General features: G+C 35.1%; 7 protein-coding genes and 1 pseudogene across 9 annotated transcripts; 4 read left to right on the top strand and 4 right to left on the bottom strand.

Annotated features, from left to right (window-relative positions):
• Nucleotides 1-13220: 13220 nt before the first annotated feature.
• LOC131848623 (adenomatous polyposis coli protein-like) lies at nucleotides 13221-37374 on the top strand. The gene is made up of 13 exons (XM_059198545.1): nucleotides 13221-13505; nucleotides 15172-16581; nucleotides 16671-18642; nucleotides 19036-19198; nucleotides 20069-20150; nucleotides 24188-24340; nucleotides 25930-26015; nucleotides 28846-28898; nucleotides 29569-29831; nucleotides 31312-31380; nucleotides 32319-32398; nucleotides 32905-32972; nucleotides 33199-37374. Exons 1-13 carry the CDS (start codon nucleotides 13221-13223, stop codon nucleotides 37344-37346), a joined length of 8832 nt encoding a protein of 2943 aa, XP_059054528.1. The 3' UTR covers nucleotides 37347-37374.
• Nucleotides 37375-47344: 9970 nt separating this feature from the next.
• Nucleotides 47345-52946, bottom strand: LOC131848634 (zinc finger protein 271-like). The gene is made up of 6 exons (XM_059198556.1): nucleotides 52655-52946; nucleotides 51923-52018; nucleotides 50881-51369; nucleotides 50101-50310; nucleotides 48643-49451; nucleotides 47345-47673 (listed from the first exon to the last, which is right to left on the bottom strand). The coding sequence occupies exons 1-6, from the start codon at nucleotides 52942-52944 to the stop codon at nucleotides 47345-47347; spliced, it is 2223 nt and encodes a 740-aa protein (XP_059054539.1). The 5' UTR covers nucleotides 52945-52946.
• Nucleotides 52947-53829: 883 nt separating this feature from the next.
• On the top strand, nucleotides 53830-64372 carry LOC131848725 (mitochondrial protein C2orf69 homolog). 2 transcript variants are annotated; one of them, XM_059198665.1, is made up of 11 exons: nucleotides 53830-53917; nucleotides 54024-54104; nucleotides 57249-57403; nucleotides 57818-57945; nucleotides 58439-58543; nucleotides 59932-60040; nucleotides 60976-61076; nucleotides 61867-62028; nucleotides 62575-62681; nucleotides 63310-63422; nucleotides 63913-64372. In XM_059198665.1, the coding sequence occupies exons 3-11, from the start codon at nucleotides 57278-57280 to the stop codon at nucleotides 64060-64062; spliced, it is 1101 nt and encodes a 366-aa protein (XP_059054648.1). In that variant the 5' UTR covers nucleotides 53830-53917; nucleotides 54024-54104; nucleotides 57249-57277; the 3' UTR covers nucleotides 64063-64372. The 2 variants fall into 2 exon arrangements, with proteins under 2 accessions (XP_059054648.1, XP_059054647.1); XM_059198664.1 differs by having other exon boundaries at nucleotides 53842-54104.
• Nucleotides 54287-56132, top strand: LOC131848726 (TWiK family of potassium channels protein 7-like; annotated as a pseudogene).
• A 3615-nt stretch (nucleotides 64373-67987) lies between the features above and the next one.
• On the bottom strand, nucleotides 67988-81741 carry LOC131848724 (FK506-binding protein 59). 2 transcript variants are annotated; one of them, XM_059198662.1, is made up of 7 exons: nucleotides 81402-81740; nucleotides 75599-75741; nucleotides 74590-74710; nucleotides 72868-73263; nucleotides 71920-72191; nucleotides 70734-70844; nucleotides 67988-69274 (listed from the first exon to the last, which is right to left on the bottom strand). In XM_059198662.1, the coding sequence occupies exons 1-7, from the start codon at nucleotides 81601-81603 to the stop codon at nucleotides 69098-69100; spliced, it is 1422 nt and encodes a 473-aa protein (XP_059054645.1). In that variant the 5' UTR covers nucleotides 81604-81740; the 3' UTR covers nucleotides 67988-69097. The 2 variants fall into 2 exon arrangements, with proteins under 2 accessions (XP_059054645.1, XP_059054646.1); XM_059198663.1 differs by having other exon boundaries at nucleotides 69169-69274; nucleotides 70727-70844; nucleotides 81402-81741.
• A 1341-nt stretch (nucleotides 81742-83082) lies between these two features.
• Nucleotides 83083-84345, bottom strand: LOC131848708 (uncharacterized). Its single transcript, XM_059198645.1, has one exon. It carries the CDS (start codon nucleotides 84173-84175, stop codon nucleotides 83609-83611), a length of 567 nt encoding a protein of 188 aa, XP_059054628.1. The 5' UTR covers nucleotides 84176-84345; the 3' UTR covers nucleotides 83083-83608.
• A 273-nt stretch (nucleotides 84346-84618) lies between these two features.
• Nucleotides 84619-97577, top strand: LOC131848681 (BTB/POZ domain-containing protein 17-like). Its single transcript, XM_059198608.1, has 14 exons — nucleotides 84619-84843; nucleotides 85935-86075; nucleotides 88161-88258; nucleotides 88847-88928; nucleotides 89352-89471; nucleotides 90029-90165; nucleotides 90441-90557; nucleotides 91242-91354; nucleotides 92096-92373; nucleotides 93747-93863; nucleotides 94765-94853; nucleotides 95729-95914; nucleotides 96767-96845; nucleotides 97230-97577. Exons 1-14 carry the CDS (start codon nucleotides 84760-84762, stop codon nucleotides 97296-97298), a joined length of 1710 nt encoding a protein of 569 aa, XP_059054591.1. The 5' UTR covers nucleotides 84619-84759; the 3' UTR covers nucleotides 97299-97577.
• A 4704-nt stretch (nucleotides 97578-102281) lies between these two features.
• On the bottom strand, nucleotides 102282-114155 carry LOC131848699 (uncharacterized). The gene is made up of 7 exons (XM_059198633.1): nucleotides 113920-114155; nucleotides 113588-113761; nucleotides 110144-110352; nucleotides 108508-108661; nucleotides 106513-106781; nucleotides 105532-105744; nucleotides 102282-102928 (listed from the first exon to the last, which is right to left on the bottom strand). The coding sequence occupies exons 1-7, from the start codon at nucleotides 113969-113971 to the stop codon at nucleotides 102875-102877; spliced, it is 1125 nt and encodes a 374-aa protein (XP_059054616.1). The 5' UTR covers nucleotides 113972-114155; the 3' UTR covers nucleotides 102282-102874.
• Between the last annotated feature and the right edge of the window lie 2059 nt (nucleotides 114156-116214).

The following is a 116214-nucleotide window of genomic DNA, read 5'->3' as shown; positions in this document are numbered from 1 at the left end:
ACTGTTTTATAAATAAATGAAGCTTTGTAATAAATATCTGTATTAATAACAGCCAATGCACCAATATTCTTATTAGTTTAACTATAGGACACGTCTTGTGGCCGCTAGCGCCATGTTCACATCCAAACGGGCGAGTGACTCACTATGGAGTAGGTACTAATTATAAACAACATTATTATCGTATCTTACCGCCCGTATGACGGTTGCTTCACAAGTTAGATAATTGTTTTTATTTATAAAACCTAGGTCAAGATCGTGATTCAATTTTACTTTCCACTGTAAAAGATCATAAGTTTTATACTGTTGAATAATGTAGAGGATATTAGCGAAAGTTAATATTTTAGGAGGCTGGTGAAACTTCACTTGCTATTATTTTGATATGAGAAATTATATTTTTATAGTAAACTGAAATAAGCGTGATGAATTATAATATTTTGTCAAAATCTATTGTTATATGAGATATTAAAGATTATTTTACTGATGTAAATATTATTTTGTTTAATCTTAGGAAAATACATAATACATAATGTATTAAACTAAATCACAAAAAGCGAATGCATTTATCATAAGAGGAAAAGCATTTATAACGTTAGGAAATCTTGGCAGTATCTTTGTGTCAGTTGTTTTGTTAATATTTACAGTAAATTATGTTTATATGCAATAACTAAAAGGATTGATTATTAAAATATATTAACATTTTGGCTACAAATTAAGTGACTACTCAATAATGTCAAGAAATCTGTATAGAGAATTGTCCTATAATCAATATCTTTGAAAGGCCCACTCTTTAAAATGATACAATCACTATTATCATAACATTTACGGTCTTGTCTCGAATCAACCTGGTGTCTGGAATTTAAACAATGGATTTAAACAGCATTGTCTGCCATTATCAATAACATTCCGATGTCAGCTATAGTTTTACTTTTTGCTCGCATAATAAGTGCACTTTCGCTAGCATTATAATCGATGCGCCTGAAAATATTTCTTTAGTTTGTTTTATATACAATTATTTCTTCGAATTCATATTTTCATCACAGTTTTATTCTTGAACTTGTTGTCTGTTTTTGCTTATTAAAAATCTCTTTTCTATCAGATTGTGTTAAATTGTGTAAAATCGAGAAGAAATCCATTTGCAGCAAACTTTATGACCCTGTAGACAATGCACTATTGTATTTTTATATTATAGTTAATTATGTATATCCACAATACGTTTTTTTTGTGGTGTAAATAAATACTTTTTAGCTTGGTTACGATTTTATTATAAATTTAGCTGTTTCTGCAAAATATTATAGTCACCCCAGACAACTGCGCTGATGCACGACGTTGAATTTTGAAATGTGTGTGCTGCAAAAAAAGTGGATGTTTCAATGTTCCATCGGCTACATAAATAATACATCTTACATACAGAAGAACTAACCATATGTAACAATTATTGTATTATTTTAAATCACTCTTGCGTTATCTTAGTCTATAAGTGAACGATTATCTTTCGTCTTTACATAAATTAACAGAGTTGAGACTGTTACCGTTTCTTGTTGTAAATTCTCTAGCTGCATAACATGAACGTCAATCTTTATTCTACACTGTAGCCCACACACTATCGTCTTCAACTTGAAGTAATTACATCCTGTTGCAACTAAACATTGTGATGGTCAGCCCACGCTCCTCATTCGTATTCTATGTTGGGACCTTCAAGCGCTTTATTTGGAAGTTAAGTAGTCGAATTCATTGATTCAGCATACTAATGTTTATTGTATAAATATTTTAAATATCATATGAAATGTTTATTATCTTCCGTTATAATAAATATTACTATTTTTTATATGACAAATTGCTTAAGCAAATTGACGGATTTCTTTCATGGACTTTATTTATAAGTCACTAGCTGGCTTACATTTACTTGATATTTATAACCATATTTCGCCCAATTTACGTATCTTTCTTAATTACTGCCTATGTTTTATTCTAATGTATAATGTAGCTACATTGTTGTAAAGTTTCATCAAAATTCGTTCAGTTGTTTATGCGGGTAAGAGTAACAAACATCCATCCATATTCACAAACTTTCGCTTTTATAATATTAGTAAGATAACTGGACTTTATAAATAAAAAAATTTATTTGTAAATTTCAGTTTATTTTACTATCATCATCCAAGTGGGTATACAGAATAATTATTGAATAAAATATACAATTATACAATAGACAATCAATAACTGCTATATCTGTACCCAAAAAATAAATAGCACTAACATTTGTTACTAACTCATCAATATATATATAAAAAAAAATGTTATTTCCTATCAAATCATCAAGCTTTGTGCATTTTCAAGAACACGAAGATTTGTACGATCTGATTAAATAAACAAACGGACAGACGTTTAGATTACAAGCGACTGCTGAAAGTGAATGCTGAATTTGATTGTATTTTGTGTTACGCGTTATTTTTACTAATTTTAAACCACTTTCAATGGTTTCCACTTTTAATGGTTCTTTTTTATCGAAGTGTTTACCTCGTGTTGAAGTAGTTTGTTTTTATAGAACAAAATCTTGTACTGTATTTTATCTAATCTTATTTTATTTATATTCTTCGGAGAAAAGATATTGCCTATCTTGATATTACCTAAGTATGTGTTTTAGTTTGTCTAGAATTAGAGTTCCGTGTAGTAAAAATATCGTACCAAATGATATTATTGTCACATTTGACGGTCTCGGTGGACTAGCGGTTTACTTCCGGTGGTCTCGGGTTCGATTCCTCGCACGGTGCAAACATTTGTATTCATGAGTATGATTGTTTGTATCGGTCTGGGTGTTTTCTATATATATTATGTATGTATTTACAAAAAAATTTATAACAATTCTATGTATTTATATCAGCTGTCTAGTACCCATAACACAAGCTCTGCTTACTGTGGGACTAGGTGGTGCTGTGTTATTTGTCCAAGATTATTTATTTATTTATATTGGATCAAAACTACATGTACAGTAGGTTCGTGAGTTCACAGACAACCGCAAACCAAGCTAAGGAAAGCTTGTGCTTCGGTACTGGACAACTGATATAAACAAATACTTTTTTTGTAAATACATACATAATGTACGTAGGACACCCAGACCGATACAAACACTCGTACTCATGAATACAAACGTTTTTATCGTTCAAGAAATCGAACCTATGACCATCGCAGGCAAAGCGGTGTGCTAAAACGTAAGACCACCGAGGCTGACGAACATACTAAGCTATTCACTAATATTTTACAAAAAAACTACAAAACGTCTATAACAACAATTTATCCAACATCTTAAATTTCCACCGACATTAGCCCAGGGTCTAACCAGGCCGTAATTTCCTATTTTCACGCCGCATCATCGCGTTCATGTCAGAATTGTTGACCTCATCCGGTAGGAAATTGCCAAGTGCTTCCCCGCTATACAAAAGCGGTGTCACGGATTCAAGGCTATTCATGGTAACTAAGGGACGTCCGTGTCGCAGTGTCTAGACTTCAAGCATAAAGCAAACTATAACCTTGAGGGTTATGACATAGCTTTATAAAATTATTGTAGAAATTTGTCGTGGATTTCGTGCGGTATTAGTTCAATAATTTGCTTCTATTCTTGAAGACAATCCATTCATCATATCTGCTATGGTATAGGAGAAATAACGACTCATCAACATAAAATATATTACTAATTTTAGAATGGAATGAACTTGGAAGTAAACACTAGCGATTGCAAAAAAGTCTTTCAGTATATGCGAAGATGTCTCGTAAGTTAGAGTCTATGATTCACGCTCTAGTCGCAATAGTGTTATCTTATAAATACGAACATAAAGATCCAATAGATAAGCCTGGTAGCTCAGATATTCAAGATGCTTTATACAAAAACAGAATCAAATTAAGGAATTCTTTCTTTTTTTAATTGAATTAACTCCGAATCAATTTGATCGATTCGAAGATAAGTGTACACACATATCTACATAAAACTACAGATCATCTCGATGACATATCAACCTTTTTCGTACCGATATTAATAGTATTCATACACAGATAAATAACTAATACAAGAATTCAACAGCATGTAACAGTAAGTTATATAATATCATTATAACTCATGTCTGACCTTTAGTCAGCGTTTTTCTCAGAGATAACAGATACAGTTTATTTCGTAACAATGTACCAAGAAATTTGTCGTATGTTGAGTGAGTGTTTTATGTAGTTATATTATTATGGTACTTTTTATAATAACAGTAGAAACATCCAAATATAATCTAATCTAAAATAAAGCATAGTATATTCATGTAGGTTCATAGTTCATACAAAACTATTATACGTAATTTTTTCTAGTGAATAATAGAAGCAACGAGCTCGATTGCTATTCTTTAAAAAATATGTATATTAAAAAATTTTGGGTAACCGTAAGCATTACACAAGCACGTCACTAAAAACGCCTTCATTTATCATTTCAGATACTGTAATACCATAGCTTTATACGTGATGCGTGCCTCCACTCTCACTTTCAATGAATGCCAATTTCTTATCTACGAACCATCACGTTTCTAGGCTAGTTAATTCCAAAACTAATTTGTCATTCTTTTGTTTATCTTTTCCATAAATCAATGCCTATCCCAGTTTTTAAAGTCAATTTATATTATTTGCAGCATGTACTTTCATGGATTTGTCTTGCCATTTTTTATAATTTCAAACATTGTATGTTTCACTTCTTAATATACTCGTAAATTAAATGGAACGTGAGATTCTGTTTATTATTTATGTATCTTGAGAAGAAATTGAACCAGTTAAAACCATCATTGTATTAAATATGCGTTGTTATTCGAAACTTTGTTTAACACTCACTGACTGACGACTGCCAGACTTCCTTCCTTTTACAATGTAGTGAGCACTAAGAAGTCATTTCCTGAATTTCCCTCGGGGGATAGATAATGGGTTCGCACAGGCTAAGACGTTACTAGATCTACTGCAATGATGAGTGGTGTAGACTGGTTTTTTACTATTACTATTAGATCAAAGGTCGCAAGTTCAATTGTGGTCCATATTAAAAATTTCGAGTCAAAAACAATCTATAATTTGGTAACACCATAAATGTAATAATAGATATGTAAATAAATAAATAATCGGAACTACACCTGTAGGTTCACTTCCTACGTTGGATTCAAATATACCATATGTGTTTATGTGATGTTTTGTACTGATCATGATTCACAATTCTTCATTGGGATAACAGTCGTATATACATATATTATATTATATATTGTTATTGTATAAATAAATGTATTTTTATACGATCAATAATCTAAAAGCGATGCGAAGCGTTACGTATTTAAGTACCGTATCAATATTCGGTTTCCAGAAATAACTGGCATACATCGTCCACAGAAATATTATACCACCGGCTGTTAGACGATACATATTTCGCACGTTGTTACGTATATATGTATTGTCTCGTCTTAACACAATTATAATTAATGTTCAGTTCCTTCACGTGCATAGTTCATAATTACTCTTTGTTACATGTTATTAGGTAAGTCGCATGTGTCATTATTGTTTCCTAGTTCATGTATCTTATTATTTTTCCTACCACACTATAAGGTTTCGTTCTTGTTACACATAATGATATAGTAATTAGTTATGTACATGCCTTTACTTTTGCTGCAGCCATACTCTGCCATTTCACTTTCTATCGCGTTCGTATTTCATGCTGCAGCGTTTATTTCTTTCGTGTCGTCTAATTAAATTGTAATTGCTTTCTTTAATATTTTAAGTGATGTTGTGTAATTAAGTTCATTACTCTCTAAAAGGAGCTTCTTAATTGTAATATCTACGTTATCTTGATGTTTAGGAATAATCTAACGCCGACGTTTGATTAAGTTCATTGTTTTTTTTATATTACCTCGCTTGACTACAAACTCATATTCTTATATTTCATTTTATTAAATATCGTAAGAATGTAACAAAGTAATATTTAATAACTTTAAATGTCATTGCCTAAGTACGCTTTAGTACAATATTGCTAATCTCGTTATTAAAATCTTCTATGAGTTGCTTATGGTGCAATCTTCGTTATAGATACTCCAATTTCAATTAATAAGAATGAGAGTATATTTTTGTCCCCAAGTACATACTCACATCAGATAAAGGTAGTACGAGTATGTATAGCATATAGTTATGGTATTAGATTATTATCTCTAATTCTACCGTCGCTCGTTGACACTTCATTGTCACATCAAGAATAGAGTATCGCACTTCCATGTATGTAACTTAAATATGTTTCTATTTTTTACAATCTAGTTGATAACTGCATCACTAAATAATTATTGTAAGTATATTTTTATTTTTTTATAATGCTTTGTTCGACAATATAGAATGTCTGTATTCTTTGAAATATTGTATTATTTTATTAAAAAAATATCGTTTATTCACTTTCTGTTCTCGATTTTGTTTAGTAAGATATTTGACAGGTTTCAGTGTCAACAACGCTCTATTTAAATTACTTCTACATGTATTTATATTTTTTTTTTTTTTTATTTCCTTTTTGTAATTATTTGTTTCTTTTATGCACAATAAAGAGTTTTATTATTATTATTATTATTATTATTATTTTTTGTTCAATATCTCGTAAATGTTTTCCATTCCTAGCAATTAAATCAAAGAGCACTCAAAGCCACTATAAATTAGATTTTGCTCATAAAATTGATAGTTTCATTGATGTCTCTCATTCACTAACTTCCAAACACGCCAGCGTTCATCATTAAACTTTGTAGTATCTTTGTGTGGTATCTTCACTAGCTTACATAGACGTTTATTACCATTCCACTTGTAGTGTACAGTTGGAACTAGATCGGAATCACCCACTGTGAGATACATGTTAACTTGTTGACGGGATGGGTGCATCGTAACTTACCATTAAACAGTTCCTTAATGAATCTGAATGATTTATATTATTCTCCTCGGGATATAGTACCAAGAAAACTTATTTGTCATCACTATGTACAGTCAATGGTATATCGGTTTAACAGGCCATCTTACTACTGTTAGCCGTGGGTTCAATTCTCACACTGTATAATTATATTTTTATTTACTCTATTGTTTCTTGTTCAGAGCGACCTTAGGTCTTGCAGTGAAATGTTAATAATTTGTTTTTTGTAATGTTGTAGTAACCATATCATACGTACTGTACTGTACGTTAGTTATTGTTTTTTTCCTTTATCGTCTTTTGTTATTGTGTCACCTTTGTCCCTTTATCGTTAGGGTCAGAGAATGGTTACAATATTTATTCTGTTTACATATCGAATTATTTCATTATTTAGTATTATGAAGATATGATTTGTTTGTAGTTGATAAATTCAAACCACCTATTGAATTCCACATTATTAATAGTAACATATTCGGGATTAAAAAAAATACGAATCCCCTACAAGTCTACGGCCTCGGTGGTCTTGCGGTTTAGATTCAATTCTTCACACGATATGATAATTTGTATTCATGTATATGATTGTTTGTATTGGTCTGGTTGTATTTACATTATGTATGTATTTCATCCGCTTAATGTGGGACTAGATGGCGCTGTGTGAATTGTCCTGGGATATTATTTCTAGTATTCGATAGTAATACTAGGCTAATATATTTCTCCTATCCTAAATAGTCGTGCAAAGGCAGAGCGGTTTGTTAGTTCGTATTTAATTTAATATGATTTACTTCTGGACGAGAACGTTAGATATAATATGAAGGTCGTATTGAAGCATCAGCACGAGTAATATTATTATAAGTAATACTGCATTGCAGATCCGATGCACCAATCCGTGCACTTCTTGAATATCATCTAAGATTACAAAATTGCGCTTCAAATGTAACTCTTAATAAAGTTATCGTTGATTTGTAAATTTATTTCCATCAAAATCTGAGCGTGTATTTTGTTAAGCTCCAGTAATGACGAATTGCCCCAACATATATGTAAGTACGTCGTCTGACCGACTTAAATGGTTTTAACTAGAGACTCTATGACACGTTAATTAATAAACGTTGTTACAGTATTAATGATTATTTTAATGAAAAATATGATCATTAGTCGTATTTCGTACAGGTTTGGTGACATACATACATCACTATGAATTTGACTGACCCCTTGTATACTGTATAGTATTTTTTGTAACATCTTTACCTAACCTATGACCTACAATAAACATATTTGTATTATTGTCGACGGTCTCAGTGGTCTAACGGTAAAATACCCCGCTTTACTTCCAGTGGTCCCGGGTTTGATTCCTCGCATGATGCAAACATTTGTATTTATGGGTTTGATGGTTTGTCGGTCTGGGTTGTTTCTATGTAAATATATTAATATGTATATTGTGTGCTTTTACGCAGGTCTAAATCGTATGTTCCCAAATAATACAAAGTACTTAAATTGTTTCACTTCACTTCATAACAATGTGACAAATTACTTCAATTAATAAAATTATGTCATTCGAAACGTAACATTTTTTCTTTGTCTGATCTTTACTGTTTTTCTCTATGCTCAATAGAACTATCATCATTTCGCTACGGCGTGCCATTATGTTTTATTGTTGCGTTTTCAATCTATGCGAGAGTTCTTTCATACTATCCTCTACCTCAATTAACTTTCACTTTCTATAGAGTAATCTTTTTTGGTAATAAATCTATCCCAAGATTATCAGTATAAACCATTTGCTGACGTTTGTGTATCATTCGATTATGTTTTGCATTTAGTTCTGCAACAGTTATTCTTAAAACAACAATCAGTGAAAGATATACAACAGATGCTATTTCCGATTCAACAGCAAAACGCCTTGAATGTAATTACCGGATATAAAGTTTACTTCTACAGCAATTAAAGTTTTCGTAGTGTTATTCTTAAACCAAACCCGCAATGATTTACTACTACTATAAATGTTAATACATTTAAACGAATATATAAAATTGAAGGTTTTGTATGTTTGAATACGCTAATTATTGAAGTTATTAGTCGAATGTCAAATTTTTTTAGGCTTCAAACAAATTATTTGAAATCTTATAGGCTAGTAACTTTTACCTTTGTACCTTATTTTACCTCCATCCAGAATTTTTTTTGCATAAAATATCCGTCCCGTGATACATCTACTTTCATATCAAATTTTATTGAGCGAATCTCAATAATATTTAGTTTCGTGAAAAACAAACAGACAGACAGATACGCTTCCATATTTATAATATCAGCATGGATTTCATTTCACACTACGATATTTAGCATCCAGATTAAAGAAAAAACCAAAAGAACCACTTTTAGCATAGCATAGGGTTACTAACATAAACTGTTGCGTGATAACTTGGGAATACCACCCGGCTTTTTTTTTTTTAATTAAACTACGTGGCGTAGAATTTCGCCGACCATGATAGTACTTACGTACAATAGACTTATTAACCTCATCCATCACGTTTATACCGAGCTAGTCTAGACCCGGCGTCTCAGTCCAATTACGATAATGGTTGGGTGCATCGCAAAATTCCATAACCACACTTTCACCACTGTAAGTGCCCGCTTTGCTTTCATGTGTCTGATGCCTACAAAGAATGAGACATGTCTATTCTATTGTCAGTTAGGATATCTTGTCACTTTTCCTTCCTTCCAAATAAAATCATTTTTGTTATGCTTAGTATATAGCATGACGTTTTACAACGGAAGAGAAGAGCGGCGACGCGTCACCTAACAATGTCTATTGACTTTTTTGTGTCCTTACTATTCATATACTCCTGATTTTTTTATGTTCTCTACTTATTCACAATCAATAAGAACGTTGTATTTGGATTGGTTAGTATATGAACGAATCTGCAGTCCATTAACACAACTCTTTATTTAAAGAGATTTTGTAGTTAAAAATTAACAACAGGAGTTTTCTTCAGAATATGTGTTCTTTTTTGTTAAAAGGTTGCCTAGGTTAGCTCCTTAAAGAGAACTCTCATTCATCAGACATTAATAAACTTCTCACATACTATGTGGCATCATCCTCCACGTTGATTTATATTAATGAAGATACAACCTACTACCGAAGATTAAATCATAACATAAATAAATTATTATTTAAAGTTATAAATTAATCTTCGGTAAAGATGATGATGGCATTGTGTGAATCCCCATCTAGGCTAGTAGTAACTAAACAGTGCTATGGATATATTTTATACAACTTATGTAAGTCATTGATTTTTTTTAATAAATACACATAATATGCACAGAAAATATCAAGATGGCCACCATACTCCATAATAGAATTTCCTGTGCCACCCGAGAAATCTAACCCGCGAACATAGGCAGTAAGGCGGCGTGCTAAGCTACTGACCACCGAGGCCGTAAAATGAACCATAGCACAATCTGCGTATCATTTAAAAGTTCATTGTATAGAATTAACTACTCCTTAACCATTAAGGCGATAATGTCTTTAACAGTGGAGTTCTTTTCAAACGAATGCACTATATTTAAACCGACTTCCTGTAACTAAAGAGTTTTGTCGTCGTACGTGTGCTCAGTTTCGTTTCCCCCTTGTCTAAACTTTTTTTACAGCACGTGTACAACAGATACAGTTTGGTTTCAGTAGGGATTATGTTTGAATTCTAATTATAACATAAAATTCATAGCGCTAACATTATCTAAATTCACAAAGATTCAGAGCATAGCGGTTCTTCTGTTCATTGTCGCATGCCTGTATGGCTAATCCTTGTTAATGTGTATTTACATAGAACAAAAATTTATTTAAAACAGCGACATCAAGAAACTTCTTGCACATTTTTCTACGTTCCGAATGAGTGATAGAGTAAAGATTATTTCTATTCTACTCTGTAATCTACTTTTCTACTAAGAAGTAACTGATAACTAGCTAATAATTATAGTGGCTAATTTGCCTGGCTATCAATTTTTCAGTTAGTTTGTCCTCTTGGCAGTAACTATTATATATATTTATGAGCAGAGATTTGACCAAGTTAGACTTTGTGTAGTCTGTCCGCTTTGCACATATACGATTATGGACATCTGTATTATGGCATGGCAGGGAAATTACAAGATACATAACCTTCGACTTTAGAAGTGACAAAGTTGGTATACCACGCAGAAATCAGCGCATATATCCACTTTCGATGTGATAAACTGTACGATTGTTTACTAAACCAATTGCATAATACTGGTAATAGTTTTTGTAACATACAGCTCCCAAGCTGGTTATTTTTCCCTAGGCCATCCATAAATTGTGCCACGCGATTTGTTATCACTGTTTTCGTTAATTGAAATTTAGTGTTTAAATATTTATATTGTCTATTCGATTTTTAAAATATGAATTTAGAGAAAATCCGTGTCAAAAGAAAGGGATTCTTCCTTCCCACCACGTTGTCAGCCAATGTCACTTTTAGTCAATACTCCTCCCTGCTTTTAACCTATGTCCTAAGTAATAGTCCCTTTCGATGTTAAAAAGCTCAGTGTTTACTTTATGTTGACTTGTGTTATGCCACTTACGACCTAATTTAATATTACATTCAACCGCACCTCCGCACAAGCCTTGTACGTGAACGTAATCATTCGGAACATCGACCTTTTTGCTAACGTTTTCAATTACGTAATCCGTAAGTTCGTTGACACTGAATAATGCATCATTAGGTGCTTTTGATGACCCACTTTATCTCATTTGGACCGCCTGTTTGTTTTGACCAAATCTGGTCGCCCTTTAACCATATGTGTAGCAGTAAACATTTGTGTTTTCACTTATCTAGTGTAGCATATGACACTTTCAATTAAAGCAAGCTTTAATAAAAAATGTGTTGAATATTTTGCCGACGTGTTTACAAATATTTAGCGACCCGCCCGCTTTGCACATGTACAGTTATGTAGGGAGTCTTTCTTTTTTTCTAATAAAATTCAACGCATGTTATTTCAAAATGTAACTTTGTACAAGTCAAAGTACGTTAATTTGGCTAAATTGTTAAAAAAATTAAAACACTTTCTATCTTATGTGAATTATAATGGAATGGAGCAACCGCATACGGAGTACTAATAAAGAATGATAGATTGACCGAAATCAGATCAGTTAACGCTTCGTATAGATAGAATAAAGATAAAATTCGTCTAAGATTGAATTTGTCGCGATGACCAAGAGGAAATCGAACTGGCATGGTATGGGCCACTATTCCCCATGACTAACAATGTCCTGTGCCCCCTATCTTTTCTATTTATAGGCATAATTTAGAAAATGTGATAGGTTTTTTATCTACCAAGCTCAAATTTTAACATAAATTTGATTGAAGTATCTTAAGGCTAGTAGAAAAGGGTCATCGAGATGTCGTCAAAGCAAGCTCGGAAAAGGGGTCGAGAGACTTGAAATAACCACGTAAATTTTATGTCGCAACGGCGTTGTCTAAAGTTTTCTGTCTATTTTTATTTTGTATCCCATAAAATGAGACATGTTTAACCTTGTACACATCCAAAATAAACAAATATACCGGATTTATTTTCATCATTACATTTACGAGCGGCCTGTGTAATGATGTATTTTTATTCATCTGTCTGTCACGTTTTGAGGGTAACATGTTTACCATATGGTATACTGCAATGTATTTTGTAGCTTGTTCATAGGCAAAACTTAATGTCGCTGATAGTAACAGTGAATCACCTATTTTGACATTACACAGATTGACGTTAGGTCTATGAGCATGTACATTCCTAAAGTTTTTTGTAATTGGTCTAAACACTTAAGAATAAAAGCAGTATATTTCGGATCTTCAATACATAACACGGGCGTATCTTTATCATCAAACTCTGGCAATATTCCAGTATGAAAATAATCTCTCAGCAATAAATAAAAATTGGTAACACCTACAAGGGCCTTTCTGTTTCTAATACACGTTGTTTATTGGCGACCTATTTTACATTGCGATCTAGCGCAAGAGCGTTATGTTCCATAACGTCACCTCGAAGTGGAACAACGGTTTACGGCGAAATTTTAGTGCTTACAGTTATGAAATATAGTGGTGGATTGTACGATTTGAATAGTGATAGGGTATTTATAATGCTACTCACGACGTTATCCAATACACCCACATTCACTTTGTATCGGCCTCCGGCGCAACTACCATAGATCTTTCTGTTTTTTACAATGTTGTAATTGTAGCTTACAATAATTTAGCATGAAACATATACGAAATATTTAATACATAAACAGTGGAATATAAAAATGAATTCACGTGACTATTACAAAGTTACGTACAGCACTATAGACTCTGATAGAACATCAATCGACAATGTTCTCGACAATGATACTGAATTCAATGCGAATCAGTTCAAGTTGTACGATGATTTCACAACGGATCTGCGTATTAATTTTAATCCAATAAGAAACAATTACCATGAACTGGCCAGGACAGATGGTAAAAGGAGGGGCGATCCTAATGACTCCGGCGTCGATATGGAAAATGGCAACCCTCTAGATGACGTAACAAGGTCTAATAACACTGATTTGGTAAGTACTTTAGCTGTATGAATCGATTTCTCCTTTTTAAAAGGGATAGGATTTGATTTCACGTTTCCTTTTGTGTTATATATAGTTAAATAGAAAATGTATTATATTTTAAAATAATAATACAATTATGGCCTTCGACATTGATTTGATGTAAATATCCAATAAAACTATTATAGCTATTGTACTGTTTTATCCATTACTAGCCAGTCGCCCCGACTTCGCCCGGGTGTACATGTATTATATATATAAACTTTCCTGTAGAATCACTATCTATTAAAAAACCGCTTCAAAATCCGTTGCGTAGTTTTAAAGATATAAGCATACATAGGGATAGACAGACAACAACAGCGACTTTGTTTTATACTATGTTATGATTATCTGGCAATTTTCTTAATTAGAATTGTAGCAAAACACTCTGGAAGTTAATATAGTTCTTAGTAAAATTAACTTTATGAATATAGATCGTTAATGTGGAAACAAAAGTTGTGTTTTTGTTTTAATTTTTACCACAAATATTAATTTTATATAATTAGGAGATCTATGTGGTAAACAATAGAAAATTTAACCGCTCATCATGCGGTTTTAAATTGTAATAACTGCATCTATTGATATATCCTTGATATTGTTTATGCTAATTGCTATTGTTGTGTGTTATGACAAGTGGAAATACTGTCTATTAGTTTACACTAGAAACTAGGCTATTGAGGCACATTGTCTATTTGATATATCCGACAAGTCACAATAACAGTACTATTTCTATGCCAAAAGTTCTTAACATATACTACTACTAGGTTTTGCTAAAATTTGTATAAAATTATAGAATCAATAGAGTATCTATTCTTTTTGTTATTTGTAAATATAATTTTATGTTTAGTCTCTGAAGATTTGAGAAATGTTTTTGTTGTTTCTAAACAACTATTTGTAATTAACAACCATATTTTAAATTCATTCAATCTATCTGGCGTTGTTCACATATCATGTTTTAGTTTAATTATTCAAGCCACTAAACTCCTAAGGGAACTTATTTGTGCCACAACAACTGACGTAATGGCCCGGCGTAACTCATTATGGCAAGTGACTCACTGTGTCTCGCTTGTAGATATTATGTCATCTCTGTCTGTTTATAATTATGTGTATCTGTTATTAAAGCTTTCAATTATATTCAATTAGTTTTTTCGAAGTTTTCTTTAAATTACAGAAGTATCCTATAAATACTATAGTTTTGTTTAATTATTAATACCCATTAACAGCACTACATTCAACGACTTATTCATTGGTATTTTACACACGTTCAAAAACTCCGTTACGTTCCAGCCTTAGAGTTTGTAATATCAATTTACTATTTCAACACACAATGTATTTTGAACATCGATATTCAATTATGATGTAAATTGATCTCGCTAATTATACAAAGATTATTTTTTGTATTCGCTATGAAATGCCTGTGCGTGCTCCCGCTTTCGTGCCAATAACCGGAATTTTTTATGCGTCCACAAATAAGCAATACCTTAGCAAGCGTTCCGACCGACTGACCTTGACCAAGTGATTAACTTCATTACTTTTTTCGGCATTCGTCTTAAGCTGATTACCTTACAACACTTGCAGACCTTTACCTTGACTTCTTTTCCCTTAAACAGTCAATAAACTCTCTCTTGGTTTGTTGCAGTTGGAGAACGAAGTGATGGTAGATCCCTGGAGCAGCATGGACTCCTCCAATTCACCGTTAACTGACTCCGGACCATCTGCCAGTGAAGACTGCACTCCTTCTACCTCAAGTGAAACTCCTCGCGGACCTTTAGACGTGTCTCCTACTTCGCCCGATTCGCGCCGCCTACAAATCCCAAAAGATGTCAAAACACTTCCTACTAGAAACGTTCTCCCGAAGACAACAGACAAGGCGCGCTCTCGGGACCTGACACTAGATTTAGAGACACTAGAGTCCGACTCGCTTCCACGCCGCCCACATTTCCTCGATGAAGATTACCAATTACCCTCCAAATCAAACATCGAATGCCGAATTCCAAAACCACATTTTCTGGATCATTCTCCGTCGCCCGACGAATTCGACGAGCGTAGTGATATAACAAATCCTAACTTTCTTGATGACGAAGTCGATGGCGATGATAGTCTTGGACAGAAAAAAGCCGGTGCTTTTCCAAAAAGACCACAAAAAATTCAACCTTCATATTTGGCCCAAGATGATCGGCCTCATACAACCACTTACAGAAGCAGTCTACATTATGGCCTTGAAAGTGTTGCAAGATCGAATGAGCGCGACAAACGAGCATCCCAACTTTACAGAGGGACTTGGCCGGGAGAAGGCGACGTCTGGACGAGTCATGATGCTTCCAGCGTACGCAGCTTCTCTAGCAATGGATCAACAGAAGGTGCCAGGCCTTCTTCCAATTTAGAAAATAAAATGGAATGTGTTTACTCTTTAATTTCTCTTTTGAGTTTATCACCCGAAAATAACGCTGATCTAAGTGGGCCTCTACTAGAAATGAGCCGTTCCGTGGAAAGTTGTGTAGCAATGAGACAATCTGGATGTATCCCTTTATTAGTCCAGTTAATACATTCAAAAGTGCCGAGGGAAACTCGAGACCGTGCTGCTAAAGCACTACGTAATATTATCCTCACGCAAACGGATGATAAAGCAGGTAGAAGGGAAGCGAGAGTATGGAGATTGTTAGAGCAAGTTAGGGAATATTGTTATGTGTTAGAACAAGTTGTGGAAACCAGAAAAGATGGGCGAGAAGTAATAGAAGACGATGTTAGTAAACATCCGAGTCAGAGTGTCGCCGCTTTAATGAAATTGTCTTTCGACGAAGAGCATAGACATGTTGTTTGTCAATTAGGAGGCTTGCAAGCGCTTGCCGCTTTAGTTAGCGGAGACCAAGCAGCTCATGGTAGTAGAACTGATGACAACACTTGTCTTACTATGCGCAAATATGCTGGAATGACCTTAACTAACCTTACATTTGGTGATGGAAACAACAAATCTCTATTATGTTCCTTCAAAGACTTTATGTTAGCTCTAGTTGAACAACTAGAATCTCCCAACGATGACATGCGACAGGTATTCATTTATTTATTGATTTTAAAGTGATAATATTTTTTTATATAAATTTTTCATTATTTTCATTAATTTGTATTTTATTATTATAGGTGACAGCCGCAGTACTCAGAAATTTGTCTTGGCGTGCTGACCCCAACAGCAAACAAGTTTTAAGAGAAGTAGGTGCTGTTAAAGGTCTGACGAAGGCTGCTATGACGTGTCAGAAGGAAGCTACTCTAAAATCAGTGCTGTCGGCCTTATGGAATTTAACCGCCCATTGCTCTATGAACAAAGTAGCTTTGTGCTCAGTAGATGGCGCCTTGGGATTCCTCGTGGATATGCTCAGCTATAATTCACCGACGAAAACGTTAGCGATAGTGGAAAATGCAGGTGGCATCATGAGGAATGTGTCAAGTCACATTGCCGTTCGGGAAGATTACAGGCAAATTCTCCGTGAGAGAAATTGTTTAAGTGTCTTACTACAGCACCTGAAGTCTCCAAGCTTAACAGTAGTGAGCAATTCCTGTGGTACTTTATGGAATCTCTCTGCAAGGTGTCCCCAAGATCAAGAGTTTTTGTGGGAGCATGGGGCTGTACCGATGCTAAGAAGTCTCATTCATTCTAAACATAAAATGATAGCCATGGGTTCGAGTGCCGCTCTCAAAAATTTACTTAATTCAAAACCAGGTAAAAATCACATTATATCATTAGACGCCACGGCAAGAAGTATGAATCTTCCTGCGCTGCCGACGCTTGGCGTACGAAAACAAAAAGCTTTAGAACAAGAATTAGATCAAAATTTAGCTGAAACTTGTGACAACATCGAACCAGTTACATCGCCTACAACAAGTAATAGAGAAGAAAAGAACCTCTTCACAGCCACTGAGAGACAAATGGCTTTGAATTTGGAAAGACACAGAATGACATCCAGCTCTCCGTTAATGGGGTCTTTGGCGTCGCAAATATCGCTAAGCCACAGTGCAAACCTGGCGAGCTACCTGAGTTGCAGTAATACTTTGTTAAAAGGCGCGCTGGTATCGCGTTCCACGACAGGTGGGAGTTCTAATACTGTAAATAGATCTGAGAGCAAAGACTCTGTTACAAGCACACATTCAGACTCCGTTTTCGAAAGGGTCATGCGCACTGGGAAAGTACCGGTTCCGACACCGAGAAATAAAGACTTAATGAAGAGTGAAAGATTGAGCGATGCGTTCAAAGTAGGTACAAAGGCACATACTAAAGAAAGCAGTTATCTCCGGTATCCCACTCAACCGCCTATACCACCTCCGAGAAGTTCGACAGACATGAGAACAAATTATACAGAATCTGGTTATGACGTCGACCAGGATTCTTGTGACCAACCAGTTGATTATAGTCGAAAATACTCGGAAACCAAATCAAATGATACTGAATCTATTGACAACAAATCGAAATCATCAGAGGTGTGTAAGAAGTATTCTAAAAAAGAGAGCCCGAACACTTTTGGGGATTACCAAGAGACTGATCTAGACCAGCCGACAGATTACTCCCTACGTTACGCGGAACACCAGTCGGAGACCGGTTCAGACTTATCAGAGCCACCAGGTCCATCAGACACTATCAAACACTTTGCAACGGAGGGAACACCTTACGAAACTCCGATTATATTCTCGACAGCTACATCAATGTCGGATCTCAGAGTGATCGGCAAAGACGGCAAGCAGAAGACAATACCGCACACGAAAGAACACCCAGAAGCAATGACCCATTCGGACGAGAAGGACACTTGTTCCATAGAAGACCCGCCTAGACACGACAACGACAGAGCGGCCACCACGCCCCAAGCCTCGTCTGCAGCTGAAACTAATCAGAAGAGGGAGGTATTTGACACCAAGTTTAGCTCAGGAATGATAAGTCCTGAGAAGCCAGTAAACTACTGCGATGAAGGCACTCCAGGTTGCTTCTCGAGAGTCAGTTCCCTTAGCAGCGTCGGGGAGCCTACCGAGGAAGACAGTATAGCTAAAAAGAATGCTATGGCTACTATCAACGTGGAACCGAGTCCTCAAGAGCCCAGCTCTGGCAGTATTTCGAAGGATAAGGAAGGTTTGTATTTAACTTTACAATTCTTTTTTCTTGTACAATATGATATACAATCTGACCTTACATGAAATAAATTAGAATTTTAAATTTCTAACAATACATATATTACAGTATAGATATAAGTAATTGCCCAAAAAAAGATGCGTTGTCATAAGATAGCCTATTACATTAACGTTACCATTTTCTAATTTATATAATGCCATGTAGTGCAAAATTATAAATATATAATTAAACAATTATATTTGTATGCATGTTTATTTGTTAATTGAAGAAAATAAAACACCAGAACACTCCAATTGCGCAAAGTGTTTTTCTATGTAATTAAAATATTAATATTCCATGTGAGTTTACGTAAACCAAACATAACGGTTGTATTTTTATTTTTACCTATTGCAGGATCGAAGGCGGTCACGTTCGCGTCGGAGCCGACGTCGCTGGGCGCTGGGTCACCGCGGTTCGTGGAGGACACCCCGCTCATGTTCTCTCGGTCCAGCTCGCTGGGCTCGCTGCCCGACTGCGGCCCGCACGATGACCAGGGCTCCGTCTTGTCGGAATTCAGGTAATACACGTACCAGAATACGTCATCAGTCATTAGAATAAGTAAAAATTTTGTACCCCTTTTTAAGAAAATTGCGCGGACGGCATAGTATGAAATTTCGCACACTTATAGTTAATTAGCTGTCTCGGCAAACGTCTTACCATATAAATTAAAATGGCTATTAAAAATACGGGTTGGTGATAAAAGGGTGATATGATAGGGTTGTATGTATTGTAATGTCACATCATAAAAAAATAAAAATGTCGTCCAAAAAAATAAGTGTTAAGGTTTGGACAACCCTTATTACTTAGGGATATGAAAAGTAGATAGTAGCAATTCGCAGACCTACTGAATATACTTATAAAATTTCATAAAAATCCATCAAACCGTTTCGGAGGAGTATGGTAAGTAACATTGTGACACGAGAATTTTATATTTATACTAGCTTTTGCCCGCGGCTTCGCTCGCGTTAATTTATCCCCTTAGGGGTGGAATTGATCAAAATCCTTTCTTAGGGGATGCCTACCTCATAATAATAGCTTTATGCATGCAAAGTCTCAGTCCGATCGGTTTAAAATTGACAAAGTTTCATACAAACTTTCATCCCCTATTAATCCCCTTGGGGGTAGAATTAATATAAATCCTTTCTTAGCGGATGCCTACGTCATAACATTACCTGCATGCCAAATTTCAGCCCGATCCGTCCAATGGTTTGGGCTGTGCGTTGATAGATCACTATGTCAGTCACCTTTGAGTTATATATGTATATATAGATTTAAGATATAGTGAAGAAGTTCAGAGTGCTAATATATTTTTTAAATTGTACCTGAAAACTACCTTAATGTACTACCGAGGCCGCAAATAAAGTATATTTTTTGTTTGTTTTTTCAGTCGGCTGCCATCTGGGTGTATCTCCCCGAGCGAAATTCCGGACTCACCAGGACAGAGCGTGCCCGCCTCACCGCCGAGCCTTGCGAACCTCACACCAGGTATGTCTCCAGTTATATCATCATCTTCTTTATCCCATATATTTGTTGTCGGCGTAATAGGTTTTTCTCTTCCATTCATCCCTGTTCGTCATCCCAGTCGTCTCGTTATTCACTCCCTATCCTGCTATATCATCTTACACACTGACAGTTTCTTATATTATTAAATTGACGACCTCGGTGGTATAGCGGTTAGCACACCGCTTTACGATCGATGGTCGCGGGTTCGATTCCTCACAAGGCACAAACATTTTGTATTCATGAGTATGATTGTTTGTATCGGTCTGGGTGTTTTCTATGTATAATAAGTATGTATTTACAAAAAAAAAATATCTATGTATATGTATTAGTTATCTAGTACCCATAACACAAGCTTTAGCTAGCTTAACTTGGGTCTAGATGGCGCTGTGTGAATTGTCCTGAGATTATTATTATTATAATAATAATAATTATTATTATTATTAAATAGTTTACAAAGTGAAGTACTCAGTTTCGTTCACTTTAATTTGTAATTTGAATTAATCCTTACTGATATTATAAATGCGAAAGTAGCTCTGTCTGTCTGTCTGTCTCGCTTTCACGTCAAAACTACTGAACCGATATAAATGAAATTTGGTACACAGATAGTATAGATACTGAGAAAGGACATAGGCTACTTTTTCAAGCGAAAAAAGGGTTGTAAGGGATTGAAAGAAGAGATGAATAATTGTATTGAGGTATCGTCATTTTAGAAGCTTGAATCTTATTTTTTGAGCTGTTTATTAAATATAAGTAAACGACACTTTTTTCTTTAACTTTTTTGGGTTAGATATTTCACCCGAACGAAGTCGCGGGCACAGCTACTAACTTATAAAAACGGTCAATCCCCAGTCCAATTAAACGGGGATAGAAATTAAAAAGGCCTGAGACGAGGTTTGAGACTAAAGTTACTTTCCGTAAGGAGTTGGCCTTCAGCCACTCCATAAGTTCTTCCATGTGTTTCTTCCATCTCAACTTGCCCCCAAATCGTTCGGTGAAGCTGTAAAGACCAGCTGCGGCTGATAGCATTAAACTAGTCCGGAAAAAAAAACAGTGGCGCTCAGTGCATATGCGGCTGCGTGCGCTAACTCTCGTCTAAACGATTTTAATTTTTCCAGATTAATATTGTTATATACTACTAAAAAATCTATAAATCTTTAACGCCTATTTCTGCCGTTCAACAACTTGCTTTAGTTGTGTCTCAGAAGGGTCAATGGTGATTATACTGCATGATAACTTGGGGACTAAGTCATCAATCCGTAGGGCAACGGGTCACATGATGTGAGGACCTTATTGCTATTTATGTATATCCAAAGATGACGGTTGATATACGTCAGCTGTATGTCATCCAATAAAGCATAAAAATATACGAAATGTTTAATATAATATTTTAAAATAAAATGCAGTATTACTTTTATAATGCAGTAATATTTAGAACTTACATTAGGTATACACATAATCTTATATACAAAATTCTCGTGTTACAGTTTTCGTTCCCATACTTCTCCGAAACGGCTTGACCGATTCTCATGAAATTTTGTGAGCGTATTGAGTAGGTCTGTGAATCGGCCAACATCTATTTTTCATCCCCCTAAATGTTAGGGGTAGTCCACCCTTCATTTTTTTTTTTTATTTTAAGGCAAAACAATGTTTGCCGGGACAGCTAGTGTAATATAAGAGATATGATGGATTAAGTGATGTTGCGGGTGAATAATAAGATGTTGTTGGTCGAGACGATGTATATTACAGTTGATGATAAACTGACAATGTGTACACAGAAATAATGATCTTATATACTAAATAACAATAGGAAAATGTAAGGTGGGGTGACACAGTTTAGACACAGCAGTGCTTAGTAGACAATATTGAATTTGTCTTACTAGACATTATTAAATGCAATTATTATTTTGATGTATCTAGGTGACTGTGTCCCATAAGTGACATTATACATAGCAGTCAATTTGATGATTTCATTTAATTTTAAATTATATAGATATAAACATTTTCTTATAAATACTTTGGTGGAGTATATTGGCATACATCACAGGCAGCTAAAGGGGAAGCTTTACGACCTTTAGCTTAAAGAACAAACTTATTTAAGCTGAAGGGCTTCCACTTTAGCTGGCTTACCCATCTAGTAGTTTCTGATGCAATTACTACAAGTCATATTAAAAATCAAAATGTAAAATGTAAATAATTAATATCTGAATAAAGGCTTTATTATTATTATTATTATTATATATTAAAACCAATTTTATAACTGTTCATACAACTTACTGAGAGAAGACTACAATACTATCTTGAATTTACGTATTATGGTCACTGGGGTACATTGACATCTATGCAAAACAAATTAGAATTGTTTTTCTACTATTTTCCGGTTCTTGTACGTTTGTTACGTATAATTACCTTTTGTTACGTGACTCAGTATTGTTGACTCATTATATTAATGATCAATTCTATTCAGTTTCTAAATACTACACTACATTCATTAATGATCATCGAGAATTTATATAAACAAATGCGCGCTTACTCGTTTATTAAAAAATTTTAGTGTTCAATGAACAGAGGTAGACTTAGTAAAGTTAAAATGATAAAAAAATATTAACTTAGTAAAGTTGTCTGTTCGCTTTGTAAGCTATGTATGTGTTGGTTATATTGTATGATAATAATAATAATAATCTAAGGAAAATTCACATAGCGTCATCTAGGCCCACGTTAAGCTAGCTAAAACTTGTGTTATGGGTACTAGACAACTGATACAAATACATAATTTTTTTTTGTAAATATATATATTATACATAGAAAACACCCAGACCGGTACAAACAATAATACTCATAATTACAAATTTTTGTACCGTGCGAGGAAACGAACCCGCGACCATCGGATAATAAAGCGGTATGCTAAACCACTAGACCACCGAGGTTGTCAAATGATGATATGAGACAATGAAATTACTGGATACGAAGCATAAAAACTCAGTCCTCAGGAATTGCCGAGTATCTCTGCACTCCAGGTTGGCGGGTAGAGAATGCTATAAGCATTAAAATTTTGTACAATAGGCTACTATTTCATTAAAGTTTAAATAAATAAATGGTCACGTATGAGTGGTGTCATGGCTATGTAGTTATTAAATACATTTATTTTGTATAATTCGTAGTCTGGTCGCTGAATTGTCAACTAGGGATCCAAACTAAATCCAAACCCTATTAATTGCCTGATGGTGCTTTTTAGAGAGAAACAAGTTTGGCAATATGTGTGTAAAGCCGATAACGGTCGGAGTTTGATCAACTAGTGGGTAAGGTCTTTTTTGGATGATAATGGAATGGTGCACCCGCCTGTGCTAACGGTTTACGCTGGCGGGGCACCAGTGAAAGATGATAAGATGAGGTCAGGTCAGCCCATCGTGACAAGCTCACCAGGAATTTATCACGATGGTTTCTAGTTGAGGTCAACCTGACATGGTACATTGCTAGTACCATGTTCCCCTTTCCCCCCAATGGGGAAGGTCGTAACACTCCAAGTAGCACACATTCTAATACTCACGAAATGAAACAAAATAATATAAATGCATTAAGTGATGAAATGAACTTCAAATCAAAATATCTTTAAGCAAAATCTACCGTTAGTTGAGTGCGTTCAGATAAGTACTGATAAGAAACTTAGCTCTTATTTTGAAATGAGTTTATGATTATGAAGTCATTTCTATATTCAACTAGCTGAGCCAGCAAACTCCGTTCCGCTTCAGAATTAAATAATATGTCATGAGTTTTTTGAAGTTTAGTAAAGCAATAAATATCTGAACGAACCCTGTTTGACAGGTTAGGAACATTTTGTATGGGAAAATAGCATGTTAGCGCAGGCGCACGCTCCATTCCATTATCATCCATAAAAAAAACCATTCTAGTCGACTTTAAAGATTTATAATTTTTTTCTGTTGGTGACGATGATGTAAGGAAATGTACGATGAGCAGATCGTTCGCGAGCGGGGCGCAGTCGTCGCAGGCGACGGAGGCGACGGAGGCTGCGGGGGAGGCGGGGGCGGGGCCGGGCTCCGTGTTCGAGGAGCGCGTGTCACAGTTCGTGGTGGAGCACACGCCCGCACTCTTCTCCGCGGCCACCTCGCTCAGCAGCCTCACCATCGACGACGAGCCGGCGGTGAGTGAATTAATGAATGAATGAGTAGAATTACTTTTATTAAGTAACATTTTATCTATGAGCCCCACTAGGCTGCACTAGTGCACCTGCTATATCCATTAGCTGTCTTTACACTATGCCCACACTTGTAATATTTCCGTCAACACTCGGCAGCCTTCCATTTGTTTACGTCTCATAATTAGATTTAAGTACAGTGTAAACTCTATCTTATATTTCAAATGGCGGACATCTGACTATGGAACAAAGGAAGTAATAATAGAGTTATTGATAATTTATAAAGCATTGGAATAAAAAAATTAAGATATAAATCAGAATGTTAAATGACATGAAATATACACGCTAAAGAGATACAACACATAGTATAATGATCACAGGCAGGGGCGGATCGTGAATTTGTGGGGCCCTGGGCTAAATCTACTTAGGGGCGTACCTACCGAACCTAATTATATTACTCAACTAAAAAAATACACCGACCAAAAACAAGCGACCAGAAATCCCCCGTTCCTTTCCATAGACGCGCACTTGCAAGGGTTGACTGATCTCAGGGTTCCCAACCTTATGATAGGTTTTTTAACATTCTAGATATTTTTTTATATTCTAAATATCGTTTCAGTGGGGACTGGGGTCCCTTTGTACCCTCAGGGCTCTGAGCTACAGCTCAAAAAGCCCTTAGGTAGATCCGCCCCTGATCACAGGATTGCGCGCCCTGGCTTTCCAGCGCTAAATCGCACGTACTCTTGATTGCTCGTGAAAAAACGTGTCGTGTAAAAGCACCTAATGTTGACCACATTATGGCTTCACTTACCGATCATTCGATTAGTTACTCTATTTTCGCTACGTGCTCTATGACTGTATTGATAAAGAAAAAGATATTAGTTTTAACATATATCTTTCGTATCCAGAGATCTTACTTTTGTCTATTGAGATAAAAAGCTAATCCAAAAACTCAAAAAAAATTGTGACCAACTTGTGAGTACAGTGTATCTTTCTTTTTATATCGGAGTTATGAATTTACAAATTTATTAAAATAAATAAAATTTCTAAAGTAAATTATTCCTTATAACATTAGCTATCTGCGAGTAAAAGGCTCAGCAATGGAAATGGGTCCAGCCGTTACAGATTTAAATTTTCAGATTAGATGTTTGAGGTGTGCATAGTTGGTATGTAATGTGATATTTATTGAAATCCTTATCCTTACCAATATTATAAAAGTGGAAATAAGGATGTTTGTTACGCTTTCACGCAAAAACTACTGAACAGATCATCATAAAATTTTGTACACACGTTCTTGAAAATATTAGAATGAACATAGGATACTTTTTATTAAAAAAAAACACTTTTTAAAAAAAACAACAATAAAATCTCAACACTATGCTACTTTAGCATCATATAGCAGCCCGTAATGAACTTATGCGAGCGAAGCCGCGAGTAGAAGCTTGTATTTTAATAAATAATATAAAAATGATCAACGATCTGTTTATGTATATGTATATATATATCTGTTTTAGAGTATCAAACATTTATCTTCTAATAGACATTATTACAATATTTATCACAAAAATACATGTAATATTGTTATCTCTTTCCAGCAATCAATACAGCTGCCTGGTATGACACGTCGGGAGAACAATAGAATCATCACAGATCAACTGGATATCAGCTCGCAGGGTGACAGGTAACAAATATCAAACATATTACACACCGAGACAACTTGAGTGTATTTTTATCAGTTCACAATAAATACATTAATTCTTATTAATATTATAAATGTGAAAGTTTGTGAGTACGGACGGACGGATGGATGTTTGTTACTCTTTCACGCAAAAACTACCGAACGGATTTTTATGAAACTACAGTAATATAGCTTATACATTAGAATAACACATAGGTTATAGTTTAAAAAGATATGTGGATTGGGCGAAGTGTAATGATAAATGTCAAGTGTGATGCAGACGAAGTTGCGGGGTAAGCTAGTATTTTGATATTGTTGAAGTTTGTCTTCCATGTTTATTTTACGGTAATCTCTTTCGACTGACCTTTCCGTATATTTTAATATTTTTGTGCTTTCACAATTACGGATATTATTTCATATTAAAATATGATAAAAAGATATCTTGCTCTTTTAAGAGCATGACGGAAGTTTCGGAATGAGCAACATTCTTCTTGTGATGAGTCTGTGTTTGGAATGAGCGGTAGAATGAAAAAAGTGACTTTTAAAAGTGCTTATATTAAGTTTTTTTAACAAACATTATTTTTATTTATAACTAGCTGTACCCGCGACTTCGTTCGCGTGAAATTTAACAAAAAAGTTAATTATAGAATTTTTCTAAAAAATAAATAGCCTAAGTTACTCCTTATTACATCAACACCTTTTTTTTTTTTTCTCTTTATTTATTTAGGAGCTTAGCTTATAGTGAATGTTAGCTCCGTGTTGTCTTCTTAATGAATTACATAACATCTAAACTTTAAATTACTATAAAAACAAATCTTACCTACTTTTGTCTACAAATAAATACAAATCTTTTAATACCGATTCTTTTGATGCAGGTTCTGATAAAAAACTCTGAAATATTCCTAAATTATTTTTGTTTAAAATTCCATCAACAGATGTTGAACATCATCATTTTAGGGGTGTCTACTCTTTTCATGAGAAATCCAAATCTGTTTGAGGAATGTGTCCTGAACGCAATCTAAGTGCTATGACAACATACTTACGACTAAGGTTAATGTTTTGGAACCATGGGATACGAGGGGGTAACATATGCCCTTTTCCGTTGATCTTTTAAAATATTCTCGTACATTTTATTTTAAATGTATGTAACGCCTCTGTAAAGTCACATGCTACCGTAAGAAAATTGCCTTCCGTAATTGCTAGTCTGGCTAGTTGATCTGCCCGCTCGTTTCCCATTATGCTAATATAGTAAGGAACCCATTGCAATCTGAGATCCACTTTTTTTAATCTCTTTGAAAAAATAAATAGAGTCACATAATGCACTTTTGCTGTCTGTTAATAACAATTCTTTGTATTCTATTTTTAACATAGCATCGCAACTCGATTCCCAATGTTAAAATTTCATTAGCACTCTTTGATCCGTCAAAACTCGGGTCTATTAGTTTTTTCGACATATTTACGGTTTCTAATGTGCTTAAAATGGTATTTTCAGTATTGAAATTGTTAATCCAGGTGGGAAGGGTAAACATTTCTAAGGGATAACTAGTAGTAATGTTTTCAGTTAAATTTTCATCCATTATATTCACTAATAAAGGTTTCTTTTTAAATATCTTCCGGAACAAAGAGTGCCAAGTTCTTTCAGTGACTTAATAGTTTCATTTTCGGTCCATGATAGTGACTTTAAATAATATTTTGTGCCCAGATATTGTCTCCTTACAAATAGCGGGGGAATCGACAGTTCGGATTCCATAACATGTACTGGGGTACTCTTAATAAAACCGCCTATAATTCTTAACGCCTGATTCTGAACTTTATCTAGCTTATATAAATGGGTTTTGGCACTATTATCATACATAAAACATGCAAAGTCTATTCTACTCCTAATTAAAGCTATATACAGTCAAAAATTGTATAAAATGTTTATTTTGGTGTATGTAAAAAAAAGTACCGTCAAAATCCCAGTATTTATGTATATTCATTTATATTCATACGCATGTAGTAAAAAACGGTTATTTCAATATTACAAACAGACACTCTAATGTTATTTATATGTATAGATGAATTGATCAATATTAAGTTTCAGACCAAATTCAAACGATTTCGTTCAATCTTTATGTGTGTTCTTTATATTTTTATGATTAGGTTTGTGGTGATATTGTCTAACTTGTAATATTATGTTATCTGATAAAAATCATTTAGAAGTACAGTAGACCCGCGGTAACTAATGTCATATTATGTTATCTTTGAACTGTCTTGTACGTGTCACCACTGTTATACTGAAATTGTTTTGATTATGATTGCAGTTTTTGACTACTTCCATGTGATGAAGATAGTGGTGTTCATTGTTTACTGCCTTTTTTCATTGTGTATTACCTATCAGTTCATATATTCAAGAAAAATGTGATATTTTAGACCACCTAATTCATAACGAATCTTTTAGTAGTTGACATACATAATGGTAATATTTGTACTTCAGAGTGCATATACATACATATATAACATAGAACCTTATCACTGGACCTGTAATTTGTCCGATTACAAGGTTGATCCGACAAATTCGATTGTGCGACACTTGTAAAACGATTGTCGGATAACCGTCCATTGTATTGTTTATTTTATTGTTCTTAGTAATGTGGATTACTAACCTTGCTATCAATTTACCATGTCAGGTGGACCTCCACGCAGTTCCCCTGTTCGCACAAGTACTTGTTACACAGTCACTTCTAACTAAAAGTTTATTTTTTATGAAAGAATACATGGTTAGTTTTGAAATAGATCTTTTAATATATATATATAATAAATAAAATATATGGTTTTGTATTTTTTTTTTCAGAGTTCACATACAACCGCGGCCAAACGCAATTGACAACTCTAATGCACTAAAAGGTAATTAGATCAAATCAAAATATTTATTCGGAACGTGTGACCCGGGTGTAGGTTTAAAGTGCCTCTTTGCCGACGTCAATACTCACCTTCATCGCTCATGTTCTTCCTAACCAGACAAATCTGGTAGGAGACTGCTAGTGTAGCTTTAGATATACGTTCTGGTATAGAACTCACTGCAGTTCTAGATAGGCAAAAGTCTTATATAATAGAAGATTGTCGAGAGATTTCCAGGTATAATTTTCGCTCGCACTTCGACCTATATGCATATAAATTAACCACATGGCCTTTTTTCATTAATTCGTTGATGTAATGTTTTATTAATTATAATTATTAAGCTTAGCAGAACTTGTGTTATAAGTACTAGACAACTGATATAACATGTCCATTTCTCAGTTAATTCGTTATTAATTCTTTTTTTGTACAATTCATACTTCGCATGTAGTCCCAAGCTAAGCAACGCGTGTGTTATGGATAGCAACGCTTGTAAATGCATGCATAATATATGTAAAAAACACCCAGACCGACACAATCATACTCATGAATAAAAATGTTTTTACCGTACATAGAATCGAACCCGCGGCTATCGGAATTAAATCGATTTGCTAAACCACTAAACCACCGAGGCTGTCATTTATTTGCAAATAATGTTATAATTTATATTTAATTCCAGGCACGCAAACACCCAGTGACGTGTGTCGAGTCTACTTCACGGAGGACACGCCCGCCATCTTGTCGAAGGCCGGCAGCAACTCAAACCTATCCGTGTTGTCTATAGACTCTACACCCATGCAACCGCCCATACAACCCCTTCAAACCATGCAGTCCCAAGCCATACATACTACCATACAACCCGCCAACGATTCGTCAGACAGTTCCAACTTGAGCGACGCGGGAGATCTGCTTGAGGAGTGTATACAGAAAGGCATCGCGAAGGTAAATGGTTTTTTTCATTAGGGATGTTAAGGAGCTCCGTAACCGTAACCGAAACTATCGGATATCCGATATAATAAAATATTCGTAACCGTAACCGAATCCGAAATAAAAGTTTCGGATAATATCGGATAGGAGCTGAGCCTAATTGAGACACGTTATGTAACCATTTTATTAGCTATTTGTATTTTACTTTTGAAATTCCTTAAAAAAATAATATCCATAACTGAAAATATCCGAAAATAACGGATAATCCGAAATATTTTCATATCCGCATCCGTATCCGTATCCGGTATAATAACCATTCCTATATCCGAAACATATCCGTATCCGAAATTTCATATCCATAACATCCCTGCTTTTCATTATCTATATCCGTATATCATACTATATCCGTCATACTCGTGAACGAGCGCTGCTTGTAGGGACTGCTCTATAATTAGTAGTAGTCATCTACTACACACTAATAATTAGTTGTGTATGTAATATTTTAACTACTAATGAATCAGTGCTAGTTGATAGTTTTAATTCACAATTTTCAAATTAAAACTGTAAAGTTAACAACAAAATTATTTAAAAGAGCAATACGCATTCTTCTTGTGATGATGATGTTTTCCGAATGTATGGTAGATTAAAAAAATAAGTGATGACTATTCAAAACGATAGTGTCCAACACTAAGAATCTCAAAAAGCTGGCAACATACGCTATATAAAGTTTGTTTCTGAGATATTATGTGTGATTTTATTTTTGTCTGTGTAATGTGTGTCTGTACTATCTAATATTAACTCTAATAGAAATAGAAATAGAAATAATCTTTATTCAAATAAACTCATTACAAGCACTTTTGAATAGTCATATTTTGATTCTACCACTCATTCGGAATGCAGATTCATCACAAGAAGAATGAGCAAGAAACTTGTGTGTTGCTCTTTTTAATAGATGCTTTTTTTATATAAATAATTACAGTGTAACAAGTAAGAGGCATGCGACAATCAACATAGAAATCGCTACGCACTCATTATTAGTGTAATCAGATAATAATTATATATTCTATTTATGTATATGTATTCTATTTATATGTATATATATATATATATATGTATATTAATGGTATTTGTATGTATGTATGTTTAGTATTCATATATTATCTAACTTTTTATAGTGCGCCACCTACCTTCCCCTTACTCAATTCTTCTATCTCCCAGGTTGTCTGTAAGAGATTGCTTTAAGCGATAAGGCCGCCTTTTGTTTGCATATCCTTCTTTTTTTTTTATTTCCTTTTTGTAATTATTTGTTTCTTTTATGCACAATAAAGAGTTTTATTATTATTATTATTATTATTATTGTAAGTGCTATATAATAAAACTGTAATACTAATAAAATGAGCTATAAAACCTAATAATAAAATAAAATATTATTATTATAAAAAAATAGCGACTATAGGTGAATTAAGCAAGTTATATACTCATTTATTTGGTGCAGGTGGTGAAAAACAAGGGTCCACCGTCGGACATCTCCTCCAGCAATATGTACGACAGAGACGATGTATACGTAAGTACATGATCTGCTTGTAGAGTTAGTGGTCGCATATTAACATTTGTATTCATAAATATGATTGTTTGTATCAGTCTGGACGTTTTCTATGTATTTTTTATTTTTATTGGGTTGTTTGGGCTATTGTCAGATGTGTAGCACCTGTAGCACTGGTACCTACATAGATCTATTGTGCTCGCCCTTTTCAGAGTTCGCTACCTAGACCGTCAGGGACAAGAATTGAAGGATATTCTTAGGAGCGATCGTTTTTATCTCCTCGGGAAAGAGTGTAAACTTTCCAAAGGAGATATTTCGTTTATGCATGAGTGGGCTACAACCACATAGGATGTGTAGCGGCGTTTCCTCTTCAGTTTGGCAGAATCTGCAGATACTTGTCGTGCATTTTCGTGCTTTTCTATGTATACTAATTATGTATTTACAAAAAAATAGCTCTGTATTTATATTAGTTGTATATAACACAAGCTCTGCTTGGCTTGGGACTAGATGGCGCTGTGTGAATTGTCCAGGGGTATATTACATTATTATTATAAACTATGTTCAACAGTTAGCTGTAAGTTTTTTGTTGGATGATAATGGAATGGTGCATCCGCCTACGCTAACGGTTTACGCTGGCGGGGCACCAGTGGAGGATGATAAGATGAGCATGATGTCAGGACAGTTAGTACAACGTGACAAATTCACCAATAATTTATCTGGATGGTTTCCAGGGGGAACCGTGTGGAGGTACAACCTGAGATAATACATTGCTAGCAATAGGGTTATTAATCCACAGTAGCATTCCGCAGAAAATGGTGATGAACTCAATCTATGTATTTGTATCAGTTGTCTAGTACCCATAACACAAGCTCTATTTAGCTTGGGACTAGATGGCCCTGTGTGAGCTCTACAGATTTTTTTTTAAACGAGTTCACACTGTGTGTGTTATATTGTTGCAGCGATCTCTGCCGCCGTATCTGCGTTCGTCCACTGAAACTGTCAAGTTGTCACATGAACACACCAGAACTGTTCGGGACAGGTAAGAAGTTTCATTCCTCATTGCCTATTAAATACGTACAGCAAGTCTATTAGTTGGTGGTCGGTGGTCTAGCGGTTTAGCACACCGCCTTACTTCCGATAGTCGCGGGTTTGATTCCTCGCACGACACAAACATTTGTATTCATTATTATAATTGTTTGTATCTGTCTGAGTGTTTTCTATGTATGATTTACGAAAAAAAAATCTATGTATTTGTATTAGTTGTCTAGTACCCATAACACAAGCTTTAAGCTAGCTTAACTTGGGTCTAGATGGCTCTGTGTGAGTCATGAGGTTATTATTATTATTAAATACGTCATTAGCATAAGCTGATCATTTTCCGTTTCCTTCCTTCGTCAGATTTTTTTATAAAAATATTTTTATTCCGACCTTGTGATATAATCTGTTTCATTTCAAATTTCATTAAGTACCGCTCAACTATAGTTATGACCTAATGCTGTGAATGAATAGAGTGTACGGTGAGTTTAAAAGCGTTGCTGTCCACAGTCCACCACCGCTGCCGCCCAAGCCGGCTGCCGCAGCTCAACCGCCGCCACGACCACCGCCCGCGCCCGGTACGTTCACCAACTAGTTATTTTTATATTTATTTATACAGGGTTTAAAAGTATTTCCGCCTACACTAATTGTATGCTGACGCTTTCCGTTAAAATGTGAAAGTGCTAAATTCAGAAAATGATGCTAAATTTGTCCACATTCTCATATTGATATGATTACTACTGGGCTATTTGTTTACTGCTGTGTGTATTAATTATAATAACCATTCAAATTATTATTTTTCAGGCCGAAATCATGAAAGTTCTCTACCAATCAAAATACAAGGAAATTCATCGGAGAAATCAAAGTTGCCCATCGCCACAAACTTGCTGAGAAACGATTCCCAGAGCTCCCTCAGCTTGGACTCATTCGGCTCCACTGACCGGGAAATTTTCGAAGAAACAGTCAAAGCCGGTCTATCAACCGTCAACCCGAGAGCGACCACCCTAGACAATAGTAGGGGCAAGGCACATTCAGTAGAACGACCAGCGGAATCGATACGGCACGGGCGACACCACAAATCTCTGGACCGAAGCGACAAGATCCCCCAGCACCGTCCCAAGATCAAGGACCCGGAGTTCGAGAGGAACCTCGCTTCCGGGGTGTACAACTTGAAGCCGTCGAGTAAGATGAAGAAACTCGAACGGGACCTGATCGGTATGAACGCATCTCCCCCGGCGGCCAGTCTGCCCGACCGCAGCAGTTCACTGTCGTCGCTCAGCAACGATTCCTTCGGTTCCACGGACATGGAGGTGTTCGAGCGGAGCGTTCGTATGGGGATGTCGCGCGCGCACCGTCGTCGCGACGAGCGGAAACGCGACACGACGCGACGGCGGCAGGGGGGCGCGCTCGAACGCATGCAGGGGGACGAGTACTCGCGCGACCGAGCCATACTCGAGGAGGCCATCGCGCGCGGCGCGGGGGAGGGCAGGGACGCGAGGGGGGAGGCGAGGGAGGCGAGGGGGGAGGCGCGGGAGCAGTCAAAAAACGTCCCGGCGCCGTCTGCGGCGAGCGCGGCCGCAGGCGGGCGCGCAGGCACCGCGCCAAGCACGCCCACTGGGTGTGACCCCCCGCCACCGCACCACGGATCCGCGCCACGCGCCGACCCACACACGCCACGCGCCGACGTACCCACGCCACGCGCCGACGTACCCACGCCACACGCCGACGTACCCATCGCAGACACGGACGCTCAAATAGCGGATGCGGACACGACTTTAGACTCGGTGAGGACGTTCGCAGCCGACGGTTCGAACGAGTGCCTCGTCCTCGCAGCCGCGGACACGACCGGCGAGTCGGACGGGAGATACGACCTGGACGTGTCCAACGAGTCGTACGCGGACGTCGGCGACGGCTCGCTGTCGGACGCGGGCTCGCCGCCGCGGCCGGGCCGCCCGGACGTCCGGCGCGGCGAGCCGTCCGGCCGGACCGCGGACACCTGGAACGACAACACCTGCCCGGACGACGTCACGTTCCCCACCATCAGCGGGTCCGTCCACATGGTTTCGTCGATCAGGAGCGAGGTCGTCGATGCCGGGATGGCCCTTCCGGATCTCCTCGAGAAGAGCGAAGGCAACATGTCGTTCTCCCGTCCGGATTTAACGAATAAGCTGGACGGTGAGAACACCGAGATGCGACGACTCAGGACCGAAGAAAAAGATGGCGATGTCATGTTACTACACAACGGCCTCGAGCCGAGTTTTACCTCTTTAACGGATGACGGGGAACACAGATTCGACTCGATAATATCTGCCGCCATCGAAAAGGAAGCTTCCAGATTAGCCGCTCAACTAAAGAGTTCGCAGTATGTTATGGAAAATAGCATCACATCTCTAACATCTCTCGACTTGGACAATGTAAAGCCGCCTTCTGATTTAGGCAGCTTGTTATCCCTGAGTGTCTCGGGTCAATGGGACGAGTGTTCCGGTCAAGTATCTAAAAAATCGCAACGCAGTCGCAAGAAATCTCTGCCGGTCGCTCTAATGGTGAAACGAGCCCTGAGCAATTCTTTCAATCTTGGTAGCTCGGAGCATTTAGACAGCAACCCTATTAGTTTCTTAGATAATGTAAAACCTCCCTCGGAGATGGAGAACCTCGATATGGAAAGCAGTATGATCTCGGTATCAAGTATAGTCTCGGAAGTGGCAGAGGTTAAAGAAAAAACTCCTGTAGTGTTTGATTTCAAACAGCCAATACAAGACTTCCCGCTTTACCATAACTTCACAACTGTCTTCCAAGACCTGGATAAGGTTAATCCTCCATCTTTGTTTGATGAAATGGCAGAGTCTACATTAGAAATAGACCAAACCACCGCACAAGAAGTTCTAGATGATTGCGTCTCTAACACTTTAAATGTTGTAACCGACATTCCTTCAGGCTCCGAAAATTGCACCCCAATACCATCCGATATAAGTAGTGTGGAATCTACGCCAAAGCGACAAAGAAACTCTAAATATTTAACACCAAAAGAAAAAAGGGTTGTATCTAAAGATAGATATCAAACATACACAATCATTGATAGCGTAACAGAGAACGAAATTGTTCCAGAAATAGAGGAAGAATTTGTGACCTGGACTAAGTCGGAGAGTGATGCAAGCGGCCCCTCTGACGAGTACTATACTGCCACTTCAGATTCGAAATGTAAGAGGAAACTCAGTGCCAAACAAAGAAGGTTAGAGGACAGAGCTAGGTATCAAACACAAACCGTTGACATACATAATATTTTGGCCCAGGAGTCATCTCAAATCAAAGTAGATTCCAGTATAGAGAATCTGAAACAGCGTCTAGCAGCAAAAAAGACAATGAAACAGAAACGTATAGAGGACACTGAAAGATTCCGAACTCGGACTTTGAGCGAGGACATACCACCGTCGCCGACATTCGTCACGAAAGATGCAAACTTCGAAAATGTTGAAACAACCACGGGATATGACAGTTTGTCGTCTAATGAAATGAATCATCAGCAGATACTTGATGATAAGCACAGAGACGACGATGTATTCTCCAGAGATGCTGACAGCGGACACAATGAAGACGACTTTGAATTGAATTCCACACAAATGCAAACGTACACAAGGAGTTTCAGGAACTACTTACCCGTTATTGAAAGTCCATCAGCAGTCGATATGTGTGTCGTGAACAATCTCAAAAACATAGAGATGACTGCATCTTATAGACGCACTTTACAAATGCAAAGTGACAAGAGTCAAAACCCAAGTAGTAGTGACTTCGCGAGCTACGAAGGGGATAGTAATTCTGAAGATAGGGTACAGTCTGAATCAGATACAGAAACACCAATGTCTCGACCAAAACCCAAGATAATTAAACCGTCACGCCGTGACGAGAGTTTAGACAGCAATGACTCGCTCGAAAAGGAGCCAGAATCTCCTAAAGTTGTCAGAGGTAGGAAGAAAGCTATGTATGTATCGCCGTATAGAAGAAACGTGTCTACGGCTAAGAAACCATCGACACCTCCTAGTAAAAGCACAACAAAAACGACGACGCCTTCCGCAAAAGGCTCTACGAACCTAGCTAAACCTCTAATGACTGCCAAAACTCCAAACAAAACTCCAACCTCTTCCAAAACACCCAGTGCTAATACGTCTCCCAAAAAGTCTCTTATTAACAAGTCTCCTTCCAAAACAGCTCCACAAAAACCGATATCTGTACCTCTCGTTGCTACTAAACCATTGCCATTAGAAAGACAAGGTACATTTACAAAAGAGGAAAGCACTGTTCCACCTGAAGATCTGCCTAAGCCCGATAAGAAGAACGTACCTCGATTAGCGAAAGTTTCGTCGCCGACAAAACCTAACCCTAATACGTCACCATCTAGGTTACCGCAGCTGAGTCGTTACTCGCGGCCGCAAGCAAATCGAAGCAATCCAACGAAGCAGCCGAGTAAAGTGTCTAACATAAAACGTCAGTCAGAACCACTCATGAAGAATTCGCCGTCAAACCACAGTCTCCAAAGCAATGAGAGTGGCAAAACAGTAACTTTAGGATCTCGTGCGTCAAGACAAGGCAGCACGTCTAGTGTTAACTCCGTACAGTCATCGAAAGCGAAGGAAGTTGAGAGCAAAATAGCAAATTTGTGGAAGAAAGTAGAACAGAACAAGAAACAACCTACGAAACCTGACAAGAGGGTGTGGATAGAAAGCGACAAGACTGAAACTCCGAAGTTAATCAGGAGTTCTACGTTTGAAGGACAACCGAAACAGAGCCAGGTATCGTCGGCGCCTAAACAAAAATCTGCTATTGGCATAAGAGTATCACAGATACCGAGTTTACGACCTAAATCGACGCCGGCGAAACCTACTAACCAAGCTAGTGTTAAGAAACCAGTTAACTCAAGAATATTTACTAGAAAACCTATTAATGGGCAATCAACGTAATTTAGTGAAGAGACAAGAACGATATCCCTTGATCCCTTGCTTGAATTTGACCAAAACAATACAAAAATAAACTGGGAAATGTAACTCTAACAATTGATTGATATATGGTCAATTAAAAACATTGGACATAATCATGATTATTATGTCTTTGAAAATTTAAAACAATACAACGCAGTATTGATTACTGTTAAACTATGATTAGAAAAATTAGTTATTACAATGTCTTTAAATATGCAATGGGTCGGTTCTTAGTGTATTCGGTATTAGATTAATGTATGTTTGAATAATTGAACCCGCAATATTTATTTAACATTGAGTGAAACCAAATTAGCGTTTAATTACGTACTAATTTGTATATTTGTTGCATTTACTCATATAGGATTTAATTTACGTTATACGACCATCCCGTTCGGTAATTTTGTATTAAATATACAAACATATAAAGACAAATCATTATGTTTTTTAATGTGTTTAAATATATTATATAATATACTTGATGTATTGTAAGTGAAATTTATATTTACATATTTGAATAAAGTGTCATCTGGAGCAATATAAATATATTACTATGAAAGTGGATCGAAATTTCATACTATATCTGTTGTACATTATGTCACAAAATTGTTATAAAAATGAAATCAGACCGTCATAAATTGATCAATCAATAGCATAACTCATACTTTCATTACTATTCACATTATATTATTACTATACAATTTGTGGTCAAGAAATATGCAATTTTCTTGCTGGAAATTATATCTATGGTGAAAATATAATTGGAATAATCATTTGTAAATATTTCTCATGGTTAAATCTATATGATAAGTTTTACCGTACTACGATTTGTATATTTTTTCATATAATTATTAATATAAACGAAATGGCCGCCGCTCTTCTGAGTGAAAATGCAGGCATTGATGTAATGTCGAAATTTTTCACGTCTAGTCAGTGAAACGAGTGCGCGGGAAGACATAGGATTGTAATTTTTAAACGGAAACGTGTAAGCGACACCAGTGCATTGTACCGTAGGTTTATATTAGCTGGCTTCCTCTAGTTATTGCTCACAGCTTTGTTTAAATTTTCATTATCCGACATGCGACGGTGAGTGGAAGGTGCCGAAATATCTTTCGTGTTTTCAGGAGATTGTATATGATTTTGAATAGGTATAAGAATTACCAATATGGAAATATTTTAGCATAATATAATTGCTTTACATACAGTTTGTACGCCGACAAAAGTTTATAATTACATTACTGTAGTTAGCGACAGAAGTATTTTAATTAAATCATTGTTTTTAATAGTATATAACCAAGCGTTATTTCCCACTGTAGTGAATCCGCCATGATTTTCAATAAGCCAGTTTATGTTAAATTAATACATACTTAATTAGTGATAACTAAATGGTAATAAATGATATTTACCGAATTCATATGTTTTTATTTTAATTAATATACAATTAAATATATTCCCATATTGTAATACCATTGACTGTGTATATGTACTTACGTAACTCGAACGAATTTATTGTTCTATAATATTTACGCACAAAATTGCATAACACAATTTATTTTTTAGACTATTATACATATAGAGATATATAGATAGAGTTTCTAATGTATGAAAAAGTGGAGGACTTTCCATCCATCAGAAACTATACGCTAATGGTAAGACAAATTGATTGAGGATGAAATATCGCCCCTTGTAGCGTTTCTACCAGGAATTGACCACTATGATTTACCAGAGTACATTACATAGTGCGTTGCCAGAAATAGTATAACAGTAACCATGTCAGGTTGACTTCCGCGCGGTGTCGCCTTGAGAACATCGTGGTTAATTCATAGTGAATTTGCCACGACGCTGACCTGACTTCATGCTCATCCTCCACTGGTGCTCCGCTTGCATATGCGCAAACGGGTGCACAATTGTATAATCATCTAAGAGTAAAATCCAAACATATTTATTTAAAGCATTACAAATCAAATGTTATTAACTGTAGACATTAAAGCTAGTGCGTTAAGAAATGAGTCTATAACCGAATATTACGGAAAATTGAATTGAAAGATTACAATTAGAAAATTGTAAATTAAGGCAATGCAAGATTGAAACTATTTAGTACTGTTAATTAAATATATGTATACGTTATTGTTCTTCTACAAAATTATTTAAAGGTAATAAAAGAAATCTAAATGCCTAATCTCCTGTCCTATTCCAACGGGGATCGGAATTACAAAACTTTCACGGATAAAAACTAGCTGTGCCGGCGTCTTCATCCGCATAAAATTAGCCTGTTATTCTGATGTAATGTTGATGTGTGTTAGTATAAGCTCTATTACTACAAAGTTTTATCAAAATCAGTTCGGTAGTTTTTGCGTGAGAGTAACAAATATCCATCCATCCATACTCACAAACTTTCACGTTTATAATATTAGCAAGAGGGGGAAGGGGATTGTTAGTAATGAGGGCTGTTGACCCCATTGCTAGCAATGCACCAGGTTGACCTCCACGCGATTCCCCCTGGAGACCATTCTGATAAATTCCTGTGAATTTGTTACAATGGGCAAACTGAGCTGACTTCATGCTCAACCTATCATACTCCACTGGTGCCCACCAGCGTAAACCGTTAGCGCAGGCGGGTGCTTAGCATCCACTAAAAAATATATTACTAATATTTTTTTTAATTCACCTCTCTTGTGGCATTTCTTAAAATTAATAAAGGATGGTCAGTAAATAAAACACACGATCTAGTCAGATTGTTTATAATGTTTAAGAATCAATTCCATTCGGATTGAGTGGCTTCTACATGAAATGGAAAATAACATGCATACAACTTCAATACGTGAATAGCACTATTATTATATGTAAAACCTATTTCCCTTATAATTACTCTGTTTTATATAACATACAAAATATAATAGGTATATATCAAAGTGTAAAGTCAAAATGTAGCTATATAACAAAATCTATTCAACTGTTTATCTACTATGGAGGCATGCAGAGGTAGTTCGGTACTTTATTTAATAGGTAGTTACTTTAACGTTATCTTACGTTACATCAAAACAATGGAAACTCATAAGGTTTGGAAACTCATTATCTATGAAAACGATATAAATTAAAAACATCTGAAATTTAATAATGACATAATTTGAATACACCTGTAACTTTAAATGGCATAACTACAAAAATTATGTTATTGAATAATTTACTCTAACGTGAAAGCATTAAAGTTTCTTTTCCAATACTTGTAATTTTTGCTTTAATCCAGTTTATTATTAATCGAGTGACTTATATAATTTTGAGAACAGCCAAGTAATTTTATGTAAAACATCAGACTCAGATCAGACCGTTTTTGGTGGCGACGCATCACTATGATATGTGATAGCATAATACTACTAATTTGATGTGATGTGCCGCTCAAGCGACTCCCCGCTTCAAGCATATCATAGCAGTATCAGAGAACCGCCATGGCTCACCTTTTTTTTTTTATATGGTTGCTTTTTTATGTGATTGGAATCACAAACTGCCCGGCCCACCTGATTGTATAATAACCGTCGCATATATGGACAGCACTACAGACATAACTTTATGATGCGACTCCTGTGATTATGCGTTACCATTGAGGTGGATAAAACTATCATTTCTCTTATTCTATGTATATTTCTACATCCATTTGTCACTTTACAACCGAAAAACATCTTACAAAGCAAGTTGCTTGGCGGCTGAAAGGTAGTGAGGCACGTGCATAAACGACATTTACAATCAAACTTTTTATTAGGCTGTTCAAAAAATTATTTTCTGAAAATTACAGTACTATCAGCATAAGTTACTAAGGAGCAGGGCATTGTCGACTAGATACAGTCCAGGAGTAATCTAACATTGAGGGTGATGCAGCTGGAATCAAGTCACAACGCGAGTTTCAAGGCGTTTGTCGGCCGGTCCCCACCAACATGCGCCCACCTTCATGAATGAGAACCCCGAAGGGGCTGGTGTATCGGCGCTACTGTTGCAGATTGCCGTCCTCAGTTCGTCCGTCCGTCCATGACCACACAGACGATTTATATATTTTATAATTATTTAAATATTAGTCATATATATGTTAGTCTACACGGTATTTATAATATGGCCCATTAGTAACCTGAATGAAATAAATAAAAAAATAAGCTACCACCAATATGAGTTTCACATTATTTCGATGGTATATTTAACCATTTATTACATGAGTACTTAACAAGTTATGTGGTACATATAAAGGAAGATGTAACAGTGACTCTATTTACAATTAGAAGCTTGACGCACGAAAATACATTTTGTATAACACCTCGTTTGAAAAATCAAAGCAAAAGCTGAATTATTCTTTACACCGGTAAATCGATACATTAACTGCCTTTAAACACACATTCGTTCACGTGCGATAAGAAGCGCGCGTGTTTTAGCGCGGGAAAGACAGCGCGCGCAATCGTGGAATTTCATTTGACTATTCCTTGTATTCACTTTGTCGCGCTTGATTGCACGTATGTTTCAAATACTTATTTTTAATTCCACAGACACATGTAAGAATAACTCTATAATTATATCTTTGACCATAGTCAGATGTCCTCCATTTTGGAATGATAACTATTACAAAAAGGCGCAATGAATCTTCTTTCTCGCGTGAATGAAAGTGCGTGTAAAGGCTATTGAATAAATATAAATTCTGCGCATAAACAACTTATGCCCTATCTGTAGAGCCAATATAATAAACACCTAATTTTAAAAAAAACACCATGCTGCCAAGGGCTTTTTACTTGATTTCTGCTGTTAGTCTTTTTTCTTCTCGATTATTATCATAGATGGAGTATTCAGAGGAATAAGACCACCGTCGACAGCGTGGAAAACACGTCATGTCCATATTTCGCTGGTTACATCGGCAACCAACGTGCCAAAGGTCAGCTAATTCATTGAATTTATTATATTTAAACTGTTACGGTGTAAAGAATAATTAGAATATTTTATATACAAATTATTTCACGATACCCAAATAATCGATTATTATTATGCCTGAAAATAATGTCTTATACAGATTACAATATGCAAATGTCAGAAGCACTAAATAGTAAAAAAAAATTTAGCTTACTACACGAAACATCGACCGGGCTAAATGCAAATTTTACAACAATCACTTACTGTATTTATAAAACATACATTTTACATGAACCGGTAACATTTTAAATATTAAAACGAAAAACATATTCTGTGCAAACTCAAAAACACATGTCACTTAATAAAAAATAATGACAATTAATGGAAATTAAAAAAAATAATAATAGGACAAGACATTCAACGTATAAAGTTTTAACCACTTGATAGCAGAACGAAAAATATGTAATAAAAAACTAATTAGATATATTTAGGCAATACTCGCCAACTTTTGTCATACGAAAGAAATTGTTATGGATTTAGTATCGAACATTTAGGATCAGGATGTAATCAACATTTTAAGAGCCTGATGGAAGATCGTGAAAGTGGCAAGAGCTCCAACAAGAGCGTGGCTCTTAAATTATGAATGAATCAAACAAGTAAATGTAAATATACCTCTTTACAATATTTTAACGTTGTACAGTCAATGCTGTATTTATTGATTTTACTGAGTTCAGTGCAAACTGATATAAAATTGGTAACTATTAAATAAGAGTAAATGTGTTGCTATCGAGTTAAAATAAACGTTCAAATTTAAAAATATACATGGAAAATACTACCGGTTCCGCTTATTATTGACAGCAATTTAAAAGTAACACTAGAGTACAACGAAGACCAAAACACAAGTTTTTTTTAAACCCGGTCAAATCCTAACACCTTAAGACAGATTTAGTTGGGAACTATTTGTACACAGTCGGGTATTGGGGTAGTATTAGACAACCATCAGTTATGTCGGATGATGTATATCTCTTACTAATCGAGCTATCAAATAACGCTTCCGTTAAAATAGAACCACAATACCCTGTGCTCGAGTCTAACCTAACACCTAAAAGCTAGGGACAAATACGGTCGCAAAGGAGACAATTTAATAATTTCTTAAATTTATTTTTTACAACAGCAACATTGATACTAAACGATCTCGCAACACAGAAAACATTCATATCCAGAAGATACCGCACATTTTCTGTTCAAATCTAATACTATTACACTCATTTATTTTAAATATATGTATTTTTTTTCCAAATATATTTTATATTTATAAGTTTTTCAAACTCTATATAAAATATTCATATTGTTCCCTTTGCGACGAAATTTACATCGAAATGTTCCAATTATTATGAATATAGAAGTTTTGAATAAGTACTATTTATTAATATGAGAGCCTCTGTAGAGGTTAACAACGCATTTATTGTATGACTCCATTATGCTATGTAAAATTCTTACTGTAAGCCCGCGCTGTGGGGACAGCGCGGCGGGGCAGCGGGGCGGCGGCGGGCCGGCCCCGCGCGCTCCCGCCCGTGGGGCCAGTCCCCGTGGGGTCAGCCCCCGTGGGGTCAGTCCCCGTGGGGTCAGCCCCCGGCCGGGCCCCGGGGGGGGCGCGGGGGGCCCGCCCGGCCCCCCCCCGCCGTCCGAGGAACCAAACTAGCGTGGTCATCCATGTGCACTCCACTGCCCGCCGGGACGCACCCCGACGGCGCGGTGGCAGTGCGCATATGATTATTGTAAATTCAAGCATGGTGTCAATTCCGACTAGCTCATGCGTTACATCAATATATTATATCTTTCGAATATTTATAATTTTGCATACTGCTTGCCTGCTCGAGGCGCCAATCTTGCATTTTGTCAATTTCGTGTCAAAGCCTATGTTTTCCGCTAGCTACAACGTTATCTATTACAATTTTGCTTCCGCGTTTCTGACTTTTTCCGCATTATATCCCCGACTTATAAGTCAAATTCGAGTTCAAAGAACTCATAATACCTAGCAGTCTTTGGATACCTCTATCACTAAGACCCATCTTCTCGCACTTGTAAATACATATTTCCTCCAAAATATATTTCGGAGTTAAACATTTTATATTTTTTTCATCAATATCTCTTTAAATATACTTCAACATTATTAGATGCAGTACTACGCCTGCTAATTTAAGTAACACTGTCTCGTATATATTTTTTTACGGTGAAAAGACACCATTTGTGTTTCTGTTCGCATATGGAACCCACGGAACCCTTCTATCATAATGCCTACATACAACGTGTGACAGAATTCATCCATACGCCAATCCAACCAAATCCAACAACTTGAAAATGTATGCATATTTTAAAAAGTGATACAGCGTTTATATACCTTATTTTTCTATAGGCTCTTCATCATAATTACGACAAAGAAAGACAGTTTGTTCAGTATAGATAAGTTTAATTTACACACATATTACACAGATAATAAAAAAAATCTTGGACGACTCGCACAAAATGAGTCAAAAGAAAATAGAACCCGTGATGATCAGTAGAGAAACTAAACCGCTAGATCACTGACTGTGGATTGCATAAACTCTGTCACATATTGGCTATAGTACCCGGTACCAGCGATACCCTAGTTCCATATGCATTCCATTATGCGCGAGTGGTCGCGTCCGTATAGAGCCGCACGTCTCCGCGCGCTCTTTGTTAATATTTAATCCTTCATAAATAATCTTTGTACTCGTTCATTACATTACGGTCAATAATCTTAACACTAAATATACATAAAAATATCACAGCACTATCGATTCACTTACACTAAAATCACGTCGCTTTGCGATGTAATTTTTAATATAATAATAAAAAAGGAATCGAAATTGAAATGCACGGGCCTGCCGCCGGTCCGGAACGAGACGATTCAATCCACACACGAATATATACATACAGAGTGAAAACTTATTAAAGATTCCAGTGCTCATTAAAGAGCTCTAGTAATGTTCCCTTTCTATCATTTATCTAATGATATTGAAATGGAAATTAGACATTTGCAATTGCGTACATTCACATCATATTTGCAACTATTAGATGGTTTCTATATAATTGCAAAACTTTCAATTACAATCGGTTTCAATTAAGAAATGATTGTGACAATACTATATAATCAATAATATCTCCTGGAATATTATTTATAGTTGCATCAATATACAATATATATAACTAAGAACAATAAATACGTTTAAATCTAGTGTGATGTTTCATATTATTAATGTTTGTAACTTAGTAACAGTTAAAAAAAAAGTAATTGCAGTTTTGTATATAAATTGCTTTGTTTTATATGAGGCGGACTTATACATCCTAATAAAACCTACAAAATAAATATATACAAACAATTCCTTGCAAATATGCATAAAAAACATGGGTATCACAGTTTCATAAAAAAAACCTTCCTAGTGACGGCTGCTTACACTCTGTATATTTTATAGTCTGTGGTCAAACGCTCGCGTACTTCTTAAACATTAAAATTCGAATTTGAAAATTTGTAATTCCATTTTCAAATATGCGGACACCATTTTGTGAAAGTCCCATAAACACCGGCCGGCGGCCTCCATATCAAGCAAAATTGAAATGCAATTATTAAGTGCCGCAAACAATACCAAATATTTACAAAGCTGTTGTTCACCAATATATCTTAATCTAAACCTTTGGATCGAGTAAATCGAAATTATAATTATAATCGGAATATTATGCTTTCTTGATCGAGATTAGATGTTTCCTTTTTGTGATGACGATACTCATTTAAAACGTATTTTACGACTTTGCGTACGATCAAAATGGCACAAATATACATTAACATTAATAGTAAATTTATATGAAACGATGAAAAATCCCAAAATACTCATCGGATGACACTACAACTTAAAAAACTAAAATGAGGTAGCATAGTTATGAACATGATTAAAACATTACGTAGCACATAACGTTTTGGTGGGATATATGTTATACATGTATAATAACAGTTATATTAAAATATATCCTATGGATTACTGAGGTATATAGACGTTTGTATGAGGTAGAGGCGTGGGTCGGCAGAATGGAGTTCGGCGTCTTCGTTCGCTTCGTTTAAAAAACATTTCGATATTACAAAATAGTCGTATAAATATTAGGTGAATAGCCGATACAGTTCCGCCGTAATATATATGATACAATATATGATTATTTCTAGTGTTGCGTGTATTTGATGGTCCATGATTGGTCAATATTGGCACACAAACGTGTGAAGCGTGTTCCTACATATTTGTCTATGATTGTCCATATTGGAGAGATCATCTACGGCATATATTGTTCAGAATACATCAAGTTTTATAAAAAATATTATTTTATATATATTAACATATAAAAATATTATTTTCGGACTATTTTTGTAAGTAAGATAATATGTTTAGGTAAATATTAAAATAGTAATATATTTGTATTTTATCTATGTTTAATTGGAATAGCAAATATGGTTATTTCCTACCTAATGGTAAGTAACAAACTTTATTATATTGTTCATGTATATAGAAACGGTTGTAACACGACATCAAGTCATCATATGATGCCAGTGGCACCTCATATCTGATGCCTTCTTAAAGACTTAGGTATAATGGCTACGTGTCCTGTAATCACGCAGTCGAAAAGATTGACAAATTTATCTTTATAGTATATATATGCAAAATTAATATAACATTGCAATGTCTGATAATGGATAGTCCGTTCGTGGGGAAGGAATTGTTAATGGGAAATAATAACCCTATTGCTAACACTTTTCCATGTTAGGTTGCCCTTCATGAGTTCCCCCATCGTGATTACTTCCTGCTGACTCTATCACAATGGACTAACTGACCTACCTTCATGCTCATCACCTTTCATCTATGACCTATGACCTAACGTCATGTTCACGTGGGTCTTAGTAGTGTATACTGTTAACGTAGGTGGGTGCACCATTCTATTACCATCCTTAAAAAAAAGACAATGGACAATCATATGATCATATACTGGACCATCATGGATTATAATGTGAATATATAAAATTTCTATTGGATACTGATTCAATAAAGGTTCGTGTTCATAAACGAGAAATGTGCGGCTTCGGTAATGTCTGCATACCCGAGCTGGTGGTCCGGCGGCAGCTTGGTGAGCACGGGCGGCTCCCCGGGGGCGCGGGGCCCGGGGGGCCCGCGGGGGTCGAAGGGGTCGTGGGGGTCGCAGGGGCCCAGCTGCGTCAGCCGCGGGTCGATGTGCGGCAGCAGCGCCCCGTCCAGGTCGATGACCGCGCCGCCCCCGGCCGCGCCGCCCCCGCCCGCCCCGTCCCACACGAAATCCGGCCCGTACTCGCGCGGGAACCACACCGACGTGGGCGGATCCGGTACAGAGTATGCTGCAGGCGATGATGAATAAATCACCTTTTTATACATTACCATATGCCACCCGCAACTTCAGAAGGGCTATATATTCTTTATGGCACTTAAATACAGAAATTGAAGAAATTTATTTTTAATGTATAATAATATATTGTTGGAAAGAAGATTAAGAGTGGAGGGGAGACCTATAAAAGGCGATGCCATCTCGGAACCGACACACTCTCGCTTTGTGATTTAGACTGTTAGGTCGTTACTCTGCTAGTTTAGCTATCGGTTATAATATTTCTAAGTTCATAGTGTTGTTTTGTTTGATTTGAATTGGAGGTTAATTATTTCTGTTTGTAATTAGTTTTCGTGGTTAATTATTTTTGCAGTATAAAATAAGCGATGTAAGAAGTTATCATTTTGATTCGTATTAGTTAAATTTAGATGTATTGTTAAACGGTTGCAATAAAATTGTTTTGTTATAAATTTATTTTTGAGTTTAATTTCCTTAGGTAGCTGTAATTATTTCTTTTTAAAAAAAATCACTTCTGGTCTTCTTTCCAAGAATATTATATTGGCCGCAACTGGTCTTTACAGCTTCACAGGATGATACGAATACGATATTAATGAAATCATTAATATTCATTGACTCATTGGACCAACCTCATGAATTAATTAGGCTATTGTTTAAAAAACAGATTATCAATTAGCAATATTCAAGAAGGGTAAAAAGTAACAAACAGACAGAAACATAAGGAACAAATAAAATTGCATTGTTGCCAGTATTTTAAGAAGGAATAAAGGAATCAATATCGTATCGGTTTAGAAATACCATGGCTGGAAGATGATTCCACAATGTGGAACGAAGATTAGATGCCTCTTTACAATTTTAGTACCAGTAGGTCAACTCCAAGCTGTTCAGTTTGAACAATATACATATTGTGTTGTCTAGATTTAGAGACACTTTTTATGACGTCAGAATTAGAAACAGATGTACGTACCAGTGATGAGAGCGTCGATATTATCCGATGTGAGATTAGTAAGCTCAGTGATGTCGCTCATAACGTCCAGCGTGGTCGTGGAGTCGTCGTATATCTTGGATTCCTTCTCCATCAGCGCCGGGTCGATCCCGTCCGACTCGATCGTACTCTCATCCGATTCGTACAATTTGCAACTAAACGCGTCCACCGACATCTCCGAACCCATCGAGTCAACTAATCCATCTGTTTTATAACTCTCTATAATCTTGCACTTTTCGTTCGTCTTCTTCACTTTCGGTACGGCCGCTTCGAACACTTCATTGTTATTCTCCAGCACGGGCTTCACGAGGGACTTTGGTTGGATGTTGTGTATCTTACGCAAATGTTTGGACCAATTAGGGGCGCTTGCAAATGATTTCGGGCACTTAACACACTTGTACGGCTTCAAACCGGTGTGTTTATTGAGATGCTGCTGCAACTGATATGATTTGATGAAACTCTTGTCACAGTAACTGCATTTGTGGACTCGATCCTTGGTATGTACCTTCGTATGCTCTACTAGACGATTCTTGGCGTTGTACATTTTACCGCAATCTTTGCATATGTGTATAATAGCTGAGAAATGTTGCGGCACGTGTTTCATGATGAGGTATTTCTCACTGTAGCTTTTGTTGCATACTGGGCAGGAGTACTGCTTCTTGCAATGCACGGGTATATGCTTCTCGCAGGCAGTCATTGTGGTGAAGTGGAGGCTACACTGCTTGCACCTATGACTGTCGACTATTTTATGTTGACGTTTATGCAAGATTAAATCTTTTGGCGTTTCAAATCTGAGGAATAAAGGAAATCATTTTTAATACTTTTGCCGGCAAACTATGGACGTGACATTAGAGAGATAGTAGTCACTGGCAGAATAGTGATTAATAACAGACTGATGACTGAGTATCACAGGGACGAAGGGAAGGGAACGAAATTACAGAAATAACAGTGTCTAATAATAGATTCGACAGACTGATGTAATGATGCTTATGACAATTAAGCAAAACTAGTGGTCATCCTGTGGTCATAATTCGACACTAATTAAATTATAAGTTTGAAAATGATTAAGGTTCTATTGTAAAAGACTATACTTCTATAATCACAGGCACTGGCAGTCGCACTGGCAATAAAAGAGTATCAAAGAATTTGAGCGTCAAATAGATGGTATTTTTTGTGAATAAATAAAAATTATATTAGTATTCTGCATTCCGTTTGTATATAAACATTTGTATAAGTGTATGACATTTCATACTCTTCCGTCCGCGCATGTTTCGTAAAAAGTCGTACAAAGGTTTTGATTCAAATAATAGTAATATTTTAAATATACAAAAATATGTAAGCTGTTAAAAAATTTTTAAATATAAACATAAACAACAGTGAAAAAGGGGGTAAAACAATTATCTGTGGTAAAAAAAAACCATATGATGGATCAATACTTACATTTCCTGGCACCCCTCTGCAGGACATTGGATACGCTGTATGGAGTGGGCCTCCCGCAGGTGTTCGCGGAGACGCGATTCGGTCATGAAGCCATGGTCACACTGAGTGCATGTAAATGGCTTGGCAGCTACTGTGTCGCTTGAGTGGAATGCTTCTGTGTGTATCACTAGCAGAGAGAGGCGTGAGAATGTTTTGCCGCACTCTTCACATCTACAAATTATTCAAATTAACACATTGAGGGACATTAGGAACAAGTGATGTTAAAAAATAAACACTATATATTTTTGTAATTTTAAGAATATTACAAGTATAATTTAACATTTTCTGATTAAAATATTAATTTGAGATTGAATTCAAGAGAAAACACGATCGCTTTACTTCCTTTGCAACATGCATACTGAAGCTGCAAGTCATTTAACAGGTGCAAAACAAAATTCTACCACATAAATTATTTCCAAAACATTACACTAGGCTTCTACTTGTACGCTGGATGCATATTTGTGCCAGCAGCCGCAGTGTCCAAAAACGACCGTTTCGTTTTAGACGGCTATTGCCCTCAAGAAAAGAAACAAATATGATGTTAGGAATAAACTACTGAATCAAGTAAAATATTTCTTATTATAATTATGAGGGCCTTTTTGGTCTAAAGTTTAGCAGAGATAATAACAAAAAAAGAATTAGGGAAATCGTCTAGCCATTCACACATTCAGACGACGAGGGATAATAGGGGTTAATTTTCATATAATTACTTATGTTACATGATAAATATGTAATACTCACTCAAACCGGTCTTTGGCAAAATGATCGTAGCAGTGGCTCCCAAACAAGAAGTATTTCTCATACTGTTTCCCACAAATATTACATGAGTATACTATATCTTTGCCACAGTGTTCCATCGAAAAATGCATATCAAACTCAACTCTATTCTTGAAGATACTCTTGCAGTAGCAGCAGAGGATCCCACCGACGATATCAATGGAGCTATCTTTAGGTATAATGGGTGACTCTGAATATTCCACTCCTGTTTCATATTCTCTGTTGAGTACTTTGCCAAAATGCTTAATCAGATGGTCTGAAGCATTGGACAAGTTGGGTATATTCTCATTGCAAATAGGACAGGAGTAGAACAATTCGCAGTGCTGTTCAATATGCTGTTCACAGCTGTCAATATTATCAACCTGTTGACCACAACTGTGGCAGTCATAGGGTGGACTCTCATCGTTTTTGTGTACAATTTGGTGTAGTTGCAATTCTTTTGCTGATGAAAATCTGTAAAGTAATTGTTGATTATATCATTGGCGCGATGGGAAAAAAAATACAAACAAATTAACAAAAAGAGCTATCAGATTGGACTATTGTTTAAAAATAAACAGATTGCCAGTCAATACTATTGAAAAGAAAAACAGATTAAATAAATGAATAAGAATAAAAAATTAAAGAAATACAAACAATTTAATAAATAAAGCACATCACATTAGACTATTGTTTAAAATTAAATGGATTGTCAAGTAACAATATTTATTTATGTATATTCTATAAAATTATTATAATATTATTTGCACAGCCAACAATTTATATCTGCACAACTCATGGTTGACTGGTAGAAAATGCCAGGCGTTAAGTCTGCCATATGTACTCTTTATTTATATATAAAGGTATTTAAATAAAATAAATAAATAAATAAATTATTATTGTTCTCCTCCCTAATATGTACAAACACATGTATAAACATACAAGTTAGAGAATTCATAGAATATACATTTACTTAAAATAATTTCCTAACTACCATACCACTACACTGAGCTATTATAAAAATACTCACTGTTTTTTGCATGATGAACAGACAAAATTGTGTTTTGTGTCCATATGTTGTTTGAGGATGCAAAGTTTTGAAAAAAATTTGGGGCAAATTTCGCATCTGTGAAACAGAAATAATCTTTATTCAAATAAACTCATTACCAACACTTTTGAATAGTCATATTTTGATTCTACCGCTCATTCGGAACGCAGATTCATCACAAGAAGAATGAGCAAGAAACTTGTGTGTTGAACAATTAATTTAGACTCTTACTTACTCTAGATTACATTACACACACACATTATCATATCTTAATATATCTTAGAAAACATTCATACACAAATGACTCATAGAAACAGCTGTTGCTATTTGCATGAATCGACAGGACACTCAATATAAATAATATTGAGTGTAAATAATTAATAAAAATGTATAATATTGCCTCCTGATTATGAGGTGAAAATCTACACCCTATTTTATTGCACTTGCACTGTAAACAAAACAATGTTCAAGCAAATAAATTATCTGTATAAACCATATGTTGGTAGTAATAGACAAAAAATCAATAAAAAGTCCTCTAACATTATTCTATTAAGTATACAATTTTTTATGAGATAACTGATGAATAACAATAACTGTTGATTGATCAATAATGTTCAACTTGGCTTTCAGCTATGTTTTAAGATAAAGTTGTTTATTGCTCACAAAAATATTTTTTTTATTGTAGAGAACTGTGAAAAAATTGTGTATACTTACTTAAATTTGTCTTTGGTGACATGAACCAGATAACAGTGACCGTGGAAGCTGCGGTAACCGACAATATTCTTATGGCATACAACACATGTGTAAACTATATCTGTACTCCCTGTATTATGTTTCACATAATGGTTATCAAAATCTTTTTTATTCCCAAATGTTATATGACAAATGTGACACAATATGCCTCCAACTAAATCAATAGTAGTCAGTTTGAGGGTCTGCAGCAAATCGGTTGGATTTCGGTCCGCGTCGCCCGCCCACCCGGCCGACGTCGATGGGGAAGCCATTACTTGTATTGTTCCATCTATTGCAACTGCTACATGTTAAATGGTGGATAATGTAATGCTGCTATTGTAAAAATCATAATAAAACTGTACTCCGACCTGCAGCTACATGTCTATGATGATATTACGGGTCTGAAAGACAAAACATATTGCCTTAATGCCGGCCCAACCTTGGTAACAAATAAAGTAATCAGGTATAATATAACGATGGCAAACAAAAAACAATATAGACGTAGCAAAACATATGGTTGTAACTACTGCTAAATTGTACATGTATTATTAAAGTGTTTTTTCATGTCATTGAAAAATTCATAGGTTGGTCATGTTCAGCCATTAGCTGTATGATGTCTCGAAGGTATAATATTTAAGAAAATACTTACAAAACCAATAGTAAATACTTGAAGATGTGCATCTATTATGTATCACACTACATTTTACATCGCAACAAACAAAATATGGGTTGAATTTTTTAAAATGCAATGCCGGATAGCAAACAACGCCAAGAAAACGTGTAGTTTTTTTTTCCAAATTATATTTGACATTGACTTTTGAATTAGATGAGATGACAACATTGACGGCGCCGCTAGCAAACAAGGCCAATAACCTACATTTTTATTATTATTATACAAATTATATGTTACAAATTAGATACTTTCTTCTTCGAGAAAATTTGACGAAAATGTCTCACAAAATGTGAGACATTTTCGTACTAAAAATTTCATGGTGTTTTGTACAAGCATCAAAAAAGTTACTATAAAAACAAAACTAGTATTCATTTTTCATCTGTGTCGTCCATAGTTCTATTCTCTGTAAACATCAATCAGTCACTCAAGCGTACACTGTGTTACAGTGTCAATCCGTCTTCAGTCAATTTTATATACAATGCAACTGAAATAAAAACAAAAAATAAATAAAATCTGGCTAAAATAAATAAATTATTGTATAAAATACATTACTCGTGAAAAAATACAGAAAAGTAACAAATAATTGAAATTATGATTTATGGAAAATTTTGCTTTCTCGCTATTTAATAATAACAACTCAATTGTTAAACAATATTTGTTTTGTTTTCACATTTGCAGCTAAACACTACGTTATAATAAATAAACTCTACGTTATTTTCCAATTTTTGGATTTTACCTACTCTACAAGCATACATCTTGGTACGTAAACAATATTATTTCTATATTTTCACATTTACTCTATTTTATTAGTGTTTACGTACGTAACCACTAATAAAATAAATAGCAATAGTAATAGTAATAATAGCGTACTTAATTATAATTAAGGTAATAAATGTCAGTCTGTAGCATCGAAGGTTTCGGAAACATTTTCCGAATTCTTTCATAAACCCTAAATTAACCACTTTATTTCTCACACATTTATAAATATGTATGAAAGCGATAAACGTTTTAAATTAATACTTAATTATACACACAATCTAGAAATGAATGAAAAATAGTGTTTAAAATGTGTAAATAAGTGTGTACGTAGTGACGTGAAACGTACTTTTCACGATGTTTTGTATTCAAACATTTTATTGGCGCCGCGCCAACTGTATTCCCGAAATAGCGGCCGTTAAACTATTCACAACGCGTTTACGCCATACCACCTTCCTTCCCTCAAATACCATATAATAAAATCATGGATCATCACCATCCTCTTCATTCAAGTAACCATGGTTCAAACAGAAGTAGAGACTCAACATCCACCATGGAGAGTGACCCGAGAGAGAAGATCAAGGATTGTTTTAGGAAGTTCATAGCTTTCATGTTTACACAAGTGGGTGTTGGTGCCCTTGTGGTGTGCTATGCGATATTGGGTGCTGCAGGCTTTATGCACATTGAAAAAGACAACCCTGATCTACAGCTAGAGGATGTGAAGAACTGGAGACTGAATTGTGCAGAGAAATTGTGGAATATAACAATAAATGTAAATATCTTCAATGAGACTGTATGGATGCATAAAGTAAACAATGTCTTAAAGTTATTCCAAAACAATATAACTGTTGCAGTTCATACCGGATACAGTGGGAGGACAGCGGAGGATATCTGGTCATTCCCAGCTGCACTAATGTACTCTCTGTCAGTGTTCACAATGATTGGCTATGGGAATGTAGTGCCAAAGTCTGTTTGGGGCAAAATTGTGACAATGGCATATGCATGTTTTGGTATACCAATATACATCCTATACTTTTGTAACATGGGCAAAGTCCTAGCTAAGACTTTCAAGTGGTTGTATATTACTGCTCATGAATGTAGCCGCCGAGAAGACCCCTTGTTTGAGGATGGTGAAATACAGCCAAAGAGAAAATAACTGTACCATCGACAGCTTGTCTATGGGTGATTTCATTTTACATTTTAACGGGCACCATTATGTTTGGAGCTTGGGAGAAGTGGAACTATTTGGACTCGACATATTTCTGTGTTATTAGTCTGTGCAAAATTGGGTTTGGTGACTTTGTTCCAGGTGCAAACATATCTGATTCAGCTGGAGGGTCACACCTGAAGCTGGTTATAAACTTCATCTATGTCCTGCTTGGTATGGGCTTGGTGGCTATGTGCTACAATCTGATGTGTGAGGATGTGAGAGTCAAGGTCAGAGAGCTCCGAGAGGACTTGAAGAACTGTCTCGATGATATCACCTTGAAAATTACAGTGTGCATGAATGACACTAAGTATTATCATCAGAAACAAAGCAGAAATATGAAGTGATGTGAATTATATTCATCACTTGTGATTATTTATTACAGCATCAAAAGAAGTTTGATGATGAGTTTTGTAGTACCAGGAATTTACAATTACTATACAAATAGTAGGTTAAAAGAATTACATTTGTAGCAGTTATTGTTTAATTTAGTAAGTTGAACTAGACAGATTATAATTTAGAGGAATACTGGCATTTTGTTTTGTGTTTAAAGTATTTTATATTATATCAGTATTAGTGCTTATCCTTCTAAATGGCCTTTAATAGACCTTCAGATATCGAACTGATTGTAATGCTTCATCAAAGATATAGAATATGAAGATATACATGTGCTAGGTATGTCTATATATTGATTGCTAGTCAATCATTTAAGCCAGTTATAGATAAGTGAAAAGAAATTAATGTATATTTTCTTTACTTTAAAATTTTATTAAAGTATCTTGTGTTACTTAATTGTCATTTAAGTATTTTTTAAATACATAATTTCATGCTAAATCTTTAGTTTTATTATCTACATCACTATTTTATATGTCAGTACAGATATCTTTAGTATCAGTAACATTATCTGTTATCTGTGATTACATGCAAGTGGTACACGCAATTCACTAGATATTGCTGTGTCTATTACGGTAGTCATTAGTCATTCACCAACACGCGAATTAGACAGTAATATTTTCTTAAAACAATTGCCAGAGTTGAGAAATCCATGAGCCTATATAAATATGTACCTCCTTCCTACCCTACTTCCTCAATACAATCTAGAGGGGTATGTCAGCTTAGAAGATAGATGTATGTGGTCGCTGCCTACCCCAAAAAGATGTTAGCGAGAGTTTACAATAATAGTATTCTTGTGTAGGCTCTCATCTTTGGCAAGTTTTCATCTTGATGGTTGCTCAACTGACAGTTTTTTATCCATTCAATGTTGCCAATATTTTTAATTTAATTTAATTATATTTCTAATCTTAGTACTATATTTACAGGTTTCAATCCTAATACATTAGCGTAACTTAAATATATTCTTATAATTACTTTTAATAAATAATAAATAAAGTTATTTTAGAACATTAAGCCTACGACAAAATAAAAATCTCAATTTGGCTCTTTAATTTCGTATATCATTGTATGTTAACCGATATCCGAGAGTAAAATTCTCATTCAAACTTATAGGTGTATGAAAATACCCTCATAATGAAGGTAACATAACCGATATCCGAGAGTAAAATTCTCATTCAAACTTATAGGTGTATGAAAATACCCTCATAATGAAGGTAACATCTCGTACTTGTAGGATTCTTGTGTGGTTAGCATCTCTATACCTAATAATAATAGTAACCCTGGACAAATAACACAGCGCCATCTAATACCAAGTTAAATAGAACTTGTTTTATTGGTACCTAGATAATTGATACAAATACATAGATATAATATATATTTTTTAATTCTAATATACATAGAAAACACCCAGACCAATTTAAACCATCATACTGTTTTTGTCAAACCCGCGACAATCGGAAGTAAAGCGTAGTGCTAGTCCACCGAGGATGAATAGTAATCTTTGTTCATGATTACGTCATAAAGCATTATATGTTCTAAAATTGCAGTAATGATGCAACTGATGTGAGAGTGTGAGATGCTGCCTCTGCGTTTGCGCCGCGTTTCCGGCCACGAGGGGCGGCTCAATGACACCCTGTTCCAGCCGGCGACGCGGCCCGCCCTCGCCTCGCAGACCCTCGTTTACTTCGGGGGTGATGTTCAGGTAAACTGTTAGAAATATAAAGCAAATGTAATTTTCACAAATGTTACTAGATGGCGTGGTTATAAAAGTAAAACGCTCCATCGTTTCATTTATGGACTCTATAGAAAATCCATTATTAAGCTAAACTTATCTTTAAGCAATTTTGAATAGTGATACATTCATTAAGTTGTATATTGGAATATGTATGATTAACATAATATTCAACGGCGGTCCTTATAGTGATATGGCTTATGTAGCACACTATCAAATAAACTTACTAATGTAGTTCAATTATTACACCTGTATACTCACTACCTAGATACAGGAAACAAATAAGTAGCGACACCTCATTACATCATATATAACACTACAGTGGTGAGGTGATAACCATCGCACTACATTTGCTTTGTCTTTAAATAAAAAAATATGTTTTAGGACTATCCGGAAGTAATGCAAGCTCATAGAGACAACAGGAACTATGTGAAGTGGAACTTGGAGAATACTGCTCGCATGCTGGGCCGGTACTTCCCCAACAAACATATATTGGTTGTGAGACCCTCTAGGTATGACTTCCTTACTTTTTTTATTCTACTAATATTATAAACGCAAAAGTTTCTGAGTATGGATGGATGGTTGGATGTTTGTTACTCTTTCACGCAACATGTCGTTATATTTCGCCCAGTTTACATAATATTTTTTCAAATTATTGCCTATGTGTTATTTTGAAGTTGTAAGCTATATTACTGTAAAGTTTCATCCAAATCTGTTTAGTACTTTTTGCGTGAGAGAGTAACAAAATCCAATCATTAATACTCACGAACTTTCGCGATTATAATGTTAATAATATGAATTTAGCACGATGGCTAACTGACCTGACCTCAGGCTCATCCTATCATCCTTCACTGGTGCCCCGCACAGGAGGGTAAACCTATTTGTCATCCATTACAAAAATATACCTTATATATATGACATTAAGGTGAACTCTCCTAAGAAGTAAACGCGAATACGTTTTTTTTTATATGCATATATAATTCAGAGATTACTATGTTCTTTCAGGATAGAGTACAAGAGTTTTAGTTGCTATGACAACTTCGTGCCTAGTAACAACGCGGGCGTGCCCGACCACACCCCCACGCACAGCGCCCTCCACCACCTCGAGAGGTAAGGGAGTAAAATTAAATCAAAATGAAAAATCTCTAAATAAAAAATAATTTATTTATGTAGGACATTTTAGCCGCTTATAAACGTAATTTTTTTGTATTATAATGTTGTCTCGACCGTCCAGTTCTGTATACAGATTCAATTGAGAAGAACTGGCAAGAAACTCAACTGATTTTTTTTTATCAGTTTATTGAGCGGAGCGCGGAGCACGGACCGATCTTATAGGTCAGATTTGCACTCTGTAACGGTACTCCTCCGAAATGGCTCAACCGATCAAGACCAAAATTTAATCCACCATTAATTTCCATCTATCGTTTACCATTAAAAAAAAATCCGATCCGATCCGATCAGAAAATCATTTGAATAAATGATTTTCTATTCTATCTTATAGGTCAGATTTGCACTCTGTAACAGTACTCCTCCGAAATGGTTCAACCGATCAAGACCAAAATTTCATCCACCATTAATTTCCATCTATCGTTTACCATTAAAAAAAAATCCGATCCGATCAGAAAATCATTTTAATAAATGATTTTCTATTCTATCTTATAGGTCAGATTTGCACTCTGTAACGGTACTCCTCCGAAATGGCTCAACCGATCAAGACCAAAATTTCATCCACCATTAATTTCCATCTATCGTTTACCATTAAAAAAAATTCCGATCTGTTAAAATCGAGTTTTTAAGAATCGCGCGCTCCGTTCTACATGCGACCTGGCGTGTAAACAACACCTAGCTTACACTGTGTACTTACGTAGGTCTAATTTTGTCCTACATGAATAAATGATGAATGAATGAATGAATGGAACTCTTTATTGTTCCTCTCACAGAAAATACAACGATGATTGATTTTTTATTTGATTTGGTAACATTAAATGAAAATCCCGTTCATGAACAACTATTGTCATGCATGCTCGTCATTCAAGTAATCGTTTAGTGAGTAATAGGCTTTGCTCAGTAAATATGATTTTATGCCTACGTTATAGTAGCTTTATGCATGCCAAATTTCAGCCCGATCCGTCCAGTGGTTTGGGCTGTGCGTTGATAGATCACTATGTCAGTCACCTTTGAGTTATATATATATTTAGATTAGCTGACCCGCACAACCGTCTGCATCACACTATCTATGCATTTATATCAGTTGTCTAGAACCCATAATACAAGCTCTGCTTAGCTTGAGTAAGTATAAACAGAACAGCATATTCTTTATTAGCAGTGCCTGCGGTTTTACCCGCGTTAAAATTCAGTATAAAATATAGCCTACTTGTTATTCTGATATTACTGTAAAGTTTTATGAAAATCCGTTCAGTAGTTTTTGCTTGAAAAAGTTACAAACATCCATACTCGGTTTTATGACATGTGTTATAAAGATGTTGTCTATGTTACAGATTATTACAAGGTGTCGGCAATAGATTAAAAGCTATGCCTGCTTCGGAGCTGCTCGAAGCAGTCACCTCTGTCAGTTTGCCAGAAGACATCGATATAGAAGACTTACATGTAACAATTTATATCATACTACTTACCCGCCCCGGCTGCGCACGTGTTTATATGTATTATGCATATAAAACTTCCTCTTAAATCACTCTATCTATTGCGGAACACTTCATCAAAATCCGTTGCGTAGTTTAAAAGATCTAAGTAAACAGACGGTTTTTTTTTCTGACTACTCTAATGCTGTTGGCCGCAGCTGGTCTTTACAGCTTCACCGGACGTTAGGGGGCGAGTGCAGATGGCACTCCAAACCCGCGGAAGGACTTATGGAGCGGCTGAAGGTCAACTCCTGCCTGACGGATACGACTTTAGTCTGAGGGCACCACTAGGGGTTCGAACCTCGGCTCAGGCCGTCGTAATTTCGATCCTCATTTGAATTGGACGGGGGATCGATCGGAGGGGATGAACATACGGCGGAACCAACTTCATTTTATACTATGTAAATATTATATCCCTCTCCGTTCAATATTAATATAATATCTCTGTCTCTTTCTAATGGGTATCGTAATTATAATGGCCTAATTCGAGGTTCGGATCCGATAGGTTTCTTCAGATTAAAGTGGTAACTGTCAGGAGTTGGCCTGCCGCCTATGCATACATTTATCCGTGGGTTTGGAGTACCCCATGTACTCGCTCCCATTTTGTTCGATGAAACTATAATATACATATACATATGTTTATAAAAGCCGTATATATTTGAAAGACCAGCAACGCACTTTCAATTCCCCTGGTGTTGCGGGTGCTCAAGAGCGGCGGTAATCACTTACCATCAGGTGAGCTGCAAGCTCCTTTGTCCCCTGTGCTATATAAAAAAAAACTAAGTATTTATATTAATCGTCTAGAGCCCATAACACAAGCTTTGCTTAGCTTGGGACTAGATGGCGTTGTGTGAAATATCCGAGGATATTATTATAATTTACTAACATATATATACAATACAGAACGCTGCTGTTCACCACGGTGAACATAGCAAGTCCAACGGCTCCACCAAAACTGATGCGGTTCAGAGCGGCGCGCAGGCCACAGAGTGTGAACACAAGCCGTGAGTAGGTTTAGTTCCAATGGATGTTGTGGTGTAAAACAAAGTTTTATTATACATTTTTTATAATTGTTTGTTTTTTTGACTAGCTGACTACATTTATCATTATATATCGCCCAATTTACAAAATATCTTTTTAAATTATAGCGTATGTGTTATTCTGATGTACATATAAACTATGTGACTATAAAGTCATCAATCAAGTCATTAAAATCCGTTGAGTAGTTTTTGCGTGAAAGAGTAACAAACATACATCCATACAATCTTTCGCTCCGCTGAAATGCTGTCACAAGTAAAGAATATATTTTTTTGTACTATTACATTCAGATTTCACCATACTTCTAAGTCAAAATAATTTTATTGACCCAAAAAATTTTTGACGTTACTAGGAAAGTGACAAACAATGACATGTTATATTTAAAACATATAATATGGTCTTATTTGTATCATATTTTTATCTGTCTATCGCAAAACAACTTTCGGGGGTTCGTGTCTACGGAGTACGGGGGTAGGCCCCGTACCCCGTAGACACGAACCCTTCTCCTCGTTTAGAGCAGAACCACACTATTCTGCCTCACTTGCATTCTACAATACACTTATGTTGTTATTATAATGCATTTAGGAGTACATCGTAATACAACGCTCTACATGCCATATCGGTGTTCTCCCCTTTAGGGTCTTTGAGTAGAGGTTGAAATCACTTAGTTCGTAAACTGTGTTCCGGCGCGAAGGACCAATTTGTCATTACTCTACCATATTTCACACGTCATTGATGTGTAGACGTTGTATGCAGTGACAGTATGGTGGAGCCACTGTGGTGGAGGGACAACCTCGCCCTGGACGAGAGCCGCCTGACGCTGGTGGGGTTCAGCAAGGGCTGCGTGGTCCTCAACCAGCTCATATACGAGTTCCACTTCACCAAAACACTCACGCCGGGTGACGCACACATGATGAGGTGACATTTCATTTAACAACAAATTGAAAGAATACGACAAATAAAAAATGGATAATAATATCCCAGGACAATTAAAGTAACCCTGGACAATAAAAGTAATTCAATTGAGTTTCTTGCCAGTTCTTCCCAATTGGATATATATACTGAACTGGATGGTAGGGAAAAAAATAAAATTATAATGTAAAAAATTTGACGTTCATAAGCGGCTAATGTCCTATATTAATATATGAGTTTTGAATTTGAATTCACAGATTACCATCTAGTCCCAAACTAAGCTGAGCGAATGCAGTAAATCAATAAAAAAAACATTACAAACTAGTGTTGGTAATAGTAATAATATTAGTACATGTATTTAACACACACACACATAGAAGTCTTTGACAATAGAACCTTCATAATTATAGTCCAATTTCGATCATTGGGCGACCACTAATTAATATGTTAGATGTAATTTAGTTAGTTAGATTTATTATGAACATGTTCGTTTTTTATTCATTCCTGCGTCTGCGATATTTACTTAATTCCAATCAATTATTTCTTTGTTAGGTTTATAGAGCGCATCTCTGAGATGTGGTGGTTGGACGGGGGTCACGCGGGCGGAAAGAACACGTGGATCACGTCGCGCAGCCTCCTCGAGACTCTCACCAGGCTTGGTAGGTCTATTATTACTACACTAGCTGTGCCTACTTTACCTGCCTAAAATTTATAGCCTATGTATTATTCTGATGCATAGGCTATATCACTGTAAAGTTTCAACAAAATCCATCGAGTTGTTTTTGCGTGAAAGAGTAACAAACATCCATAAACACAAACTGTCGGGTTTATAATATTATTAAAATAAGATATATAACTTTTTATTTACTTCTAAAAGAGTAGAATCCTAACATATGAAGGTATCCCGTAGGATATAAATTGTATTTCTTTAAAAAAAAACAAATAAATCTGCAACTTAATATCCGAGCGTAATGTGTTATTTAAAAAAAAACATATATTTTTTGACGTGCACAAGAGGCTGATACTTCGTATGTTAATAATTAATTTTGAGTTTTAGGTTTCATGTATTTAGGGGGTGGGATGGGATAGTCACTAATGGGGATAGTGTCCCATTGCTATCAAATACTATATCAGGTCTAAAATTGTCTCATTTAATAGTTGAATGGAGGTACACTCAAACTAATTAACAATGAGAGAATTTTATAAAATTAATAAAAACTCTTAAACTGACTCAAGAAACTCAGTTTTGTTTGTTAATAATAATAAAAATATAATTTAAATTTCCAGATGTCAATATTTATATCCACGTGAGTCCGTACCAGGTGCAGGACGAGGGTCGGCCCTGGATCGGCAGAGAGGAGAAAGCTTTCACTAATCTACTCAAGAAACTTGGCGCTAAGGTGTATTATACAATTCATTATATAATAATCATAACTCGGGACAATTCACACAGCGCCATCTAATCCCAAGATAAGCAGAACTTGTGTAATGGGTACTAAACAACTAACAGATATACATAAGTACATTTTTTGTAAATACATAGTATACATAGAAAACGCCCACATCGATACAAATAAAATACAAATTTTTGTACTGTGTGAGGAATCAAACGTAAACTGTTAGACCATCAAGGCCGTTATCATTATTATACAATATTATTATTATATATTACTAGCTGTATCCGCGGTTTCAGTCGCGTTTAATTTCAAAATAGAAATTTCAGTATAAAATATAGCCTATGTGTTATTCTGATGCATATGCTATATTACTGTAAAGTTTCATCAAAATCCGTTAGTAGTTTTTGCGTGAAATAGTAACAAATTCGCGTTTATAATATAGTAATATTATTATATGATAATAATATTTGTCCTAACTTACAATGTTTCGCAGGTGAGCCGTCATCTTCACGAGCAGCCCGGCATGGCACACTCCCTACTCATGCACTTCGAGGTGCTGGCCAGCTTCTGGGCGGTACAACAGGACCCAACCGCCGCCTCGGGCTCCGCTGACATCTCCTCCGCTTCCGACGAGGAGCCCTAGAACGCCCGCCCTGGTCCACTCCGGTTATGTGGTCTAAAATTATATAGTGATCACTTTCAAGAGTTTAAAGCAGCTATCATAAGTTTCATATATGCCACAAATCATTCTTGTCAATTCCGGGTGAATTCGACATGATGGGGAAACTGACATGACTTCTTCTCCTGATCCTATGTTCAGCGTATAGCTTTACCGCAGGTACGTAGGTGGTAGGTCCATTCCATATCTATCCATTATATAAATATACCATGAACAATCTTGAGTGTATATTTAACTAAGAGTTCATAAGCATAAACTCAAAACCAACTTAAAAATACGAGTTCGAACCAGATATATAGTGTTAGTAAAGAGGCCAAGCCGAAAACAAGTGTTAGTATTCATAAATTTAAGGGCTTTGGATACCAATTTAGAGTGAAGTATTCAACATTTATTTCCTGATTAATGATGAATGATTTTCATTTATGTATATTAACAGAATGTATAGCCTATTATAGTCTGTAAAAATCAAATAATCTGGTGCCACATTCCCTGTATGAACTACACTAAATTCAGCACGATCTCGTCAATGCCTTATTTCTTATTTATGTTTAATAATAACCACTCCTGGGTTATCAGTCAGGCCAGGTCAGTTCAATATCAATCAATACATCAATTTACTTGTTAATGTTGCCACCTTACATTTAATTGTCAGTATTACCACAGTATTTCACAAAATCTAACAATATACTTACATTATATACTTGCTTCAAGGCGAAAGAGGCTCAGTCTGATGAGAATTTTACATGAGCTTCTGATTTGATATATCCTATAAAACTAACCCCGAATACCTACATAATACCTAAATAGTACCTACATAAAGTAATTCTTTAATTAATAATTAATGTCTTCAAATCGATATGATGCTGGTGTGACGTCCTAGGAGTATTAAATGTGAGAATCTATATATCAGAAGATATTTAAATATATATTTTGCACTGAGATTTATATTTCATAGCGGAGTATTGCATAATGATTACTTTATCGAAATACAGTATTGTGTATTTAATTTATAGAAATTAGTTATACAGTGTGCGCTGTAGCATGGTCAGGGTGACAGTTATTAATTTTACATTTAATAATTGCTACATTTAAGTTTAATATATTACAAATGTGGTACAGCTGAAATACTAAGTCATAATTTATAAATCGCGGCAACTTTTGAGAGTGAAACGTTAATGAAGCGCACATGGTATAAATAAGTAGTAAGTAAACTTGGTGATCTCAACTTAGAGCAGTATGGTCATCATTGTGGAATTACAAATGAGATTTTTATTTTTAGATGACAAAATATTTATTTTTAGTATGTATTATATAATTATTCAAGTGTATAATGATATTGGACAGGGGTCCATCGTTAAAGTATAATAGTGAGGTTGCCACAGAGAACTATTAAAAAAGCAATTAAGAAGTAATAAAGAGAAGTGATAAAATCACTGATCCAATGATAATTGTGTGTAAATTGTGTTGTGCTCACATAAATAAAGAGTGAAATGTGTTTTAACTAGAGTACAAATAATTTATTTTTATCTTTATATTAAAAGAGATTAAAAATATATAATTATCGTAAACATGACAAATTAGTGAATATAAAAGAATGAGGCATAAAAAAGTAAATATAAACAGTACAATAAACTGTTTGGTCCTTTTCTTTCATGCTACTTTCTTAATTTGGATGAAAGTGACAATTTTTTTTTTTATAGTACAAATTGATGTGTAGGAATTTTATTTTTTTATGAAACTGGTGATTAAGTTACTGTATTATTTGATTAAAAAATTGTACTAGTCCTTAAGGTGTGTTTACATGGGCAATTTAAATTTCACAATATATGAAGATTTGTATAAATTATAACATCTCGACAACAAAACAATTTCCTACAACTGTATATACAGATTATTAGAATCGTTAATTGTTGTGGATTAGGGGAATTCTACCCTGATTTTGGGCCCACAGTAAATGAGTTGTAATCCACCCGACACCAGAAAACTGTAAATTTATATTATGAACCAATCAGGAGCTCGTGCGCGGGTAAGCCAGTGAGGACAATCGTGAATGCTTGCATTTGACTATTTTTTGTGATCGCTATTTCGATCGTGATAGTGCGTAGGCTTCCAAGTCATTTCACTTTATTTAAAATCATATTTTTTACTCCACAAATTTTATTTTCCATACACGATTAAGATTTTCAATAACTTTATAATTTTGTCTTTGTTCTATAGTCAGATGCACTCCATTTTGCAATGATAATCAATAAAAAAGTCGTTAAAGCACTCACGATTGAAGAACGCGGCAATGTGCGAGCAGTCAGCCTCGTTCTCTTTATCTACATTTACATACCTGTGTAACCGCACCTTTAGAAGAAGACACAAGAAAACATTCTTGGCACTTATTGAAGATTATGTCATTCCTATGTACCTTGGTCTAAGTCAATGTTGACTGTAATTCTGCCGCGCAATGTTAAAGTTGTTTTGAGAATTTAATGTTCAAGCCTTAAATACTATTTTCACAAAACAATCTTTATCAGAATCATAAGAGACACTTAACTGTAATGATTTACAACAATGTTTGTTATATTTTTGTTTTACACTAGAGATGTATTTAAATTTATTTTTGTTTCAATGTGAACACACTTTTACATTAGTTGAGAAAATTAAACTATATTTTACCATAACCAAATCTCTTTTATTTTCAGTTGTCAATGTTATTATAGAAACATCTTAATAGTTATCTATACTACCATATACTGACCTTAAAGGTCATGCGAATAGTTACTTAATGGGCAAGATCTTTCAATAAAATCTCCTAAAGATGAGAACCACCATAAATATTCCAGATTAATTAGGTAAAGGTCTTCTTACGATCACAAAAGTAATACTCAGACAATATTAGTTTTTAACAGTTTATTCAGAGTTACTTCATGCGTTTAAAGGTTTTTTATTTTATATGAAATTATAAAATTAACAATACCCTAATACACACAAAACTACTAACATCCGATATTATATGTGAAAAGCTTTTTTCTGGTGGGTAATTAGCAATTATATAAAACAATAACATCCCACCATAGACAAAATTACAAAATTTAAATTTGACTGTAGTATGGTTGTATGTAACCCAGGGCAATTCACACAGTGCTTATCTAGTCACAAAATTACACAGAACTTGTACTATAAGTGTAAACAGATAGAAACACTCAAACATACTTATAAATACATAATATACAAAGAAAACAGACCAATACAAACAATCATACGAATAAATGTTTGTACCGTGCGAGAATCGAACTCGCGACCATCAATGGTAGATCTACTAAACCACTAGACAACCAACGCCGTCAGAACTACGAGGATACAATTAAACTTAATGCTGCACAGCCAACAATAAACAATACAATACAGCGCGGGGAGATAAGGAATCCCATTTTGTACATTAATATGTAAGTTTAAAACCTCTAAACACGGAAGATTCGAGAATGTTACATAGAACTATTACAGATTAAAAACTAGCTACCGATATTGTAGATAAAAAATATCAAGCACTAGATTTAATAATTCACTAAAGAGATCTATAATCGAGATGTCATCAGAAACCTGTTCCATTATTTTGTACACAAAGGCCACCCTGACTTAACATAATTGTATCAAAATCAAATCTAACGATGCCAAAGAATATTCTTAAATATAGTAGTCAATAGTTATTATGCAGATTTTGTACAGTGATAACTTCTGTCTCACCTAATTGAGTTACTAAGCAGCTTGCTTTGTAAAATGTGATTTATTAAAGGTTTATTAAATGTGTTTTATACAGCAATATATTGCGGTGGTCTTACATGTAAGAGCCAATCGCTTCTAAGAATATCCTTCAATTCTTGTCCCTGACGGGCTAGCGAACTCTGTAAATGGGCGAGCACAATAGATCTATGTAGGTCGCAGTGCTACAGGTGTTACAAAAACCTGACAATAGCCCAAACAACCCAATAAAAAAATACAGGTAAGAGCCCTCAATACTGGATACCTACTTAACACCTCAGCTATCCACTGCTTTCTATTCTAGTAATATCAAAATCCTTACTAATATTATAAATGCAAAAGTATCTCTGTCTGTAGCAGACTGTGTAGTTTCGAGCAGCCTCGGATCTAAGGGGAAGCAATACGGGTTCACGCCCCGGGAGGCAAGTCCTGGAGGCGGCAAATATGATCTTGGCAGATGAATACACAACTCATCTTTTAAAAAGTATTTTTTTGTATTTAATACATTTGAAAATGGAGATATAACTGTTAAAAAACCATAATTAACAGCAATACTAATTGGACAAATTGTAAGTTAATATTATTGTAAAAATGTTAGCTGGAGGGGGAATGTAATTTTTTTTGACCAGCTTAAAAAAATAGTGATCCGAGGCTGGTTCGGAGACAGTTGCAACTCTTACGGTGAATACATTTCTGATTCTTTAATTTGAATGGCTGTGGTTTTGCCAACAAGGTTTGAGAGACACAGTGTAGCTGTTGCTTATTTCAGTTTGCTCAATAAAGTTTGACAATTTCGTACGGGTTTGGTATATTATAATTAAGGACAGTACAACACCTGAAGGACAAACAAACAATTATTAGTAGGGATTTCATTATTAGTAGAAATGCATATATGAACAGAGATCGCTGGCAATATAATAAACTATGACCACGAAATTCTCTATAATTCCAAAGCAAATACTACATTCATTAACACAATTTAGATTTGATCTCGATTTGAATTCAATATCACTTTACTGAACTGACAATATTAAGTTTTATTTTTATTTTATAATTATAATCAATTACAGATTACAGAGCTGTACAAAGTGCCGTTTACACTTATGAATAAAAATTAAAAAAATGTCACAATGCACTAAGCTTCTAACAGACACGAATTCTTTCCAGACGGGAATGTTTAGACGTATATATCTCTAACAAACCATTGACAAAACACTTGTGACCAATGTAGAACGAGACAGTGGTATGCACTTCACATATTCTGGAACTGTCCGTCTTTGTCTAGCATGAGGATGTTAGGATTTTCCTTTTCGAATTCCGTTGGCTTCCGGTCTCTTTGCTGGTCGGTCCACTCGCCTTCCCCCGCGCCCCACTCTCCCACTTTCTCCCCTATTACGTCCACCTCTTCTTTAGCTCTCTGCTTCTCCAACTGAAAGTAAAAATAATATGATTAGTTAAGTTTAGACGAAAACTAGCTGTTATATATGAGTCTGAATTAAAAAAAAAAGCTTGTTTCTATATTCGTAAAAAAAATCATATTTAAATGTATTAAAATCAATTTCAAGCAGTAACAAACAGATAGTCAGACACATTTTTGCATTATAATGTTAGTATAGATGACTATATAGGGACAAAAAAAGATTCACAATAATATAGAAATATATAAAAACTACATTCTAAAAGATCGTCTGTTTGTGTATCTAAAACACACACACACAATAGTTGTCAACTATTGCAATAATTTTAATTGCAATAAAAAATATATATTGTAACCGATTACAAATAACAAATGGTAACCTATTATAGAAAATGGTATTACAAATAAAAACTTCATTAGCTATTCGTATTCCAAATAAACAAGCATTACATGGAATTTGATGATGTTCTGAAGCTCGCCATTAAAGCTTTGCCTTCTAAATAAAACAAAATATTTCCTCTCAGATGTTATTAAGCAATATTTTTATGCAATTATAAAGTTCTTTTCACAATGGGTAATGATACTAACTATAAAATATAGCATATGCTGGTGGTCACTCTATTCTCCCAAATTTGAATTTAAATGAAATAGTATTATTATAAATATGTAGAACATTAAAAATAAAATACGAGCTGAGTTTCTTGTCAGTTCTTCTCATCTCGAAATCATTCCGAACTGACGGTAGATTTGACATATCATAAGAGTCTGTAATAGACCTACATGAATAAAGATATTTTGAATTTGAATTTGAATTTGAATACTACAGCTAGGGTCCATAACTACCTACTGGTTTTTACTTCTACATTGCAGTTAAATTTACTTTGCTTTGAAGAGACCTGACCAAAAAGTTGATTATATTTAGAATGCGTAAAACTATTTAAATTTTCTTTAAGATGACTGAAAATTTATGTAGTAGTGTACCAATGGAATTTAAAAATATTATAACAGGTTAGTATATTTGGGCGCGGACAAAAGTAGTACAATTTACATTACTTAACATTAATCTTTTGAATAACACAATATTAAAAATGTAATTCTGAGCAACATTTCTTTAAAAGAGCAACACGCAAGTTTTTTGCTCATTCTACTTGTAAGTCTGCGTTTCGAATGAGTTGTAAAATAAAAAAAATAACTATTAAATAGTGCTTTTCTGAAGTTTACTTGAATAAAGATTATTATAGTTAATTTAAGTGTTTCACAATTCCCGCGATTGGTAATTCGACTTGAATATGGAAAATGAAATAAGAAAAATTTCAATGTTTTTTAGTACTTCAATAATTAAAATGTTTTGGATAGATATTAATAGGAAGTAAAATGCGAAATTACGCATTGCAATAATTTACATGTGGGACTGAGATAGATAGAGATAGAGATAGAGAGAGAGAGGGCAGAGAGCATGCGGACCTGTTACCTCCGTGTCCTTCTTGGCGAACTTCTCGAACATGTTCGCGTACAGCTGCTTCTCCTTTTGCTTCTGCTTCTGGATGGTGGCGCGGCATACGATCACTTGGTTAGCGGCCGCCTGCGATATAACCAGTACATTGTTAATAATAATAATAATAATAATTGACGGCCTTGGTGTTCTAGCAAGTATTTTTTATACTATGTTGGTGGCAAACAATATTATTCTATTTTTTTTCGAACTACTTTAATGCTGTTGGCCGCAGCTGGGCTTTACAGCTTCACTCAACGATAAGGGGCGAGTGCAGATGGCACTCCAAATCCGTGGAAACACTTAAGGAGCGGCTGAAGGTCTACTCCCGCCTGACGAATACGACTTTAGTCTGGGCACTTAGTTATGGCACTTCTAACGGGTCGAACCTCGACTCAGGCCGTCGTAATTTCGATCCCAACAAAACAAGCAAGGCAAACAAGCATACGGCCCATCTGATGGTAATCGTTTACCGTAGCCAATGGACGCCTGAGACACCAGAGGCGTTACGTCCGCGTTGCCGACCCTTAAGAAACCTTAATATACCTTTCTTGAAAAACCCTACTGTAGTCACAAAAGGGAAAATAAAAAAATGTTAGAAGTGGGTACTTAGGGGTATGATAAATAGATAGTAGCCGATTCTCAGACATACTGAATATAAAATTTCATAAAAATCGGTCAATCCGTTTGGGAGGAGTATGATATTTTTTTTTTATTGGATCTTTGAACTTTTATAAAACTTTTTATTTGAACTTTGGAAAGTTTACACTTTTTCCCGAGGAGATAAGAACCATTGCTCCTAAGAATATCCTTCAATTCTTGTCCCTGACGGGTCTAAACTTTGAAAAAGGGCGAGCACAATAGATCTATGTAGGTCGCAGTGCTACAGGTGCTACAAACATCTGAGAATAGCCCAAACAATCCAATAAAAAAAAAGGAGTATGATAACTAACATACAAGAATCTTATATATAAATTTATTACGGCACAATCATTTACAGGTCTTAATTCATTTTCATAAACAATTTGCGATTGTAAGCCTGAGAACTAGGCACAAAGTCAGTATCTCAGTAGACCAGAACTGCGGTGCGGTTCTACGTAGGTTGCTACAATAAGACTATTGTAACATCTTAAGTATATTAGATTTACTATGTTTTTTAATGTACCTTGTTTTGTGGTTCAGCATCCACAACTGTTTCGAAGTCCTTCAGGGCAGCGTCAGCCTCACCTAGGCCCAACGACGCTTGACCTCTCCTAAACAGACCCTTCACATTATTGGGGTCAAACTTCAGTGCCTTGGTTGCGTGATCCCTGGCCTCGAAGTGGTGAACTGGTGTCACCTTCAGGTACACTAGAGCGAGATTAAGGTGCGCTGATAGCAATAGGTCCTTAGCTTCTGTTTTGTTCTCTTCTGTTTCGCTTGAATCTTCTGCTAAATCTGAAGCACATAAATTGCAATATTAATTTACTAGTGATATACCATCATCATCTGCTTCTTCTACAGTTAATTAATTTTACGGTCGGCGTAATATGATTTTCTCTTCAATTCATCCCTGTTCGCAGTCATATCGTTATTCTTTCCCTTTCTTGCCCTATCATCTTTCACACAGCCAATTCATTTATTTTTCGGCCTTCCGCTGCCCTTATAACCATTCACATCCATATGAAATAATTGCTGTGCTATAATAGCTTTGTCCGCTTGATATTTTTAGCCCATGTGTTATTCTGGTGTATAAGCTATATTACTGTAAAGTTTCATCAAAATCCATTCAGTACTTTTTGCGTAAATGAGTAACAAACATCCATCCATACTAACAAACTTTCGCGATTATCTATGTATACATACACCAAAATTACATTTTTTACAATTTTAGTCTGTCTGTCTGACTGTTTGTTTGTTCCGGCTAATCTCTGAAATGGCTGGACCGATTTTGACGGGACTTTTTTTGGCAGGTAGCTGATGTAATAAGGGGTAACTTAGGCTATTTTGATTTTAGAAAAATTCTTTTAATTCAGAAAAATAAAGATAAATTCCATGCGGTTGAAGTTGCGGGAACAGCTTGTGTGATATAATTTTCGAATCACCCCTTAATCTTAACTTAATATTAACTTACCATCTAGCAAAGTCACTACCCGCTTGTACATTTTGATCGCCAACTGGAATTTGCTCGCTTTGAAGTAGTTAGTGCCTTTCTCTTTGAAAATCTTCGCCTGCTCCAACTTTTCAGGACCGAGCATCGCCCAGCTCTCCTTCGCCTTTTCGAAATTATTTAACTTCACCGTATATTCGACGGCTGAGTTGGGAGGCACGCCGAGTTCAGCATTCCCTTCTGACTTGAACGCATACTTCGGTTGGATGGTGAGTCTCGACTTCTCCTCTTTGAGGAATTTCTCCAGTGCTCTCTCGATTCCCTCACAAATATTACTGTCGATGCCTTCTCCAAGCGAAAACGTGACTGTTCTCTTATCGAATACTTTACCATCAGCAACCAATTTGCCTTCCAACTCCACTGTAAAATTTATAATATTATAATTATTTATTTTTATATATTGTTTATGAATTATGAACAATGTGTGTATGTAATACAGTGAATAGAAAAATGGAAATCACGTCATCATGTGATATTGCCAACAAACATGTTGGCAATGGTTACTAGTGAACCATTGTTAGTAATATAGCATCAGGTCAGGTCGACCTGCTCATGTTACTAATAAGCCATGTAGCACACTATCAAATAATCGTACTAATGAAGTACAATTATTACACCTGTATACTCAGTACCTATATACAACAGGAAACAAATTAAGTAGCATCCCCTCATCTTATATACAAAAATCTCGTGTCACAGTTTTCGTTCCCATACTCCTCCGAAACGGCTTGACCGATTCTCATGAAATTTTGTGAGCGTATTCAGTAGGTCTGAGAATCGGCCAACATCTATTTTTCATCCCCCTAAATGTTAGTCCACCCCTAAATTTTATTTTTTATTTTTTAGACAAAATTTTTAGTTTCTATTTTTTTATGATACAACATACAAAAATATATACAATCCTAAATTTTCACCCTTCTATCATCAACCCCTATTTTTTTATAGCGTTATTAATTTATATGGCAAAACAACGTTTGCCGGGACAGCTAGTTGATATATATAACTCTTCACCAGGCACATTGGGCACGTGCCCAGGGCCCCGCGATTGAATTGGGGCCTCCTAGTCTAGTCTAGTCCCTACTCCATTACCAAACCATAACCGATAGCTAGTCTATTTTCGCCTGAATATCAGTCTTACCGACTATTTTTTTTTTAAATGTCTAGCAAGAACTTGAACCCCTCATCACATAAGGACTTTTTAAACTTATTTTTGCCTGGATTGTTTTGAAGGTATGGCATCCACATATACATCTCTAAAGAGCCATCTTCAAAAATGACGTTGTTTATTCTAACAAAATAGTGCTTTATTACTATAGTCATAGGGGCCTTATTATCCTAATGTGCCCAAGACCTCTTATAGGTGAAAGTCGACCCTGTGCTTCAGTGGCGAGGTGATACTTAACACGCTACAATATAATATAATTAATAGGGGATTGTTAGTAATGTGGACTAATGATCCCATTGCTAGCAATGTACCATGTCAGGTCGACCTCCACGTGGTTCCCCCTGGAAACCATCGTGATAAATTTCCGGTGAATTTGTCACGATGTGCTAACTGACCTGACTTTCTGTTCATCTTATCAACCTCCACTGGTGCCCCGCCAGCGTAAACCGTTAGCGCAGGCGGGCGCACCATTCCATTATCATCCTCTAAAAAAAAAATTTAATAAATATGTCCAAACTTACCAGTAACAATAGCACCGTCATTAGGACTCTCGAATCCATTGCCTTGCTCCAGAATATGCCTCAATATACCCTTGTTTTTGGCAGGGCTCAGGTCTTCTACTTTCCAGTCAATCATTTCAATCTGTAAATGACAAGTGTATGGTACAGTCGACTTCATAAATATATTACCTAAGTTCTCATTAAAATCAGCATGTGAGGAGGAGTGAGATGTGTGGAGAGAAACTTATTTCATAATAACATAATTACTATAATTGGTTTTGCACAACACATTGCTAGCAATGCACTGTACGGTTGATCTCCATACGGTTTCCCCTGGAAACCATCTTGATAAATTAATGGAGAATTTACCAAGATGGGCTAACTGACCTGACCATACCTCATCTGATCTTATCCTCCACTGATGGCCTGCCAGCATAAACTGTTAGCGCAGGCGACTGCATCATTCCATTATCATCAGTGGATGCTATTAGTTTTTTCATGAATACTCATCATCTGCTTCATCCTTATCCCATTTATTTGGGGTCGGCGTAATATGTTTTTCGCTTCCATTCATCCCTGTTCGCAGTCATCGCGTTATTTACTTCCTTTCTTACCATATCATCTTTCACACAGTCCATCCATCTCTTTTTTGGCCTTTCTCTGCCCTTATAACCATCCACATTCATTTGTAACATCTTTCTTAAAATATTATCCTCGTTCCTACGCATTACATGTCCATACCATGATAGACGATTACTCTTCAACCTCTCTGACACCGGTGCCACTTTCATACTTCCTCTAATGTATTCATTCTTTATCTTATCCATTCTTGTCACACCACACATCCACCATGAATACTGGATGGATATAATATCAGTTTTTATAACAAACTAGCGATCCGTCCCCGCTGCATTAAACTCCGATATGTAATTTAAAGATATAAGCGAACAGACAGCAGCGGCCACTTTGTTTTATACTATGTATGTATGTTTGTTCTATAATATTTGTAATTCGTTTAAGAATCTCTCACCTCAAACTGAAGTGTAGAATTTGGTGGAATCTTAGGTGGGCTGCCTGCCTCGCCGTATGCATATTCTGGCGCGCAAGTGAGGACACACACCTCTCCTTTCTTCATAGTCGCCACACCGATATCCCATGCTTTAATAACAGCTCCTGAAAAATACAAAACTCGTTACTTACTTTAATCACTACGACTGATGTAATCTTATTTAGTTACTTAACCAGTTGATTATATTATTATATTTAATATTTTAACTAATGAATTAGTGCTAGTTGGTAGTTACAAACTACCTTCACACGTTACAACTTAAAAATGTAAAGGTAAAACAATTATTTAAAAAAACAACAAGCAAGTTTCTTTCTCGTTCTTTTTGTGATGAGACAGCTTTCTGAACGAGCGGTATATTAAAAAACTATGACTATTCAAAAGTGCTTAAATTTAAGTTTATTTGAAAAAACTATTTTATATTGTATTGATTGCATGTGCATCTCTAAAGAACTATTCAAAACAGTCTAATTTTAATTTTATTTGAATAAAGATATTTTTATTCTATTCTATGTGTGTATTGTAAGTTGCGCCTTTCCATGGGTATCTCTGTCACAACTTAACTACTTTTCTTTGTAAGCTTTGTTTCGGTTTCAACAGTGTTGTATGGCAGTAAAATTAAGGGGTAACATTTAGTCAATGATTTCTAGACGGCATCGGTGATTTAGCTGTATATCACACCGTTTTAATTCCGTTGCTCGAGGATTTGATTCCTCGCACGGTACAATCATTATTTCTATAATCAATCATAAGTATGATTGTTTGTATCGTTCTGGATGTTCCCAAGTATAATTGCCTATTATATTGTTAAATTGTAATTACGCCTGAAACACCCGGGGCGCGTTGCCGTCATTTAGGAAACCTTAATATAATACATGCATTTTAAAAAACCACAGGCTGTAGTATCTCGAGAAAATCTCGGCAGGTAGTTCATTACAAAATCTAAGTGTACGCGGCAGGAAGCTCCTCTGATCCTAGGCAACTTAGGTCCAGCGTGTAGAGATTCATTCCTTGTCGATGGCAAGCGGTGTGATGGTAAAATGTAGCCGTGGGTATGATGTCCAACAATGCGTTGCCATGCGTTATCATTGTAATATTTACTTAGCATTTATTTAAAAAGAATACGCGCTGAGTTTCTTTACAGTTCTCATCTCGAAATGATTCTGAACTGACGGTAGATTTGACATATCAAAGAGTCTGTAATAGACCTACATGAATAAAGATATTTTGAATTATCGCTTACATACATTTTGTGTGAATAAATAACCTCTCACGGTAAAACGTAGCGGTCGGGCTGCGGAAGTTCATAGACCGCAACCCAAAATAACATTTAATTCCTTGATACGCCAGTTGATTGTGAATTGATGAGAGTGGTAGCCTAGGCGTTTAGCACCCCGCCATACTTCCAACGATCGCGGGTTTGATTCCTCGCACGGCAAACATTTATATTCGTGAGTGTGATTGTATCAGTGTGCGAGTTTTCGTTGTATAATGTGCATTTCTTATGTATTTATATCAGTTGTACCAGTACCCATAACACAAGCTCTGCTTAGCGACTTGCGACTAGATGGCGCTGTGTGAATTGTCCTGAGATATCACTATTATTAGGAGTATGCTACTATGTCATATAGAATTGATTAGTTCTATAGATTTTATATGAGAAAGTTGTCAATACATGCGTTTGGAACTTTCCAAAGTCTGTTATTGGAAATGAGTACAACTATGTATCTGGGTAATTAAAGTTCAGTAGAATAGAATTGAATAGAAAATCTTTGTCCAAGTAAACTTACATTGAAGCATTTATGAATAGTTAGTTATAACTTTTTTTTTAATGTATACTTTATTCATTCAAACCATTAGAAAAAAAGTTTATTCTTTTACTGTTATAAACATTTGGCATACACACAAACAGATTACCATTCTTCAGTAATTGATATAAATAAATTGGAAATGATAATGACAAGGTCAAACAACAGAATGACAATGGTGTGACCCCTTAAGAATATATTAAGTAATATAATTGAAAGAGCTCATAGCTTGTGTTATGTAGTTATAAGGCACATCAGGGGTCAAAATCAGGATGCAAGGATTAGAACCTCATAAATATGTAAGCAGTTACTGAAAAGTTCTATAATTCTTCACTAACAATAAACTTGAAATGGTAATATAGAGATTTGGAATTTATTTAAAACCTGTTATACATTTTACTATAGATTGATTCTCTGTTTGTATGTCAAGTAAGGTGAACATGATATCATTCTCAGTTAATATTTGTCATGTTTTTTTTTTTAATAAATGGCAATGGAATGTTGTTACTTGCGCTAATAGTATATGCTGGGAGGGCACCAGTGGAAGATGATAAGATGAGAATGAGGTCAGACAGTTGGCACATTGTGATGAAGTCACACAGTTTCCTGGAGGAACCCCACAGACTAGACCTGACTGACAAAAGTACCAATAGAAATTAAGAGTATCAAAAGTATAATCATATATCTTTTGTGTATGTGTGTGTGTGTGTAGTCATATATGACCCCTATTTTAACGTCTGGAAAATATTCACAAACTTCATACCCACTAGCTGAAGTGGATGGTTTATGGGGAAATTTTACCCACAAAAGTTACATGATGTACTTCAACTGCAGCTCCCATGATTCTGGCTATACAGTAGCCAGAATCATGGGTGTTGCAGTATTCTACTACTACCATGGCTCCAACTGTGATGACCCACCCTGCTTATTTAACAAGGCATGTGTATAACTTGCATGCTTCTATATATGACCCTCATATATTAGACCTAAGAATTGGTTCTGGCATAGATAATCTAAATGAAAGATTCCAATTGTGCAGAAAATAGTATATAGATGTGGTATAGGGGTTATGTGAGTAGATAATATAAAATATATAGATTTCGTTTGTTATGACTGCCAATTCAAGAAGAATTGGCAGTTATAACAATGATGATTAATAATTTTAAAGATCAATAATTATTTTTTAATTTATCTAACAAACTATATTATTATTTATTTGACACGCCAGTTGATTGTCAATGGATCGATACATTGAACGGCTTCTGTGGTATATTGGCTAATAAAGTTTATTATTATTATTATGATCATTATACCTCAGCTTCGGACGGAGGCATTACAAATATTGAAATTTCTATAATACACCACACATGTATTATACATATAAAAGTTCCTCTTGAAGCACTCTATCTATTGCTAAAAAGTACATTAAAATCCATTGCGTAATTTAATAGATGCAAGAAAACAGATAGTAGCAGTGACTTTGTTTTAAGATGATGCATCGCAAATATTGACATTAAAAATCTTAGTTTTTCTCAGCAATTACAAATCCTTTGCAGCTGATATTTAGGTATTTAATTTTTCACATCTTTGACATCATATACACTGTTCTCGTTACATGGTTGTTTAACTTTTGTAGCAGAGGAAAATATCTCGAAGATTGGTCTGACATAATAACAATTTAATTGGTATAAGAAAACCGAACTGATTTAAGACTCGAATTTTCCAATATACATTATACTAAATACACACTTATAGGAACAATAATAGTTTTTTTTTAACAAGATAAACAGTTTTTCCGGTGTCACCTTAAACTATGTAAGGTAAAAGCACTAATGCTAGACACATTAAGGACAAACCAAACTTCATTCTCAAAAATGCAAATGTATTTATCAAAAAACTACAGTTACAATTTTTTTTACTGTTAGAGCAACTTTTACAAATTAACTTTTTCATGTAAGATCTTTTAAAAATAACATATTTTTAACTAAGAATAATATTCTTCTTAGGTTTGTCGTAGACACTAAAAGATGACAGCATCAAAAATCAAATCCACCAAAAATAGACATCAATTGGAACTAATAGTAGACATATATAAGATCACTCTAATATTATGTGTTTCATCAAAACAAATCAATAAAAATACTTTAAAATGAATACTGAGCACAGCCTGTGCTTTAAAATTATTAAATTAGCAACAAAATATAATTAAATCAAATAACATAAAAATATAATTGTCAGAAAATCAATATTTAGCCATATTGCTTGTCAAAAGTAATTAGATTTTGGCATTTTGGGGTAGGCCTATGAGTGGATGTCTTCCAGGCTGGGATGATGATGATGATGATATTAAGTACTTTAAACTATTCAAATCTAAACTATTGATACTAGGACCTTATTCCTTTGGGGTTCACGAAGAAGTTCTCGTCCATGTTATAAACTCGCTGAGGTGCATTAAGTATATCTGTATGAATATTACTGTTTAGGTAAGTGCCAATTTCTTGAAACCAATTTTTTATTTGAGATATCATTACAGATGCTCTGGAGGCTGTCAAATTTACCTTGTTATAAGGTCAGGGTGACGCTTTAAACAGCTGTTGTCTATCTATCTCTTCCCTGGTCTACCGTTCTTGGATTCTATCTTACTATCTTAAGGTCTTGAACTATTTTCTTAGCACTATCTTGTAAGTTATCATTTCGTATTGGGAACCCTTGTTTGACCATAGCTTATGCCCATGTTACGAGTATTTTTTCATCGCTTCGGTCACGTAACACCTTCCCATTTTACGTCTAATAGGTCTTTCCCTTGACTTTGTTTATCAAAGTTACTCGGGGACTCCGAATTTCTTCTCCGCTGTCGGAACGTCCCGCCTGCATTCTTATATAGCTGCTTCCATATTGTCTTCGGAGTATCGAAACATCAGACCCTTTACTGGAGGCATTGTACTCGAACTTTAATTTGAAATTAATGGCTACCTAATAGTTGACACCTAGTATACCCTAATAGTTGACACCTAGTATACCCTAATAGTTGACACTGTCTACTTATAGTTAGACTAGTGTAAAATAAACGAAACTCGGATATAAACATTAGTTTTAAAACGTAAAGGCTAAATTTGCATTAAAATAAGCTAACAAAATCGGTTCGATGTAACCCTAGTAGAAGACACAGATGTCATCTTTTAGGTTTTGTTTGATTTGTGGTACTAATAGTAAACACCACTTAAAATTCATAAAAAAACAAGCCAAAATAACAAGGAAATAGTTCTAATAGATCAATAATTTCATACATTTATAATATCGAAACCAACAATAGCCAATAATCATATATATATAAGACAAAATCATACCTATTAAAAGTCAGTCGCCTTAAGAAAAACGCTAAGAATTACGCACTTATTATCAACCTGCTCATATTGTCTGTTGTCAACTAACGCCGTTTTGAAATTTGCTTGACAATGTATGCAAGCTTTTGACCACGTATCATAAATGACCCTAGGTATCTTTAATATCAGTAGTGGTGTTACTTAAATGATTAGTTTTCTTAATAGAAACGATTTTTTTCGAAAGTGTCATCTTTTAGTTCAGTGTCGGGCATTAGTGCTTTTACCTTAAAGCTAGTATATAAAACCCCATATTTTATTATTCTAATAGGAAGAGATGATTATAATATGCAAGCCAGGAGGGAGAGGATTATCATTTATAGCACCCTATCAGGTCCACCTCCATGTGGTACCCTCTTCAAAACATTTTGGTAAATTCCTGGTGAAATCAACATGATGGGCTAATGGAGTCATAAGGAAAAATCATGTAAAGCTAATCATCAGTGTGCTATAATTATAGTGAATAATTAAATAAATTGTATAACAAAATTGTTTAAACAATATAAAGACATTTATGTTCGATTTGGTCTATTGTGCAAAGTTCAAACTACAAATATTTGGTACTGAGGCATTACCAACCTTTGCCAAGTTGAAATTCGAACGGCTCGTTTCTATCCTTGCTGGAGTCGAACTTGGTTCCGTTCAGCAACGTCCCTGTGTAGTGGACGGTAACTTGGCACCCAGGGTTGGGAGTGTCGGCACCTTCGCCCTCCTTTGTAATTCGTTTTAGAACGCCGCGATCGCCCGCTTTAGAGATATCTACGCCGTGGTCCACTGTCATGATGGCTGATTATATTTAATTTTAAAATTACTTGAATTCAGAATATATTGTAAAGGAAATTAGCTTTCGTAAAATTCGGAGGCCGGTCAAAAAATTACAAGCAAAACCACAGGCAGTCAGCCACAGACTAAATAAGTAGAAATGTGGACAATGGATGGAAGTTTCTAGATGTCAAAATGTAAAGCACGCTTCACACGAACCGTCAAAAATAGCAGTATGTGCGTTTACAGTTTAAATACAAACTGTTGGTCATTTTTATCGAAATCTTTTGCTATCATGAGTGGTATTTGCAGGGACTGGTCTGCTCAATTCACTACGTCTATTTTTTTCCTAATTAATGACTCAATAAATTTCTACCTTGTTCTTTTGGTGATGAGACAGCTTTCCGAATAAGTGGTAGAATAATAAAATAAGTATTCATAAGTGAATAACTTTGTTTATTTGTATAATGAATTTTCTATACTATATCATTCTTAATTAATTATTTATTTTTTATTAGTATATACTGAGTAAGTATGGTGATTCGATTATAAAAGTCCTTGATATCGAATCAAAAGTTTTGAGTTTCTAGTTTCCATTTTGACAAATATCGCAGATAAGAAATATTAATCATGTGGTTGTAGTGATTACTTGCTTAGTCCCTGTAGGCTGGATAACTCACTAGCACGATTTACTCCTTATTTTGTTATTATTAGGATCTATCCCTAATAAATTTTAAAAAAATCGAGCTGACGAAACTGGACTAGGTTTCCCTTTTATACATACGATGGTCTTTTTGTAAAAATGTAGGTATTTTTCTGTGAAGGATATGTTATATACATTTATAACCATATTTACAAAAGTAGATATGTATAACTCTAGGTAGTCTGAGATTAGAAGGCACCGAGTTAAAGTTCTGATAAGAAATGGGAAACAAGCCATGTATGTACCTAGCCTTGATTATACTTACTTATTTGTTTATAAGTGCAAATGTTGTTTCTATTAGTATTGGCTTTTAAAATGTTCTTAAGAAATGGTATACAATTATGTTGATAAAGGCAGTTTTCCTAGCTGAAACTGTTTACAATTTTCTGTACGTATATTTACCTATATATATATATATATATATATATATATATATATATATATATATATATATATATATATATATATATATATATATATATATATATATATATATTATACTAATAATGTAACAGATGTTTTAATACAATGTAAAAGACCATAAATCTTAACAACATTATTTATTTCAGTCTTTAAAATATATAAGGTGTTAGCAGCAGCAGGGTTAATTTCTTCTTTTTCTAATAAATTTAATATATATTTACACCACAACACATAAATAAATGTATATTTTACCATGTTTTCATTCCAATTGAACTAAAAATCTGTACTTTATACATTGTTGTTGTACCATATTTCTGTTGTGTTCAAGTACATGGGGATTCAAATTATTAAAAGATTGCTTTGGTATTAAAGTGCCATAATCAAATTTATATATATGTACGTAATTATTACTCATAATGATGTGTATTTCCCATAGATTGAACAAAAAACCTGGTATCATCAGTAAAATTCTAGATATTTCGGTTATTGTTTTTGACATAGATAAAAAGATACTAACAAATTCTTGACATGATTCTTAAAGTATTTTTATAATTAGGTACAGGAATTAAACACCACAGCATAAGTATGCTATGAGTAGTGATGAAGAAGTAATAACTATAAGAATAAAAGTTCATTAAAATCCTGTACCTACTTATAAAAATTTACAAGATTCTTAAAGTAGTAGTTGCACATATTATTAAACTATCTAAGTTTATAAATATTTCAGAACACAATAATTGAATTAAGAGTAGCCACATAATATCACATTTTTTTATAGTTAACTGTCAGATGACATACACATCTATATACATTTTCAAGATGGTATGTGCAGAGCGCTTTCCAGGAGGCACAAGATTTCAATGTGGCCAATCTTTCTTGCTACAACATATTAACTATCTTAGCAGTTATTTGAACACTTTGATATATAGTATCTATAATGTCTAGAATTACTTTGAGATAGCAATTTTTGGTCATCAGAATGATCCCATTCATCTGAACCATCACAGCAATCACAGATACCATCATTCACTTTATTCGATGGTATTTTGTGGAGCGTCACAGGCTTGCTCTGGTACTGTGTGTCACAATAAAAAGTTCCATTTAAACACGCATTAGTGCTGGGTTCATCCGTAGCATCCAAGCAATCGCAGTAATCATCATTTACATTTTCATAAGGAATGCGCTGTTCGGAATTCAAACATTTGAATTCATTCATTTCCGGCCGGTATCTCGGCATTGACAAGTAATACACTCCGCGTATTATTCCATTATCATTTATAAATCTATCGGCTTCTGAACGTAAATGTGATCCACCTAGGTTTACGTGATTTATTATTGGTATTAATTTGTTTCCACTCATAGTTTCGGAGGTTATTGTCAGAAAGAAATACAACTGATACAAAATGAAACATAAAACCATACAAGCTGTAAGAATTATGATGTTTTTTTTCTTTTTTATACCCATTGTTACACTGAGTTATTTTTCATTATTAAATGTTTGTATGTCTTCTGTTTCTTTACGGAACTGTTTAAACAAATTTATATAAATGAGAAAATGAAAATAGAACAGAAATGTCAAGAAAAATCAAAACCAAGGAAGATATCAAAATCAAAACTGAAAATGTATGAACCACAGAAGACTAACATCTGCGGTATGACCACAGATCAGAAAGACGTATGACATAGGGATGGTGGTTTGATGTCGAAAAATTAAAAAGAGCGATTTTTTTACCGATACGCAGAACTAAATCGTTCAGCAAATCGATTATATATTTATTACAGATGATAAGAACCATAAACTTGTTCTAAGTTTCGAAAAAGTACTCAATAACTCATATGACATTTGTCTAATTTGCCGTCAATAGTGTACTGTCAGTGTGATACAATTTTTTATTCCGTTGTCAAAATCATCTCAGTCTTTCTGAATTCTGATCTGTGGTGAAAATACTCAAAATATGTCAATACGAAAATACGATGAAATGTTTTAGAAATGTTTTTCTATAGAAAATAGTTTTTCAATGAATTGTAAATTGAAATCTGTCTGTCATAATGAGTTTTTTAACTGTAGATAGACAACCATCTACGAGTACGGAAAAAGCAGAGGACACTTCAGATAGCAAAGATGACTTAGAGGTAATACCAATGTTTTGTTATTTACGTTATATCTCACAGCACTGCTTAGAGGCTGCGATCCTTTTTCTGGACAAATGTCTTTCTTAAAACTCATTCTACGTTTGTCTATTTTCATATGTGATTTATTTAATATATTAGAAAAGTACAATGAAAATATCTGATGATTTGCGGAAGAATATTAAAAAAAATATTAATAGTAATAACAACTTATTTACTGATGCTCAGATACAACTCCCTATTTTTCTATATTCCCCCTCTTTGCTTTTGTTTTCTGGCCTTCATTCATCATAATATGTACACCATATAGAATCTAATTCTACAACTCATCATCCCACATTCATATTCTCACTTTCATACATTTTTATACACTTGTAAAACAACTGCATATTCATAAACACACATAATTACATAATAAAGTTCTGTCTGGCTTCCGTACTGGATAGGTTGTCTTGTTCTGCCATACATCCATTGTCTAGCCATTTTATTTATTATTATTTATATATTACTAGCTATCTGCTGTGGCTACGCAAGGTTGATATCTATTACACATATAAATCTTCCACTTGATTGTCTATTGCTAAAAACAGCATTAAAATACATAGTTTAAAAGATCTGAGGGAACAGACACTGGAACTAACTTCATTTTATACTATGTTAATAATATTATGCCATTTGTTATATCTCTATTCAATTTATGTGCCACCTACCACTTTCTGTCAATCGATTGTTAGTAATGTGGACTCATGACCCCATTACTAGCAATGTACCATATCAGGTTGACCTCCACGCGGTTCTCCCTGGAAACCATCATGATAACTTTCTGGTGAATTTGTTATGATTGGCTAATTGACCCGACCTCATGTTCATCTTATCATCCTCCACTGGTGCCCCACCATCGTAAACCGTTAGCGCAGGTGGGTGCACCATTCCATTATCATCCATAAAAAAAAACCCAAGGTTTGTCTGAAAGTGACTTATGTGATAAGACTGCTTTTTGTACCTTTTTGTACCTACTCAAACTTATTTCCTTGTAATTTACTTCTCCTGCAATAAAGAATTAATAAATAAATAAATCAAATTTTATTTTCCAGGTGGATAATTCAAAAAGCGTTCTGCTTAAAATAGCAACTCTCTATGCAGAGCAGCTCATGAGTGATCTGACGCTGCAAGTGGCCGGTGTGGAGTATCCTGCTCATCGGCTTATCCTCTGTGCCAGTAGTGAGGTGTTCCAGGTCAGAATTTTTTATAACATCTAGCATGTTTATTATTTGCTGTCTAGTAGCTAAATATGTAACTTATATTCAGGACTAAAGTGACATATTTAAATTTAATAAGAATAAATAATAGTTTACTTTTTATTTATTATAGTCATTATTTTCTAAGCCCATAGGTTGATCTACCTTTAAAAACATTAATTATATGTAAATTTTATTGTAATCCCTCAACCAATCTTACCTGAAACCTTCACATACAAACACACAGCATAAATTTTTAGGGCAGAGGGTGCACCATTCCATTAAAAAAATACAGACAGACAATCAGGGAGCTTTTACGAATTTATTATACATATCTAAAGATATATTTTTTTAATGGATGATAACAGAATGGAAGCTGTGTGAAGTCAAACTGACATGAATTGTTAGTTATGGGGTCATAAGCTGACAACGACCTCGGTGGTCTAGCGGTCTAGCACACAGCTTTACGACTGATGGTCGCGGGTTCGATTCCATGCACGGCACAAACATTTGTATAGACTGATACAAATAATCAAACTCATTCGGTCTTATTACAAAAAATCTGTTAAAACTCGGACGAAACGTGGTCTAGATGGTCGTGGTTTAAACCATTCCTAAAGTTAATACTTGGAATAAACCTAACATTATTACGAATCCAGATCTAACAGAGGACTACTTAGTACTACAGTTAAATCGTTCATTATGTATTCCATACAGAAATCAGTCACTCATGTCTGTCACCGTACAATTACGTTCCATTTTACCAGAAAACTGAAAAGATCAAAAATAATATTAGTTCAAAGAAAAATGTATAAACTAAAAATAAATTTATTTCTATATATCTATGTCTTCATTATAACTATTTCATTAATATATAATATTTATTAATGTACTATTAGGCTGAAAATCAGTTTTAAATTACAAGCAGGAGTCCTATACGGAGAAAAGGAACGGCGAGATATTTTTATTGGATAGTTCGAATGGTGACTATTTTAAAGTCAAATGAGTGAAAAAATAACAAATAACGTCTTTTATATATTTTTAATATCGTAAAATTTGCTTTAAATATTTTTAGTTAACATATTTTTAATTTAGTTAAAATATTTTTCCAAAAACTACAACTTACAATAGAATTTTTAAAATGAAGTTTGACTTTTTGCATTTAGACCACTGTTAAACTAGGGGCATCGCAGGTCTAACTTTAGACCATAGACGAATCACGATTTAGAGATAAACTTCATTTTGTAATAAGGAATACATTGGTGAATGGTTTATTACTAGTGCTAAACCAGGTTTATCTTTTAATTGCCGATTAAGTTTGATTATTTGTATCAGTCTGGGTGTTTTCTATGTATAATGTGTATGTATTTAATAAAAAAATATATGTATATGTATCAGTTATCTAGTACCCATAACACAAGCTTTAGCTAGCTTAACTTGGGTATAGATGGCGTTGTGTGAATTGTCCTGAGATTATTATTATTATTATAAGCCACATTACTAATATACAATCTCTCGTCTGCCATTTTAAAGTTTTTTTTTAAATGAATGTCATGCACATGCCTATACAAACGGGATATGCTGTTGGGACACCAGTTGATGATGATACGATGAGAATGTGGTCAGGTCTGTTAGGACATCATAATGAAACTACTTGGTTTTCCAGGGGACATAGCGCGCGCGCCCGGGCGCTCCACACCGCACCCCTTCGATCGATCCCCCGTCCAATTAAAACGGGGATTGAAATTACGACGGCCTGAGCCGAGGTTCGAACCCCTAGTGGTGCCCTCAGACTAAAGTTGTATCCGTCAGGCAGGAGTTGGCCTTCAGCCGCTCCTTAAGTCATTCCGCGGGTTTGGAGTGCCATCTGCATTAGCCCCCTAACGTCCGGTGAAGCTGTAAAGGCCAGTTGTGGCCAACAGCATTAGAGTAGTCCGAAAAAAAAAGGGAAACCGCGTGGATGTCGACCTGACGTGATACATAACAATAGGGTCCTAGTCTCATTACTAACGATCCCTTTCCTCCCCAAGACAAAGATATTATCCTCATAAACATTACTTAATGATTAACTCTATTGTTTAGGTGATGTTGATGAACCGCGAATGGAGCGAATGGCGGGAGAGTCGCATCGTCCTACAGGAGACACCCACCGCGGCTTCTGTCTTCCCACACTTCTTGAAGTATGATGACGTAGAAAACAATATTTATATTTAAACAATTAACTGCCAACTACTTGCCTCTCCCAACGTAGATTCCGTTCTCTTCTAGAATGGCAACTATGAGCTGTCTTGTACTGTGTTTAGTTGCCCTTTTGGTGCAGCTACGATCAAAATCAGAATATATCAGTGCTACTATCGATTAATGGCTTCTTGGAAAACAAGAAAATTTAATAAAAAACGATCGATAATATACAATAAAAAAAAAATAATTAAGAAATAAAATATATTTTTTTATGGAACTTTTTAAAAAGAATTAATTTATGCTTTATATTATGCTGAAGGTGTTAAAAAGTCACAACTGCAGTTTCTTTGTCTAATGTATAAAATATTTGAGTCTGTGACATAAAGACTGGGTGTTAGCAACAAAATTCAGAAACGACTTGACCGATTTTTATGAAATTTTAGTATAAGTAGGAAAGGAAAGTTCATTTTATGTTTGTAATGTTTTATACATTCCTCTGTAGTTGGGGCTAGTTTTTAAATATATTTTTTTATTCTTCAGTTCAATATTAACTTTATATGTAATGCATAACATTATTGTGTTCACAGATATTTTTATACTGGCCAAATACGTATATCTCATCAGACTGTGCTTCCTGTACTTTCATTGGCTGATAAATATAATGTTAAGGTTAGTAAAGTGTAATTTGAGCTCTATTCCCGTAATTAGCCTAGAAATTGGCCCATTCTGCGTGTAGAGCCGACATTATATGTAAATGTAACCGTAGCTCTACTGCAATACACGGAGGCTTCCTGAAGTCTGCACAGGCTTCTCAAATCGACTTCACTGATCCTAGGATTTGTACATATTTTACAGATTGCATTAACATTTTTTTATGTTCACACTTTCACGCGTCATTTCACTTTCAATTAAAATTTTATTTTGTATTCCACAAATTTCATTTTCCAAAGACATGTCTAAGACTTATAAATCCATAGTCAGATCCGCCATTTTGCAATAATAATTAATTATTACAAATAGTCTATTTTATCACTCGCATACATCACATGGGATTCAAATAACGATGAATTAAAATGAGTTTTTTTTTATTAGGATCTAGTCTCCCTGTGCCTCAGTTATATGTCACAGTATATAGCACAAGCCGCCAAACGTGGGCAACTTATCGCGTGGATGCAGTACACGATGGCCTGCGGGCATAACGAAGTAGCCAAGGTTCGTATGGTCAATATTTTAAAGTTCATTTTCCAATGTTTTTCTTGCGTAGCTTGCTATTGTCATATGTCTTCGATTATGAGCGCGTGGAGGTCGACCTGATGGACTTTGCTAGCATTAACAATTGGGCACTAGCCCTTCTTACTATCAATTGGGCCTACTACCCCGAGGCCCCAACAACAAGAAGGGCTTCTTGTTGTTGGGGCATCGGGGCGAACCCTTGCCCCAGCTTCAACTCCGGGGTCAACAACCCTCTAGTAACTTAGGCTTAGAGGCCTCTTAGGGCGGGTTACTTAACTAACTTAACGTTGATGATCGCATTGATAAATCTTAATTCTCACATAGCGACCGGCATTTTTTTATTGTTGTATGTATATTATCTTTTAAATATGATTTTATTAACATTAGACATTATTAACCCCTAGATTTACTTCAATTAAAGTGCCCGGTCCCAACGAGTATAACTAAAAAGATTGAAACGAAATGAAGACATGAACACATGAACGCGAAAACTTATAATATAAAAAATAAAAAACCTAACAAAACAAACTCTACAGGCATGCCAGAACTTCGTGAAGTGGAACTTGGAGTGGGTGTGGTCGGACAGCGAGCTGGGCGAGCTGGAAGGGGAGACGCTGGTCCATCTTCTGCAGCAGAGCGACCTGGTGCTGCACAACGAGATGAGCCTCTACCAGTGAGTGGATCTCTCAATCAAATCAAATTTATTTTGCGATAAACATAGGACATAATTAATCTTATCTTACTCATATTGGAAATGCGAAAGTTTGTGAGTATGGATGGATGTTTCTTACTCTTTTACGCAAAAATTACTAAACGGATATTAATGAAACTTTACAGTAATATAGCTTATGCATCAGAATAACATATATATAGCCTATATTTTTTTTATTAATATTTAACGCGAGTGAACCTGCGGGCAGAGCTAGTAATATGTAATTCTACTGTTAGATTCGTGGTGCGATGGCTGAATAAGCAGCGCGAGCGACTGAACAGCAGCGAGCTGACTTCCGCTGAGAAGAAACTTCACTGGGAGTCGCTGGTGCCGGCTGTCTTCTCGCATGTAAGGTCAGTATGGACTATTTATAGTCTATTATTTAATCCTGCAGACAAATTTGACGACATCCTCGTCTATTTAAAAATTTTAAAAATGCAAAACCTGTCAGTTTTTGCATTTTTTAAATTGCTTTAAAACTCCTCTTTTAAACTCCATTTCGATTCCGATTAAACAAATCGGTATCGCAGGTACACCACTACCCCACTATAAGTATTATGTATGTACGACTATTTTATTAAAAATCACAATAGTAATAATAAATGTTTATATATTTCCCAAAAGGGCTCACAGCAAAATTTTTGCTACGCACAACTGCATTGCAGAATCACCTTTCTGACAATAATACACAAAAAACGAATTTATAAAACAATCAACAAATATTAAAATAACGAGAACGAAAATGCGCCGAATTGTTAGATATAACGACAATAAACTATTACTACTTTACTACTATTTTTCTTCTTTAAAAGTTGGCAACATTGCCAGTGTTGCGAACTCACAAACCAAAAATTAGCTACGATTGAGAATGAACACCAATTAATATGAAATAAAAAATTGTAATAATTATATAATTAAGTTATACCCATATATAATAATATAATTAAATTTATCCCCATTAATATGAAATAAAAAATTTAATGATATTATTAAATTTATCCCCAAATAACCATAATTTGTGTTCACCCTTGTTGCAGGTTTCCGATGATGTGTCCAAAACAACTCGCCAAGTTGTTACTGTGTCCCCTTACGCAGGAACATAAGGATTTCTTCATGGACCGTATGGCTATAGCCATGAGTTATCAGTCAGGTAGATAATTGTAATTTAATTAATAGTTAAGCCGTTTTTTTTAATACATAGTATTATTTTAAACAACAGTAATAACACACAATTGACACAACGCGAACAAGTCTCATGTGGCTACTAGACAACTGATATAAATACTGAAATACAATTTTTGTTAATATAATAATAATAAGGACCCTGTACACTTCACACAGCGCCATCTAGTCCCGAGCTAAGCAGAGCTTGTGTTATGGGTTCCAGACAACTGATATAAATACTTTTTTTTTCTGTAAAAATAAAATGTATACAGAATACCGAGATCGATACAAATAATCAACTTATGGACAACAACAAGTTTGCATCGTGCGAGGAATCAAACCCGCGACTATCGAAAGTAAGGCGGTGTATAAACTCAGAGACCACTAAGGCAGTCATATAATTTTTTTAATGAATGACTATGCAAAATTAATATAAACCGATAAAATGTAAATTAAAATTTAAAAATTATTTTTAGTGTACCAAATAAACAATATTCTTTCTTTTCTTTCTTTCTTTCAATGGTGCTCCCGGCTACGCTAATGGTTTACGATGGTGGGATACCAGTGGAAGATGTTAGGATGAACATGAAGTTAGGTCCAATTTCACCTGGAATTTATCATGGTAATCTGGCAAACTGACATGTACATTACTAGTGATGGAGCAGTTAGTTCACATAACTAACAACCCCATTTCCCTCGCCGTCTAATTTTGTATTATTTATTACAGGCCAATACGAGCGTGTGTCGGAGGTACAACAAACTGAAGCAGGTCGGATGTTATTCACGCCGCGGCTGTACACAGAGGACACTTGGGGTTCGGTGCTGGCGGTAGACAACTTCCACTCGCTACCATGCTACCACACCAGGACCTTCATATTCTCCACCAGGCCGGCCATAGCTGACGTGGCGCCGCAGGATAAACTTGTCGAGTGGACTGTCGATCTGTATCCTAAGGGTGTATGGTTCAGGAAGAGCTTGCTGATCGTCTGGGCGGGCACGTATGATGTAAGTAAACAGCTGCGTTTACATGACACGTATTTTTACGTGCTAAATTAAAAAAGTGCGTGATTTGGCGCGTAAAGCTAGCGCGCGCAATCGTGAGTGATTGCATTTGACTATTTTTTGTGTTCACTTTTTCGCGAGTTAGCGCATATAATTAATATCATTATACTTTCTGTTAAAATTATACTTTTCATTAAACATATTTTATTTTCCAAAGACACTTTTAAGATTTGTAAATTATCAATAACTCTATAATTATGCATTTACTTCATAGTCGGATGTTCACCATTTTGTAAAGATAATTAATAATTACAAAATGGCGTTTATGCACTCACGATTGAAGGACGCGGGAAAGCGCGAACTGGCGACGCGCGCGTTCTTTCTCATTCTCTTTGTCTGTATATACATACGATGTGTATGCGAAATCAGATTGGCACAGACCTAACTAAATTAATAATGATAATGATACCTAACTAAATTAAGTAATAAGTGTGTAACAGACATACACGAATAGATATATTTTGATTTGTATTAAAATTATATTGTATTCAATAGGATTCGAATTCAAGTGTGTGTAATAAACGTACATGAATAAAGATATTTGGATTTGAATAGATTTAAACAAGTGTGTGTAATAAATGTACATAAATAAAGATATTTGGATTTGAATAGATTTCAATAAGTGTCGATAATAGTACATGAATAACGATATTTTGATTTGAATAGAATTCAATAAGCGTGTGTAATAAACGTACATGAATAACGATATTTGGATTTGAATAGATTTAAACAAGAGTGTGTAATAAATGTACATAAATAAAGATATTTGGATTTGAATAGAATTCAATAAGCGTGTGTAATAAACGTACATGAATAACGATATTTTCATTTGAATAGATTTCAATAAGTGTGTGTGTAATAAACGTACATGAATAACGATATTTGGATTTGAATAGATTTAAACAAGTGTGTGTAATAAACGTATATGAATAAAGATATTTGGATTTGAATAGATTTAAACAAGTGTGTGTAATAAACGTACATGAATAAAGATATTTGGATTTGAATAGAATTCAATAAGTATGTGTAATAAACGTAGATGAATAACGATATTTGGATTTGAATAGATTTAAACAAGTGTGTGTAATAAATGTACATAAATAAAGATACTTGGATTTGAATAGAATTCAATAAGTATGTGTAATAAACGTACAGGAATAAAGATATCTGGATTTGAATAGAATTCAATAAGTGTCTATAATAGTACATGAATAACGATATTTTGGTTTGAATAACGATAATTGGATTTGATTAGAATTCAATGTATATGACACACGTACATGAATAACATATTTTCATTTAATCTATTTTCTCAGGTACCGGAGGTGGTGTTACGGACTGTCCGCATCTCAATCACCTGTCAGAACTGCCCCGAGTCATTGCTGGACGAGTACGGCGACACCGACCAACTTGATGCCGACGTGAGAGTCAAGGTACTATTTTTTTTTATGTAATTGAAATCTGACCAAAATTTCCTTACGTTACTTCTTACTATTATTATAAACGCTGAAGATTATGAGTGTGGATGGATAGATGTTTTTAATCTTTCACGCAAAAAGTTATGAATGGATTTTAATGAAATTTTACAATAATATTGCTTATACATCAGACTAACACATAAGTTCTAATTTAAAGAGATATTATGTATAGATGTAATAAGGAGTAACTTAGGCTACTTTTATTTTAGAAAAATAAAGTTAAATTCCACGCGGACGAAGTCGCGGGAACAGCTAGTTATAAATATATTTGAGCGAATTATAATGATAAATGTTAAGTAAAGTAAAGTGTGTTGTAGACAAAGTTGCGCGATTCAGCTAGTATTAGGAACGCCGAAGTTTGTGAGTGTCGATTGACGGATGTTTGTTACTCTTTCACGCAAAAACTACTGAATATATTTTGACGAAACTTTATAGTAATATAGCTTATATATGAGAATAACATGTAGGCTATAAATTTCAAGGGGATAAAACCGCGGGCACAGCTAGTGTACAATGAAAGGGATAAATTTAACTTTATTCGAATTAATTGTTTTTTATTCTACTAGCTACTCGCCCCGGCTTCGCCCGGGTCTACATGTGTTATATATATAAACCTTCCTCTTGAATCACTCTATCTATTTAAAAAAACTGCTTCAAAATCCGTGGCGTAGTTTTAAAGATTTAAGCATACATAGGGACGGACAGACAGCGACAGTGACTTTGTTTTATGCTATGTAATGATTGTATTCTATAATATATAAAAAGCAAGGAACTAGATCCCACATCTACGTTATTGAAGAAGCATAGCTACATATTTTTAATGAATTTAAGGTATGCAATATCTTTCATATTTCAGATTGGTATTTTAGTTTGGGGTGTGCAGAAGGGTGTGGAGCACGTGTCTTCAGTTGTGGAGAGGGTGCATCGATTCTCATCACAGAACAGGTAATTATTTTTCATATTCACTAAATGACGGCCATGGTGGTCTATCGGTGTAGCACACTGCCTTACTTCCGATGGTCGCGGGTTCGATCCGCACGGCACCAACGTTTGTGTTCATGAGCATGATTGTTTGTACAGGTCTGGGTGTTTTCTATATATAATATGTATGTATTTACGAAAAAATATATCTATGTATTTGTATCAGTTATCTTGTACACATAACACAAGCTTTAGCTAGCTTAACTTGGGTTTAGATGGCGCTGTGTGAATTGTCCTGCCCTATTTTTAATAATTCCATTGCTAGCAATGTACCATTATCAGCTTGATCTTCACCCGATTTGCCCTGGAAACCATCGTAAGAAATTGCTATTTATCAAGTGGGGTAACTTACCTGACTTCATGTTCATTTTATCCTTCACTGGTGATTCGCCAGCGTTAACCGTTACCACAGGAGGGAAATATTCCATTGTCATCCATAAAAAAAATCGCATTATTTAGTGTATACATACTGCATATTTTTGGTATCCGGGTTCCCAAGATACAGATCTGACCTAGTTTGGGGACTGCAGATAATAGAAGTAAAAAAACTGTATTGTAGTCAACATGTAAATCTATATATAAATGTAAATTTTAATCTATATAAATAAATAAAGAAAATCTTCCAGCATTGTGCAGTGTGATGAATGAATACATGATGTACTTGATATAAATAGAATTACACGTTTTTAAATTGTTTATTGTTCATAGAGTTTGTACAGAGAGACATGACCACAATGCAGAAAAAAGACAACACTCGTTCAGTCTTGCCAACCTTATCTCCATTTTAGAGGTGGACACATTATGAAGTGTAATAGTAATAATCTTATCTTATCACACAGAGTGCTGAATATCGACGGGGCTCTGGACTTCGACGAGCTGAACACGCCGCTGTACTCGCCGGCGCCCCCCGCCGCCCCCGCCGCCCCCGCCCCCGCCCCCGCCGCCGCCCCGCCCGCCCCCGCCGGCCCCGCACACGACCCGCGGCCAGAGCGGGAACGGTCGCCCAGACCCCACAAGGGACCAGGGTACGTATTTTATGATTTACATACTCAACACTGACTGCTTTTTTTAAAAGTTAAGTACTACCTACCGCTGAGCATTACAAAAGTTTTGGTAGAATGAAATTGGCCGATACTGAATAAAATGCACTCAGTAATAAGTGGTGCAAAGTAAAAAATTAAAGAATTAATATAAACCAATACAAAATACAGTAAGTCAAAAGATAACCGTGTATCTGTTATCTTTTGTCTATATAATACCAATACAAAACAAAGTAAATTTAAACCGTCAGAGATTTCCCGAGAGAGATTTAGAGAGAAGGGGATTGTTAATATGTATGTGGATAATAACCCCATTGCTAGCAATATCAGGTTGACCTCCATACGGTTCCCACTGAAAACCATCGTGATAAATTAAGGGTGAATTTACCACGATGGGCTAACTGACTTGACCTCATGCTCATCTTATCATTCTCCACTGGTGCCCTGCCAGTGTAAACCATTGGCCCAGGCGGGTGCATCATTCCATTATCATCCACTAGAAAAAAAACATGCTCCATTGAGGAACACATTCATTCTACAATATTTTCTGACTTCCCCTCCCCAATCTTGAGCCAAGTGTGGTAATTTTTAAAACAACTTATAGATACATTCCACAAATATGCAACGGCTCTCTCCGACGGGCTGAAGAAATTGTAATAAAATAGAAAATCCTTTTTAACCTTAATTTAAGCACTTATGAATAGTCACAATTTTTTCTAAATCTAATCTAAGCTCTCATCACAAGAAGAACAAGCAAGAAACTTGTCTATTGCTTTTTTAAATAATCATTATAAATTTACATTTTTCAATTTTGTAATTGGTACAATGTTGTTACAGGCGATGTCCGAAGTGCACCGATACATGCGACCTGCCTGAACCGAAGCACTTGCTAGGCACAAATCGTGATCAGCTACGGGTGAGTTACGGATTTTTTTACATACAAGTTTCTGCCCGCGAATTTGTCTGCACGATCATCGGCCGTGATAAACAGTATGTTTACTTCTCCATTTCAAATGTCAGGAAATTTTGCATATATAATACTCGTATGTAGTAAAAACCGAAATCAACTAAGTTTTAAATATTTATTCAAAATATAGAGTTTCCCTCTTTAGAATACACTTTATATTATTCTGATGTATAACCTATATTACTGTACAGTTCCATCAAAATCCGTTCAGTAGTTTTTGCGTGAATGAGTAACAGGATATCTGTTACTTATTCACGCAAATGCAAATCCATATTCACAAACTTTCGCATTTATAATGTTAGTAATATTTCTATATATATTTTATAATTTCAGATACAAGTAGTAATAATGCCACTAACGGACTACTGCCACGTGGGTGTCGCGGACTTTCTACACGGATGACCGTGTGCCGTCCTGCTCACACTAGCAAGAGCCTGAGCCCGCGTAGAACGAGACGGCATGCCTCCATGTGCCTCATACTGATGTATGCCAAAATGTTCATGAACACCTAGTAATTATAATTGAACTAAATGGATAGGTTGTTTTTGATTTTTTGAAAGAGCTAGAAAATTATTTTGTTAGTATCGGGCTAAGAGCAATAGGGTATGGTGTACTGAACGAATCTTCATGGAATTTACATAAAAAATCAATAATAAAGTATTGTTTTGTTTGAAATTTAGCGCCATCAGTCATACTGCCGATAGATGGCGCGATACATATTTCATATTCATAGTTTTATAGGTAAATTGTGTCGCCAAAACCAGACTATTAGGTTTCGCAAGAATGCAATCAAGTCTTTGAATTTCTCAGCCTATTATATCCTATAACACGCCTATATTATATATAAATCTTCCTCTCGAATCACTCTATCTATTGCTGAAAACTGTATTAAAATCTGTTACGTAAATTAAAAGATATGAGCGTTCAGACAGCGGCGTCGACTTTGTTTTATACTATGTAAAGATTTGGAATAGTTCATCTTCAGTAACATGCCCATATTTATTAGATTTTTTATATGTAACTGTCCAAGCATTGTTTAGATTGACTTTTGATGTATAGATAGAATCTAGGTTTCGTTATCATAAGGGCAGTGTCAATTCTTAATTATTTATTTGCATGAAAACAAATTGTAAACTGAGCGGTAGTTATACTATAATAAATAACCGGTGAGATACTTAATGTAATTTTTTATTAAATACACATACTGTTTATTATTTTATCCCTGATCAGCGCAAATAATAATGTATGAAAGGGGAGTAAGGTTGAAATTTCAATTAATATATAAAATGTTTGTATGTGCATTGTAATTGTTATTCACAGTTTGCTATACGCTTTGTGGAGATATACAAGTGTACTAATATGGATCTTAAACTGTTATAGTAAATGAGTTGATATACATTTTTGTCTTTTTTATTGTACCATTATCTTATTAATATAAACGCGAAAGTTCATGAGTACGGATGGATGTTTGTTACTCTTTCACGCAAAAACTTCTGAATGGATTTTGATGAAACTTTACAGTAATATAGCTTATATATCAGAATAACATATAGGCTGTATATTTCATGCGGATGAAACCGCTGGCTCAGCTAGTTATAAATAAATAAATAACCCTGGACAATGAACACAGCGCTATCTAGTGCCACGTTACGCGGAGCTTGTGTTATGGATACTGGACAACTGATAAAAATACATACATAGATTTTTTTTGTAAATACATACATAATATACATAGAAATCACCCAAATCGTTACAAACAGACATATTTATGAATACAAATGTTTGTACCGTGCGAGGAATCGAACCCGCAATCATCGAAAGTAGAGCAGTGTGCTAAACCGTTAAACCACCGAGGCCGTCAAAATAGTACCATAATCTGTAAGGTAAAAAGATGCATAGTAAATTAACGGGATTTTTTTATTATACTCTTATAATTCTGTACGGTGAAGAGCACAGTAAATTTGAGGTTTTTTATATAACTAATGACACACAAAACGGCAGTATCTGGTGGTAAGTGGGAACCGTCATTCATCTATATATTAAAATACGTGAAGCAATACATTAAAAAAATATTTTGTAAATTTATACTATATTTTATTTTGTAATATATACTTTAATATGCATTTACGCTGTTAAAATTGAAATTACAGACTAAGTATTTGTATAGAAAATTTGAGTACAAAAAGAAAAAAAAAACAATTTCAAATAAATGTTTTATTAAAATATACACATGCTGTGTATGCGGAGTCACTGTATATATTGATTCTATACATTATCAAAGCATAAACATATTTCTCAATGGATACTGTTCTTACAATAAACAAAACTTGAATGACATTTTTTTTTACACTTTATAATATTGAGCATAAATTCATTACAATACAGACTTACAATATCCATCGGTAACATAAAAATCATGTCATTTATAAGGGCTGTCTATAATTAAGCAATTGTTATTAGGAATCAGGCAATCTAATTTCATAATTCACACTACTTCAGGGTAATATAATAGGCAAATTTTATTTACTGTATATACTTCACGATATCATAAAAACTATTATCTAGATCGTACAGAGTTACTTATAAAGTGTACTAAAGTATACCCATAGCCATGTACTCCAATAGTCTATTGGAGTATCTGGCTCTTGCTATTGCGTAAAAACAACATTGCATCACCACTAGGGCTCACACTGGGCACTGCAAATTCAAACAAAGAGACACAAACTTTTGCATAACAAAAACTGCAGATTTTGCCAAGCTGAAGAAGAAGCGCGACTACACATCCTATGTGGTTGTAACTGACTCATGCATAAACGAAATATCTCCTTTGGAAAGTATATAGTCTATCCTGAGGAGATAAAACCATCGCTCCTAAGAATATCCTTCGATTCTTGTCCCTAACAGGTTTAGGTAGCGAACTCTGAAAAAGGGCGAGCACAATATATCTATGTAGGTCGCACTGCTACATATCCAAGCACCTGACAATAGCACAAACCTCCCAATAAATAAAAAATACTCAAAGCCAGCGAGTGTTTTTTTAATAGAAAATTTGGGTGGGTTGGTATGCTTGTCCTGATGTTAAGTGATGTTGCTGTCTAAGCTGTTACACGCAAGCTCAAATTGTGTCTATTCACTCGTGAAAGACACAAAGTATTCTAGAAAATTAAACATATTTCCCCTATAAGTAAAAATTGAAATTTTAAGCATTTTTAAACCGACATACTGTTCTATGTTGAGACGGTCATTGCGTAACTACCAAACTTAGTATAATATAAAATATAATTATGAAAATATTTTGAATAGGCCCATTATTTGATTTTAACATTTTATTGTTTTTATTATTATTGGTTCTTGTTATTGGTTATTTTTCAATAATAAATATGTATTTGATAACATAGTTTTGTGTTTTGCACGTTTGCACAATATTCAATAATTCAATAGATACCAATGACGTCATCTATATCATGTTTGTAGTAAGAAAAGTTAGTTGGAATTGAGTGGTGAGCCAGCGCCATCTATAGCAAGATTGTAGCAACAAAAATCCGTTCTATGGAATGATGGAGCCAGTGACTTTAGGCATTGTAAATCCTTTATAACAAACTCTGTAGAAATATAGGATTTTCATATAATAAATAAGTAACATTATATATAACACCTATTATGCTCCCTAATTGATGTTCAGCCCTTTTAAAACTACGATTCATCATTCATATTACTTACACTAATGCAGTTTATATAATTATATTATATTCTAAGCATTATTACAATTATTAGTATGAAACTTAGTTTCGCAATTTCAAAGCATTCTTAGACGAATGGAAGCAGATGTTTAATATACAAATAAGCATAAAAAGCGTATTTCACTTAGAATTTCGCCACGTGATATATAATTGTAAAATTAGACAAATTAAGTACACTTTAATAAAAGTAATTCAAAATTTCATATAAGAAAACCGTTATAAAATAAAAGAAGATTGGATGGAATTAAAAAATACGATCAAAATCCAAAAACAAAAGTATTGGAAAAATTAGAAAATTTAGTAAAAAAATAAAAGCAAAAATCTAGTATTGCTTTTTGGTATTCACAGTCTTCTTACATCTTATAAATATAATTTTATTGTTTGCCGAAAAGGTCTCACAAACACTAATTTACAAGTCCATAGAAAAATATTTGATCGTAAAATTGCGGAACATTTATTGTATCCCCTTTATTCATCACACATGGTGTAATTATCACAGCAAATATTACCAATACGTGTAAAATAAACACTACAATTTCGTTGCAATCACATCAATAATTATAAATTGAACGAGAATATTCAACGTTTAATAATATTTAATTTTGTTTCTAAGACGCACAAAAAAAATGGTTAAATCAGACACGTGTAGTTCATAATGACTAAATATTGTTTATGGCACCCATTAGACGATGGTGTGAAATATTGTACTCAGTCATAAACAGTGTTATCATCTCCTTTGGACAGTGTACTATATCGTGCGGAGATAAAAACCATCGCGCCTAAGAATATGCTTCAGTTCTTATCCCTAACGGGTCTGGGTAGCGAACTTTGAATAAGGACGAGCACTATAGATCTATACAGGTCGCAGTGCAGGTCTAAGCATCTGACAATAGTCCAAACACCCCAATAAAAAAAAAAGTGTTTTCTGAAAATCACTATTATCTACCAATATATCTTTTAACTTAATACTTGTGGAGATTGGTCTGTTCGGGTTACGGCCACGGATAACAGTATTTTCTTTTGACAAAATTGCAATAGCATACTGGTGGTCACTCTGTTCTCTCAAACTTGGATTTAAAAATTAATCGTACAGATGTACAAGGTCATTAAGAGAAGAATAAGAACACTGTTTATGAAACTGCAATAGTAATTGATCGTGTAATGGTCGCCTATGTATTAAGACTTAATAAATAATGACTCCATCCTTATTTTAACTAAGTTACAATTCGAATATCATTATTGTCCGCACTTAAGCAGCAGTTAAAATGAAACTTATATGTATAAGGAGCCGTCCATTCATAAAGTGATGCCTATTTAGCAATTTTAATCTCTACTCCGGGGAATAGGGAGGTAATAATGTGGACTGATGACCAGATTGTTAGCAATGCACGAAGTCAGGCTGACTTCCACGCGGCTCTCTGGAAATCATCGCGATAGATTCCTAGTGATTTTATCAGGATGGGCTATCTGACCTGACCTCATATACTCATCTTATCATCATCCACTAGTGCCCCAGCAGCGTAAACCGTTAGAGCAAGTGGGTGTACCATTTCATTATCATCCATAAAAAATCCTCTCCAGTGTATGCCTATGGCATTAATTCCGCCTTTTGTATAATAATTCATTGGTCAATAAAGTTTAAATAAAAGTTAATGTTACTTTTATTTACTTTATTTGGTTGGTTGTTCAGTTTATAAAAAACGCGATTAATTAAAAAATAAATACACGAGATATATTACTACACTCCCTCACCCGCTTGTGATATTTCGTGATTTTTATCGAACCCCTTCCCTCTTTTTGAGCCGGACGGAATGGATGAGCCCCTGCGATCGATCCCCCATCCAATTCAACTGCAGATCGAAATTATAACGGCCTGAGCCGAGGTTTGAACCCCTAGCGGTGTCCTCAGACTAAAGTCGCATCCGTCTCGCGAGAGTTGGCCTTCAGCCGCTTCATAAGTCCTTCCGCGGGTTTAAATTGCCATCTGCACTCACCCCCTATCGCGCGGTGAAGCTGTAAAAGCCAGCTGCGGCCAACAGCATTATAGTCCGAAAAAAAATACGGGATGGACAAAATGGATGGAATGGACGGCCCCTAACTAGATACACTCAAAATGTCTTTAAAATGTATGAAATACATTAGACATGGAATGTTTTTAAATTGACTTATAATTCATACTGTACTGAAGCGGTCCAAATTACGTTGCATCATATTGTCTCAGTATATTTATTGAGTCGGTCATAGCAGAAGCTCTCTCGGAAATAGGTTCATAGATGCGTAATCCTCAAGGACCTGAAACAATGTAATAAATAAATAACCCTGGACAATTAACACAGCGCCATCTAGTCCCATGGTAAGCAAAGATTGTGTTATGGGTACTAGATGACTGATATTTTTTATTTTGTAAATATATACATATCATACCTAGAATACACCCAGACCGATACAAACAATTTTATTCGTGAATACAAATGTTTGCACCGTGCGAGGAGTCGAATCCGCAACTATTAGAAGTAAAGCGGCGTGCTAAACCACTAGACTACCAAGCCCGTGAAATATTTAAATTTTATTTTAAACCGTGATGGACAATTTGAATTGAAGTTTTTCAAAGCCTAAATATTTTAAAGGCCTTGTTCAATATGCCAAGAAAATCAAATGAGATATTCGAGAAATTGACATACTATGCGTAAATAATAAGACTAAGAAAGTAGATAATTATATGTTTATAAATGACTAGACTTATTACCCGCGACTTCGTTCGTATAGAAAGAAATTTTTATCCAGATTATTAAGATTATAAAATAGAAGAGAATTTAGAAATTATACAAAATGTCTAATATAAAAGTAGGATAAGTTACTATAACATAGGCTATCGGCGAGTGAATCTCCCGTTAAAACCCGTCCAGTCGTTTCAGAGATTAATAAGAACAAAAATATAGAAAGATAAAAAATTATAAATTATTCTTTTATATATATACTGTATATAATTTTTGCATGCGTTAGATATTATTACATTGCATTACAAAAGCTGTTAATTTGAAATTGCAAACTTTCAATTATTAAGTATTTATTTTTATAATTATATTGAACACGCGATTTCGTTTCGCGATTAAACAAATATTAAATATTATGCGATGTTTACATTACATTAGGGAAAACCGCACCTAAATCGGGTAAGCCGTTTCTGAGATTAGCACGAATAAACGGACAAAAATCCCAACAATTCTTGTTTTGGGTTTTATTATGTTGATAAAGTCCCCAAATTATTTTATGATACTAATATTATAAACACGAAAGATTGTGAGTATAGACGAATGGATGGATGTTCGTTACTCTTTTAAGCAAAAACTACTGAACGGATTTTGATGAAACTTTACAGTAAAACAGCTTATACATCAGAATAACACATGGCTATAAATTTCATACGTGTGAAACCGCGGGCACAGCTTCTTTTATATCTTTACAGACAGCAATCAATAACATTTTTACTGTATGTATGTGTATTGATTTTTGTGAGTGTGGATGGATGGATGTTTGTTACTCTTTCAAAAACTACTGAACGGTTTTTGATGAAACTTTACAGTAATATAGGTTATCCATCGGAATAATACATAGGCTTTAAGAAAATATTACGTAAATTGGGCGAAATATAATGGTAAATGTTAAGGGTGCTGCAGACGAAATTGCGGCGGGTTTGTTTAGTATTACATAATTTTACTCATTTTTGCGGTCTTGATCATATGTGAAAGCACGTGTCGTGTAAAGGTAGCTATTGTGTAGTGTGAGGAGTTCCCTGGCGGGTGCGGGGTCATTTTATTTATACTCTTTATTGCACCAGACAAAGACACACAATAAAATGGCAAAAGACAAACACATAAAATGATATTCAAATTAAAAAATCATTTATTCATGTAGGACATTTTAGCCGCTTATGAACGTCAAGTTTTTACATTATAATTTTTTTCCCTACCGTCCAGTTCGGTATATAGATCCAATTGAGAAGAACTGACAAGAAACTCAATTGAATTACTTTTTTTTAAAAGCCAGTTTATTTACAATACATAAGTATTTATATAGGTGTCTATGTCACATTAAATGAAAATCCCGAACATGAAAACTATTGCCATGTACACTCGTCATTCAAGGAATCGTTTAGTAAGTAATAGGCCTTGCTCAGTGAATATGATTTAACAGATGTTTTGAATTTATTTAAGGGTAATTCCAATATATCCTTTGGTTTCTTATTGTAAATTTTTATACCTATTCCCATAAAAGACCTATTGACTTTTTCTAAACGATACTTGGGGACAGAAGATTGATAGATTAAGCAAGCTCTTCCAGACTACCTCTTGGTAGAGAAAGTGAAATGCCGATAAGAAAAGGGTCGGTGGTGCACGTAATGAACATAAATATATATTTGTACATAAATATACCTATTAATATATACTAGCTGTCCCGGCAAACGTTGATTTGCCTTAAAATAAAAATAAAAAAATTAGGAGAGGACTACCCTTAACATTTAGGGGGATGAAAAACAGATGTTGGCCGATTCTCAGACCTACTCAATACGCTCACAAAATTTCATGAGAATCGGTCAAGCCGTTTCGGAGTATGGGAACGAAAATTGTGACACGAGAATTATATATATAAGATAATAAAATATAAACATACATATATATAGGTCATATTCTTTTCTATTCTATTGTATGGTGTACCTACGTGAAGGTGTCCTGGCGGTCGCGAGATCTTATTTTTTTTTAACGTGTTATGTGTACCTGCAGGAGGAGTTCCCTGGTGGCCGCGAGGTCCTATTTTTTTCTAATGTATTGTGTATCTACGTGAGGAGATCCCTGGTGGGAGCGGGGTCCTATTATTTTTTAACGAATTGTGTGTACCTGCGTGAGGAGGTCTCTGGTGGGCGCGGCAACTGTTGGCGGTAGTATGGCATGCAGGCGCGAGCCGTCGAGACTGAGGTGTCTGTTGGAGAGCGAGTCGGGCGCGGCGCTGGGCTCCAGCGGGGAGTGCTGCAGCCCGTACCGCCGGCAGATGTCCGCCCACGCTGTCAGGTGCTTGTCGTTCGCGTCCTCGGCCACGCCCGCTATGTCCGTCTGTAGATATTGGCATATTCTTGCTTATTTATTTCCTCTACTGGTCCTACTACTACATATGTATGTTGTATAAATATACGGAGGTAAATAATTAATAATAATAATAAAAATATTTCAGGACAATTCACACAGCGCCATCTAGTCCCAAGCTAAGCAGAGCTTGTGTTATGGGTACTAGACAACTGATATAAATACATGGATACATTTTTTTTTGTAAATAAATACATATTATACATAGAAAACACCCAGACCGATACAAACAGACATACTAATGAATACAAATGTTTGTACCGTGCGAGGAATCGAACCCACGACCATCGGATAGTAAAGCGGTGTGCTAAACCACTAGACCACCGAGGCTGTCGTAATTATACTAAATCTAAATATAATTGTACTAAATCTGCTACGTAATACTTGAACGGTGCCTCGAGGTAAGTAGAGCTTGTGTTATTTGTTAATGACGACATTGTAGAAAACCGCCATAGAAAAGATCGACGGCCGCGATGACCTAGCGATTTGGCTCACCGCTTTACTTCCGACAGTCGCGGGTGCGATTCCTTGCACAGCAGTAACATTTATATTCATGAGTGTGGTTGTTTGTGTCGGTCTGGGTGTTTTCTATGCATATTATGTAGTACCTATAACACAAACTCTGCTTAGCTTGGGACTAGATGGCGCTGTGGTTTGCCTAAGTTTATTATTATTATTATATATAGAAAAGATTATTATTAACATATTACATTATTAACATCTACTTGTAAACTATACCTTCGCGAGAGTCGATATGGCTGTTCCATAATAGTCGTGATTAATCTTGAATATGTCAGCGACAATATCCGCGAGGCTGCCCTGCGTGCTGTCGGCGGTGTCGACGACATTGTAGACGCGCCCCGCAGCATCAGCCCGTCGCCCGAGGGTCCAGGCGGCCGCGCACACGTCCCGCACGTGCACGGTGTTCAGCCGCAGGTCTGCCGTCCACAGCAGCTTCATCGTTTCCCCCAGGTGCTTGTAGATGGCGCCGTATAGTAGCCGCGGGGCTGGACATACAAACGAGAGGAATGCTTACAAGCTAGTATCAGTTAGGCTAATATAACAAATATTAGTCATTGACAGTGATTATGGCTTGCTCCCTGCCTGCAAATCTCATATATAAAATTCTCATGACACAATGTCACTTACCATACTCCTCCGAAACGGCTTGACCGATTATGAAATTTTATATGCATATTCAGTAGGTCTGAGAATCGGCTAATATCTATTTTTCATACCCCTAAGTGATAAGGGTTATCCACCCCCAACATTTTATTTTTCGAACAAAATCCTTTTATCACTAATCCCTATTTTTTAATAGCGATATTAGTACTTAAATTTATATGGCAAAACAATGTCTGCCGGGACATTGGAACCGTCGGTAAAAATTGATTAAGTGAGGATCGAACCGCAGTGGTGCATTACTTCGCGACCATGGCAAGGCGGTGTAATGAACAGCTAGACCACTCATAAGGATATTCGTGCCCAACAGCAGGGATGTTAAGCAGCTCTGTAACCGTAACCGAAACTATCTGACATCCGATATAAAAAATATAACCGTAACGGAATCCGAAATAAAAGTTTCGGATAATATCGGATAGGGGCGGCGCCTAATAGAAACACGATATATAACCATTATATTTTAGTTTTGAAATCCCCTAAAAAAGTAATATCGTAAAATTATCCGAAACTAACGGATAATCCGAAATAATTTCATATCGGCATCCGTATCCGTATAATGGTCATTCCTATATCTGATTAAACGCATTATCCGCAAATAAACTTATTCCTATATAGCAAGAATAAGTTTATTTGCGGACAACGTTATAATTTTAATTTTCGTATTGCTTTCTTGATATATGATAGCGTAGCGGCTTTTGTATTGATTGCCGCATGCATCCTTATGTAAAGTCCTTATGTAAAGTATGAAATACTGCAACTACCATATAGTCATTTTTGTAGCTGTGACGTGGTCGTGTGGAATGAGTAGTCATGCTCACTAAAATGTCCAGACATGTGGCGGCGTGGTGGGCCGGGTCATTGGGCTCCCTAAAATATGGTCGAGCGCAGTGATGGCTGGCTCATCCGTCATACTCGTGAACGAGTGCTGCTTGTAGGGACTGGTCTGCTCTTATCACTACGACTGATTTAATCTTATTGCATATTTATATTTGACCCAAAAAATTAGTGCTTGTTGGTAGTTTATATTCACACGTTTCGACTTGTAAATGTAAACTTACAAGGATTATTTAAAAGAGCAACACAAAAGTTTCTTGCTCGTTCTTCTTGTGATGAGACAGCTTTCCGAACGAGTGGTAGATAAAAAACAAATTGTTATGACTATTCAAAAGTGCTTAAATTAAGTTTATTTGAATAAATGATGGAGCACGAATGAAATGGAAAAAGAATATAGTAACGTTCTTGACAACGGGCTTCCACGATGTAATATGCCGTGGCGGTCCGAGTCCGGCAGGGGCAGAAGCAAGGCTGAACCGGTCGTCATCATGCGAAATCCTTGTCAAATAAGTACAAAATGGGAGTCGTGTCGTATCAAGAATTAAAGAGCATGATGGAAGATCGCGGAAAGTGGCAAGAGCTCCACCGACAAGAGCGTAGCTCTTAAATTATGAATGAATGAATAAATGATTTTCTATTCTATTCTGAAATCAATCCGTAACATCACATCACTGCCCAACAGTGGGACGACAAAGGGTAGTGATAACGATAACTTACTTAGACTCCTCCTATCGCCAATACCGTACACGATCGCCGGTCTTAGTATTGTGTAATTTAATTCTGGTTCCATGTTCTTCAGCTCTTGTTCCACCTTTGCTTTCATTACGGCTTCTACTGTCCAAGGGTTGGTTGGATCACTCTCCTTGTGTGGCTGAAACAGACGTCCCCTTTAAGTAAAACAATTTTTAAGCATGCATGATTTAGACCAGTGGTTCCCAATTAGTTTTTGCTGCGTACCACTTCAAAAAAGACCTCAAACCTTGCGTAAGGGGTACGCAAGGTTTGAGGTCTTTTTTGAAGTGGTACGCAGCAAAATTGTAGCAACCACACTAATATTATAAAAGCGAAAGTTTGTGAGTGTGTGTGTATGTTTGTTACTTCTTCACGCTCAAACGCCTGCGTCAAAATAAAGCGGGAACGGGTGACGAGTGGCGCGGGCAACCGAATGACGAGATGTGGCAAGCGCGGGATAGCGCATGGTGAGTGCACGGTGCTCCGTGCTTTTACGATGATGTTTTTTTTTTAACAAATCTGCCGCTTTCTTTGTGGCAACATCCTTTTCGCCTATAATGGATGATGTTCGTTTTAAAATAATATTTTGGAAATTGTTCTTGTTTTCACTGATAGCCGCACGTAACCCTTGATGTAACTTCACGTACCCCCAGGGGTACGCGTGCCACTAATTGGGATACACAGATTTAGACGGGGAAGTGTATTGTTAGTTGACCGAATTGGTGGTTTAGCAGTTTAGACAGCACACCGTTTTACTTCCGATGGTCGTGGACTCGATTCCTCGCACGGTGTAAACATTTGTATTCTTGAGTATGATTATTTGTATAGGTCTGGATGTTTTCCATGTATATTATGTATGTATTTAAAAAATAGTATTTATATCAGTTTAGTTGTCTAGTACTCATAACACAAGCTCTGCTTACCGTGAGACTAGATTACACTGTGTTAATTTCGAGGGTTATTATTATTATAGTCTTATTAACTCAGCTGTTACTGGTTTTTTTACGTTTTATGATGTATACAACATTTATGGGCCGAAACCAAGTAAGTGCAGTGCGTGTAATTATTGTGTGCCTATTTTAGTATTTATTATTAATAGGCATTTTGGCCCCAATGTTTTCTTTCTAATAATGTGTCGCGTACAAGCAGCAACAAAACGCAACACAAAAGGAGCGTTCTGATTGAAGCGCACACCCATCCAGTTTAAATTCGCTACGTAACGTAACAGACTTAAAATATCAACCAATCGATCTAAAGTACAATTTGTTCACTCATCCTAATTTGTAATTTATAATAGTATTTACCAATTAAATTTAAGATAGTAAGCAAAGTCTATCACTTTCTACAACCCGTAATCTGCTGAAGCCAACATCACCTATCTTCTGAGGATTCGAGCCGCATCAACATGTACCATAATGATATTCGAGTGGTTCCGCGCCGACCACAAATAAGACTATACGAGTAATCGAACCCAGTATTAAACTGTTAGACCTAACAGCCTGTCAATATAAGAGTAGAAAACGAGTGGAGAAGTGCAATCTGTGGATTACTAGACCTCTAGACCACAGAAGTTGTCAATATAACACTAGAAAATGAGAGAAATGTAAAAATGTATGCATACCTTGTCTTTACTGCTCATAAAACCGCTGGATATTTCAACAAGCCTGGCAACCTTCTGTTTAGCGCACTCTTTAGCCACATTGCAGCTCAGGGTATAGATACCCTCGGAGTATACTGCCTCCGACTGGCCCACCCTGGTCTCCCCCGCGCAGTTCACTACCAGAGCCCACGGTTCTCCATTGCCAGGGTCCAGGGCAGCGGCGCATGATGCTGTGTAACATTACAACGTTGCTATTAAGCTCACGTTAGTAAGTAATTTATTTTTATAACTAGCTCACCCGCGCAAGTTTGTCTGCATCACACTTTACTCAATTGGCATTATATTTTTTCAAATTATAGCCTACTAACTTTTAACCGCGGCTTCGCTCGCATTGAATCCATTAAATAGAAAATATTTGTTTGTTTTCAATAAAAAGTATCCTATGTTAATTCTAATATCTTCAAGAACATGTGTACAAAATTTCATGATGATCGGTTCAGTAGTTTTTGCGTGAAAGAGTAACAAACATCCCTATTTTCACAATTATAATATTATATAGTAAGGATATATTATTCTTATGTATAATCTAAATTACTGTAAAGTTTTATCAAAATCCGTTCAGTAGTTTTTGCGTGAAAGAGTAACCAACATCGCGCATTCGCCTTTATAACATTCTTAAGTTTATATACCAGGTGATGTACTTATAGTTTATAATATATATCTTCTTATATATAAAATTCTCGTGTCACAGTTTTCGTTAACTCCTCCGAAACGGCTTGACCGATTCTCATGAAATTTTCTGAGCGTATTGAGTAGGTCTGAGAATCGGCCAACATCTATTTTTCATCCCCCTAAATATTAGGGGTAGTCCACCATTAATTTTTTTTTATTTTAAGGCAAAACAACGTTTGCCGGCACAGCTAGTTTTAATATATATTTACAAACAAAGATGGTGATTATTATTATTATGTGTAGTTTTTTTTTGTGGCTGCAGGCAAAATCCTGTCTGAAAAAAATGTGGTATGCCAAAATGCTAATAGGTAAAGACTAATTAGCGCTGGAGTTAAGATTTATTGGAGCAGTACAAACACTTTAATGTAGTTAATTAGAGGCACTTTATTAAATGCCGTCAAAAATGTGCATATCAAGGTCTAACTGATTTGTATGCATATTGCATATTATGCAGCCAACACAATAGTCGGTGAACGCCTCATGAGTGTGTAATAAGAAATTCATATAAGACACTTGGCTACGTGTAGTCATAGAGTGTATCGACATTTCAACAATAGACAAATGCAATTTCATTCTGGGCCGCTTCATTTCATAGTTTAAAATAAAGTCGATACCGTTGTCTGTTCGCTTAGATCATTGAAACTATGCGACGGATTTTAATGCAGTTTTTAGCAATAGATAGAGTGATTCAAGAGGAACGTTTATATGTATACTCGCGCGAAGCCAGAGTGGCTAGCTAGTTTTTTTTTGTATAAATAACTGAAATGATATGAGGCATACGGTGATAGGTTATGTATATATAATAATTTATCTAGAAAAAGTAGATGTTAGGAATCTAGTTAGGAAGGTATAAAATAGTTTAGATAAAAAACTGTTTAAAATCTTCTAGAAGTTAACCCTTCTTGACAATAATTTGTTGAATATAAATTGTTAAAGTTCATATACCATATGGTATATGAACTTGTAACAATTTGTTAAAGAATTAAAAAGAAATTAATATTCTTTTATAACTTTGTAAAGTTTCCTTTCGAGTACATATTTTTAATTTATTACTTTTATTATTTAGTATTATTCAAGTATTATTTTTATTTTAGACATCCAACGAAATACCTTTAACAACATAAAATATGTGTCAATAAATCTTAGTTTACCATGATGATACATATCTTATTAATATTATAAATGCAAATGTTTGTGAGTATGGCTGGATGTTTGTTACTTTACAGGCAAAAACTACTGAGGATATTTGATGAAACTTTACAGTAATATAGCTTACATAGCAGAATAACATATAGGCTATAAATTTCATGTGGGTGGAACTGTGGGCACAGCTAGTGTATACACATATAAATATACTAGTGCTATATTATAGTTTTTGCTACATTTTCCACTGCAGCTCTGCTCTATTAAGAATAGTGTGATATTATACAGTAGATAAATGAGCTATACATCACTAAAATAATTTTCTAAATGTGGAAACATCGCGGGTGAGACTTGCAAAATAATCCTACAGTATTAAATTATATATTACAATCCTCTTTCAACATATATGTTTAACATGTGAAACATACCAAGTAAAATATGTTAATATATGCTAGACCTACAAAAGAATAACATCAATAACTACATGTATAAATAATAATAGGAATGTGCATAACATTATAATAACTAAGAATAAATGGAAGTGACTCATAGCAGCCTTGATAACTTATCAGTGAGCTAGTAGAGCCAACACCAGGATACTATGTGTAATATTCACCGGGAAATAATGTAACAACAACAATACATATTTTCTAACATATTAAATTCTCATGTAACAGTGTTTATAGCGGCCGAGTCTCGAACACCTAAACTATTTTTCATACTTCTAAATTATAAGGGTGGTCAATTCAACCTTTAATTTTTATTGCTCAAAAATAGATATATTATATAATTATTATTTTAAAAATATATACAATCCTAAATTTTCAGTCTTCTACCATGAACTCTTATTTTTTATTAATGTTAATGATATTAGTATTTTAATTTTATTACTCTAAGCTCTTTGGCGGGGTCAGCTAGATATTTTTATAAACATTTGAAAGTGGTTCTGTCTATTGGTATGTTTTCATGACTAACTGGTCGAACCAATCTTAATTAAATTTGGACTGAAAGATTTACACCATCAGGACTGTAGTAGATGCTATTTTTATCTCAAAAATATTAGACAGAGTTGCAAGTAACAGCTAGTATTATACATTAGTTGAAGTTTAGAACTTGTCTATAAAATTTTTATATGTATTTTTATTATTTTTATACAATACACCCCTTACCTTAGAAATAACTTACCATTAGGTGATCCATCAGATTGTTTGCCATTCAATGTAAACAAAAAAAATCTTATATATATAAATTGAAGTAATTTGATGAAATTACCTTGTATTCAATTTATATTTAAGATGTTTTTTGTTTACTTCTACCACCTCAATATATGGGTTTCCTACTTTTGCATGACAGTTTATATTAATTTAGTCAAGTCAGCTGAATAGCCCACTGGTAAACAGCCGACACATATGGTTAATTGTTGGTGAATATATCATGATGGCCTGACTAGAGTTAATCTTCACATTATCATGCTTTCCTGGTACCCTAGTACACAGTATATGTATAAAAAAATACAGGTATAGTTTGCAAATATTTAAGAGACACTATAAGAAATATCTATTATTAGATCTGCTATTGTTCATGACTCACCAGGATTTATTAGATTGGCGCTCTTGTACTCTACGCGGGGGTCTTCGAATATTTTAGTATGAGCAGGATTGAGGAAGGCCAGTTGAGGAGGAGTCTTATCTACCACCCGGACACCGCTCACTAGATCCTCAGTTATTAGGTAGTCTACGAGGTTTCGCCCAATAAAACCACAACCTGTAACAATTCAGCGATCTTAAAACATCGAATGACTAAGTATTGAAGACATTACTAAGACCGTTTAAAAATATAAATTACTAAAGTTAAACGACTTTTGAAATAGTTCTTAAATAAGTTCATATATATCATACTCGAGAAAACGTTAAATAAGTTACCTCCTAAAACCGCAACTCGTGGTTTTGAACTATCACCGGCGGAATCACTCATTTCCTTAACGGGGACCACCGACAACTTCAAATTATTTTGTGATATAATTAACAAGTGAACGCGAAATTATAGTTCGTATAGATGCAAATTAATGCAGTACACTAATCACATAAATAAGTTATGTGATGTAAATTGTATGTGTAATTTGTGACTTCTGTTCGACTGATTTTGACACAAAACTTCACAAATGTGATTCGTATTGCAAAATCAAGTCTGAGTTTGTGCTGTGCACTGTCACTGTCAACGTTGACTGTCATATATATTTTTTAATTTCATAACAATATATACGGCATTAAATACAAACCACACAGCCTTCTTGATGTGTGATGTGAATTATCAAATTTATAAAGTATTAATAATAATTATAATAAATATGGTTAACTTACAGTTTATTCCTCTAATATAATTCTAGACAATTTACCTATGACTAGGTAGGTAATAAACATAGTCGAGTGTATAAATTCTAAAAAGTTTAAAATGGCGAGAAAATATTCAATATTGTATTGTATGTTATATAACAGTACGGATTCAAACATTCACTCAACGAACTGTACTTTTGATGCACTATGTTCTTAAAACTTTCATATGAACTCTACTAGTAACTTTGCCCGCAACTTCAACATCTGTAGAATTGTAACCTGTTTGTCCTGTTTGCACTAATTTTGTACAAGATATCAGCAAAGGACATAATCATTAGAATTAAATTAATAGTAGATGCCTACTTATTTATCATTTCCTTTTTTGTTTGTTTGTACATTGCTGTATATTCTGAAAACCGATTGGTATCTAGACCTAGTCTCTTTTAAAATCATGGTGTCCTAGTAAGTATATCTAAAATGGCGGATCCGTCGACCGTTCGTCGACAACCAACCTACTGAGGTTGGTGAAGACTGATTGAACAACAATTTACTAGACTCAATTTCAACGATTTTTAACCACCTATATTAATTTTATTTTTTATCAACTACTACGACACTAATATTTGCCTGAACGAGCTCCGAGGATACTTTCGCAAGGATTAAAATCTATTCCAAATAGACTCTTGGCGGTAAAACATAATTATTTATAACTAAGTTCTGTAACTAATCTGGTTTCAAGCAAATAATGCAGTCCTTGAATTGTTAGTAATTATATGTGGTATTACCACATACATTATTTCATATTTTTTATGTATTTCCTAGTGGATATTTATTTATAAACTCACTGAATAACTTTTCTTTTGAACAGATTGAAATAGAAACTTTTGCGATTACTTAAGATTCGTTTGAAAACGTTAAAATTATTACGAAATAAATAAATGAACTGTATAAACGTTGTTTTAATTAATTGTGAATTGTATTATTTTTTAATAAAAACAGTTTAGTAATTTTATTTAAAAAAACTTCTGTTCAGTTTGTAATTTTTTTGTTAATAATGATTGCATACCTAGTACCTAGTACCTATGCTACGTACATATGCTGTCTTGGAAAATGGCTTCAGTTGGAAAATGGTTTGAGATCTATTCAGACAAGTTTCCACGACATCTGAGTTACTAGGAAAACAGAAAATGAAAGACATCTACAGCGGGGAAAATTTATTAACCATTAAAGTCCGCTGGGGGAGCCAGAGCGTTGCAAATCTATTAAAGGTGGTACTGCGTAGTTTTAATTTTCTAGTAGGTACTTTTATCTAACGACAGATTTATTTTATCCCTTAATATTTTATTGAAATTATCTTCAGACTTATATATAGTTCTGATTATCATGACATTATATTATATTATTTTTGAGTATTCCCAAATAATATCGAATTTCATAAATCTTTAGAAAAAAAATATAAATAATAACTGTATGCGTGTATTAGTATTATTTTTATATCTGTTACTACAGTATAGGTTCTAAGTGTTCTTAGCTTTCCATTCATCAAGTGTAGGGGTGCGAGAAAATCAATATTGGCACGCATGCGTAATTGCAGTCATATCACGGGAGCGGTTTACCTCCTTGCATCTTTGGTGCCCTGGTACTGCCGCCCACAATACTGAAATTTTCCTGCCCTCCTCCAGGTTTCCCGGAAATAGAAACTTGCTATTTCCGCCGTGTAGGGCAACCGGAAGCTACTTCCGTTGTCATGAAATGACATTGACTGCTGAATTTCAAGTTTGAAAATTGTTTACGATACCAAAGGCTGAAGAAACAGTGAACTGTAGGTATCGCAAGATAGAGAGAAATATGAAGTTACATGTAATGCCAGAAAGAGACATAGAC

Source organism: Achroia grisella, unplaced genomic scaffold (genome assembly GCF_030625045.1).
Source record: "Achroia grisella isolate CSIRO2021 unplaced genomic scaffold, CSIRO_AGI_Agris_v1 utg567, whole genome shotgun sequence".
Lineage (NCBI taxonomy): Eukaryota > Metazoa > Arthropoda > Insecta > Lepidoptera > Pyralidae > Achroia > Achroia grisella.
This window is presented reverse-complemented; position numbering and strand designations above follow the sequence as displayed.

What these genes read in the sequence shown, in the direction of transcription:
- LOC131848724 (XM_059198662.1), bottom strand. Translation starts at nt 81,603, where the DNA reads ATGACAGTGGACCACGGCGTAGATATCTCTAAAGCGGGCGATCGCGGC. An exon ending in CGAATTTCAACTTGGCAAAG is followed by an intron (nt 75,742 to 81,401) that starts GTTGGTAATGCC and finishes TGTATTTTTCAG; the next exon opens with GAGCTGTTATTAAAGCATGG. An exon ending in TGACGGTGCTATTGTTACTG is followed by an intron (nt 73,264 to 74,589) that starts GTAAGTTTGGAC and finishes TAAATTTTACAG; the next exon opens with TGGAGTTGGAAGGCAAATTG.
- LOC131848699 (XM_059198633.1), bottom strand. Translation starts at nt 113,971, where the DNA reads ATGAGTGATTCCGCCGGTGATAGTTCAAAACCACGAGTTGCGGTTTTA. An exon ending in ACGAGTTGCGGTTTTAGGAG is followed by an intron (nt 113,762 to 113,919) that starts GTAACTTATTTA and finishes GAATTGTTACAG; the next exon opens with GTTGTGGTTTTATTGGGCGA. An exon ending in CCAGAGACCTCCTCACGCAG is followed by an intron (nt 102,929 to 105,531) that starts GTACACACAATT and finishes ACATTGTTTCAG; the next exon opens with GTCCTTGAGGATTACGCATC.
- LOC131848725 (XM_059198665.1), top strand. Translation starts at nt 57,278, where the DNA reads ATGCTGCCTCTGCGTTTGCGCCGCGTTTCCGGCCACGAGGGGCGGCTC. An exon ending in GCCCTCCACCACCTCGAGAG is followed by an intron (nt 58,544 to 59,931) that starts GTAAGGGAGTAA and finishes TCTATGTTACAG; the next exon opens with ATTATTACAAGGTGTCGGCA. An exon ending in ACAGAGTGTGAACACAAGCC is followed by an intron (nt 61,077 to 61,866) that starts GTGAGTAGGTTT and finishes CGTTGTATGCAG; the next exon opens with TGACAGTATGGTGGAGCCAC.
- LOC131848634 (XM_059198556.1), bottom strand. Translation starts at nt 52,944, where the DNA reads ATGGCTTCCCCATCGACGTCGGCCGGGTGGGCGGGCGACGCGGACCGA. An exon ending in TTTGCCAAAGACCGGTTTGA is followed by an intron (nt 50,311 to 50,880) that starts GTGAGTATTACA and finishes AATAATTTGTAG; the next exon opens with ATGTGAAGAGTGCGGCAAAA. An exon ending in TATCGACGCTCTCATCACTG is followed by an intron (nt 47,674 to 48,642) that starts GTACGTACATCT and finishes CATCGCCTGCAG; the next exon opens with CATACTCTGTACCGGATCCG.
- LOC131848708 (XM_059198645.1), bottom strand. Translation starts at nt 84,175, where the DNA reads ATGGGTATAAAAAAGAAAAAAAACATCATAATTCTTACAGCTTGTATG.
- LOC131848623 (XM_059198545.1), top strand. Translation starts at nt 13,221, where the DNA reads ATGAATTCACGTGACTATTACAAAGTTACGTACAGCACTATAGACTCT. An exon ending in GGTCTAATAACACTGATTTG is followed by an intron (nt 13,506 to 15,171) that starts GTAAGTACTTTA and finishes GGTTTGTTGCAG; the next exon opens with TTGGAGAACGAAGTGATGGT. An exon ending in CCATCGACGACGAGCCGGCG is followed by an intron (nt 24,341 to 25,929) that starts GTGAGTGAATTA and finishes ATCTCTTTCCAG; the next exon opens with CAATCAATACAGCTGCCTGG.
- LOC131848681 (XM_059198608.1), top strand. Translation starts at nt 84,760, where the DNA reads ATGAGTTTTTTAACTGTAGATAGACAACCATCTACGAGTACGGAAAAA. An exon ending in AGACCCCACAAGGGACCAGG is followed by an intron (nt 95,915 to 96,766) that starts GTACGTATTTTA and finishes ATGTTGTTACAG; the next exon opens with GCGATGTCCGAAGTGCACCG. An exon ending in CAAATCGTGATCAGCTACGG is followed by an intron (nt 96,846 to 97,229) that starts GTGAGTTACGGA and finishes TTATAATTTCAG; the next exon opens with ATACAAGTAGTAATAATGCC.